This window comes from Chelmon rostratus, chromosome 14 (assembly GCF_017976325.1).
Source record: "Chelmon rostratus isolate fCheRos1 chromosome 14, fCheRos1.pri, whole genome shotgun sequence".
Lineage (NCBI taxonomy): Eukaryota > Metazoa > Chordata > Actinopteri > Chaetodontiformes > Chaetodontidae > Chelmon > Chelmon rostratus.
The window spans coordinates 15,213,011-15,354,293 of NC_055671.1; the positions used below are offsets into that span (position 1 = coordinate 15,213,011).

General features: G+C 41.4%; 12 protein-coding genes across 16 annotated transcripts in view; 5 read left to right on the forward strand and 7 right to left on the reverse strand.

The window, feature by feature from the left end:
* The first annotated feature begins 1,998 nt into the window (after nt 1-1,998).
* On the forward strand, nt 1,999-12,994 carry aldh3a2b (aldehyde dehydrogenase 3 family, member A2b). The gene is made up of 11 exons (XM_041952242.1): nt 1,999-2,114; nt 3,451-3,613; nt 4,185-4,416; nt 6,118-6,203; nt 7,174-7,382; nt 7,470-7,587; nt 9,460-9,601; nt 9,740-9,906; nt 10,419-10,518; nt 11,112-11,350; nt 12,109-12,994. Exons 2-11 carry the CDS (start codon nt 3,452-3,454, stop codon nt 12,121-12,123), a joined length of 1,470 nt encoding a protein of 489 aa, XP_041808176.1. The 5' UTR covers nt 1,999-2,114; nt 3,451; the 3' UTR covers nt 12,124-12,994.
* A 1,262-nt stretch (nt 12,995-14,256) lies between these two features.
* Nucleotides 14,257-25,019, forward strand: LOC121617774 (carbonic anhydrase 4-like). Its single transcript, XM_041953005.1, has 8 exons — nt 14,257-14,311; nt 22,358-22,405; nt 23,162-23,326; nt 23,455-23,600; nt 24,179-24,271; nt 24,360-24,426; nt 24,580-24,743; nt 24,831-25,019. Exons 1-8 carry the CDS (start codon nt 14,257-14,259, stop codon nt 25,017-25,019), a joined length of 927 nt encoding a protein of 308 aa, XP_041808939.1.
* A 1,249-nt stretch (nt 25,020-26,268) lies between these two features.
* asl (argininosuccinate lyase) lies at nt 26,269-32,796 on the reverse strand. The gene is made up of 16 exons (XM_041952415.1): nt 32,644-32,796; nt 32,251-32,445; nt 31,486-31,569; nt 30,564-30,620; nt 30,336-30,433; nt 30,152-30,229; nt 29,965-30,042; nt 29,828-29,880; nt 29,613-29,675; nt 29,360-29,474; nt 28,781-28,865; nt 28,277-28,336; nt 28,106-28,189; nt 27,910-27,990; nt 27,390-27,496; nt 26,269-27,281 (listed from the first exon to the last, which is right to left on the reverse strand). Exons 1-16 carry the CDS (start codon nt 32,656-32,658, stop codon nt 27,137-27,139), a joined length of 1,398 nt encoding a protein of 465 aa, XP_041808349.1. The 5' UTR covers nt 32,659-32,796; the 3' UTR covers nt 26,269-27,136.
* Nucleotides 32,797-34,194: 1,398 nt separating this feature from the next.
* On the forward strand, nt 34,195-37,891 carry LOC121617511 (calcitonin gene-related peptide-receptor component protein). The gene is made up of 6 exons (XM_041952704.1): nt 34,195-34,230; nt 35,031-35,067; nt 35,734-35,832; nt 35,948-36,042; nt 36,190-36,247; nt 37,166-37,891. The coding sequence occupies exons 1-6, from the start codon at nt 34,223-34,225 to the stop codon at nt 37,310-37,312; spliced, it is 444 nt and encodes a 147-aa protein (XP_041808638.1). The 5' UTR covers nt 34,195-34,222; the 3' UTR covers nt 37,313-37,891.
* Nucleotides 37,892-40,170: 2,279 nt separating this feature from the next.
* On the forward strand, nt 40,171-50,081 carry LOC121616935 (protein-tyrosine sulfotransferase 1-like). 2 transcript variants are annotated; one of them, XM_041951828.1, is made up of 6 exons: nt 40,171-40,416; nt 43,207-43,967; nt 45,140-45,298; nt 45,481-45,734; nt 48,570-48,771; nt 49,443-50,081. In XM_041951828.1, the coding sequence occupies exons 2-6, from the start codon at nt 43,560-43,562 to the stop codon at nt 49,476-49,478; spliced, it is 1,059 nt and encodes a 352-aa protein (XP_041807762.1). In that variant the 5' UTR covers nt 40,171-40,416; nt 43,207-43,559; the 3' UTR covers nt 49,479-50,081. The 2 variants fall into 2 exon arrangements, with proteins under 2 accessions (XP_041807762.1, XP_041807763.1); XM_041951829.1 differs by lacking the exon at nt 40,171-40,416 and adding an exon at nt 40,820-40,837.
* Nucleotides 50,082-50,431: 350 nt separating this feature from the next.
* LOC121617395 (pinopsin-like) lies at nt 50,432-53,838 on the reverse strand. The gene is made up of 5 exons (XM_041952565.1): nt 53,493-53,838; nt 52,336-52,504; nt 51,715-51,886; nt 51,364-51,597; nt 50,432-50,635 (listed from the first exon to the last, which is right to left on the reverse strand). The coding sequence occupies exons 1-5, from the start codon at nt 53,836-53,838 to the stop codon at nt 50,432-50,434; spliced, it is 1,125 nt and encodes a 374-aa protein (XP_041808499.1).
* Nucleotides 53,839-56,714: 2,876 nt separating this feature from the next.
* On the reverse strand, nt 56,715-62,405 carry htatsf1 (HIV-1 Tat specific factor 1). Of its 2 annotated transcripts, none has more exons than XM_041952561.1 (10): nt 62,303-62,405; nt 61,308-61,472; nt 60,548-60,776; nt 60,240-60,287; nt 59,966-60,120; nt 59,209-59,372; nt 58,927-59,023; nt 58,734-58,823; nt 58,490-58,627; nt 56,715-57,943 (listed from the first exon to the last, which is right to left on the reverse strand). In XM_041952561.1, exons 2-10 carry the CDS (start codon nt 61,470-61,472, stop codon nt 57,701-57,703), a joined length of 1,329 nt encoding a protein of 442 aa, XP_041808495.1. In that variant the 5' UTR covers nt 62,303-62,405; the 3' UTR covers nt 56,715-57,700. The 2 variants fall into 2 exon arrangements, with proteins under 2 accessions (XP_041808495.1, XP_041808494.1); XM_041952560.1 differs by having other exon boundaries at nt 62,205-62,396.
* Nucleotides 62,406-62,622: 217 nt separating this feature from the next.
* On the forward strand, nt 62,623-73,811 carry LOC121617588. The gene is made up of 7 exons (XM_041952778.1): nt 62,623-62,836; nt 63,102-63,226; nt 63,839-64,049; nt 67,835-67,913; nt 69,244-69,386; nt 71,885-72,096; nt 72,828-73,811. Exons 1-7 carry the CDS (start codon nt 62,687-62,689, stop codon nt 73,150-73,152), a joined length of 1,245 nt encoding a protein of 414 aa, XP_041808712.1. The 5' UTR covers nt 62,623-62,686; the 3' UTR covers nt 73,153-73,811.
* Nucleotides 73,675-77,788, reverse strand: bnip1b (BCL2 interacting protein 1b). Its single transcript, XM_041951997.1, has 6 exons — nt 77,705-77,788; nt 76,347-76,439; nt 76,164-76,255; nt 75,797-75,904; nt 74,857-74,975; nt 73,675-74,674 (listed from the first exon to the last, which is right to left on the reverse strand). The coding sequence occupies exons 1-6, from the start codon at nt 77,786-77,788 to the stop codon at nt 74,478-74,480; spliced, it is 693 nt and encodes a 230-aa protein (XP_041807931.1). The 3' UTR covers nt 73,675-74,477.
* A 4,158-nt stretch (nt 77,789-81,946) lies between these two features.
* On the reverse strand, nt 81,947-119,619 carry crebrf (creb3 regulatory factor). Its single transcript, XM_041951775.1, has 10 exons — nt 119,499-119,619; nt 110,476-110,717; nt 108,416-108,541; nt 105,276-105,451; nt 101,795-102,972; nt 101,411-101,608; nt 100,071-100,260; nt 91,529-91,602; nt 91,137-91,256; nt 81,947-90,134 (listed from the first exon to the last, which is right to left on the reverse strand). The coding sequence occupies exons 2-10, from the start codon at nt 110,482-110,484 to the stop codon at nt 90,016-90,018; spliced, it is 2,190 nt and encodes a 729-aa protein (XP_041807709.1). The 5' UTR covers nt 110,485-110,717; nt 119,499-119,619; the 3' UTR covers nt 81,947-90,015.
* A 3,989-nt stretch (nt 119,620-123,608) lies between these two features.
* On the reverse strand, nt 123,609-133,761 carry LOC121617162 (prenylcysteine oxidase-like). The gene is made up of 7 exons (XM_041952232.1): nt 133,414-133,761; nt 132,257-132,463; nt 131,437-131,611; nt 130,159-130,370; nt 129,655-129,795; nt 128,211-128,622; nt 123,609-127,396 (listed from the first exon to the last, which is right to left on the reverse strand). The coding sequence occupies exons 1-7, from the start codon at nt 133,520-133,522 to the stop codon at nt 127,147-127,149; spliced, it is 1,506 nt and encodes a 501-aa protein (XP_041808166.1). The 5' UTR covers nt 133,523-133,761; the 3' UTR covers nt 123,609-127,146.
* Nucleotides 133,762-134,112: 351 nt separating this feature from the next.
* The window catches only part of tcerg1b (transcription elongation regulator 1b (CA150)), a 13,597-nt gene continuing 6,426 nt past the window's right edge, over nt 134,113-141,283 (reverse strand). For 2 of the 3 annotated variants that reach the window (XM_041951975.1, XM_041951976.1), the window contains 15 exons: nt 140,796-140,996; nt 140,351-140,457; nt 139,968-140,056; nt 139,692-139,852; nt 139,362-139,443; nt 139,034-139,169; nt 138,803-138,892; nt 138,571-138,689; nt 138,312-138,462; nt 137,895-138,059; nt 136,952-137,134; nt 136,426-136,605; nt 136,183-136,266; nt 135,436-135,536; nt 134,113-134,910 (listed from right to left, as the gene is read on the reverse strand). In XM_041951975.1, the coding sequence (XP_041807909.1) occupies nt 134,709-134,910; nt 135,436-135,536; nt 136,183-136,266; nt 136,426-136,605; nt 136,952-137,134; nt 137,895-138,059; nt 138,312-138,462; nt 138,571-138,689; nt 138,803-138,892; nt 139,034-139,169; nt 139,362-139,443; nt 139,692-139,852; nt 139,968-140,056; nt 140,351-140,457; nt 140,796-140,996 (2,051 nt within the window). In that variant the 3' untranslated portion in view covers nt 134,113-134,708. Of the gene's footprint in view, nt 134,911-135,435; nt 135,537-135,978; nt 136,062-136,182; nt 136,267-136,425; nt 136,606-136,951; nt 137,135-137,894; nt 138,060-138,311; nt 138,463-138,570; nt 138,690-138,802; nt 138,893-139,033; nt 139,170-139,361; nt 139,444-139,691; nt 139,853-139,967; nt 140,057-140,350; nt 140,458-140,795; nt 140,997-141,283 lie in introns of those variants that run through there. The other variant, XR_006007370.1, reaches the window with a different exon arrangement.

Genomic DNA, 141,283 nt, shown 5'->3' on the forward strand with positions numbered 1-141,283 from the left:
CTCCTCTCTGCGTCTGAATGCTTCGGTTTATACCTCACAAACTCAGGTGTGCACACAGAGAAATGCTGGTCTTCCGTGTCCACACTACTCTCTAAGAAATCAGGATTGACACTCAGGTGTGAATGACGCTGTGCCCTCCCCTCCCTCACCTACATCCTCGCTCCTTCCTTTACAATACACAAACACCATTCCTCATGCCGCTGTTTGATGTGGAAACTCCAGCCACATTTCCTGTCAACCTGAGAGATTTTTGGGCCTAATCCATGTGCTGCATGGGCTGAGGTGAGGGAGTTACTCCGCGGCCGTGTCCCATGCCCTTAAAAGCCTTTCTGGAGCTGAAAAATAGAAGCTAAGTGCGATTCCAGCTCGGCTGTGGATAAAAGAGCATCAGCCTCTGTAGGGGATGAAGGGAAAGCAAGAGACAGGATTTAGCGCAGCTATAGTTACAAAATAAATAGATATTACGGCTCTGAAGGAATGCAGAGGACAAGACACTGGAATATTCTCGGCATGACTTCAGCTTGAATTTGGATGAAAGTACAGAAGGCAGGATTGCAGAGCAAAAAGTCCATGAAGAAAACTGTGGTTTTAGGATGCGTCATTTGTTGTTCAATCAAGTGAGTTCATCATACAAAATAAGCAAAGTCACTCTTTCACAAGAATGAGATTTGCGTACTGCTTGTGTTTGGTGTTCCTTTCTATTTTCCTGTAGTGTCAAGGCCCAGACATGTGACGTCATGGGCTATACATGCAGATTGAATGTTTTCCCTATAAAGATAATATGAAAAATAAATCAATAAGTGCACTGTGACTCAGGTTTCAATTAGAATATTAGCATTGCCTCTCAGAGACTTGGACCAGGTGTGAGGGATATAGCCTATTACCCCTGAAATATATTCTTACAGTTCCTGGTATCACATGGTGATGTGATTTAAAGCTTATGTGAGACTGTTGGCATTTGATGAAAGAAGGATACAGCCACGACACAAGTGGACTAAATACCATATATTACATGATTATTGATTATATTATTAGAAATGTTAGAAATTACTCTTTTAATTAAAAAATTGCTAATGTGTTGTGATGATGTTATTCAGCTATTACTTTTCCTATTTCAAAATACTTTTTTACGGTATATTTAGGGCAATTTCATCACACAGTGTGGTTTATTATGGGTGTGATTTGGGAATCCTTGGGGCCACATTCTAACCAGGAACACACAGGATGACCCCTTCGAGGCCCACTTCTGGTCACAGCTGAGGCTCTTGGTGCATCAGGTTAGTTTATATTTAGCAACCTTTGCCTCCAAATGTTGCTCAGATATGTGACACACATTTAAAAAAAAAACAAAAAACACTAAAGCAAGAGTCTGCAGCCACGCTTGTGTTCTGTGAAGATAAGCACACCAGTGCTTTTAGCTATTGGCTAATATTAACAGGCTAGCATGCGCACAATAACATGCTAACATGTCTGTGTTACATAATAAAGTATGACATTTAGCATGTTCATTTTCGCCATCTTCGTTAGCATCTTGTTAGCATCACTAAAGACATTCAGATTCATTATCTGGGAGCCGTGGATATCTGAACCAAATTTAATGGCAATCCTTTTATTTATTTGTTTGCTTGTTTTATTCTCTTCTAAATCCTTTTACATTCCTGCTACTGTTGCTGCTGTCAGTAACCCCCTAATTTCTCTGGATTAATAAAGTTATATCTTATCTTGTGTATTAGCTGTCAAGATATTGACGAGCTAAAAAACAAAAAAGTAATTTTTATGGTGGTGCTTCAGGAAAAGTCAGGGGGAAGCAAATATAAGGAAAGTGTTTGACTTCTGAGCGCCACGAATGTATGTACATATTTTACTAGCCATTCATTGAGTAAATATTCAGATATTTCAGTGTGGACACATTGGCCCAACTGTCAACATCCATAGAGCTAGCAGCGGCTAAAAGCTAATCCCAGAGACAGCCCCTGCGGGGGTGTGACCTAACGGGCAGGGAGGGAGAGCTGTGACCCTCGGCCACTGCCATCATTCAGCTGCTCCGCTGCGGGCTATCACACCACCAAGACCGAGGGGATCCCCAGAAGTTAACTGCAACCGAAATCATCCAGGTAGGAATAACACAGAATCAACTTGTCATTTAAGACAGCTCGCCTAACGGCTGACGGACAGCGACCAACGGAAAAGGAGGGCGGTCGAACAGATGAGCGAGAATTATATGATGATAAATATCAGTCCGCCATTGTGACAGATTAGGGAGATATTGGAATGAGAACTGTAAAAGTTAAGGTTGAGTTTCAAAGTTTTAACGTTAACTTTCCGCTATCTTACATACGCAGAAGCAAACCGGATGTCAGGTGGTTTGTTTCTTTAACTGACTGCATAGTGTCTCAATACTGCACTTTCAACTCTCACCTAGTAGATATTATTCCCTTGGAGGAGTCCGATTACCCTCCCATTACAACACATTCTCCGTTTTCTATAAACAAAGAGCAGCGCACACAACTGGCTGCCATTCGGGAGGAAGTCATTTAAACTGCATCATCGTCGGTCAATAAACAGGTCCTTAAACGCAGCATCCATCTGCTTTTATTACACTCATTTAACTTTGGGCTCATTTTGAAGCACTGATTATTATCAGATTCACTCACAATGTTACTAGAGTTGAGGTATGCAGGTATAAACAGGGAATTTCTTGTTTAAATTATTAAAAGTAAAAGCAGAATGTGGGACTGTTATTAAATATGTATAATACCTTAGAGGAAAAGCAGCAAATTCTCAGGTTTGTGAATTTGGAACCGGCAGGTGTTTTTGTATGACAAATGGTTTAAATGATTATCAAAATAGTTGCAAATTTGATATACCAGGAAAAGTACCTCAAGTAACAGTACTTGACTAAATGTACTTAGTTACATTCCACCACTGAAAAGGTTTGTATTTTGGTTTTTCCTACAGTTAGTCACAGAGTCAGTGGCGTAAGTATTCAGATCCTTAACTTAAGTAAAAGTATCAATTCTGTGATGTAAAATAGTCCATTACAAGTAAAAGTCCTGCATGAAATATGAAAAGTATATAAGTATCAGCAGCAAAATGTAGTTCAAGTATTATATTTCATTCTCAGAAGCCAAAACCACTGGTATAATCTTTAACAATGTGTTCACCTTAAAAGTAACTAGTAACTAATTTAATATTAACTGTCAGAGGTCAAATCACAAACAGACATAATGACCTCTTTTGGATATTTCTCCTTTTTTTCTTTACAATAGACAAAAGTCCTGAATTCTACTGAATATTACTCAAGTTGAATGCAAAAACAAACTTGTAGTGTGCAGTGAAGCATAGAGAGAAGAACAAAGCAATGCATGATTTTTCCTGCAATACATCATGAAATAGTGTACTTAACTAGATCTAGTGTTACTCCTTTGGATTTTCTTTTATTTTTCCCAGGATGTCCCGCGAACAGCAGGCGGTGGCTCGAGCCAGGAAAGCCTTTGAAACAGGCAGGTCCAAACCTTTAGAGTACCGGATCCTGCAGCTGAAGAACCTACAGCGGTTATTCACTGATAAACAGAAACTGATTTCAGATGCCATCAAAAAAGACCTCCATAAGGTGAGCAGTAATGGTTCTTCCAACACAATCCATACCTGGTCACCAACATAGCAACAAAACTAATTGGAGTAAAGTAATCACTGATCGCTTCAGAGTATGTTGACTCAGACTTTTGGATTTCTTAGTTTGCACTGGCCATTAACTCTTAGTCTTTTTGACTACGTGCAAATATGGAGTGTCTGTCACAGGTCAGGGATAGAACAATGAAGTTTTGGAGTTATGTATTTACACAGTTCAGCAACTTTTATCCTGACAGAAACAGGCATTCAATGTCTAACATCAAGATAAATCAGAAAATAAGATGCAAAGACAGAGGAGTAAGTATCAGAAGCACCCAAAAAGTAAACCACATCATAACAAACAATGGTTGTGAAACAAATTAAAGATGCAGATATTCATGAAGTAGAGGGTAGGTTTAAAAACATTTTCAGATCTACCCAAAGGAACAGATTAAAGTGACAAAAGTTCTTACAATTTCTACGTTTTCATGGGTTTGCAAACAGGCTACATAATGAAAACGAAAAAAGAAATACAACATCAGCAAGTCCGATGTCATTGTATTCATCCCCAGAGCACGGAGGGGTGTCAGCTGTATGAGACTCTGGGTGTGGAGGGGGAGATCAGCCTGGTCATCAGCAAGCTGAAAGAGTGGGCGGCCCCTCGGCCCGTGAAGAAGAACCTGATGACTCTCTCGGACACCATCTACATCCAGCCGGAGCCGCTGGGAGTGGTGCTTATCATCGGGGCCTGGAACTACCCCTGGGCTGTCACCATACAGCCGCTCATTGGAGCCATCGCCGCAGGTACTGCAACGTGCTGTGTGCATGCAGGGTGTAGTGGGTGATAGAGCAGCGTGTGGGTGTGATGTAACAAGGTCAGCGTTCACATATCTGTCTGATTTCCTCGTCTTACCCCCTGTGATGAACTTTGACAAGCCTGTTACTTGCCTTGTGATCCAGTTCCTCTTTTATTGTGGCAGTAAGCACTTACAGCTTATGATTAACACGTCATCTCTACACTGCTGTCATGAGAGAGTTAACAGATTAGCAATGAATGCAATATAAAAAAGGTCTGTATGTAATTGTGGCATGCAGGTGATCCTTATGTGTGCAGGTTGGTGTGTTGAGCAAATGTGAACATACGTGTCTCAACCCTGTGCATTGTCCCTATCAGTGAATGCTTGAAGGGCAACTCTGAGTGAATCACCCAGCTCCAAGATAACTCATGAATAATGCATTTCTGTCTAAAAAGCGAACCTTAAATGGCCACCGTGCGCTTGTATAGAGGCTCTAAATCAAGTGTCTTGGCTGGGCCCTGATCACTTTGTGATGCTAACCTCAGCACAGAGTGTTTGCTTGCGACTGTTTAGCATGACACTGCAGTATTTTTTAACAGTCTTTGTCTGATTCTTTATTTGCGTCAATCTTTTGTTTGGTACTTGTCCCCAGTGATAGTTTTTCATATTAGTGCTGCTGAAGCGGCTGCACGGAGACAGCTCATTTGTATTTCATTTGGATGTAGGCTGATTAGACTCAAACACTGACGGGTGGAGGACTTAAACGAACTGAGCCCTCTCTGGCTGCAGCCCATGCCGTGTTTGCACTGCATGGACTTTGTCCTTCGCGCTATCAGATCTTACACTCACAGTCATATCAGCCGTGCATGTCAGAGGTCTTTGATTTATTGCCTGGTGAAAAATAAAATTCAGGTCAAAGGCGGCAGTCAACACCATCACCAGACACACTTATTAGCACTTGCTGTATTACAACCCAGTTTATTTATTGCGAGTTTACTCAGGTGACAAGGTGGAAAGGTATATCAGAAGTTAAAATAAAATGCCGTTTCTTCCAGTTTGGTCACATGATAACAGGTGGTCATATGTAGAGGTGGGGAATGTGATTCTTATTCTAATATGCAAAATGTCTCCAAGTTGCTTTTAAGAATTTGTAATGCCAGTGAGCCTAAAAGAGAAAGCAAGACAAATTTCATCACCCACACACACAGAAAGAAAATGCAGGCAACCATCGACCTGGAAAACAGATTGTATGACAGCTTGTTTAATTTAACACCAGAAGAACAGCTGCACGATGCAGTACATTTAACTGTATGCAAGGCCAAAATTAGCCATACATTTATCAAATTTAAGACTAGTCTAAGACTTTTTTCGAGGATCCTCATCAAATGTTTGGTTGCCCCATCTACATAATTAGCAACAGTACTTAAGTAGCTCATAAACATATCATAAAAGACTAAGATTTCCATTAAATAACTATATGCTAACAGACTATTATTTACAGATTATAAATGATATATAAGATTTCACTACTGCCAGCACTGTATTAAATTTGTGCTGATTCACTTAAAGTGGACAAATAGCATAAAAGCATAAAAGCAGCAAAACAAGAGCTAAGAAACATATTTGCTGCAGAACTCCTCCCAATATATCATAACATTTCGGCCCATGTCTTTTCTATCTTGTAATATCTGTCTTTTCGCCTGTCCAGGTAATGCTGTTGTGGTCAAGCCCTCTGAGGTCAGTGCTCACACTGCAAAGGTCATGGAGGAGCTGCTGCCACTTTACATCGACAAAGTAAGGACGAGGCTCACAACTTCTACATAACGTGTCTCTGAGGATTCATGAAAGTGAAACAAGACAATGTCGATGTTCAATGAAATGTAACTATATTGTTATTTACAAAGCGGATAATACTGCCCCACAAAGGCAGCGTGCAGTAACTGCAGAAGCAGTGAAGTGAGAAAAAAGGGTTCAAGGTTTTCAGGCTGGACAGCAAATCGTAAATCAGATAGAAATACTTCATTTAACTCTGATTACTTTATCAGATTATTAAAAAGTCATTGTCATAGAACCTCCAACAAAGTGCTGAGCTGAGTTTGATGATTACTCACAGTTCATAGAAATCAATAAAGTATTACTATTAATTTACAGTTTAATACATTTAAGTATGCAATTAGCTGTCTTTCTATATCAAAGAGTGCAGAGCCAGATTGCAGTAAAGTTCAGATACAATGTTTTGGCTAGTTAAGAGGCTAATTTCTCAGGATTTCCATGTTTATATGGCAAAATGTGTTTGTCTTTGCAGCCCAGGATACAGAAGTGACAATGAAAATATCAGCAAGTTGTTTTCTTTGCAGGGTAGAAAAATTTAACCCTCCTCTCTCACCAAAGAGAGGGTAATACTGATAGACTTAAGATCCACAAAGATTAACATATTTTTCCAGCTTCACACTTTCTCAAACAGGATTATTTCTTCTCTGAACAGAAACAGGTTTTGGGCCATGTTTATAGTCCACGTACTAGCCTTTTTCTGCTGGTTCCATGTGTACTGACACAGTATAACAGACAAACACTGTTTACTGCAATATATAAACTTCACATGGGTGGCAACGCACGCAAAGCATCCTGTGAAGTAAAAGTGTTCTTTCAGTGTGTAAAAAGCCAGCAAATAGTTTTATTTTCATCACTATATTTTCTGCAAAGTATTATCAACAAGTCCAAAGCTTTGTGTGAACTGAATGTGTGTTTCTTCGCTGTTCATCAGGAGCTTTACCCTGTGGTGACTGGAGGCGTGCCAGAGACCCAGGAGCTGCTGCACCAGAGGTTTGACCACATCTTCTACACCGGCAACAGCGTGGTGGGTAAAGTGATCATGGAGGCTGCTGCCAAGAACCTGACACCCGTCACCCTGGAGCTGGGCGGCAAGAGTCCCTGCTACATAGACAAGAACTGTGACATAAGCACAGCCTGCAGGTCAGAACCATGATTGAATACAGACTCTGTTATACTGTAGCTGTTCCTTCCTGAGACCCTCCTGTTAACTCTTCCACTACTGTACAGGCGTATAACCTGGGGAAAGTACACTAACTGTGGTCAGACCTGCATCGCCCCAGACTACATCCTTTGTGAGCCCAGCATCCAGGACCGGGTTATCGAAGAGGTCAAGAAGTCCATTAAGGTGCTGAAAACTTGAAACCACACAACTTAAAAAAACAGGTTATTCTGTCCAAACCGTTCATTATCAAAGCCTCAAAATGACTGATAGCAGTAAACCTGTAAGGTCCTGAGATCTTAGTGTTATTGTGAAGGAAAACAAACTGACTCTTAGAACCTCAGTGTACCAAAATAATCATTGATTTAGGTGGCTATTCATATTTGGTCATATTAATGTTTTTGTGATTCAAATTTTAATTATGTTTCCCAATAGCAGCAATAAAAATGAGCATCAAAAACACAGACAGAGACAATTCTGGATCAGTTTTGTATCCTTTTAAATCCAGCAGTTATCACAATGAATCATTTTGTCTGATTTTGTGGGATTCTGATCCAGGAACAGGTGTTATGACTACCTGTATAAAAATAGCCAACCTGCTAGCTCATGGTCTTATTTGCTTATATACAGTACATTCAGAAAATATTCAGACCCCCTTCATATTTTTCACTTTTGTTATGTTGCAGCCTAATGCTACAATCATTTAAATTCTTTTTTTTACATTAATCTACACTCAGTACGCCATGATGACAAAGTGAAAATAGAATTTTAGAAATTTTTCCAAATTCATAAAAAAGGAAAAACTGAAGTATCACTCTGACATACAGTAAGTATTCAGACCCTTTACAACAATGCTTCAGATTCTGCTCAGGTGCCTCCCATTCCTCTTGATCACTGCTGAGATGTTCCTACACCTTGATTGGAGTCCGCCTGTGGCAAATTAAATTAATTGGACATGGCTTGGAAAGCCTTTTAAAAGGCATCACGGGTGACAATGCATATCAGAACAAAAGCCAAGCCATGAGGTCAAAGGTACTGCCTCCAGATCTCAGAGACAGGATTGTCGCGAGGCACAGATCTCAGGAAGGCTACAAAAAAAATTCCGCTTCACTGAAGGTTCCCAAGAGTCCAGAATGGCTGGACGAAAGCCTCTCCTTAGTGCAAAACACTTGCCTGCCTTGAGGTTGCAAAAAAAAAAAAACACCTGAAGGACTCTGAGTGTGAGAAACAAGAGTCTGGTCTGATGAAACCAAGATTGAACTGTTTGGCCTCAATTGTAAAGGTCCTGCCTAATACCATCCCAACAGTTAAACATGGTGGTGGAAGCATCATGCTGTGGGGGTGTTTCTCAGCAGCAGGGACTGGAAGACTGATCAGGGTTCAAGGAAAGCTGAATGGAGCAAAGTACAGAGAGATCCTCAATGAAAATCTGTTCCTCAGGACCTTAGACTGGGCCGAAGGTTCACCTTCCAACATGACAATGACACTAAGCACACAGCCAACACAGGAGTGGCTTAGGAACAACTCTGTGTGTGTCCTGGAGTGGCCCAGCCAGAGCCCTGACTTAAACTCTATCGAACATCTCTGGAGAGACCTGAAAATGGCTGTCCACCGACGGTCCCCATCCAACCTGACCGAGCTTGAGAGGATTTGCAAAGAAGAATATCAGAATATTCCCCAATCCAGGTGTGCAAAACTTGTTGCGTTGTACCCAAGAAGGCTCGAGCCTGTACTTCTGCCAAAGGTGCTTCAACAAAGTACTGAGTAAAAGGTCTGACTACTTATGTCAGTGTGTATTTCAGTTTTTCCTTTTTTAAATAAATTTGCAAAAATTTCTATTTTCCCTTTGTCATCATGGCGTACTGAGTCTCGATTAATGTGAAAAAAGTGAAGGGTCTGAATACTTTCTGAATGCACTGTAGCTCCTACAGAGGCATCAGTTTTTAAGTTGAGACTAAAAACTCATCACAGTACATTTAAATGGGAAAAGTGCTTGCTGTTTTAAATTTGCCTGAATTTTACCAGAATATTTGTGCTTATGAGTGTTTGCTCTGACAGGATTTCTACACAGACAACCCAAAGACCTGCGCAGACTACGGCCGCATCATCAACCAGCGCCACTTCAAGAGGATAATGGCCATGATGGAGGACAGCACCGTCGCTGCGGGAGGAGAGAATGACGAGTCAGACTGCTACATAGGTAACACTTGTGACAGCCGCCTCTCTACACATGAATCAATGTGACTCAGGTGTCTCAAAGGCATGTAGTGCATTTTTCATCCAGGCGATTACATTAAAAACAATGCATGTGATGAAAATGTTTGTGTGTTGTGTTCAGCCCCCACAGTTCTGCGGGACGTGAAGCCAGAGGCGAAGGTGATGCAGGAGGAGATATTCGGACCTCTGCTTCCCATCTTGTCAGTCAGCGGCCTGGACGAAGCGATCAAGTTTATCAATAAGAGAGAGAAACCTCTGGCCCTGTATGTCTTCTCACACGATAACAAGGTATCTAACAGCAGGCATGACACACACCCTATTTAGACCAGGTTTGAAAGTGAGAACTCTATCTGGATATGCTATCTTTATGATAAACATTCAGATCTTGTCTTCGCGTTTATACCTGGTATTTTTAAGGCACAAATTTCTGTTGAATAACGCATCTGTTGGAGCTTTCATGGCACAGAATAGATGAAGGATTGGTAATTAGAGGCCTTTTCTCTTTCAGCCTTCTTGCTCACTCGCTCTTTAAATTTGATGTTAGCTCAAAACAAATATCTGTATGTTGCAAATGGATGCCAGTATGTTGCATGGATTGTGTTTACACCTGGATAATATCAGGAGCCAGACTACTTCCAGATGCGGTCGGGCAGATCTGATCAACTTTCTGATGACGACGCATTTACACCTTGCATTAAATGTTTTTCCTTATCTGGATAATGCGTCGCATTTTAATGCCATGCGTAAAAGGGGTCGCACATGCAGTCACGCGTCTACATGCTTTCCGCTTCTCTCTAAAGGTGATACAGAGAATGAAGGACGAGACCTCCAGTGGAGGACTGCTGGCCAATGACTGTCTTGTGCACTTTTCTGTGAACTCTCTGCCTTTTGGAGGAGTGGGTGAGTACACGCATGCTCCTACTTTAGCATAGTCACTCATTGGTGACTGACTGTTCAGTCACTCAGTGCATGCAGTTTACACAAGCATTTCATCAGTTATTTGGGTGCCCTGTAATGTGATATTATGGCAAAAATAAAACATTTAAGTGTCCCATTAGAGCAAACAAATGTTCGGTTTAATGTTTAAAGATTACCAGGCTGTTCAGACTGATTTCAGAGGTTGCAAACATCCACTGGTTTTCATTCATTTCAGTTTTGTATGAAACTCTTGGCAGAGAATTGCTGGAAATAATTAATCCAACACAGTGAACTCAGTTATTTTCTGTGAGTGTTCAGTTACCATCATGAAATCTCTACCTTTTTGGTGTGTTCAAGAAAACCACACATCAGATTTTAGAGTTGATGTTCAAATAAACTGCGGTGATCTCTAATACGAGAATCTGCTGTTTCTTTTCACAGTGTGTTTTCACTAGTCCAGTTTTAGGGTTGATGGCTCAAGAAGCAGTACCTGTTTTTTATGCATCATGAGTTTGCAGAACAGTCCCTGCTTTGAGGGAATATGTCAAACCACCTCCCTCTGTTTTCATGTACAGGAAACAGTGGGATGGGTTGCTACCACGGCAAGTTCAGCTTTGACCAGCTGAGCCACCTGCGTGGTTGTCTCATCAAGAAGCTGAACATGGAGGGGGTGAACAGCATGCGGTACCCTCCTCACACAGCCCAGAAGCTGCGCTGGGCCCGCTTGTTCATCCTGAAGAGCGTAGACCTGGGCTGGATGGGACGGATGGCGCTCTTATCCATCATGGCTGTGGTGGCTGCTGTTGTGCTGCAGGTGAGGAGGAAAAGAGCGACACCACCGCCAAGTGCCAAAAATACACAAACATGTTTGCATTGTGTGTCAGGGGAAGCAAAGCTGGTGCACATGGTTTAATTTATTAATCCATAAAAGCATCAGGATTGCTAATGTTCCTTTTCCAAACAACCAACACTCAGTACAAACCAAGGAAACTGCAAGAATAGGAAATCTTTTTTTACTGTAAGTAAACAAAAGTGGACTCGTGTCTGAGGAAAAGTACAAATTAATGTTTAACGATTGTGCAAAAGGAGCCTTTGCCTCCTTCCACAATTCTAAAGCACATACTCAGAGTTCAACACAGGAGAATTTCTCTACAAATTGATTAGGTTATGACACAGTGTACAGAGTAAAGTAGGATTAACCAACACGTCCTGCTTACTGCCATATCACAAAGTTCTGAGTTCTGTCACCTCTTAAAATGTTAGCAAGCTTTTTCAAGCTTGTTTAATCCAACTTGTGTTCCTCAGGTGCATTGTTACCTATTATAGCACCTGACCATCTGTCAGTGTGCGTTACCGCCCTTTACAGTTGGCAGAAATGCATTTCACAACAGCTCTGAACTCACCCACAGCATGCAAACGAGACAGGGATCCCTGTTCTACATCGCCACCAGGGGTCAGAAACGTGCCAGTTTACCTGTGAGATACAGCACAGAGACCTTCATTTTGCAGGCAGTGTGAATGCCGACAAAATTGGCCTCTAAACTAAAGGATATCTCTTTTTTTTCCCCGCAGAATTATCTCTTTTGAAGACATCTCGCTGCTTCCCAGACCACAAACATGTCATTTCCTTGACCGTAAGGACCAGAGAGAAGAAAACACCATTTTATCAACAAGTTTCTCAATAAATACCGTCATACAGATGGGGATTTTAATACAGGAACTGTTCAGTGAGTTGCCTTAATCCATTTTGCATTTCAAAAACGGTGTCAAATTTCATGTAGCTCTTTATAGACAGCATCTTACTTTCATGAAGCTAATTATTTATTCCCAGGTAAGGCTCTTACATTTGCATTCAGCGTTGCTACGTTCCATTTTAACCTGTTAGACCGGGTTTGCACACTTAGAAAGTATCAATTTATATTCACTACACATGTTTTTAAATGAAGTAACAAAAGGTGTAACAATACCATCACACTGACAGTAAGATGGCAGGTTTTGTTTTTGTTTTTTACTTTACTGTGACGTGAACAAGACTCATAGCATTTGCTAACAAACAGTGTTCACTGAAAAAAATGAAGTTGCAATTGTCATAATGAAATAGTTTTTATTGTGTAAGAGTTACCTCTAGTTCTTTTTGCGTCCATTCCATTTTAATGACAGAAGCCATTAACTTGACGTTCAGTCTGAAGGTTCTTGATAAATTCTGGCCGTTGTAGGTTTGACAGCAGAGATGAAGGCAAATCAGTCTGTTTCTGAGACTTCAGTGTTCAATCACGACCACGACCACAGCCAGTCAGAATCAAACAAGATGTGAAGGATGTTTTTGGTTCATTTTCATCAAACACAGCAAGCCTGAAGCCTGAGAAACAACCTTTTAATTTGTTAATTTAACCAACAGTAGTTACTAAATGTGTTCTGATTTGTTATTTGTGATTAATTGTTGAATAAATATATTCAAATAAATATATTTCTACATGAATTGCCTTGTGATTTGAGTGTTACATTTTTATTATGGATAAATCAAAAATATTATATGTAGTTTATGTTGGAGTTGGTTGCCTAACCTTCTGCTAGTTGTGGCCTCTCCTGTGTCTTGGTTAGAAATAAATTCCCAGTTTCACAGTTTACAGTGAGAGCAGTAAATGCACATTATTATAACACTAAGCCTCATCATTTACATAGATTCCCAAGACTGCAACTTTGGAAACAGTGCAGACTATTTTAAATTCAGAAGATTAACAAAGAAAAAGATGCATGTTTTTTAAAGACATAATATTTTGCTAACTTTTAATTTCCCTCAGATTTCCCACTGTATTCTGTATTTTCACACTCGATACGATAGACCTTTGTCACAGACAGTCATAGAAGAAAAAGCACAGGTGTAACTAACTTTAATCACACCACCTCGGTTCCAGAAAGGTGTTCCAGTGAGCGAGCGTGCTGAATACTAACCTGAAAATCGGAGGAGGTAAATCTTTTTTTCCAGTTGACATTTAATTCACAATAAGAAAAGCTCCGTGTTAACAAGAGCAATGGCTCTGTTCTATTCAAGTGTCCCAGGAAGTCACAACAGTGTGACCGTGAGCCACCACGAGCAGCACCAGGACCCTGAAACTGAAGCAGCTACATGGAATGCAGCCATGAATAAAATGTCTTCTGTGAAAAAGGCTACTGCCATTTAGTTTCCATTTCAGTGACGCTGACGCTGTGTAAAAAGCAAATAAAAACAGAATTAATCATTAGCAAACAAACTGTGTTTACTGACAAGGTTTCACAAAGTGCTCCTGAGCCCATGTAGTAACATCCTTTATACAATCCTGTGTAAATATTTGGCAGAGGCATAGTTTTTCTTCTCATTGTGAATCCACTACTCAAAACCCTGTTTAAACTTGCATTCCTGAGATGGTGATACAGATTTAAGTCTGATGACTGAGGCAGAGGCTGCGTCCACTTCGGTTTAACACTGGAACCTTTCTGGAAATAACACCACACAGTATCTGATTGTACCAGCAGGTGGCTGTATTTCCTCACTCAGACATCTGACAACTGGGGGTACTTTCTCAAAGTGACTTTCTTCTCTCTCTGTTACACACACACACACATACATACCTTGTCCTACTCATGACCACCTCCCTCCCACTGTCCAATGCAGCTCAGAGTCAGTATGTGAAGACGGGAGACATTAGTCTGTCAGGATCTTCTCTGGTCTCTGTGCTGATCATGGATTTTTCTGTCTACCTCCTGATTCTGCTTTCTCTCCTCTCTCAGTGCACAGGTAGGACACACACACACACACACACACACACACACACACACACACACACACACACAGACATTGTCTGCGTCTACTTAAATTTTATTGAGATTATTGCAGCATTTCGTTTACGACAGGTCACAGCTATTTAAAAAAAAACTTTACCAGCTAGATCATTTAATTCAGATCAATGATTTCCAACCTGGGTTAAGAGAGCAGAAAAAACTTTTCTATAACACAAATATCTGCATATTTCTTAGCTAATTTCTACATTCTGTGTACATTTCTGTCTATTTTGACCTCTGAGAGATATTAATTTGTAGCCACAGACTGAAAACCAGTGATCAGAGTATCGGGGGCTGCAACCAGGACTTATTAGGGACACGGGGCAACGTCCCGAGTCACTGGCTCCTACAGCTATGAAATAGCTGCAGGAGCCAGTGACTCGGGGCGTAGCCCCGAGTCACTTATTACTATCCCGCGCGTTTCTTCTTCTTCTTCTTCTTATTAGGGACACGGGGCAACGTCCCGAGTCACTGGCTCCTACAGCTATTTCATAGCTGCAGGAGCCAGTGACTCGGGGCGTAGCCCCGAGTCACTTATTACTATCCCGCGCGTTTCTTCTTCTTCTTCTTCTTCTTCTTATTATTTTTCATCTTCCTCCAAGTTTTCGTCCTCAAACTCGCCCCGCAGCTTTGAGAAAACCCTCGCAAATTATATATCAAAACGTGTGTATTGTTCGGGATCGGTGTGCTATTACTTTTCTCAAATTTATCGCAGTTTTTCGCGTCGTAAGACGCGAAAAACTGCGATAAATTTCCCATAAGAAATGAATGGGACGGGCGAAAAAAACAAGATTGAAATTGGAGTTTTTCAAACATCTGTAGCTCAGGCATACATTCACCGAGAGACTTCATTTCAACTTTAAAATGTAGACCCAAGTCTGGTCTATTGGTGTGTTCATCCACATTTTGATTGGTCCTATAGTTTTTGATCAGTCACTGTTCAATGACAGTGATCGTTTGGCGGGAAATTTTGAGATTATAATGGGTGTGTATTGCGCGGAATGTTCGTGCTAGAGTGCGTGCTAGAGTGGCACAGAGTCTAAAAACGATCTGGAAATCTTCTCTTTTTCTCGTCGCTACGGCCACAAATTACACTCTACACGCATAATTTTGGGATCAGTTTGTAGACAAACTTGTCCTCTTTCGTGTGATGTCCTCGAAAAAGCCGAGAGACTTACTGAATTTAAATAGTGAGACGTTTTGTGCAGCCAGCGCCCTCCTGTTCTCCCATTAAGTCCCATGTTAAAATTCAGAGCTGTTTTGTGAGCAAAGCAGAAATGCCTCCTGTCTTTAGATCGCCATAAAACGAAAAGTTGTTGTGTCAGGAATAAAACGAGATGATGGTCGGACTCAGGAAGTTCTCGGGAGTCCGATGATCTATAGTACACTCTGATACGAGGTACGGTTCTCTCACCAGAGGATTTAGTTCAGGAGGTTCGCCGAACCCAAATCTCACTGCATACAATACAAACTCCTGTTCTCTGAGTCGCAGAGTCTTTTTAAGTCGACCATTTTGTCATTTTTCTAAAGAATATCTGGACATAAAACACACGTACATCTGGCCCAGACTTGTCCGCATCTCACAGTGTAATCGGTTTTTTGATAGCAGCTACGGTTTTGACACAATCGCAAGTTGTTCGGAAGAAACCGACAGCGAAAAAGCCGCTTTTCAAGGGAAGAGTTTAACAGGTGCAACTGTCATTTACACACACACCGGTCAATAACCCACGCACACACATCTGCAGGACAACCAGCCTGAGAGTGATTATCTTAACGAGCTCAGTCAAAACAAGGGCATTGTTTGAAAACAATCTCCGTCCAACAAACAGTTAAACTCAGCTTCAGAAAGCAGTTTCGCAAAAAGGTTGAGACAGTAGTCACACAAACACACACACAAAAAGGGCTAACCAACAGCTAAAAAGTGATTAAAAACAGCACGTCAAAACTGAACAGGAACAGGTAAACAGTGGGAGAGGTAGAGAGGTAATTATCAGCAGGTGGGGCAGAAGTTACACACGCACACAAACACACACACACACACACACACACACACACACACACACACACATTCAGACACACATATACCAGACACATCTCCATGTAGGAGCTGGTTGGGCTGCTTGTGTAGTTCAAGCAGACACACACACACAAACAGACGAAGACACACACATACGCAGTCACACACAACGACAGATACATAAACACACACACACAGACAAATGCATAATGAAAACCCCATCCCCCCGCCCCCTTGTTAACGCCGTTAGCTCTGTTAGCTCTGTTAGCACAGTTAGCTCTGTTAGCGCTAGCGCCGTTAGCTATATTCGCACCTTTAGCTGTTAGCTCAGTTAGTGTTAGCTCTGTTAGCTCTGTTAGCATTAGCTCCATTCATGTTTATTGATTCAGTTCATTAATTCATGTTAACAGAGACATGAAGCAGAGGAGAGAAGCAGACACAGACAGCTGAGGTGATCAACAGAGACAGACAAGGAGAAAACCACAGAAACACAGCTGAGAGCAATTCATTAATCAGGGACTGACTGCCTCTGATATCTGCCGTTTTCTCACATTGCAGCCTTTTTCAATTGTCCGCTGCTTCGCCATAGTTTCTCCTAGAGACTTCATTCAAACTTTAAAACGTAGATAATTTTGTCGGCTCAAAATGACCCTCGGCACATTTTGATATCTCTTACGGTTTTCGAGCTATGACCATCGAAGGCCGACGTAAGACGCAAACAACTGCGATAAATTTCCCATAAGAAATGAATGGGGAAATTTCCTCAAATTTCAGCCTTTTTCAATTGTCCGCTGCTCGGCCATACTTTGTCCTAGAGACTTCATTCAAACTTTAAAACGTAGATAATTTTGTCGGCTCGAACACACCCCGTGTCCCTTTCAAAATTTCCCAGAGGGAATTTTCTAGTTATTATTATTTTTCATCTTCCTCCAAGTTTTCGTCCTCAAACTCGTCCCACAGCTTTGAGAAAACCCTCGCAAATTATATATCAAAACGTGCGTATTGTTCGGGATCGGTGTGCTATTACTTTTCTCAAATTTATCGCAGTTTTTCGCGTCGTAAGACGCGAAAAACTGCGATAAATTTCCCATAAGAAATGAATGGGACGGGCGAAAAAAACAAGATTGAAATTGGAGTTTTTCAAACATCTGTAGCTCAGGCATACATTCACCGAGAGACTTCATTTCAACTTTAAAATGTAGACCCAAGTCTGGTCTATTGGTGTGTTCATCCACATTTTGATTGGTCCTATAGTTTTTGATCAGTCACTGTTCAATGACAGTGATCGTTTGGCGGGAAATTTTGAGATTATAATGGGTGTGTATTGCGCGGAATGTTCGTGCTAGAGTGCGTGCTAGAGTGGCACAGAGTCTAAAAACGATCTGAAAATCTTCTCTTTTTCTTGTCGCTACGGCCACAAATTACACTCTACACGCATAATTTTGGGCTCATTTTGTAGACAAACTTGTCCTCTTTCGTGTGATGTCCTCGAAAAAGCCGAGAGACTTACTGAATTTAAATAGTGAGACGTTTTGTGCAGCCAGCGCCCTCCTGTTCTCCCATTAAGTCCCATGTTAAAATTCAGAGCTGTTTTGTGAGCAAAGCAGAAATGCCTCCTGTCTTTAGATCGCCATAAAACGAAAAGTTGTTGTGTCAGGAATAAAACGAGGAGATGGCCGGACTCAGGAAGTTCTCGGGAGTCCGATGATCTATAGTACACTCTGATACGAGGTACGGTTCTCTCACCAGAGGATTTAGTTCAGGAGGTTCGCCGAACCCAAATCTCACTGCATACAATACAAACTCCTGTTCTCTGAGTCGCAGAGTCTTTTTAAGTCGACCATTTTGTCATTTTTCTAAAGAATATCTGGACATAAAACACACGTACATCTGGCCCAGACTTGTCCGCATCTCACAGTGTAATCGGTTTTTTGATAGCAACTACGGTTTTGACACAATCGCAAGTTGTTCGGAAGAAACCGACAGCGAAAAAGCCGCTTTTCAAGGGAGGAGTTTAACAGGTGCAACTGTCATTTACACACACACCGGTCAATAACCCACGCACACACATCTGCAGGACAACAAGCCTGAGAATGATTATCTTAACGAGCTCAGTCAAAACAAGGGCATTGTTTGAAAACAATCTCCATCCAACAAACAGTTAAACTCAGCTTCACCAAGCGCTTTGCCAAAAAGGTTGAGACAGTAGTCACACAAACACACACACAAGCAGGGCTAACCAACAGCTAAAAAGTGATTAAAAACAGCACGTCAAAACTGAACAGGAACAGGTAAAAAGTGGGAGAGGTAGAGAGGTAATTATCAGCAGGTGGGGCAGAAGTTACACAGGCACACACGCACACACACACACACACACATTCAGACACATATATACTATACACATCTCCATGTAGGAGCTGGTTGGGCTGCTTGTGTAGTTCAAGCAGACACACACACACAAACAGACGAAGACACACACATACGCAGTCACACACAATGACAGATACATAAACACACATACACAGACAAATGCATAATGAAAACCCCATCCCCCCGCCCCCTTGTTAACACCGTTAGCTCTATTAGCTCTGTTAGCACAGTTAGCTCTGTTAGCGTTAGCGCCGTTAGCTCTATTCGCGCTGTTAGCTGTTAGCTCCGTTAGTGTTAGCTCCGTTAGTGTTAGCTCTGTTAGCTCTGTTAGCATTAACTCCATTCATGCTTATTGATTCAGTTCATTAATTCATGTTAACAGAGACATGAAGCAGAGGAGAGAAGCAGACACAGACAGCTGAGGTGATCAACAGAGACAGACAAGGAGAAAGCCACAGAAACAGACGAAGACACACACATACGCAGTCACACACAACGACAGATACATAAACACACACACACAGACAAATGCATAATGAAAACCCCATCCCCCCGCCCCCTTGTTAACGCCGCTAGCTCTATTAGCTCTGTTAGCACAGTTAGCTCTGGTTGCGTTAGCGCCGTTAGCTCTATTCGCACCGTTAGCTGTTCGCTCCATTAGTGTTAGCTCTGTTAGCTCCGTTAGCATTAGCTCCATTCATGTTTATTGATTCAGTTCATTAATTCATGTTAACAGAGACATGAAGCAGAGGAGAGAAGCAGACACAGACAGCTGAGGTGATCAACAGAGACAGACAAGGAGAAAGCCACAGAAACACAGCTGAGAGCAATTCATTAATCAGGGACTGACTGCCTCTGATATCTGCCGTTTTCTCACATTGCAGCCTTTTTCAATTGTCCGCTGCTTCGCCATAGTTTCTCCTAGAGACTTCATTCAAACTTTAAAACGTAGATAATTTTGTCGGCTCCAAATGACCCTCGGCACATTTTGATATCTCTTACGGTTTTCGAGCTATGACCATCGAAGGCCGACGTAAGACGCGAACAACTGCGATAAATTTCCCATAAGAAATGAATGGGGAAATTTCCTCAAATTTCAGCCTTTTTCAATTGTCCGCTGCTCGGCCATACTTTGTCCTAGAGACTTCATTCAAACTTTAAAACGTAGATAATTTTGTCGGCTCGAACACACCCCGTGTCCCTTTCAAAATTTCCCAGGGGGAATTTTCTAGTTTTTATTACTAATGAATAACCTGCTGATTACTTTCTTAATGAATTCATTAACATTTGGTCTATAAAACATCAGGAAACAGTGAAAAATATGTGAATGCTGGTTAAAAAAAAAACAGTAAAGCTCAAGGCGAAATCATCAGCTTTTTCCTAGCAACAGGCCAAAGCCCCAAAATATTTAATTTACTACCATAAGACAAGCAAAAGCAGCCAATACTCCCAGTTGATAAGCTGGAACCTCCAAATTTTAAGCATTTTTGCTGGAAAAACTATTTAAAAGAATATTAAAAGAGTTGCTGATGATCAATTTATCTGTGAATTGACTAGTCTTTGCTCTAAAGCTCGGGTTTCGAGTGGACTTGCTTATTTTTAAAGTGGCACTTTTGTTGAAAAGCAGCCGCTTTGATCACAGTTCACAAGAGAAGACTCACAAAGTCAGAAAACACACTCGCCAATCGAAGTTACACAGCAACATCTATCTAAAGTTGGCTAACATGAGCTTACGAGTGAGTGTCCTGAACTGAGCTGCAGTGTTTTCTACTGTTTATGAGTCCAGCTTCTTCTTCATAAGGTGCTGAATGTGTCACTTTGTCTCTCAAAACTCACAGTGTGTCACTTTAAAGGAAAAAAATATATATAATTGAGAAATGTCTCTATGCTGATTCCTTAGAAAACATATAATTATAAGAAAAGGAAAATAAAATCAAAGCTGGTGGACTTGCAGTGGATTTTCTCAGGTGTGACTTTTCCGCACTGCTCGGTTTGGCACAGGTGTATGAGCCAGGTGGAGTAAAGCCAACCTCCACCTGTGCATTGTTCTCAGTTGGTGAGAACTGTTGTCCCCTTTCAAAGAGTGGCATTGTGGGAGGCAGCAGGGTTAATCTGTGTTCCTATATTAGCTAAATGGTTCTCTATAGCGCCCTTCATTCCCACCGCGGAGTCTGACGCTGGAGTTTCATTCACATCAGCAACACAATACACACCCACAGCACCAGGCTGAATGACTTCATCAGCACCTGTTGGATGGACGCGTTTAATGCAGCGGCGTAGAGGTAGTTAAGAAGCTGGATAAAGGTTTTGTGAGCCAGCGATCCACTTTACACCGAATGCAATCAGTGTAATCACAACCACTGTTGCACAACACACAGCTCGCTTTTCTGAAAGATTAAAAATCATCTCTATCTGCAACTCACAGTGCTTGGCTTTAATTTAATTAATTTAATTGGTGAACGCTGTATAACAAGGTTGCATTTCTTCATTTATTTTACGATGGAATGTAAGTCATTAATAGCGATTTAGCTCCCACTGTGTTTGAGCAGGCATTATGAGAAGCTGCTGCATCTTTATCATTTGCAGGCATGTTAATGTGTCTGTTTGAGTGTCAACAGTGAGATAAATCTACTTACAAGTCCAGCACAGCGCAGAGTGTTGCAAACTAACGAGTATGTATCATACAGACCTTTAATGTGAACAGTTTTCCTCCAGTGTTCTGACTCTTCTGCCAACGTCAGTGATAAAAACAGACAAATCTCATGTTCAGGACAAACTCGGAGGTCAGAGGTCAAACAGTCACTGCCTCAGTTTTGTTTATCGCCTCTCAGAGGTGAAAGAAAGAAAGAAATTCTTCATTTTTGGTGTCTATTTTGGCTTTTTAGGCACCAGTTTGTTTGTTGATTGTGTGAACAGTTTTGCAAATGTAAACAGTTTGGGTGATTGTATTCTCAATCTTGCTTCAGTGCATCAAAACAGTGAAGAAAAATGTTCGATTTGTGTAACTGAATGAATTTCCAACCAAAGATCATGTCATTTCATATATTTAGTATATTGTCACGACAGCTGTTTTCTTTAGCTGAATCAAAGCTTCCATTGTGTTTTCTTTTTAACCCCACTTGTTCAAAGCAGTCCATGTTTTCAGGGTCTGTGTAACCTCGAACTCAGCACGAACAGCTAGTCAGGAGGCCAACTGGTGGAACTGAGTGTGTCCTGTGACTGTAATACATCGTTAATTTGCCATCGCTGATGATCTTATCATGCTTTCTTGAATAAGTGCAATCAGATCATTTATATTTAACTAATGAGCACAAAAAAAGCAAGTGAAGGGCTGGATTAGTAATTTGAGCATTAATAATTATCTTGGCTTGTGTGTGTGTGAGAGAGAGAGAGAGAGAGAGAGACAGCGTTCTCAAAGTTCAGCTGCACAAACACATTAGCAGATCAGCTACTAAGACTGCTGACTGAGAAAAAAAACCCACTGTGGCTAATAGAGCGTGAAAGAGAAGAATTAATACTCATTTATTAACATCTTGTCTGGCAAAGGGGAAACAAGGAAGAAGAAGAATACACTGTAGGTCTGTGTCTGACCTGAGTGCTGCACTCTCTCTGCAGCTCAGTGGTGTTACCAGAGCCAGTACTCCTGTGACGACACATGCAGAGGTAAGACCAGAAGGAAAGAGATCCACAGATCCACCACGAGCTTGTGATCTGTGAAAACCTCCGTAAGTCAAACGATGATCCACCTAAATTATTAAACTCACAGCAGACCCATGTGACAAATTTGGACTTCCAGTTTCATCAAGTTGTTATATTGGTGGACTGCTGGCAAAAAGACACCATGTTTTTAAAGCGTCTATGAGGATCACATGACTGCTTGTATGTAAAAGGTAAAAGGAGTTTGTAGAGACTAAAAACGAAGCTAAAAGAGACACTGCATTTATCCGGTGGCCTGAAGCATGAATCCAAATTAATGTTGATGTTGTTCTGTGTCTGCTGGATGTGTAAACAGGCAACTATGATGTGTTCATGGCTTGTTTGGCAAAAAAATTTAAAATAATAAAAAAACAGTTTTTCTTGTTTAGTGTTTAGGCAAATTTAAAAAAAGATGCAGCTGAGGTCAAACCCTAACCCTAACCCAATATTTAGTCCCTTTTATGAATGACCTTCAGCCTATAATGCAGTGTTTGTTTTAAAGCTGTAGTTTTACAGCTAATTATTTTGCAATGCACCAATCCAATAAGGTGGGAACAACTGAAAGCAGAAGTCTATATGTTCATTCTTAGTGGGATTTGTGGTACTAGAAGCCCTTTTCACAATAGAACGGATGAATCTTCTTGTTTTTTTAGAGCTTTAAAGGCACTGTGTTTCTTCTGTGGGGGAAACAATGATGTTTCTGCTGCTGTTTGTGTTGTTCAGACCCGAGCCGCTGGGAAGCTCAGTTTCCCAGCTGTGGAGGATTACGCCAGTCACCAATCAATATTGTCACCAGCAAAGTGCACGTCAACAGCGCCCTGCCACCCTTCAACTTCATTGGTCACACCAACACAAACAACATCACAGTGGAAAACAAAGGACACTCTGGTAATAAGGAGCCCACTTTTTTTGTTCTCTTCCCCTCAATGCCAAATGTTGCTGGCAGATGTTGAATCCCTCTGGTTTGTTAATACACTTTGACATCTGTGTTAAGAGACAGTCTCTGTCCCCTGTAGCTCACTTTCTTCTACCGCAGTCGGTCCGACTGACGGGAGGAGCTCTGCCGGGTCACTACAGAGCCGCCCAGTTTCACTTTCACTGGGGAGGTAATGGGAGACCAGGATCAGAGCACACCATTGACGGAGAAAGGTTCCCCATGGAGGTATGTCACACAGGAGCCAACTTATCAATATATGGAATATTATATCATTATAATAATATTATGTGGAAATAAAGATGTTGTGCTGGGAAACATAGTTTAGTTAACACAAGGGTCAGCAAGCAAGGAACATTTTTAGCATTTTTCATTAGAGGGACAACAACTAAATTAACACTCATCTGGCAAAAAAAAAAAATATATATATGCATATATATGTCTTCTGTTCTTATGTTATCATCAGTATCCCATTTCTCAGACTGCCACCTATTTGTATTTGTGAGAGCCTGTGGTAGTCGAATAGGCTAAAGCTGGTGAATTAAAACTGTCTACAGATGTACTTATTGACTTATTGTACAGGTCATTTATCCTGGTGCAGCATTAGGCATGAGTGGGATGGTACAGTTTTGTCAAATCAGCCAATCAGAGGAGAAACTATCCATTATTAATTAATTTACCTATGAATCTATAATCAGAGGGCAGTTAATATTCCAACAGAAGTTTGTGTTACACTCTGAACTGTAGTATAAAATGCATTCACTCGACTATACTCTCACTCATTTTGCTGTGTTGCGGGTTTCCAGCTGCATATAGTCCACATCAAGGAGCCGTACGGCTCTCTGGCAGAGGCAGAACATGACATGGCGGGTATAGCTCTGCTGGCCTTCCTGTTTGAGGTAATGCATTAACATGTATTCATCTTCATGACTCTGTATTCTAAATAAAAAAGATGGTGCAGCCACGTTGATGGTGTCTTCTTCACAGGAAACAACAGATGATCATCCTCATTTGGATGCAGTCATAGCTGCTTTGGGCCGAGTACAAAACAATGGTATGGATGCTTTAAATATGAAGAACATATGTTTATTTAGTTTACAGTATCAGGGCCCTTTTGATCAAAGCTATTTTTTCAGTCTATTGTATAATTTGACCAAATCCCAGCTCTGCTTTTGACACTTCTCCTCCCTTGTTTCTGTGTGTTAAGGCAGCAGCACAGTGATCCCAAACTTTCGGCTCAGTGACGTCATCCCGTCAGCGAAGGAGCTCCACAGTTACTACCGCTACGTGGGCTCCATGACAACTCCAGGATGTGAACAGGCAGTTGCCTGGACTGTGTTTCACAGGACCCTGCCCATCAGCAGTCGACAGGTGAGTACTATTACTACTACTAACAGATGCTTCTTCTGCACTCACCTTATTCAATGTAAACGTCCCTTCGGCTCCTCTCCACTCCAGCTGGATGCAATAGCTCTGCAGTGCCGATTCTGGACAGGACAGCCCATGACCGACATCTTCAGACCTACGCAGCCTCTGGATGGCAGAGTTGTGTACCGATCCAAGGCGAGTGCAGCTCTGACGAGTGTGATCCACCTGTGGTTCGGCGCTCTCTCGGTTGTGCTCGGGACTACGGGTCTGATACACTGACTCAGCGCATGGAAAGAGCTGATTTAAGTGACAAAAGCTACTGTATGTATAAAGGCAACTTTTACCTGTGTGATAGCGAAACAGCCAACTGTTAATGATGTTTATGGTTATTCATTGCTGTGACAGTGAGACAAGTTAATGTGCAAAGTCAATGCTACTCTTTTTTGTTGTTGTTGCTGAGGTGGTTTTAGTGTTGGTACATTTAATCACACTCAAAGGCCCAGCATGTAGGATTTAGTGACATTTAGCAGTGACGTTACAGATGGCAACCAACTGATCATCCCTCACCTCACCCTCCCCTAAAATGTGAAAGGCCCTCTCTAAAGCGAGTGTTTTGTTTGTCTGTTTGTCTGGGCAACTGTAGAAATGTGCAACAAGGTGGACTGGAAGAGGACCCACTCTGTTTGCAGATATAGAGCTCATTTTAACTTAAGGAAACAATTCTTATTTTTAGGTGATTATACAGATGCAATGGTGGCAATTGATAGATATATAATGGATCTGGCAATAGATCCCCTAAAATCCTGCAAACTGGTCCTTCAGTGTTTAGTCACATTGTGCATTTATTTAAGAATATTAAATCTGAACACACTCATGCTGTGGCTCTAGGGATGGCAAAGTTTGGTCCACTGCTTTGGTCCAGACTGAAATGTCACAGCAACTTTTGGATGGTGTGCCATGAAATTTGGCACAGACAATCATGTCCCTATCTGAATGAATTGGAATAACTTTGGTGATCTTTTAGGTTTTTATCTAGCGTTATCATAAGGTCAAAATTTCAGTTTGTCCAGTACATTGGTGTATTAACAATAACTAACGAGATCCAAATCATTCTCAGCTGTACTTTGTGTGAAATGGTAGCATGCAAACACACTTAACTAAGATGAACCTCATGGTAAACATTATACCTGCTAAACATCATCATGTTAACTTTGTCATTGTCAGCATGTTAGCATTTAGCTCAAGGTGCCTGAGTCCAGCCTCACACATCTGTTAGCATGGCTGTAGACTGTAGACAAATAGTGATACTGACTCTGTAACCATCAGTTTTGAATTAGTAAGATAAGTTAGCTCATCTCTGGATAGCATTCAGTCTCCATGTGAGTTTTAATATCCTGCAGCTTGCACAGAGTAGAGATCTTTACCTCAGCAGGGCTTTATGTCAACTTCCCTTGTTTTTCTTGTCATTAGGATTCAACGTTTTATATTTGCACAGTATAGCTTTACATTATCTCTAATCTGCTTTTATGTGCGACAGAAGTGTGATTTATAAAAAGTGTAGAATTAGAGGTTTCCATTTTTTCCCCATCTGAGTTACCTGCTGAGGATGGAAGAAGCAGTAGAGGCAAGATAAGAGGATTGAGGCATTTTCTACATGTACTGTACACGTGTTTATTAGTTGGGAAACCAAATGAGTTCTAAATGTACAGTAAATACAGTAAATATCTGTGATTGTCTACCTGAGCAAGAGCTTCTTTTCTATTCCTGCTTATGATATGACCCTCTAAGTGCCTAATGCATTGCTTTGTATATATTGTCAACATTAATGAAATTCAAACTGGAGAGTAAGTGAATTTATTTTAACTCTTTTAGGATTACTAATGTGACTTTTAATTATTTCACTTAGAAATGCTCTGATTGGGCTTTTCACAAATAATACTGATTGATTCAATGTCAATAAAATCTGATCACTGATTGTTTGTGTTTCTTAAACATTTTTTTCAGATTTCTGTATAAACATCCGAAAAAAAGATACCGAAAACCTTTGTTTAAAAATTGCCTGTCCCTCACATTATTTACTTTGTGTTTGAGCTGTAATTTCAGGCAGACGTGTAATGTCCCAAACCAATCTGTGCAATTTAACACCACCATCTAGATTCTGTGTGGAAGTTAATTGTCTCAGATGCCTTTGTGGTGTCAGACTTGGATCAGGCTGTAAAACACTTTTTGAATGGCTTTAGATGAGATAAGATCAGATTTCCCCGCACCAGGGACTCCCTCGTCAGGATAATTTCAAGTCATATATAGGTCACTTTGACCTCGATCTGACATTTCAAACGAATCTTAATTGTGGCAGTAAACCTGATTCAAAATTTTATGGTGAAATTATGTTGAGGTCACTGTGCCCGTTTCTTAAGCCAGTTCCTCAGGTGTTCCACCTGTGCAGCAACACTACTCTTGGCCGTTCCTCCAGGGGCGCTATACTGCTCCACACTGCTCCTGTAGTCCCACACTGAGGACACGTCACTTCCAAACAGAGGGCTAAAATGAAGAGACACAGAGAAGAGAGGAGAGAAAAAAAAAATCATGAGACATAATGACTGGAGCGGAAACTGCAGCATGTGTGTGAATGAGAAGAAAACAGCTCACCTAACAGCACTCAGGTCGTCCACAGTGAGCTGATTCAGGGCGATATTTCTGGATTCAGCTGTGAACACAGCTTTACCTGAGAGGCCATGGGCCTCTCTGAAAGGCACCTGCAACACAGAATAACACAGGGTTACACTGTAACACACAAACACACGGACAAACATAAAAATACATTTGCTACTGTCTTGATTAGAGCTATGCCACATATTAAGTATTGTTTCAGTTCAGCTTCAAAAAGGGCAAAACTTGAGCCAGACAGAAGAGGCACATAATATGTATGTGGAGAGCTGAGCAGATGAATTCATGTTGATAAATGTGCCATAATTAATGAACAAAAATAAATGCCATAATTGACTATAATGGCTCGCTGGTACTCTACTACTTGATTTGATGTTATTTTGATACAGCGTCTTAAGAATATTCACATTGTACTGACCTTTATTTTCTTTTGAATAAAATGTTTTTTGAAAAAAATCTTACAATTTGTATTTGGATGGAAATATACCTAAACACTACTCACCCCCTTCCTCACAAGGTAGTAGGCCAAGTCAGTAGCCAACATGTCAGGACTGAGGGCGGCTTCCATCACACTCTGGTTAATCTGAAACACAGGAGAAACAGCAAAGGTCACAACATTATTATCATTTTGTCTTTTGAAATGCTGGGAGGTCTAGAACAGGTTTTTTTCATTGCAAAATTACAGTGACTTGAATTACCTTGAGAGTTGACATGACTCCAGTTGTCACCTGTAGCACAGCGTGAACAGTATCATAACAGTCAAACATGGCCTCCTTATCCTCCTGAGGACGGATGACAAGGACAAAGACAGCATGACAAAAAATGTCCAGGAAAAAAAAAAATCATCACACAAAGACACACTTTCATACCTGCAGGTCTTTGTTGTAGGTGCTGGGCAGGCCCTTCAGTGTCATCATGAACCCTGCACACTGAAATACGGAGAAAGTCAAAACTTGAGCTTGACCATTCATATAAAGTATAAAAGAAAGCAATTAAGTGTGTCAGAGCAAGTCTGAATGCTGCTCTGTTTTGGAAAGGTAAAAAGATTGATCCATAAAGGTCTGACTAGCAAAACCTGACTTTTACACGGTGGGCTGCCAGGTTTGATTCTGCAGAAAAACTAATGACAGCTTTGTGGCACGTGAGGGCACTGGTTTCCCAGAGGAAAACTTCTAGATGGTGGTAGGAGTGATAAGTCTACACTAAATGCACTTCTAGCATCATTACTTTTTCGCATTACGCATTTTGTTTCATCATCTGACCCAACATGGCATTAGGTGTGAGCACTCCAGACACAACATTAACTGGCAAAATGAGGCCACGGTGACCGGGTAACAAGCTGATTGAACACAAGTGTTAGTCAGAGGTCTTACTCTGCCAAAGACACGGCCTGCTTTACTCCTGATGAGCTCCAGGCTGTCAGCATTCTTCTTCTGGGGCATCAGACTGCTGCCTGTACTACACGCACACGTATAGGTGAGAAGAAAGAAGGGAAATATGGGGGGAAGAGGAAGTAAACACACACATCAACAGCACAATAAATGACTGAGCTGCATGAAATGTGCAGCACTTCGTAGCAGTAAGCCCTTAGGCTCATGAGAGCTGCAGCTGCTGAATGCTAATAATTTATTTTTTGTTTAAATGACGAAATTGTATCATCAAGTACAGAAACACCATGATCATGTTTACAGAAACATCAGTGGAACAAAACATCTTTGCAAAATACACAATGGCGTATATTCCACTGTATGTAAAGACCCGCCTTGTTAGATTTTTGTCTTATGTTACAAATAAGACATGCCCATACAAAGTTTAAAATAGTTTAAAGTTTAAATAGCATTTACCACTGATGCACTGCTATACTGCACACAGGGAGCTTTGTACAGTGCCACAGAGTAATGCTTTCATCCAAAGCTGTGCAGTGTTAGCAGCATGTGAAGACTGTAACTGACCTGTAGGCATCAGAGAGGGCGACGAAGGAGAACTCTTTGGTGCTGTACAGCATCAGGTCCTCAGCCATCTTACTGAGATGGGTCAAACACAATGAAGCCCAGAACAGGAACTCCACTAAGGAAACACACACACGTGCGCACACACACACACACAAAAGTAAACACAAAAGAACATTTAGAGAAAAGGCTATTTAAGTTGTATGTATTTTCATTGTTCATATCCATTAATAGACTGAGACTGTGATTTACATACCAACAAAGTCCCTTTGGCCTGTGGCATCCATGCTATTTAGACTGATGTCAGCAAAGTTCAACTCTACAGATCCAGGAGAGGAAAAATTACAATGTTTTAAATACGTCTTCCATAAAAATAAACATAAACAAGACACAGGTAAAGGATAACTGTAACAAAAGTGCTCACAAACATGTTTAACTTTGCAGCAATAATCTAGTAATTTTTGGCCGGACCTGTCCGCAGCAGCTCCCTGTCAATGTCAAATGGTGTCCCAGCAATGGCACCACTAAAAAAAACAAGAATCCTTATTAATCATCACGCCTATGAGTGAAAATCATTGTCAGAGAGTTAAAATGAGATCACAGCATACCTGCCAAGGGGTAAAACATTAACTCTTTTCTTGACCTCTTGAAGTTGATCCACATCTCTGCTCAGTGCAACAGCATGACTGGAGGTACGAAAGGGGAAAGAAGTGTGAGACTGACATGAACAATATGTCATCTAATATAAAAAGGTGAGAGATGTGTAATGAAAGTTCTGCTTTATAAAAAGGTCACCTTAGAATCCAGTGGCTCCATCTGATTGGTTGAGCTCGCTGCATGTGGGTATAACCAGGAAACAGGACGTCAATTTCTCTGAGATTTAGAAAGAGGTGACAGAAGACACCACAGGGCAACTTTAAAAAAGCAGTTATAAGTAGATGTGTGTGTGCTTGTGTGTACCAGTGTGTGTCTGTCTCACGCTGCTGCCCGCTCCACCATGGTAGATATCAGCTGCAGGGCATTATCTGTCAGGGTTGAGATGGCATCTCGCAGCCACAGCCTCATGTCAGTCACGACCTGGTCAACCCAAACACACGCAGCACGGTCTGTTCATACTTCATCTGCCAGTCCTTACACTGGACTAACACATCGGCTGCACCTCCAAATACAATTTCGGTCATTACAGTTTGATGTTGTAAAGTCATACCTGGTCGTTTCTGCTCCTGCCAGTGTGCAGCTTCCCTGCAGGTACAGCAATCAGCTCCTGAAAAGACAGCCAGTAAGAGGACTACAACATCTCTCATCACAACCATCAGCAAGCATTCAGGGCTGTATGTTTACAGCTCATGACTCACACAATAAAACAATAAAACTATCCATGAGTTCCTGGTTCATTGCTCTCCCGAAAGCTCTCTGTGATGCTGACGCTTTAAAGATATGGCTGCTGTTACTCTGTTTTCTTCCTTCCTGTCAACAGATCCCACGATAAATAACAAAAGCACCAATGCATTAGTCTGTTTCTCAATACTTTACGACACTCAGAAGTGCGGTATACTGAAACAGATCCATTTTTTAAACAACCCTAGCATAATTCCCACAGGAGTTAATAATGCATTTGTTGGTGACTATTTTCAGCAGTGGAATAATACATATTTGATGCTCTTATGAGTGTTTACAGCAGCAGGATGGTTCATATGGTTCATTGTAATGAAGCAATATGTCACCAAGCACAACACTGTGGCTCACTGGTGTGATTTTAATAGTTTCTGGACAATAATGGGGGTCTTTGTCACAGAGGAGTAAGTTATATCAAGCTGTGGCTACAGGGGCAGCACTAATTAGTAGGGTATTGAATATGACCAGACTCCTTTAAGCATATAGAAAGTTGAGTGAATGAAGGCAAACTAACAGAAAATGAAAAGTTACTCTGGCAGGTTTGCATAGTAAGATAATGGCACTTCATTTATACATGTAATGCCTCTGATGAGGATCTAAAACCCTCTTATGTATAGCCACCATTGATTAAAGGATAATTACAACCTGGGTCTTATTTTCAAGAGTTTTCTATTCATTATTATAACGCTTAACTCCCAAAGCTAGTTCTGCAGGACAAACAAGCTTTACCACACCTTTAGCCTGCGCTCATTGGCAGTGTGAATGTCTTCATCTCCAGGTTTGATCACAAAAACACCTCTGGACCACTCCTCAGAAATCTGGACGATAAAAAAAAATTGATTAAGGATCATTAAGCAGGCAAAATACATAGAAAGCGATTAAATAGTTTTGCTTTGCTATATGTGAACCTATAAACAGCACATAGCATTTACATGGAGCCACTGACTTCTCTGCAACATTAGCCACTTATGTAAATTTTTACGTCAAATTATCAACATCATTTGTGTTTCTGTATTGTGTTGCTTGCCTGATGTCACCTGCATTGACAAAGCAAAACATCGGTGCAGAGAGGGCAGCCTGAAACCTGACCTGAGCTGTTTGGCAGCTGACATCTGTCACATGATAATAGTATTGTTCACCACACATTCAGCAGAATGCAGAGAGGAATTCTGCGCTCATGGCACATTTTCAGCTGTCATCTATTAACTTAGATCAACACTGAAGGGCAGACAGTGACACACATATCCACAGGGCAGCAGGACTGCCTGTTCATGCGCACATGCAAATGCAATCATGAGAGAACGGTGTATCAAAAAGTTCATAATCATACAGCCTAGTCTTTTGCAGCTAACAGCTAGCCTGGAGTTAAGATGTGGTTATCTGGTGATCTTAAGGTTAGTCTATTTTCCCTGAAGCTGAGTGTAGCTGTGTGTGTGTGTGTGTGTGTGTGTGTGTGTGTGTGTGTGTGTGTGTGTGTGTGTGTGTGTGTGTTTGCTCACCTGATCCAGACCGTGCAAAGTTTGGTTCATCTCATCCGTGGTGACCAGCTTCGCCTTCTCCAGAGCTTTCACATAAGCCTTGCTCCCACGGATGTCAGCATCCCACATCCTCTGGTCATAAGCGATGGATGCGTTGAACTTCTCCATGATAGGATCGGTGTCTCCCACGAAACGACCCCCCCAAAGTTTACTTCCCTAATGAGCAGCAGAGACAGAGGGGCAGCAATGTGTGTACAGTGCTACTTCCATGTTAGCTACGACACATTTAACTAGCAGGCACAGCACGGCGTTGAGAGTTTGACAGCTGAGAGTTTGATTTAGTGTCCAGGTGGGTGTTAAAATAACATGTGGATGCTGGTGGTCGGGCTTCTTGAGGCTGAGCGTTAAACTTACCTCTGTATTCGCCATTTTTATCGGGCGCCTGTAGCTTCTTTGTCTGATGAAATGTTTGCCTGATGTAACGTTGACTGCCAACGGACTGAATTGAATACTGGAGCATGCAGGCGTGCGGCGCGAGCGAAGCTGTAGGTATCGCTTTAAAAGCCGTCACCGAAGACGCTCGACGCTTCATTTCGTGATACGTCGTGCGTAACTGTTACGTGAAGGCGTCTGGAAGACTCTACGGGGTCTCCCATAGAGGCTGTCCACAGGGCCGTATCGATGTGGTCCACCCACTGCGGCCCCCCACCCGCCTGCCACCCCTCGTCGTTGTCTAGCTTTTTTCACAGCAACAGTCAAATCACTGTTCTTAAAGCTTTCTGTAGATAAAAATTGTGTTTTGGATCCTGTGCTTGCTCACATTAAACGTGGGCACACTGCCCCGGTAGATTTGAAGAAGCTAAGAATCTGGTTGGATTTCTTAGACTCCAAATGGCCAATATTATCAGTCCATAATATCTTATCATACATTTACTTTGATATACATCTGTTTTGGGGTATATGTCATCCGTGAACTCACAAGAAATGACAGTTCAAAAATGCCAAAGATACAATATGTTTGAGGCAATATATAAACAGTGTTTTGAGGCATTATATAGTTTATCCACCAGACAGCATTGACTGTAAAGTTCCTGGTTTGGATTATGTTTTTGTCATTTTTCTTTGATAACCTCATTTAGGGAATCGTTATTTTTATCCTTTTTTTAAATGCTCAAATATCAATGTCAACCACAAAAATCCATTATCAGTCTGGCTCCAATTTCTGCCTTTTTTTAGTGTCTTTAGATTTTGATTTAATCTTTTTTTATGCATTACATTTAAAAACTATTGTGCAATATTATGTTAGTATGTTACAAAGAGTACAGCCTCCATGGTCTATATGAAAAGTGCCCTGAGGTAGCTTTAGTTGCGATTTGTAGCTATTCAAATAAAACCAAATGGAATTGTCATACTGTCATATGTGTTAATACCACTGTTTTGAGAATACTAGCAAGGTGTTTTCCACAATAAAAGAGAGAAGATGGAAGAATAAAGATAAAACAAATCAGAAACCCATAATTCAGGAACATGAGAGTACATATTTCAAGCAGCACTAACTGCATTCATAAACAGATGGAAGTGCAATTGCAAAATGAAAGAAATAAGTTAATATATAAATTATTAAAATGTAAATAAAAGAAATAAGCTCATACAAAACAAATGAAATTGGAGTACAAGAAATAGCCACATATGTATAAACAAATAAGATGCAAATATATTAGATGATCTATATAAGGCTGATAATGATCTCACATAAAGCAGATATAAAATATCAAAAAAAGAGCAAACTCCTGAATTGGAAACGTCCTTGGGGTCTGCATTACAAAATAAACCACAGTTTTAAAAAAAATTAAGTGACCTGTGAAACAATGAGAAGGCAGCACAAACCAGTCAGTCACGCTAAAGTCAGTTTGCTGCCGGCGGAACGTTTGACCTGGTCTAGAGTTTCAACACGGGCACTTTTGAAACGGACCAAAGCTAAGTGCCAGGCGAAATGGAAGTGTAAGATATTTTTATTCATATTTTACTTTAGATTTTGGTGTAGTGACTTTGTTGATTGGTCGATGTATGTTTAATTGAACTTCATCTAAATATTGTGGTTAAACGTCCAACAGCTACGTCTTTGTCGCAGTTAGTCGCTCTGTTGGAAACGGAGTGACCAAACGTTTTTAGGCACATTTTTTCACACCTGTCTGATTGCAATCGAAAACGAAAACAGGAAATCGTAATCTCTTTATAAAAATGATGACAATGACAATAAATATCCTTTCAGAAGGTGAATAAGCCATGTTCTAGACTTGATGCTGTTAGCTGTTTACTTCATCAGACAACTGTCTGACACTGAGCGTTTGTGTTGGTGTGTTCGTGTTTTGATGATATACAAAAGGTTTAAATAAGACACTGAATCAAGCACAGGTTGAAACCACCTTTTGAATGAAAGGTTCGAAGAGCATTGTCGGTGTTGGCTTGGTGAAGGAGTGCTGAAACAGTCGATGAATCAAAATGGGCAACATTTTTCATAATTGATCAATCATTTAACTAATTTTCAAAGAAATGTTGGTACCCTTTCAAATGTTACGATTTTCTCTTTTTTCTGGGCTTTATGTCATTTTACTGATAATTGACATACAAGTTTAATATGTTTGGGTTTTTGACTCTTAGATACAGCAAGCATTTTTGTAATGATTCCAAATGTACTGTACAGAATAGATAGTAGTGGAAATTATTTGGTTACATATACAGTTTCCAAAGGTCAAGAATGAACGTCTATTCCTAAACTTTATTGATCTTCTTCTTTTTAGGAAAAACGCTAACGCTGCTATGCTCAGCAACTATGAGGTAAGGCACTCATTCCATACCCCACAAGGGGTCGCCAAAGCGTCATTGCGAGGCGTCAGAAAGCAGAGTAGACCTACATCTCAGCATTTTATTCATTCCTGTGAACAAAACTAAATTAAATCTTTATCTTTTTTAAGATATAAATAAAAAAGACTCTCAGCATAAGGACACAGTGGAGCTGATAGAACGATGGAAAGACTCAGGGAGAAGAAAACATTGAATTTGTCAAAAAAAAAAAAAACAAGTGTCAAGTGTGTGTGATTGTTAAAACATTTGAGAATATGTAATCCAGACAAAGCATTGTGTAAAAAGTTACTAAAATTATCAGGAAAATTATTCTCTGTTGCAATAGTCACAAATAATAATCTTCTCAAAATGTATCCAAATTATTCATAGTACACTCCCTGCAGATATTTTTTTCCCTCTTTGGCTTAATTGTACATTGTATCAGTTGTTTTGTACTGTTATTGTCATGAGTAAGGGGTCGTCATTTTATTGAATTATGAAAAAGGGGGGGGGGGGGGGGGGGGGGGGCGTAATTTAAGAAAAAAGATTGGGAACCACAGGTGTAAGGTAACTGTTTTACATTAAATGTTGTTGTACCGTCCAGCCAAGAGATGAGAATAATTTCATGTCACTTTAGATTTGTGTGTCTGTGTTTCTCAGGTGTTCAAACTGCTGACAGACTTGAAGGAACAGAGGAAGGACACCGTGAAGAACAAACACAGCTCCGGGCAGCAGAACCTCAACACCATCATGTATGAGGTCGGCACATGTCATCCCCTTCTTCTCTGACTTAAACCTGCTCTTATGAGTCCATTGTGTCAAATCTACACTTTTACAACAGTGTGCCCACAGTTTCCTCTGCATGTCCACACAGACGCTAAAGTACCTGTCGAAGACGCCCTGCAGCAGGCAGAGTCCAGAGATCATCAAGGAGTTCCTCACCACCATGATGCCTGAAAAACTCACAAAGTCAGTGAGATCTCACAAAGGCATACATATCAGATACATAAGATGCACAGTATTTTGCTTTCTTTTTTTTTTTTAAGATAAATGCGTGTCCTGTATGAATGCACTGTTCTGTTTAACATACACTCATTGATATTTTTCCTCCATCAGGGCAGAAAAACTGCAGCTATTGAACCACCGGCCACAGACAGCAGTGGAAATTCAACTAGTGAGTGTCACTAATTACTATTATTATATTTATTATAATAGTACGTCTTACCTGTCTGTATGTCTATATCTTCATGACAATAAACATGAGCACTGCAGTTTGCTTTGAGTCAATCCCTCAGACACTTCCTGCTGCTGGAATTACTCATTAGTTTATTTTTGACCAACTTAATATGTAACACTGTTCCAAAAAACAAGTTGTGTTGAGCCATTCCTGCACTTTACAAGACACCATTGATTCCATGATAGAGGGGAAATCACTGTCAGAGTCACTTTTTGGTTGAACATTTGAATTGTCTCAATCTGTGTCACTGTTGCTCTTAAAACTCACAACTTGGCAGCTGTCATGGAACTGTAGATTATCAAAAATCCAATTTTAGAATCCACCTTAAAGGGATCATGTTATGCTTTTTTGATACTATCTTGTAAGATATACATGTTAAAGAAAGCAATGGACAGTATGAGAACAATAGTGTGTTTTTTGAACATCAAAGTATGTAAATGTTTTCCACAAGCACCCCAAAATAAAATTATGAACCTGGAAATGTGTATAATATGTCCATTTCAAGGACTTCTTATCCATTTGGGAAATTTAAACATCTACACTTCTGTGACAACTTGGAAACTCCACTTGCTCATGCAAATATGTGGCAGTGATGGAGCCTAAGGTGAGATTGTTTTGACAACTGCAAATACATAGATTTAACACAGTCAAGGCGAGGCAGTTTTTACAGTATCCATTGTACAGCATCTTATGTTTATCACCAAGATGCTTTAAATAAGGCCAAGAAATGCATCAAAACAATGTTTAAAAACACAGGAAAATAAAATCAGTTAAAGCTGAGTATTCTTAAGTGTTCAAACTGTTTGTAATAATAGACACTGGTGAATGTGGCCTTAAATTTCTGGTTGTGTTCAGATGGTGGAAGAGAGTGAAGAGCGGTTATCAGAGGAGCAGATTGAGGAGCTCATCCAGACGGTTGCAGACGCCCTACCCGGTGACCCGGAGCAGGAAAACGCAACTTCAGGAGATGCAGAGATGGAGGAAGCTGGTGAACAATCATGACACAGTGACAGGCCAGAAGTGACTCATGCTGTAGGTGGAGAACTGGAGCGAAGTCGAAAATGATTACAGAACCAGACTGGTTGCTTTTACCTGCGCCACTTTGCGTCACTGTTGGACCTGAACAACTTGCTCAGAGATTGGACGCACAACGGCTGTCTGGCTGTGGCTAAAAGGACCTTCTTACAATTGAAGTGCCTCATTAAATGATTCACATTGAGCTGAGTCATTCAATGAATGAAAGAAGATAAACAGGTTGCTTCTGATTTTCATTTGCATGCATAGATACAACTGGATTCAAATCAAACATGCACACGCTGTCATAAGTACAGGTTTTGATGTGTTGTTTTGCTTCTGACTGCTCTAATTTGTATTTCACAACAGATAATGTGTATGCAGAGACAGTGTGCTATTATATTTTTTGGTTTCTGACTTAATGTCAGTCCTGACATTCTACCATGTTGCATAGAAATAAAGGTTTTTATAAGTCAGTCATGCAGTCAACTGGCATTGGTGCACAGTGCTATCATAAGGTCAGACAGTATTATTAGAGTGGCTACGTAATAAAGCAGGTAGACGGTATGGACCAGGAGGTGTTTGTTGTCTCTTATTCATGCTGATCTTTTCCTTCTGTAATATAATGGAACACAACAGCTGACACATGTCTGCAGCTTATTGTCACTTTGGATGACGTGGTCTGAAAGACTGAAGAACTGGTGCTAAATAAGGACGATGGTGGTGTCATCTTCAGCTACAGAGAACACCTTCAGTGCATCCTTTCTCTGTATCATCCTGTGTGAATGCAACACGAAGATGGAAAAGCACTTGCCGTAAACTCACAACATCTGTAGTTCTATTTGATGTAAAATTGGTCATTTTAGGAGAATGGATAAATCTAATGAAATAATCAGTAGTAGTAGTAGTAAATAGCTGATCATCCTGAAATAATATTTTTTGAGTCATGTAGTTCAGGACACATCAGTTTTCACAGATCGGTTTCTGTAACCACTCAGAGATTACACAGGATATAAACTGCACACTGATACATAAACCCATAAGCTCTCCAACTACAGGCTCTGGATCAGCTCATGTTTTCTGTGCAGGGATGTCGTGAAGCAGCAGAGGAAGGATGTGCTGGTTAGACAATTTTGAGCTTCCTGTTAGCGTGTCACATCAGTTTCCTGTGTGGGTACTTAGCACCTTGACAAGGCAAGATATTGAGGCAAAGTGAAAGTCATGACAGATTTTGTACCAGTACATCCAGGAGCCTCAAGTGTCCCTCGGTTGAGCTTGGAAGTGAAAACACGGGGGACACAAATCTGATGTGATTCATTTTAGATCTTTAAAAGTGAAAGTTTTTCAGCTCAATGTCAGACTATGTTAGCAGTTTTAAGCATCGTCTTTGTGTGGTGGTAACGTGTTAAGGATGTCATCAGTGCCTACTTAACACACAGGCCTATAGGGGCCCGAGCCCAGGGTCCCACAGAGAGGCGTGATGAGGAGAGGCGCCTCTCCCTGCAAATTCAGAGACCTGTGACTGCTCGTCAGAGTTTCTGCAGCTCAGAATTACACTAAAGGCCAGAGCAGTCTTAACAGGCTCTGCAAGGCATTTTTATTTTAAATCATAAAATACATACTAAGCAAACAATTTTTTTGCAGTCCTACATCTTTAAATGTTGCCTACTTTTTCCAAGGATCCATAATCAACTGGTCAAAGCGAATAACTATCCAAGGACTGACAAACCTCTGAACACTCCCAGTTTACTATGTGTCTACTGGCATGTGCTAAGTTTGGAAATAAACTAAAGCACATACCATTTGTCATGATGAAGGCCTTTATTGCCTGATCTTGAGACCCTGTTGTGAAGAGAGTCTGTGGGTCAAAATGTAGATGAAGTGCTTAATTATTTAGTTTTAAGCATACATGTTTCATATGTCTAAAGTTTTTTTTTTTTTTTTTTTTACCACACAGCAAACCTGGGCTAAGATAGTGTTAGGAAAGAAAATGGCAGAGAGCAGGATAACCAGGGGTTAACAGGGGCCTTTCAGCTCATATTTGCCCTGACCTGACCTAACCTGTCGTAGGTTAACCTGGCCACGGCTTTTTCAGACTCACAGTGTGTTCTTCATACAGAAATAGGGACGTGCTATAATAGTGCTGACTTGATCGCGTCCCTCTACTGTCTTTTTTAGATGCACAGCCAACTTGACGTAAATCTGTAAATCAAGCTAAGAGGTTTTATTATCATTTGGTATACAGATAAATTATGTAAATAAAATACTTGTTGTCAATAAAGGAAGTCAGTCATTTGTTTTCTCGCAATTGATTTTATTGTGCACCTTTACTCAGGTCAATACTCATCCTATTTCTTATGTACTTATTTCGTTAAATATTGATGTATCTCATTACTTATGCATGAATATTAGAGGAAATTTTATGTTTTATTTATTGTTATTGGAGGGGCTAATGTAGTTGTAGTCACAGTTGGTCTTCCACAGAGGCCTCTATCACACTGCAGAGAGTTACTACAATCTGTTGTACTAATGAAGAGGTGGATAAATGAAATGAGGCGGGTTTAACCTCAACTAAAACCCACACTGTTTCAATTTGCCCTCTGGGCTTTGACTGAGAGCATGGGAATCGATGAAGCGAGGTAATTTTAGCCTGGAGTGCGAAGAGAAAAAAAAATCTTGGTTTGCCACTGCGATGGAATTGCCCTTTAACACCTCCACCAATCAGATTCGCCCAAGCAGCTGCGTTTTAGTATTCAGAAGGACCACCGACCAATCAGCGCTCGACTCTCTCTGCCTGGTTGCGCTCGTGCTCACTGGCTTTTTTTTTCCCCCCTTCAGCGGTAGATACAGCTCGACTTGGTGCAAAGTTACGTCGGGAAGCGGCGGCGAAACGTTGTGTAATAATGTGTTTTTTAAAACAGTATTTGGCGTAGACATCACCGCATTTACCCCCGCCGATAGACGCTCCACATGAGAGAAAACACCGATGTGTGTGTGTGGATAGAAGAGCTGCTGCTTTCAGCTTCTTGGATCAAGGTTCATGCGTGTGTGTGTTTTTTTTTCTTCGGATTTCGGCAGTTTCACTGGCGCTGGTGAGTGAACACCATTTTTAACGGTTTTGATAGATTTACGACGCGTGTTAGCTGCCCACGGACAGCTAATTGAGTCAATTTATACAAGGTAAAGATGGTTAAATAGGCAGTGACAGGCTTTTCTGGCGGTTATGGTGAGCTGCAGTTGGCCGCTGGTCTGTCACGGTGTGTTTGACTGATAGCAGGTCATTCACCTGGTGGCCGCCTGCCTCGGGTGCTTATTTGCAGACAAGATGCATCATTCAGCGGGGCCAGATGTTCGTGTCTGCTGGGCCTCCTCTTCGCCGCCGTGGGATAATCCTGTTTCTACACAAACACTGCGGCCATAGCTTTGATTTGACATCCACTTCTGTGCACCTGGATCATCACATATTTTGTGCAGGGCGGCAAAAATTCCTCATGATGAAGCAGCTGCAGATGAGTATGTGCCTTTAGGACATTCGCTTGTTCTGCTATTGAGAGGGAGCTGTCACTCCAGCATTGAGAGAGCAAGAATAGCTCATACACAAGTACATGAAAAAAAGAGTAATAAATGAAAAAAAGAAATCCATAAATGATTCCAGTTATGGACATGCTTCTGACAGTAATGCATCAAGAGTAATGGGAAGACGCGTAAGTTGCTCTCCCTCTCAGACTTTCCCTTCAGCAGGAAGTCAGTGTCATTGCCCCCTCATGTGAGGAACAACAATCTTCTGGGCAAAGATGTCAACAATATGCACCTGGGTCACCACAAAGTCTCTGAAACGCAGCAAAAGAGGCGGCAATCTGATTCAGTTTGCTTCACATGTTTGCCACTGAGGGGAAATTGTCATTGCAGCGCAGAATAAAGAAAAGAAGAATAGCTCATACATAAGTACACATAAAACTGTTTTAGAGTCATAAATTCAGTGGGGACTATTCAAGGAAACAGCTCGAAGAATGGACGGGCTCTTGAGAGAAATATTTGAACGCAAATTCAGGGTAAATGTAGGAGTTTTCCCCGGCAGACCTTCTCTTCAGCAGGAAGTCGTTGCTCCCTCCTGTGAACTGAAAGGAGGTGACACTGGCTTTGAGTTTCCTGACAAACTTCTGCTGAAATATGTCAGCTTTGCTGCCTTCTTGCCAGCTACCTCAACTACCATCTACAGAATGACTGTGATCACAGGTCACTGTTTTCTGCTTATTATAGACTTGTTTGTTGGCTTGTCCCTGATCATCAAAGGCAAAAGCCTTTTCAAGGTCAATCCCCAGATTTATCAGAGTAAGTATCCACTGCTAGTCTTTGTATAAACCACTTTATGGAGAGAGAGAGAGAAAAAAAAAAAAAAACTCTTGCAGTGGCTAGCCGTGCAGATCTTTTTGGTTTTATTTCCCAAACATCTGTGTCTGAGATTCAACACAGCATCTAAATTTTAGAGGTTTGCTGCTTGCATTTGTCGTATGTGAAGTAAACTGCATATGTTTGGGTTTAAGACGGCTGGTCGGACAAAACAAGCAATTTGAGGACATCGCCATGGGCTTTCGAAAATTGGGATATGCATTTTACACAGTTTTCCACATTTTATAGAGCAAATGATGAATCGAGAAATTAATCGATAAAGAAAAGAATTGCTAGTTGCAGCCATAAAGTGAGAAAATACACTTTTCCATAAATTGGGTGAACCGGCCCTTTAAAGAGAAAAAGCTCTGAGAGAGAAAAAAGCAGCAAGGCTCGTCTTAAAACACTGGCCTAATTCTCTCCAAACTCCAAGTGGCTTAATCTCTGCATGGAAATGCATTAGAATTACATGTAAAGCTTTCGGACACTGCTGGACTTAGTGTGGCTTAAGGCAGCCCCTACCTATCCTAGCCAAGGCTTGATGTCCTCATTTCCAGCTGTTTTTCCTTTTTGCTTTTATCGTCGGTCTGAATCTTACAGGCAAGCTACTCCAGCCGTGGGAGAAGAGTGTTCCCCACGTGGCAACCAGATGTCAGGCTCCCTCCACATACAGTCTGAACAGGCTGATACAGATACAAGTACCTCTGACAAAGAGGGAGACATATTCCATATTTGCTTTGAGCTGGAGAGTTTCAGAGCTGTAGTTCTAAAACACTTAATACTAATTATATTTTATTGGAATCTGTACTCAACTGAATTCAGTTCTTTTGCAAGCTTGTGGTTTTTTGTTTTTTTAGTTTGCTGTGTGCTAAGAAGAGGAATTAGAGGCTGATACACGTTGGTGAAACTGTTTTTGTGCACATTGCAGAAGAGAAATGGGGAAGGTGCAGGACGGCACGCTTGGTCAATAGTAATCTGATGCTAAACAAATTGCTTTGCGTTTCAGTGTGACAGAAACTGCCAGTGAGAATAAAAACATGAGGAAGCTGTAATTAGTGGCCTCAGATACACTGCCTGAGATGGTGTCTGTGCTGTATGCCGCACTGAACTTTGATATGGCTTAACAGTCTGTGGCTCCCCAGAGGAAAGATGCAAAATAACTGCTTTGAGAACAAAAACTGGATGCATTTCAGCTCCTCTGAAAGTGTTCACAAGTGTTCTTGGCAAACCATCACACCCTCCTTGCTGATAATAGCTCACTCATGCAGGGCAGTGGCGTGGAGTTACTCATGTACTGGAAATTTAAAAATATGATGGTTTATGTTTCTTCTTACTTGGCAAGTTGTGAAATTATAGTAGGAATAAATACCTCATACTGCAGTACGATTTACAATCATGGAGAAACAAGCCTTCTGTATTTGGTTGTAAGCAATATAAACTGATTCTGGTGCAGTTCTTGCAGAGGTGTGTGACGTGTTTCTCTCATGTTTTAGGTAGGAACGATGAATAAGAGACCTGGCTGGCTGTGGAGCGCAGCAGGTCTGGATGCTGCTCTGCAACACCAGGGCTGAGGAGCTACAAAGGAGTGAGGAGTCCACCCAGCTCACACCTGAATATCAGGCCCAGACTCCACCCTTCTGACCGCCATCAGGCCTTCCTAAGCACCACCTCAGCTGTCTTTCTCACAGTCATCCTCATCATCCAGGCTGTCAGCGTGTAGCTAAGCCTTGAACTGACCTTCGCTGAAATTCAAGAAGCAGATTCCTTCACATCTCCAGCAGCCAGCCTCGTCAGGCGCCCCTGAATATTGTTATATGAATCTGACTCCCAAACACATCCAGCAATCATGAGGAACACCAGATCGAGCCTTCTGCTGGGCTGCGTGCTCCTCTGCTCCGCCTCTCTGCTCTACTTGGGCATGAGCGGGATAGAATGCCCTCCAAAAAGCCATCGGTACAGGTGGATGGAGCTCAACCTGGGCTCAGCCAATCAGAGCTTATCCCTGACTGAACACTTCCCTGAAGACACGCCGCTTATCTTCATCGGAGGCTTTCCCAGGAGCGGCACCACACTGATGCGCGTCATGCTGGATGCCCACAATCATGTGCGATGCGGGGAAGAGACCCGAGTGATTCCCCGCCTCTTGGCAATGCGGACCACCTGGAGCCGCTCAGTGAAGGAGAGGATACGATTAGACGAGGCCGGCGTCACTGACCAGGTGCTGGACTCGGCTGTGCGAGCTTTCCTGTTGGAGGTGAGTTGGTCAATGCAATGTGCTCTGTTGAATTTGGCCCAAAACACGCCTGTGCATCTGTTAGTCTGCTTGGGTGTCCAAGGCATGGTTCAGCTTCACATGATGTGTTTGCATACACAGGGTTATGAAAAAGTATTGTAAATATACTGCATCAATTAAGATATTTAGCAGAATATGCCTTTAGGGGTGCAGGTAATTATCTTCTGGATTAATTGCTGAATCATTTATACTATAAAATGTAAAATTGTAAAAACATGCCTGTCACAATTCCACAGAGACCAAGATGGTGTCGTTAGATTGCTTGTTTGGCCTGACCAACAATACATAACCCCAAAATATTAAATTTACTATCGTATGACAAAAAAGCAACAGTTACTCACATCTGAAAAACTGGAACCAGAAACCAGAAAATGTTTGGCATGTTTGCCTAAAAAATGGAAAATTAATAAAAATCAATATATCAAACTAGCTGCTGATTAACTCTCTGTCAATCAACCAATCTTTATGCCTATTATGTAAGATTTTACTGTTAAATCGCATCTTGAACCATTTAAAGAAAATTTCAAGGTAACAGCTACTAAATTGCATGATGGAAAACAGATGACACATAAAGTGCAAAATGGATTATTAATTAATGGAATAGTTTGATGTTTTGGAAAATTTGCTTATTTGCTTCCTTGCTGAAAGATCAATACCTCACCCATTACTGTCCATTAAATATGAAGCTACAGCCAGTACATGCTTAGCCAAGCTTAGCATAAAGACTCGAGACAGTGGTAGCTAATTCACACAATATTTCTCATGTGTTTATTCCGTACAGAAGCTGAAATGTAAAACCTTGAATTTGTAATTTTTGGAGGGTTAAGAGCCTGATTATTTCTCATCTTGACGTAGAGCACATCCAACATATTTCCCAATATGTCGAACAACATAATTTGTGTAAACGTCTCAGTATCCTGGCCAATAATTGGTCTAGCTCAGGTAAAATATACATTTCTGTATTCAATAGGATAAGTTCACTTCCCTATTTATGTAAATGTCATATATTTTGATTTGGTATCTCAACACGGATAATAAAAATCTTGGTGTTCTTAATATTAAGAAGGAAAGGTTTGCCTGTAACAGCTCAGGCATGTCTTGTTATAGTCACTGTTTGTACATATGTGTTTCAGGTGATAGTCGGTCACGGGGAGCCTGCACCTCGCCTTTGCAACAAGGACCCGTTCGCCTTGAAGTCTCTCTCATATCTGTCACGCATCTTCCCTAAAGCCAAATTTGTGCTCATGCTACGAGACGGACGGGCAACGGTCCACTCCATGATATCACGCAAGGTACGCTGGGTTTCTCTCTCTTATCAGGGCTGCTGGCGGACAAGACTTATTTATGTTTCCAAACCACCTGACAAGTTTGTGCTGAGTGCTACATTGTGATCGCATGAATTTTCCATTCTGTGATTATTTTCCTTCGTGACTGGTCTCCTGTGTTTATCTTATCTCTCTGCCTCCATTCACAGGTGACCATCTCTGGCTTCGACCTAACAAGCTACAGGGACTGTCTGACCAAGTGGAGCAGCGCGGTGGAGACCATGTTCAGCCAGTGCCAGGCAGCTGGGGAGGCCAGATGTCTGCCCGTCCGCTATGAGCAGCTTGTCCTCCACACGGAGGAGGAAATGAGGAAGTTGCTTCACTTCCTAGAGCTGCGGTGGGACCCGTCAGTGCTGCACCACGAAGAGTTGATTGGAAAGGCTGGTGGCGTGTCTCTGTCCAAGTGAGTATTTGAAGTGTATGTGTGCACCGGCACATTGCTTTCAGATTTTTCAAATGTATGTTGAAATTTGTTTCACTTGTATTGAGGTGGTGGCAAAAGTTTGAGATGTGTGTCACAAAACCTCAGCACACTAAACTGAAACTATCTACATACCCACAAGGGTTTCTAGCCTCATTCAAGCTCTGAATAAAAAACATATAACATTTTTGCCCTTCAGTTCAGATCTAGAGGCCTTGAAATTTTGACATTTTATTTTGGTAAGAAATTTAAACCAGCCATGGACCTGATTCTTACTCCTTTCAGACTGACTCGCTTTTTTTCTTTCATTATGAATTTCTCTAATTAGCCATTCCATTAAATGAGTCTAGAAATATCCAAAATTCAGGCTGGCTGACGAAGGCATCCCAGGGTCCTCACAGTCAAGAAAAACTGACTACAAGTGTTACAGAATTGTACAAAAAGTCTTTTTGTCTTCCAGTTTTTGTCCCTGATAATCACTTATTAGCCAAAACATGATAAATATTCAGGATTTCCTGCATGAGCTCAGCAGTGTATAAAGGCTGGTCAAGAAAAGTGTCTTCAGTGCATTTGCTGAATATGCAGTTACTTCACAGTTGACAGTGCATCCCCTGCATGACTGATATGTTCAGGCTGCTTTTCCTGGTATCAAACCTGATTTAAAAAAAAAACAAAAAAAAAACCTTGAGCACATTTTTTTATTTCTTTCAAGTCTCACACACCAGCCTGAGGATCAGTGACCAAAGATTAAAATGTAATCAGAAATTATCTTAAATGCCCAGTTCCACTGTCTACTGTATGTTTATTACATGTAAGTTACATGTATACATACACTGCATATACAATACACAGATTTCCATCTGTCTGGTTTATTTGCCATAATTATTCCTGCTGTGAATTCCCACCTCGCCGGTTTCGAGGAGCCGGTATATTTCAGGTAGCTGTGATTCTCACGTCTCTGTCTGTCAGTCAGTGAAACACGTTCATGAGCTGTCAGGCTTTTCTTACACATGTGCAGCTTATTAATGACTAAAATTTATTTTAAAAAATCTTATATAACAGTGCTCAAGAAATCTATTTTTAATGGTTTTATCATTTTCACGTCATTTGTCCTCCGTCATGTCACAGGATATGGTTGAAAAAGAGATGGTACTGGTAATTTAAGGCTCTATTGATCGATTTAAAATCTATTGTTAGTCGTCCTGTCACAGGAGGGGTCAGAGAGCAGGGTCACAAGGGTCACAAGACTATCACACTCTGGGGTTTGTGTCATCAGACGATGCACTCTAGATCTTATTTTGTGACGTATTGTCCTGACTTTCCGTCCTCCGGAACTGACGCTGACGGTAGTGTCTTCCAAGAATGAAGCTGACAAGAATGAAAGTTGAGAGTGGTGTGAAAATGTTTGGCGAATAAAAACATGGTGTCCTGGAGAAGGACATGTTTTAATTCCGATGAACCCTCAGACAACAGGCCTTAACGTTTATTTAATGAGAACAATAGCACATACTAAGAGACACAGCAAAAACACAGAGCACAGCATGTGTTATGGCTGTTAGGGCTTCTTGTCTTGGGAGACTGTGGATAAGCTGGTCTATCCGTCTCTTCTGAATCTGCCACTAGCTTTTATTTCATTATCGATTTTCCTGATGGTTATTTTAGCAATTAATCATTTGGTCTATAAAATGTAAGAAAATGTTGATTGTGATTTCCTAGGTTGGCTGGTTTTCTTGTCATAGTAGACTAAGAAAACCACCTTCTTAAAATCCTCTTTAAGAAGCCAGAACAAGTGATTCTTTTGGGCGTTTTTGATTGCTTAAATGTAAGGTATGTTATCATCATCCATTTGAATTGACATGCAGCACAGGTTGTGAAGCAGATTGGAACACAGCGTAAGCCATATGTTTGAGTCCACTGAGCCACCAGGACGCCTGCATTCAGTCACAGTTTGCATCTGAAGCAGACAAACCTTTAAAGGTCAAGTAAGACTTTCCTCAGAAGATGTTTAATTTGTGTGATTCAAGTTGAGCATCTCTTTGCAGGGCAGAAACTCAGGGGATTTGATGGGAATCTGGCAGCTTCGTATCACAAACCTGGCATGTATTTGAAGGAATTAGGCCACATTCTGAGGGAATTAGCACCCGTATTTCGGTTAGTTATGCAACAGTTGGCGCACTATTAGTCACCCAAATGTTTTGTAACCTCGTCATAAAATTCAATTATCTCAAACCTGGCATGTTGTGGTTCTGAATCATATGTGTACAGGCTTACAGACATTTTAATTGCATTCATAGGGTGATGAGGTTTATAAGTATGGAAGATTAAAATGCCTAAATTAAAACAAAGAAATAAAATGAAAAACAATACACATTGTTAGAATAATATTGTTTTTTTATACATCCATTTACTGTATCAATTATATGAAACACATACAGTATGTTAAAAGCAATTAATAGCAAACAATTGATTGAATTGTTTGTCATTTTTAATTGATTTTGATTAACATGTTTTATATTTAATCTGTCACAGTAAACGCATAGGCCGATATAAAAATGAAATGCATCCCACAATGTGTATTGTTTTTCATTTTATTTCTTTGATTTGTTTTAATTTAGGCATTTTTAGTCTTCTACACATCTACTTGTTCACCCTAGAAATACAAATAAATGTCTGCAAGCCTGACACATATGATTCAGAACCACAACATGCCATTCTTTTTTCACTCGTTTTGATTGAGGCATTTTAAACCTTCCACAGTTTTGTGGCTCTTCAGTCAGCAGCATTGAGCTGACCTTGTGTTTACCTCTGTGTGTGCAGGGTTGAGCGCTCCACAGACCAGGTGATGAAGCCAGTGAACACCGACGCCCTCTCCAAGTGGGTCGGACACATTCCCTCTGATGTGGTGAGCGACATGGCTGAAATCGCCCCCATGCTGGCTCGCCTGGGCTACGACCCCCACGCCAACCCGCCCGACTATACAAGACCAGAACCCATGGTGTTTCCGTTCAACTACTCACAGGTGAGGGGGAAAAAAATGATTTGGGGAACAACAGAATTTCCCTGATTTTTTTTCAATTTATTGATTAGTTGTTATTGTGTGACTTTGGTGTTTTAACATGTTGGTTTGGATCTGCTGATGCTCATTGTTTTCTTTGAATCAGTTAATGGATTATTGGGTTCAGCACTGCAGATTTTCACCTGGAGTCCCCATGCATCCAAAAATGGAGAGGGCATTCAAACTTTAAACAACTAATGCACCACAGTCCTTCTAAATAGGTTTGACAAAATGCAAATGTTTGTCTACTGTGATCGCGAGCAGCTATCATGGTGCATAGAAGGTTTGCAGTGAAAATGGCTTTGATAGATGTGTGTCAGTGAAAAGAAGACGGTTACTGAGATTTCTCCAACTTCCTCATTGTTGTTGAAGAAAATCTCCAACGGAAACTTGTAAGCAGCCAAAGCTCACTAATCACAGTTCTTGTAGTCCCCGCCTTGTATCTCCTTCTCCATGTAAATCCAGCTTTTATTAGTCACCTAAACCACAAAAACATTCCACACTCACTCCCACTGAGCTTCAGTCATGCGGATAACCTCAGTCCCAGATTCAGAATCATTAATCCTCTAGATGTCCTCTGTCAGCCTTGAAAATATTTCATGTCATAAGTGAATATTCTGTGTTTTTTTCCTCAGAGTTTGAAAGCAACAGAGGCTCCACACCCCAGTTAAACAAGAGAAGAAACATGCCGTCAACCCGGCTTCGCTGTTACACGATATGGATGCACCTTAAACACGGACTTCCAGTTCAGCAGTGATTACACCTCACCGGAAAGTTTGTAAAGTGTCCCATGTATATTTTTGAATTGTTTGTAAGACTTGTATGCGGTGTTAATGTCTGTACACGGGTGGAGTGTTTAACATACGGACTTATCATGGCGGTTTGGGGTGTTGGCTCTAAAATCGCATGTGGACTACCTGCTCAAGGAAGTTTGCTGCTTCTCACGTTTCCTCCACGGTGAACCGACAGTATTACACTGCATTTTGATGCGTCCTCTCACTTCGTACCTGAAAGTATTTCAACATGTCTGTAAGTTGTTACAATTCACCACAAATGTGAATGTGTCTTTTGACAGATCTTTCACTTACTGAGAGCTCAGTCAGTGTTCATGAAGCATAATGACTGTATATTTTTGAAGACGTACGTTTATTTTCTTAATAAATTATTTTGGTGTTGACCATTCATTCAGGAATCTAAAGTTGTTTACTCTGAATTGAGGCTTTTTAATTGTTGTATATCGTTGAACACGAATAAAAAGATAAATGTTACCTTCATGATGTAGTTTATGTATTTTGTTCACCAGTTATTCAGTTAAAACACTCTACTGCTTCATACTACTGTATGTGCTTGCATGTTGGACAGCAAGCTGGGCCACAGCGCCCTCTAGAGACACAACAAAATAACCTGGTTGCCCTTGAGAAACAGAACAAAAATATTGAGTTTTGAGTTCAACAGTTACACTACATTCTTCATGCTTTAGTACAACTCATGCTACGTGGTGTGAAAGTTGTCTTGTTTTGAAATGAAACCCTGAGATTGTGTGTGCTGACTAATAATATCTCAAATAAATTTGAAAAAAGTGTAATAACTTTTTTTTAAGTTGATTAAAAATGGCCTTGGACCTCTATGTTGCATAGTGAGCCACTAGCACCAGGGCAGGCTGCTGTACCTGCTGGTCTCTGGACATGGCAGGCGCCCTATTTTGTTCCTCTGTGGGTGAGTTGGGAGTGTGAAGCCACACCCCTCTGCTGCTGGGCAGTGTGTGCTGGACTGGGGTGGGCGGAGCTTCTGAGCTGCACCTGATCATGTACAGGAAACACCTGGAGAACTGAGAGACACACACACAAACAGAGGAGGTGGGGACAGGAAAGAAAATGTGATACAGAAACACAAGCTTTCAGGTGGTGAAATCCTTTCTCAGCTGAAGAGGTGGATGTATGATTACAAAGGATGTGCGTTAAAGGCGAAATGTGCTGTTTGAGTCAGGGAAATCTGAAAAGATAACTGGATTACTGACAGAGCAGTTAAAGTGATTAATTTGGTGGGTAATGTTGCAGGCTGGTTTCAGACCTCTGGATTGCTGCCCACATCTTTAGCAAGTCAGTTCAAAGTTGCATTGTGGGTAATGTTGGCACCAGGTTTTGACAAGGAAGATTAAAACGCTGCATAAAAACATGAAATCTCTGGTTATGCTGATTTTGATTGTCTGCTTTTTTAATTGTCCATTCTGAGTGTGACACTAAATCTGTGGTCTTTTAAATAGGACTCTGGTATGACTGTGTTTGCTGATATTGCATGTTTAAGTTGAGACCCAGCTTTGTTTATCAAACCAGCTGTGGTGCCATAATTTCTGTAGAATATATCATGAGGTTAACAAAAAAAAACTGTGAACCTGTCCTTTAGTTGGAGAGGCCTAGTAGGTTTTGTAGAGGCATATATTCCCTCAATTTGGAGTTGAATAAAAGCAAATCTAATTTCAAAGAAGGAAAATAAGATAATAATCCTCTGATGACTGTGTGGAAGACGCACTGAGTGTTTACAGGGAACTGTGATTACCTGGTTGTTGAGCAGCACATAAATAAAAGGGTTGAGGACGGTGCTGGTCTTCGCCAGCAGGGAGGGGATTAAACTTGCTGCAGGCGGCACCACACCGGGCCGTCCGAAGGAAGCGAGCATCGCCATGACGCCGTATGGCAACCAGCACAATAGGTAACCTGTCACCATGGAGACCACCATTAGAAGGACACGGCTATCCCTCCGCTCAGCCGAGGACCGGTTGATCCTGCTGACCTGCAGACGCACAAGCACAAACGCAGCTTTTACAAACACTGCTGGAGGTTGTGAATGGCAGAGCTGGAGCTCACGCATTAAACAGAGGTCAAAGGTCAAGTGTGCTGCGCTGCTCACCTGCCGCGCCACCGCTTGCAGAGCCAGCAGGATCCTCCCGTAGCAGAAGATCATGAGCAGCAGCGGCAGGAGCAGGCAGAAGACGAACAAACAGGTGATGTAGGAGCGAGCTGTGGCGGAGCGCTGCTGCCACTGGACCGAGCAGGTGGTGCCGGGACCCTCCGGCCCGTAGCTGCTCCATAACACACAGAACATGCTCTGGTTTCACCTTGTATTAAGTTCTAGCTCTGTGTCATGATATGTTTAACATTTTTCTCCATCTGCAGCTGTGAAATGGTGTGGACCTGTATTCTTGTATACATTTGTTCACATTTGTACTTCTATGTGTTGCATAGGTAAGGAGGGCCCAGATCTCCCCAACATGCTCTTTTATCTTCAACAGGAGAATCTAAAATTCTGTGCAGGGTAACACAATTCAGTCAGCTGGTTGTGAAAGAACCAAAAATTAAGAGAGGGCAAGATAAGAAATTATTCAAATGAAATAATTACATAAATACCAAGAAGTCTGACGTTAATAAACCAGCACATACTGTCATCCTAGTTAGAGCATCATCAGAAATATATATGTGAATGAATGATCTCATGAGCGGAGCAAGGGGTTTACATTAGGGCAGTACAGACCTGCTCCAGCCCAGCAGCGGCGGCAGAGTCCATACCAGTGAGTAGAGCCAGGAGGCGGCGACGGCGAGCCTGGCCCTGCAGTACTGAGAGGAGTGCGGCTGGGTGCTGCGGAGCACCACAGAGTAGCGCTCAAAGGACAGCAGAGAGAGAGACACCAGAGATACTATACCTGACCGAGAGAGAGAGAGAGAGAGAGAGAGAGAGAGAGAGACCTCATAATGCAGTAAAGAACAGAATAAATAACAAATCATCCCCCCATGTTTTATGAGCAGAATCACAGGGATTTAACGCCACTCGCCACCATTTCACTCCTCTGCATTTATCTGACAGCTGTAGTCAATATTTCTCAGAATAACAGACACCTGAAACATATGATCGACCTATAACATCTGATGCATCATTATAGATTAAACTATACCTAACAGTAGCCTATACAAAACTCAAATTAGCTCCACCTCAACTGTAACATTAAAATGCTGCTTACAAGTTAATGTATCAGTAATATTATCATATATAACACTCCCAGTGGCTATTTTTCAGCATGGGTCCTCTGAGTTTTGACACACTTTACATTGGTGTGTACTTTTACTTCATTAAAGCATCTCAGTAACCTCCTGTACATCTTCTACTACAGGAAATCTGTCACGTCCCAAATGCTAACCTCTAAACACACTGAACCAACAGACTGAAAATGCAACCAATGATAGTGAAATTTAATAGAAAAATTTTAAACAATAATAACGATCAGAATTATAAGTACAAAAAATAACACAGGTGGACAAACACCTGCTCCCTAATCATACCCTCTATAAGAAAATGCATTTTATCTATTTCCAGAGAATTTATACAGTTTCAAGGAAATTTACCATTTCCAGCTACCTCACAAAGAAGTTTCTTTGTTTCTTCATTTTCTCTTTTTATTTTTTTATTTCCTTTAACACTTTTTTGTTTTTGTTTTTGCTGGAAACAAACAATTAAGTGGCAATAATAAGCGCAATAATGCTCAAGCATCCGACCTTGAAGTGGTAGAAATTAACTAAGTAGGCTAACTTTTCCCGAAGTTCTGTACTTAAGTGCATTTTTCAGGTAATTTAGTTTTTTTTAGGTAACGTGTTTTAACTGAGCTCAAAGAGGACGTGCAACCATCGATCTCTCACCGAAAAGCGCGTTGGAGAAACCGTACCACCGGCACCCGTAGGACCCGGTCAGCCACCTGCCGCGCACGCTGGCCGCGAAGCTGAGAGGAGTCCCGAAGAGGCAGACGAGCATGTCGCTGGCGCTGATGTTGATCAGCAGTAGGTTCACGGGGGTCTGCAGCTGGGGGAAGCGCGAGAACACCAGGAGCACGAGGAAGTTACCGAGGAAGCCCAGGACCAGGATGAACCCGAGGACGACGGCCGCCGCGGTGTGACCCTCCCGGCTCAGCGCGCCGGCGGCGGGGTCCGCCACCGAGTTGTGCCCGGTGCTGAGGTTGTTGCTATGCTGCAGGAGGAGGGTCACCATGGCAACCTGGTTATCAGAGACAGGCGGTGCCCGTCATAAAACAGAGAAAAATGACGGCTTTTAAGCTATTATTGTAGTGGCAGAAAATGTATTCAGTTCACTGAGTGGACATACAGGAGCACAAGATGTTTATATACTGTGGAGGAGTAGCCGGGGGGTTGGGGATGGAGAAACAACCTCTTTCTCCCGCACACATATGCTCCCAGTCTTTCAGGAAACCCACCCCCACTGTGTTCACACATCAAAAAGGCATCTTCCATATCACTTTTAATTTAAAACAGTTTTAACTGAATAACCCAAATACAAATCTGACAGACCCTTAATGAGTAGAAAGAATACCAACAGGAAGAAGAACGGTAAGAAGGCAGAGTTAACTACAATCAGTTAATGATGGCTTACACTGTTTTAGGGCAATCAAAACAGAGACAGAAAACTGGGTATTTATTGTTTGTTATACTGAAAATGCTCTATGTGAATAGATTCAAACCCAGAACTTTAACAGTAGGATAATACTCAGCAAAGAAACAAAAACAGTCATACTAACAAATCCCAAAGCCTCAGTTAATCCATTTTCAATAGAACGAGAAGAAAAACGTATAAACCTTCAGTGAGACCGAGGACACTCTCCCACAAAGACAGAACGAAAGGAGCAGTCCCACGAAGAGGAAGATGCTGGCATTGTGCCGTACATCAGAAACGTGGCTTTATTCTCTTCTGTTATTCCACTTTATTCTAGACCAGATTGGGGACCTAAATAGCCGAGCCAGCATATCAATAATACAAGTTGTGGTTGACTCAGGGGGACGAGCCAAGAACACATTAACTGATGAGATGATGAAGACACAAGACTAATGAACATTTACAAGACGCTGCTGTTTGACGGACATTCACATGAAGAGCAAACCAAGCAGGTTTTAAGGTTTGAAACAATGATTGAACCTCTCGCTCCGTGATTACAAATCAACAGTTCCAGCATAAATTGAACATTATGAGCTTCACATCTCCAGGAGTAACTGCAGAGCTGATATAAAACAACGATCGAATCCATCTGAGACATTTTACTGAAAACTGCAAATATCAACCTCATAGTGGCGCTTGAGGAGAATATTAATCAATATTGACAAAGCACCAGCAGAGAGTCTGTGGATCTGAGGGATCTACTGGGGACATATGTTTTCAACACATCATAAGAAGTCTGCATGTAATAAACACTCCACAAAGCCTTGCTGCATTTCAGTGACAAGGAAAAGAGCTTCGATGGTAAAATTCATTGTCCTCAGAGGATGATTCATACTGACTTTCCTCAAGCGCCACCATCAGGTCTAAATTTTGCTTTGTCCAGTATTTTATGATCTACCTGCAAACCTAAGGACATTCTTATCAGCCTCAGCCGTAAGTGGCATTAATTAGCAAATGTTAGCTAATAAAGTGGGACAGAGAATTTTTTTTTTCGTATCACCCCTGCACACACACACGCACACGCACACACACACGCACACGCACACACACACATGACTCTAAGGCTATGTGGTTGCTTGATACCTCTTCCATTGTTCATCTTTGGTAACCTTCAGTGATGCAGGAGGTGGGTCCTCACCTATTGTTACTTCTTACTTTGCACACAAATATGTTGTGCAACCTTCATCTCACGCACACAAAAACTTTCTTTAAACACAGTGCCAGACGTGGGCAGTGCAAGACCTCACGTTTATCACCTCCTCCATGTAAGCTGTCAGCCTTTTGAAAGGCTGGATGCCTCCACTTTACACAGTTATCGATCCAGTCGTGGCATACACACACACTTGAATCAAATTCCTATGAGGTCCTTTGTAATTAGAGGAAGAAAAAAGCTCTGAAAAGCATCACGTGCAGCGACTTTCTCCTATTGTGGCCACCCACACATCCATTGCGCCAGAGTGAAGCTACGTCTCCACATCTGCCATTACTAAAGCCACTGTGGGGGTGGACAGACCTGTGTGGGTGCTGATCAGGTGAGACAAGGAGTAGAAATTACTGCCTGCACGTGCCATGACGTGTTTTTCTTCCTGCACAGGTCATCAGTGAATAATCTAATAAGTTATTTGTCTAAGACTTGTTCTACTTCTCTTAGTTATTCTTGCAATGTGATGGAAGGATTTTATACATATATTTTTATGTATGACTTAATGTGGGATGTTTTATGAATTCCTGTTGCTCACCATTGATAAATGATGGAGTCGCTATGACTTTATGTGATTAGTTAACACTTAATAGATCATGAATTCATGAATGTTAATTCCAGCAGTGGAGGAAATTCTCAGATGTTTTACTGAAGTAAAAGTACCTCATGCATTCCGATTAATATTTTCAAGTAAAAGTAAAGAAGTATTGGACTCAGAATAGACTTAAAAAAGGCTACTCATTATGCAGAATAACCAATTTTAAAATAATACTGTATATTACGCTGTATAATGATCATTGATGCATTAATGTGCTCATCACTTTAATGTTATGTGCTTTCTTTGCTGGGTAGCTTGTGAATTTCCACCAAGGAATCAATAATGTTTCATCTTAATCAGTAATAAAATGTAATTTATTTGTTGATGATATTGACTATTATTATTATTCTGAATCTGCAAAGTAACCGTGCAGTGATTAAGTACATCAAAATTGTACTTAAATGAAGCACTTGAGGAAAAACACTTACTTTCGGCCACTGGTTGATTCACAGTTACTTCATGTTATTTGGTATGATATGGTCTTTGTACTTATGGTTATTTATAGCCTAACAAGACTATTTTCTTAAAGATGGAAAGACCAGTTTGAGATTGAATTATTTTTTGTGTTTAATTGAATTTATTTGCACAAGAGAAGAAGCTGGTCAGGTTAATAACCAGCAGCTTGGTTCTGTGGGGATGCAGTGATGTGAAGGACGGAGACCAAGGATGGATGATGGAGGGAGGAGGGTGGTGCATAAAGGGTGTGAGGAGGGATGATGGAGTAAGAGGGTGGAGGTAGTTAGTATGGTGGGCTGGTTGAGGGGGTGGAGGGAGAGGAGGGATTGGGCGGGGTCTGGGGAGTAAGGATGTTGGGAGGGGAGTAATGAAAGGGAAGAGGGGAGTTAGGATGGGAGAAAGAGTTTACCCCTGCCAACTCTCTCCTCTCCTTCTCTTTCCTCATTTTCTATTTCCTCTATTCAATTCCTCCTTTCCTTTGTCTTGTTCTTTCTTCTCTCTCCTCCTCTTTTCTCTCCATCAGTCTCTTCTCTGTCACCTTTTCCATGTTCACCTTCTCTTGTTAGGCAACAGTATCATTACTGTCACAAGTGTTGTCATGACATGCTGAGCTGCAAAACACAAAGCCATAATGGAACTGGATCTGGTGTGAGTACAGAAAATAAAGAACATATATTCAGCTGCTGTTTTCGATGTAATTCTGCTTTTTAAAAAACTCTAATATACTCCAAGAAGTAATGAACAACTCAGAGTGAATCGCTGGCATTTAATAAAGTGGAATGAGCACTGGAGCTGAACAGTCTTCTACAACTCAAATCCATCACAGTTTCTGTCTCGATTATCTTCTGTAATTCATTAATATTTTTAAGGATTATCAGCGCAATACTGTAAATGAACTGACACACTGAAATTAAGGGAAAGCTGCATTTTTAAGGAATAACCCGCAAAACCCAGGTCTAATTACAATATAAACCAAAATGATGGAAAAAGGTAGACAAAATCATTATTTTATTTTTCTACATTACAAAACAGCTCAAACTGTCCTAATCTCCTCCTCGCTGCTCAACACGGAGCTTTGCCACAGTTCACCTTCAAGTAGGACTGTCCTAATTGGTTGCCATGGGGAGCAAAGATGTTCATGTAAGTGTTTAGGCATCCTCATCATCACTTCCTGCCAGGCTGCTGTCTGTAGAGTCCACTTCCTGTTCCTGTGGTTCTGTTTCTGTTGACTGCTGTTGGGGCGCCATCGTTGTGGAGGGCTCTGTGGGTTCTGTGGTGGTGCTGCCCTCTGCTGGCTCTGCAGTGTTTTTCTGCTGGTCTTGATTGCTTCCATCCAAGAATTTAGACCAACCCTTCAGCCGCTCCTCCCGCTCGCGTGTCGTCTCTTCCACCTGAACAAACAGAATTCACATGAAGGATGCAAATTCTTAACAAGTGTAGAGTCTAAGTTCAGCGAAGATGACACAATAACTCAAATATCACATGGCTTGTTTGTAAGAGTGATGACAGATGGGCTCCACCAGCCTGTGTGTTTGTTAAGTGTGAAATTATATTATTATATACATGTTGTATATTGCATGTTGACCAGATGTAGATGGGTACCCCCCCCCCACCCCCCATGTCAAAAAGTAAAAAATTCTGTCCACAAGACCTTCATTTTACAAAATATGTAAAAACAACTCTAAACGTTCAAAAAGCATGCTTGGCCAGTGGGTGGCGATAAAGTCTACATCAACAATAACGTCAGACACCAGAGGAGAATATTCTGAGCATGTGTGATGATCTTGTTTTATTTTGGTAGGCAGTTATTTGTAGTTAAACACCAGTCTGGCACACAGTCTAGCAGAAACATAAACTAAACGGTAGTCTGCCATTACTGGCACACAGAAACCTAAATCAAAAGCATTTTTGATATTTGTATTTTGCATTTGGTATACCTGATAATCTGTCGTTCCATCCCAAAGCTGAGCTGAAAGCTGCCTTCCTCCAAACCAGCGACCATTGAATGACAGAATGCATGCATCGGCTTCCTCAGGCTCCTTAAATGCGACTGATGCCACGCCGTCCGGGTGTCTCTGCAGCACAAACACAACCACGTACCAGCTATTACTGACACCGCTGGCATAAAGTTCAAGCCATTCCACTATGACTTTGAAACGGCACTAATGACATTAAACTCACATCAAAGAGGATGACCTTCTTGACCACGCCGAACTTCTCACACTCTGTCCGCAGATCCTCACGATACTCATTCAACACCAGTGGGTCTTCCTATGAAGGCCAAAGCAGAGACCACAGAGATTAAGATCCTCAATGCACAGTCTGTGTGTGTCTGTGAGAGAGCATGAATGTGCATATGTGTGTCTCTCCACACCTCAAAGTCAGTGGGATGGAACATGTTCCTTATGATGACAACTTTTTCATGCCTCTTCCTGACATCTCCTTGCTTCTCTGGCCTCCAGTCCAACTGTCTACACAGACAGAGACACAAACAAAAAAATAGGTACAATTAGTAGGAATCCATGTGATGTGTTAAAAATAAAGAAATGCTGAGTTATTTGTCTTCTTTCAATCCAGTGCAGCCATGTAGGGAGTGGAGTTTATCCCCACATGCAGAGTGGGATTTGTGGGAGGTTGAATGAAAAGTAGAGTTTACTTCTGTTGCTGCTGCATCTTCTTCCTGTAATCTTTGCTCTTCTTCTTCTTCTTGCTGGCGTCATACTGGCCCTTTAGCTCAAACCGCGCTGCTTCCACGTGGAGTCTGTAACCTCTGAGCTCTGACTCATCAATCAGACGCATTGCCAATGCCACCGACTCCTTCTGCAGAGAATCACAAATACACACTCTTCACTGGAGAGTAAGGCAACGCTACTTATAAGGTAATAATATTTCAAAGCTGTGTCACTTTCTGCTTGTTTTGGAGTTATTTTGCCCTCTGGTATAATTTTCATGCTGCTTTGAAGTTTACACAATTATGTTGTCTCTTGGAGAGTGAGAACTTTTCTTTTTGTTGCTAAACAAGAGAAAAGTATGTCTGGTTCTATCTCTCTAACAGGGTAAACACGCAAAATATGCATTTAAGTATTCAGTGAGAAAAAAAAGACAGAAAGGACATAAACAGATCATGACAGATCAATACTTCCTGCTGACAAACTCATGTTGTGATGCAACCAGTTTTACTCATCCAGTGCACTTACATGTGTTTAAGTATCCATGTTACATTTGGCTCCAGCAAGCTGATTTCTTAACTATCATGTAAACAAGACACTTGGCTTCCATAATTGGAAAAGGAGAATAGGAAAACCTGATTTCCCCAGGTTGCACCTATCAAGCACCTATGTCTCATGTCCTCAGGGACATGAGAATGTGCAACCTATAAATTCAGCTTTACGCAAGCACAAGGACAGTCTAACCTTGAGATAGCAGCAGAGGCCATCTCCCTTCAGATTTCCCTCTTTGTCCTTGTAGAGTTTGACCTTGTACTCTTCAGTCACTGGGTCCCGCATCACAATGCCGCACTTGGACATCAACTCAGTAAACTCCTCAGGGCTGATGTCAGGGGGCAGGCCTGAGGAAAGTTGACCAGGAAAGAAAAATGTGAGAGTGAGATAAGGCCAACAGAATCAGCTTCCCACTGGACAGCAGTCAACTTGGCAATAAGAAAAAAAAAATGTTAGGGATACCAACCTGACACATAGACGTTAGTGTTTTTGTTGTCGTCAATATCGAACCATCCTACATGCACATAAAAAAGGCATTTATTAAAAGATGTTTGTACAAACTTAAACTTGGAAACTGTACATATAAATCTATTCTGTAAACAAACATAATCACTACTGTAGACAGGAAGAAAAGTGGAAATAAAAACACCAAAAAAACTGTAGCTCTTTAAAAAAAAAAAAACAACAACAATCCTACAGCAGAGTTTGTTGATACTCATAGTTTCCAATGAGCTGTTTTTTCACTCTCCTCTCTGATCGTGGATGTCACTTTACCTGGCTCTGCTTTCCTCTTCTCCCCTTTCTGCTTGGCTTCTTTAGCTGGGGTCTCAGGCTCCTTTGGGTTCGGGTTGGCATCTACTTTTTTCTCCTTTTCTGAAGGCTTGCTGTCTGTTTCTGGGGCTGCTGTGTCAGTGCTGCTCACTGCTGCATTGTTAGCACCTGGATCTCCCTCCTGAGTGAAGCCATAGTTGGCCTGGTAGGCTGCAATGAAGTCCTCCGTTATCTAGAGAAACAAAGCAAACCTACTTAACATTAACACAGAAGGTGGCTGTGAACAATTGTGCCACACCTCACAACAGTTGTAACTGTTCAAATACAGTCAACAGAGTTGGCATCTGTTCATACAATAAAGAAGTCTCAACATGGCACTTTGAGGTGCAGTGACATCTGTATTTAGTGCCGTCGACCTTTGACCATGATGCACTTTATTGCCAAGTCTGGTCAGTGGCAGGTACAAGATGGTATGATGGACACCTTGAATCTTAAAGTTAACACTAATGCTACCATGCTCAACTCCTCCAGTCAGAGTAATATATTACATCGCAAAGTCTACCAAACAGGCAAAGACAATCCCAATAACCAATTATTGGTGCTGACCAAATAAGGCCAGGTACATTTCAGTAAAGCATCAAATATATGGCAAAGAGTGTAAAATATTAGTAAGAAAGATCTGAAGGTCAGACACTGAGCGACTTTAAAGAACAGAGGATGGAGGAAGACAAAAGCTGAGAGGCAAAGAAAGAAAATCTCCTACTTTAGGGAACCAGGCCTTCTTGTCATGATCCCAGTCATACACAGTCCCGTCCTCTGGGTCAGTGTAGGTGTAGGGGTCGGAGCCATCCTCACTTCTCTGGCTGTAGAGTTCCTGCATCCGCAGCTGCTCCATAAACTCTTTGTGAGCATCTGGTCCACCACTCATCTGCAACAAAGATGTGACATGTCAAGTTGCCCAGGTCAGAGAGGCGTTACATTTCAGCATGTACAAAGCAGCTGTATTATGCTTGAATGTGGCAAGTCTTTCACACGGTAGCTGTGTTGATTCAATAACCTGCTTTGCCTTTTCCTATTCAATATTTCAGAAGTTCTTGCAAAGTGAAGCTGTTACAGGTGCACAAAGATTGAGCATGGTTTGGTTACTGTCCATCAAAAGCCAGAAAAGAAACCAAAGACAAAATATGTGTGTGGTTCAACAACAACGTTTGCCTGTGACCAAAGAAGGATAGTAAACGCATATGCCACTGTACAAGTCGGGCCAGTAAAAACAAACTATAAACAACTGTTTAGCCTATAAAATAGTACATTAGTCTGTATCTGACTGCACACCGCACTGCTGTGAACAAGCAAATAACAGGCCAATCATATCTTCCGACTGACACTGTCACTGCCCCGCAACTCATGAAAAAGGTGTCACCCAGTGGCTTTAATTAATCATACTGAGAACTCACAGCTTGACTCAGTGTCAGCAAGCCAGTAGATTAACCATGTTTAAATCTGCTGCCCATTCTCACACAACTGTTGTGGTTCAGCCCACATCAGGATAATTTATAGATGCACATTTGGTAAGTTAACGTTTAAGATCTGTGCTAATGAGTATGAGTAGTGGTAATAACTTAGATCATGTACGTTAGCCAACATAGCTAGCTAGTGTTACCGTTCACGACAGTCCAGGAAAAATTCAAATCTGTTGGCTAGGTGCGAAGGTTTACGAAACGGGCTCGCTCTGTCTAAAGACACAACCACAGAACTCACTTGAATTCTGTGTTTTAATAATGTAGTTAGCGTTTTAAATTAATTTTGCTTAAATAATCGGCGCTAATCACTATCCGCTAACGTTTACTCCATGTCCGCGACGACACTTGAATGAAGTACTTCCTGTGTCAGGTTCCGAATGCGCGTGCGTGGTAACTGGGAATGAAGCGCTTGATTTTAATCAATGCTTCTACCGTTTCACATTTGCGACTTCCACAAGACACAGAATCTGTGCCACCAAAGCGAGTGATCACTCCGCCCACCGTTTGTTGAAGATAGAACGAGTGACTGCAAGCCTTGCAGGAAAACGAGCGCTAACAACCCAGCTAGCTAGATTTCAATGAAGCTAAGAGGCAAACTGACAACTATTTACTGCGGTCAGGCATGGCGGAGGGTAGCGGTAACGTTAACGTCGGTCCGGCCAACCTTCCTCCGGGAGACCCGCAGCTTATCGCTATGATTGTGGAGCATCTGAAGAACCGGGGGCTTTTTGACGAGTTCCGTCGCGACTGTCTGGCCGACGTTGATACGAAGGTAACAGTCAGCTAACGCTACCTTGGCTACTGCTGTGGTTTAGGTTTAGCAAGCCCGACTCAAAGCTAATGTTAGCCAGTATGGGTCAAGCTTGTTATTGCCATTTGTGCTAGCTATTAACCCATTGCTAATCAAATTGGGATAAATTTAGTTGTGTGTTCTTTTAGTTGTTGCTACAGTATAACTTCCGTGTGCATCATAATGCGCCTTTGCGTTTGGTATATTGTGGCCGAGTTTACATCGCTGTCACTGTCGTTGCTGACAGCCTGCCTATCAGAACCTGCGACAGAAAGTTGACAACTTTGTCACGTCCCAGCTGAGCACACAGGACTGGAACCCGTCTATCAACAAGAACCAGATGAGGAATGGACTGAGGCAAAGTGTTGTTCAGTGAGTTTTACCTTTGGCTCATTACATGTCCTGTTTACACTGTAAAGGAATACCAGCATGTAATATACAGATACTCTATGAGTTGAGGATTTTTTATTTAAATGAAATATTATTTTTTATGGCTGTATAGCAGATATTTGCTATGACATATCAAGTTGAAATCATGTCAGGGTGCCACATTGTTCCATTAAGGGTGTTTTTTTTTTTTTTGGATGATCAAATAGAAGGGGGCAACTCCCATGAAACAGATTAAAGAAGATTAAATTATTTGGCTATTAATCATTTGGTTTATGAAATACCAGAAAACGGTGAAAAATCTCCCAAGGTTGGGTCCTCAAATGTCTTGTTTTGTCTGAGCAACAGTCCAAAACACAAAGATATTCAAGTTACAATGATGAAAAGCAGAAAACCCGAAGATCCCCTTTAATGGTGATCATACCCTAATTGTTGATAAAACTTGAAAAGATCTTCATTACAGATTCATCATGAGCAGTTTTAAGCAAAAGCACTTAATAATTGTCAACAAATAAAAGTACTGTACTAACAATACAGATATTTTAGTTCTTTTCCTGCTCCTTACTCTTGTTTTTGTTTGTTTGTTTTTTTTTTTAGATCAGGTATGCTAGAGTCCGGTGTGGACAGAATCATCACTCAGGTTGTTGACCCCAAGATGAACCACACCTTCCGACCGCACATAGAAACTGCCATCCATGATTTCCTGTCAGGGGACAGGAGGGAGGAAAATGCATTGAGTTGTAACTCTGCACCCTCAGAACAGACAGAACCACAGGAGGTCCCATCTGCCTCTGGTCCCAAAACCCCCTGAGGTTTGTTTAAAAACTGAAATACAGTTTAAGGTCAAATTATTTCAAAACACAGTTTAGAAATTGGTATTTTCCTCTCTTGCTGCAGGTACACGTGCTGATATTTGCTGGTCTACACATAATGTTGTGTGGCTGTGTTAGCCTTTTGAAAGGTGCAGCATCAGACAAGAGGAGGACAAAAAAGAGGAGAAGGCTATTTCCTGATAACTTGGACTGATGTCAGGAATCTAGAGTGTTTCTGCATTCAAAATGTTCAGCATGAGATGTTGTTTCATTGCGAGTGGGTGCTGCAGGAGGCTACTGCTGGAGAAGTTGGACAATGCTGAGTGGTGCACTGACACTGCACTGCTGCATGGCTCTGCCTGTTAGAAGAACAAGGCACAAACCGGGATGATATTTTTCTTTTTTTTCTTTTTTTTTTTTCTTTATGGGTGATTTCAGACAGATTTTTATTTTGGAAAGCTGTAGTCTAATCCAGATTTTTCACTGAAGACAGTTTTTTAATAGACATTTTTCCACTTATAACAACTTGTATAACATGTTGGCAACAATGTGTTGAATTTCCAAACTGTCTGTCTGCACTGACTCAGAATGACGAGTGAAGTTAATGCGCTGGTTGATTTCTTGTTAGGAGGATTAGAGGAAGAAGATGCTGCCATTATCCTCTAAATCACTAGATGCATAAATAAGGTGTCTGCAAGTTCTTTGGAAGTCTTAGATTGAATTACTGAAAACCTGCATTTCAATGTATTTTGTCCAGTAACTTGATACTTTGATTTTTCATCTCACCATGTCAGGTTTCCTTTTTGGTGCATGTATTTAGTGTGTAGTATTGATTGTGCGTCCTGTCTGCTTTACTAAACACAGTTGACATCATGTTCCTCTTTGTCTTGTTTTTCTTACTGTACCCATTTGTAGTTTATGTGTCAAATCTTTCAGCTGACTGATAGTGGTAACTTTTTCTGTTCCCTGCAATGAAAACAGCAGAGCACACTGTCATAAAACAGTACCACCAGGTGGGGTAATTGTTCTAAGTTGTATTCAGGCAGAATCCACCAAAAATAATTTCTAGGCTTATATTTTTGAGGCAAACCCTGATTCCAACACCTGAAACAGTTTTGCTGTGACCGCTGCTTGTAACAGTTCCTATCTGCATCTCCCTTCATCCTGTAGCCTGCTGTCAAATATACCAAAATCCACCAATCCTTCAGCATGTGCCTAATGATGCAAACAACAAAAGAAAAGCCTTAAAAACAATTTTTGTGTAATGTTTATCTCTAAAAAGTCATAGATAAATGGCATAAGTGGCGTCCCTGTCCCTGCAGTGGCCAGTTTCTTTATAATTTCCTTTCAATATCAAAGGCAAAACTCTGCAGTTTGTATGGAAACCTCGCCAGTCTCCAGGCTTAAACATCACTCCGTCAGTTTTAAGCGCTTCTGTGTGTGTGTGTGTGTGTGTGTGTCATCACAACTTGCGTAACTTTATTGATTTAACTACTTGTTTTTGGCAAGAGACTGATCCACACGTTATGTGTGTCCGAGTGTGTGTCTGTAAATCTGTTGCTCTTTGTTCATCTGTGTGTGTTTGTGCTATGTGTCTACATCAGTGGTTAGTTTCTGCTGTACCCCCCTCCAGAAAATCCCGGTTAACCCTGGATAATCTGTAGACCTTGAACTGTTCTGAAGAAATAGTGCCAGAACCACACTGTCAAAACCTCAGCACATAAAAACTCAACTATCTGCGTTGTGGTTTGTGTGACTGACCCACAAGTGGGAGAAGTGGTCTTTAAGGTGAACTAAGTTCTGCATGCTGCAGTAAAATGAACACAAGGCCAGCTGATGAGCGTTTATAAACCCAAAGCAGATACTTGTGAATTTGATCTCTACACACACAGACATGTTGTTTACAACATGATCATGTGAGAGACAGAGTACAAGAGGGTCCTGCGTGTGCACTGTTTGCACAGTGGTGTCTGTGTCGTTTTGGTCGTGTGTGTTCGGTGTCGGGGTGAAGGGTCATTGTGTGGGTGGTCATCAGGGGTTGTGCGTGAGAAGCTGCGGGATGTTGTTTTGAAGCAGGATGAGACAGAACGAGCAGGAAAGGTCAGGGGGAGAAAAAAAAGTCCTCCGACAAAAGTCCAAACATTAGCCCCTGTGAGAGTATGTCTTCCCCAACTGGGCCCCTGCATGGACACACACATGTACACACCCTGTCTCTCTACCTTGACCTCCCTCTGCAACACACACACACACTTGTCTCAAATACATTCACTGAAGGCCTTCCTAGATGCAGGGTAGATGAACCAGAGGAGGCAGGAGAACAAGGAGTGAGAGGCAAGAGGTATTTGTTTGACCTGCGCCGAGATGCTGATGCAGTGGTGTCACGTGACCCGTCCCTTTGTGAATGTCAAGGGTCAGAGGTCACGGCCGTTGCGAGGAAAAACATACAATCACAACAACTAGGCTGCAAGATTTGAATGCATCGTAAAGAAAAACAAAGCTGAACTCACCTTGGTGACCTTACCTCATTGTTGATCTCAGAGTCCTCAAAAGTAGTCACATGTTTTTTCTTGTTTCCTATTTGCTGCAATTTAAAGAGTTGGTGCAAACAAACGACAACAAAAAACATTTTCTCGCTGACCTGTAGTACTATCAACTGGAGCCATCATAGTTATGCTTTTATCTGTTAGATTTCTGCTTCCACCCCAAGACAGTGGCAGCAATGTGCAAGGAAACTGGTGGCCTCTAGGGTGCCCCTCCAGCGGATAATGAAATACATGCTGCACTACGTGAGTTGGCCTCTGCGTGATTTGAAACGGTTATATAGTCACACTTTCTGCATGCTGGGCTCCCACCATGCAGCTGGTGTGCTTCTTGTTTTTTCTGCCCCTGACCCTCAGACAGCCTGAGCCCGCCACTGGTGTAAAGCATTAGCAACTGATCTATTAACCATCAACAAAGCCATTAGTCACAACTTAGGCTATAACCCCTTTTATGAACGGTACCTTATTAGAGCACCACCACATATTTTACACTATAGGCTTGTTTCTACAAGCATGTCAGACAAACATGATGTGAAAAATGTCAGTTTACAGAAACGAAGTACTGCAACAATCCGTAAAACGTGACCCTCTTCACATATAGACTGTTCTCTCTTTCAGTCTGGGGTGCCGCTGATACGTTCCTCGCTGCACGTCTCACTGCCAAGAAAGCAGCTGTTAACACTCAAACACATACACATACACACACACACACGGCTGGCTGGTGGGTTAATTGAGTGTGGATGTCTTGAGTGGTTGACCTTCACGTACCCCCGCAGACTCCAGAGGAACAGGAAGACCTTATAAGTGTATTTCCACCTCCTGAATGTGGACTTTGCCAATCCTCTCTCATTCTACCTGTCACTTAATGAAAAAAAAACAAACAAAAAAACCCCAAACAAACTCACACTCCACCACTGTTGGTCCTCTCGTTCTCTCATCAATGATAAACTTTTGGCTCCGGTGTGGTGCGCGTTCACGGGGCTGCGCTGTGATTGGTGGGGACACCAACTGAGGCCGCCGTGAACGCGCAGCTTTATAGATGTCAGCCTTCATGCCGCGCTCATGCAGAATAGTGGCAACTCCTCTGCAAAGACTCGCTCCAGCTGCTCCAACTTTAGAAAACAAACAAGTCAGACATAAAAAAAAAAAAATTAAACAATCCCCGTTCAAAGCTTCGATTAATCTGAAGCATGTCGGCGAAGCTGTCCGCTGTGTTTTTCCTGCTCATGGCCTGTCAACAGGTGCTGACCATGGATCCGCATGATGTCCAGGAGAAACAAGTGAACCAGGCCAAGCGACGCCTCTCTCTGCAGAGCACAGGTGAGCTCTGACAGCAGGTGTGTTGCTGCTTTAACTGTCTGTACTCTCTGTCGGCCTGCACCGCGCACTGCATGTAGATATTCACACTTTTACGCACACTGCGCGAGCCTCATGTGGTCGCACATGGGTGGTCTCGATTAGCAACTGTTCTTTAATTTTAAGATAATATCTAATTCAAAGCATGTACAAAGTTGCTGGACGATTTGTCATGACGTGACTGAATGCGCGTTGACACTGGAGAGCTTTGTGTTTATATATGCGCTTTTTGCATTTACTCCAGACGTGTTTATGGCTTGTTTTTGGACAGGCGCTGGATTGTGTCTTTACTCTGCAAGGAGAACATGCAGTACATCTCCGTGCTTCCTTTCTGTTCAGTTTGAACACCGATAGGCACGATTTGTGTGTGTGGTCTGTGCTGTTATATGATGCTCCGGCCGGATCCCACCGGAGAACACCTGAATTATGCCCGTTCAGCAACTGTAAAGTCCTCATCATATAGATATTTAACATATGTATTGATTATTGGCAGCAAATGAGCAGCCTGCTCCTTTAATTTGTGCTCAAGAAGTGAGGTGAGTGAAAGTTAGTTGATAGCGCCTCAGGGTATTATTTTTATCTCTATATGTTGCGCTTTTATTGCATCGTTAAAATAGTCTGCATTCTGTGCGGCCGGTATCAGTTTAAACTGTATAATAGGCCCGTGCCGTGCAGGGCGGTGTAGCGCGTCTCTCTTGCTCTGCTGCTCTGTTGGTGGCTGTAATTCAATGCGCAGCTCCGGCGGCTCGATCCCGTCCAAGCACATTCCCTCCGTACCAGCAGGGCGGTGCGTGACGGCCCCTCCGGCCCAGGGCTGACCTGCAGGCTGCACGACACCAACCGCAGCCATGAGGGACAGAAGCTGCAGGTCTGTAACAGCAATAACAACAACGTTTACAACTGACGACTGAATTCCAACACAAAGTCATCTGCGCTTTATCGACTGATGTTTCTTTCTGGAAAGGGAGAGTGTGGCTATCCATCACTGATGTTGAGGTTCAGCTTGCTGTCTCCTCTGGATGATGCTTAAACCTGTCATCCTCTCCTGCTGCCTACTACAGGATAGTTTGTGTGATAGGAATACTTAAAGGTTCTATATAGGAGATTTTGACCATAAACAAAGCAGCAAACGACTATTTGCTATGTAAAGTTCTGGTGGAGTTATGGCGTGATGTCATTGTAATGTTTATATTTTCCTCTTTAAGGTACAGCATAATACGGCAAAGTAGCAGAGACACACTTCTGTGGTATCTGTGTGTGCATGGAAGTTAATCGTGAACTTTCTCCCTTGCAGCTGAGATTCAGAGTTGCCTGGTGAGTTCAGGGGATGTCGGCTGTGGGACGTTTCAGTGTTTCAACAACAACTCCTGTGAAATCCAAGGGCTGCACCACATCTGTCTCACTCTGCTGCACAACGCCGGGCGTTACAACTCACAGGTAGGGAGCAGCAAGAGACAGTCTGACCTCACTTAATAAAAAGCACTTTTTGAGAGTCATTTGTTTGCCATTTGGCCACTTCTGCACTAACTGACACTGTGTGAAACCATGTCCCACTGCAGCCAAGGGCAGGCTTAGATGAGACACTTGGATACATGTTTTTGCTGCATTTAATCCCTTCAATCATTACAGTCATTTGTGAGGAATGCTTGTTGTATAAGGAGCAGTGTATAGTTATGCATGGCATCACTGGCTACAGAACAGACTGAGAGGGGAACTGAAATGAGAGAGGGAACAGCTTGTCTACTTTACTAGAATAGAAGTGCATGAGTGATGCAAGTCTAATGTGTCTCCAGTATGAACAGACACAGTAGATGATGTTCAGTGTCTGAGTGGGTGACTGTTTACTGGATATATAGCACAGTCCCATGCAGTAGCAATGTGATGCAGTATAATAGGACATTGAAATGCGAGTGTGATGGCCTTGAGAAGTATTTCTCTGTGTTTGGGTGGGAGGTGTCTGTTAAATTTTCATCCTTGTTAGACTAGACGTCACCAGAGTAACATTACTAATGCTTTGATGTAGCTATAATCACTATTTTTTACAATAACATAAGGTTGTGACAATGTGAAAGATATCGCTTGTAGTGAGTTTCTGCTCATTGCTCTTTTCTGCCACAGCAGGTAGCCATAAGATCCCACAGATATTTCCCTCAGGAGTTGGTAGAGACCAAAAACAGAGCTAAAAGACAATATTGGACCTGCGCTCCAGGTGGCCAAAAGCATGACTGGAAATGAATGTTAATGCGGTCACGCGGCTGCTGGATGTGTAAATAAGCGACTTTTTGAGAACAAGTTTGTCATATCAGCTTTAAAGGTGATCAGTCAGTCAGTTAGTGTTGTGTTCGCAACTTGTTTCCGCTGCCCCCAAGTGGCCAAAAGAATCAGTTAGGATAAATCACACATGACCTCCGCCTGCCGCAGCTAAATTTGTATCAAATTTCAAAGTTGAACTCCATGTGAAGTGAAGAGGGGATTTTTCTTCTCTAATTTTCCACACGACAGTAACCTTATTGGAGATTTTAAAGTGCAAGTGAAATGACATTTAGCCATCCTTTTTTTTAAAGTCAAAAATAATAGTGTTTCTAAATGTATTGTGAAAAGTTTTGAATTATTAAAAGGGAGAAAGGGGTCTATAGTGAGTTATCAGAAATGTTCCTTCTGGTCTCTGCTGGTTGGAGGGGCTGTTGGTGTCTGTTTGATTGACAGCAGCTGGCAGAAACACTGTAGCGAACGAGAGACAAAGTAAACAAACTGCTGTAGCCTACATGTCGTGGGCAGACAGCGTGTTGTTAGTGGTGTTGAACAGAAAGAGCCACACCTGCATCCCACCAGACTTAAGTAACATTTGCAGGTATGTTTACATGCTGTTTCATGTGCTGCAGCTGAACAGCTAATTAGCTGTCTAGCCTGCAAACTGTTAGCAGTGCACTTTTCCCTGGTGAATGTTTGTTTGGTCACTCATTCATCAAGCTAAAGTGCAGGACCAGACGTGTGATCGTGTTTGTAAGTTAGATGAGTTAGACTTTAGTGGGAAAGCTAACGTAGTTGTTCTTCAGAGTCTGTGGCTCTTGTGCTGTGTAGCTGCTGTCTGGCTCAGCATGACTCTGCTGATGATTGAATGCTGATGTCACTGCAATATGCAAGATTTGGCTGTATTGAAACAAAAGGTCTCCATCCACGCAGACGGAGAATTAACAGTATTTCATCGAATGAATGCAGTGTGGGTGCCTTCATGAAATAAAAAGTGTCTCCCTTTTGGTTTCTGATTGTCTGTCAGAGTGGAACACATGACAAGTGACGTCCTGTAGCAGACAAAAAAAAAGCACTTTAATTTCAGCTGGACTTTAAGTTTGTTCATGGTCATGGTGACTCACTGTAAGAAAATCCTGCTTTACTTCCACACTGTAAAAAGATACATATGACATATGACACATGCATGGTCACTATTTTAATCCAGTTTGGATTGCTGCTACACTGCTTAACGTAACAAGACTGTTACTGTATTCACACATTATTCACTCTTTTAGCTTTTTTTTTTTCTTTTTGCTTGTTTTTTTTTAAGATTGCAAAATTTCACTTTCACCAAACTCATTAGGGACTAAAAGAGATTAAAGAGTTGTCTTTAAATGCCAAGTATAGCTCTTACTACAGATCCATGCACACCTCTATGGCATGTGGAGAAATCCACAGCTTGACTGCTTGCATATTTACAGAGCTAAGCTATGATTGGACATGCTAATTTTGCTATGTGTGCTGGGTGTGTAAGTTAATAAGTGACTGCTAACACAGTAGCCATAACAAGATAAAGCAGTATCATTACAGATACGTGTCTATGAGCTTGTTGTGGAGTTCCTCTGCCAGATTTGACATTGTCATCAGAAATACCCCACTGATTCCTTCTGTTGCTGTCTTCCTCCTCCACCTCCACCTTCCAGGGCAAGTCCTTTGTGAAGGATGCATTGCGGTGCATGGCGCTGGGACTGCGGCAACGCTTCAGCTGTGTAAGCCGTCGGTGCTCTGCGGTAAAAGAGATGGTGTTCTCACTCCAGAGAGACTGCTACTCCAAACACCAGCTCTGCCTGGCCCTGCAGGACCACATGGACACCATGGGCAACCTGGTCCAGTTCCATCTGATGTTTCCCCCGGGGTGAGAGAGACAAATATTAATCTATATAAACAGAAATCTGCACATGCATACAGAATCTGTAGGCAAGGCGAGACAAGAGTTTGGCATTGGAAGCATTCTGGTCTCTGGTTGTAGTCCGAGTAGTATTGACCAATCACATTTGAGCAAGGCTCTGGTTGCATGCAGGTAAACAGACCGCTTGGGGAGAAAACAAAGCGGTACGCATTGGCCGAAGTGCAATTGAGGAACACATCAGCTATCATCTTATGTTAATTTAGCTTTTTAAAAATGTATCTCCATTCATTTATATATTATCTATTATCTGTTAAGCTGTCATCACACAATGGCCGATAAGTGGAGTACGCAGCAGTGCATACTTTAACAAACACGGTCTCCCTCTTTCTTTCATTCAACCATTAATGTGCATGTAAATGTAGTCACAGTCACGGCCTACTTGGACACTTGAATAGAAAAGAGCCATTGTTAATGATACTAGTACCACCTGTGATTTTTGTCTGCTATGAAAAAGGACTGTTTTTCTTGGCCTAAGTCGGGCCACCTAATGATGATGACTTTAAAGCAACTGATGCATGAGAATCTTGAGAATCCCACAATCCTGAAACTTCCTGTGTATACTGCTCAGTATTCGTCAGTCTCAGTTTAAGATTCTGAATACGTCTGTGCTAAAAGTCAGACAAACACGAGAACAAAGCAGCAGGTAATTTTTTTCTTGTGTGTGCATGTCCCACCAGACCGTACGTGGAGCTGATGAACTTCCTGTTGCAGTGTGGCGAGGAGGTCAGGTTGTGGGTCAGCCGCCGGCTGCGCGGGCAGTGCGAGCAACAATGGGGGTCACTGTGCAGCAGCTTCGGCGGCACCTGCTCTCCCAGCCAATCGGACGCTCCGCAGCACACCACTGTCCCACCACCCACCCCGCCCCGGCCAATCACCGCCCAAGGGCCCCAGCAGCAGCCAACCAGAGTGGCCGAACCAGAGAACAGCATGCGCAGTAAGATGGACAACGTGACTGAATCTGGTCTCCCTGTGTCTGAAAAGTCCAACGTTACTGCTTCATAAACACACAGCCGAGTCAAGCAGAGGTGCAGATGGGATACACAAATACATAAAGATCATGCACTTATTACGTTGAGTAGTAGAATGAGTAAAAGTAGTGGTAGTAGTTGTAGTTTTATCAGAGTATTCAGTGTAGTATTGCTGGTGAAAGCAATGCAACATAAGTTATTCAATCTATTGGATATTTGTGCTATATTAATATTTTTCTTTACATTTGACTTTGTACACAGATGAAAACCAATTATCTACCTCACTTCAACATCACAGGAAGCACAGTACACAGTGAGTGTGTGTATCCTTCAGCTAAGGGCATAGACACACACAAATTAACACTACAGGGAGTTTGTCTGTAGCTCAAGTGCAGCTGATGGCTCAAAGTCGGTATTCTACCTATTTAAGTCTGTTTTTGTATTTATGAGGATTGTTATATTATGCACCGTACTTGACACACTATCAAACGTTATCTTGTAGACAGTCGGGGTGCAGTCTGCAGGAAGGGAAGCACTCTTTGGTTATGATGTGTTATAAATGTGTATTTTTAATGTTCTACTTCACATTTCATACAGACCCCAGGCCTCAAGCTATGTTTTGTATGTTTTTATTTAAATCAATCTAAAAATACATTTGTAAGCAAGTTTGATTGAAATTAAATAAACTACAATGACGTCACAGAGAGAAGTGTTAATTAAGTCAGTTCTGTCCCCTAAAACAGTTCATACAAATTCACAGTGTATCTTTTCTGGGTGATAAATGTTGGGTATCCTGCCATCTACTGGAGCATCTGTGAAATGCTGCACAACATAATCCCTCAATATATTGCAAGTTTTCAACTTCATTAAAAAAAGGACTTTCTGCTCAACATTCACAGTCTGACTGAACATGGCAAGTAAGTAATGAGACTTCTGGCTCAGTGGTCTGGATGTCCAATTGGAAGAAGAAAGGCACAAGGTAAATGCATCAGTAACAGCATCTTTGGAATAGCCATGCTGAGCAGACATACACAATTTATGTTGAACACACACACACAATTTGACAAAATGTAAACAAAAGGAGGGTTATTACATACCAACTACCTTGAACCTGGTTAGTTCTGAATGCCAGATGAAGTATTAAGGCCTAAGTATGCTTCAAAGTGCTTTTCTAATACAGTCTAAACCCACATATTGCATATTGTTCAAACTAAAAACCCGGGTGCTAAACATTACGTTTTCACCTGACACCGCCTCCGTGTGCTGACTTGATGCTGAGAAAGATAACTGGAAAGCATTTTTCCTGAATCCTGGGTGCGCGCCCCTTTAAGCAACAGCGTTGAACTGGCAGCCGGCCTGCTAAATGAACGGGAAGAGACGCTTCTTGAGGATGTAGAGGACGGTGGCGAGGAAGAGGGCCAGAGCCAGGAAGATGAGCAGCTTGTCCGTCAGCTCCCGCCGGTTGTATTTGAGGATCAGTTTCCTCCCCAGGTGAATGGTTCCCGTCATGTTTTTAAACTCCTCGTTGGTTTCCTGCACCGTCCTGGAGGAGGTGGCTGTGGTGAGGAGGAGGAGAAGCATTAAAGGTTTAAAAGGGAAGAATATGGTTGTTGATGGGACACAGAAACGAGAAAATATTTTCACATGGAAACACTGGATTTACCTTTGTGCCTAAATTATAACTAGGACAAAAGTACACAAACACATGGACAAAGTGGGTTTTTTGGGGTTTCTTTACCCAGCGTGCCGATGGTGTCCTCACTCTGCTTCACCTGTTCAGCCATCATCCTGCTGATAGACATCAGACTCTCCGTGATGTTGCTGCTGGTTTCCACAAGGCTTTCTTTGGTCGCCTTCCTGAGACAAACACACACACAGAGCAGACCAGGTGATGCATGGTTGCCGTTTGCCAGTTTAGCCAAACAGCGTACTCGTGTGCTGAGTGACTAATGTTGTGTCATTTAGTATCATATTGTGTGTACACGTGGAAGTTTGGAGTCCACAACAATCCGTGTATCTCCCGTTGAAAGCATCAAGTCTCTACCAGCAGAGCAAAGCAGCAACTAACTACATAAATGTCTGCTTCTGAATATTTTCTAAGCTGCTTTTAGCATGAGAAAGAGACTACAACAGTGTCTCATTCAGGTCATTCACCACACATAAATACACATAAAGTTCGGCAATGCAAAGGTAGACCAAAGGCGTTACGATAGCACATCTAATGAGCTCTAGCTATGTCTTGTTCTCTTAAATTATTTTCATGTTTTTCTTCATTGTTTTAGCTGACCAATCTTAACAAGTGACAAATCAGGCAGCAAAATCATTTCCTGCTACTTCAGTTATCAGAGTGTGATAAGTGACAGTAAACTGAGTTCTATGTACATATAAAAAATCAAAGATACACTTAGAATGCACAGAGTCTCTCCAGGCTGGACTCGAGTTTGCCACAAACTGTATGTAATTAGGGCTGTAATCAGTACGGGATGGAAGAAATAAACTTTATGGACAACATTAAAATAACTGACTAGTACAGGTAATATTGAAATCCCTCTACAGAAGGAAGTCCTGTCTAACTGGGGGTTTAGGCTGAACAAAAGCAAAACTACTGCCATATTCAACTGACAGGACTGACGCATCATTTCAGCCCCACAGTGGAGCCTCAGCAGGACTGTACTAACCTCTGTCTGGTGCTCTGGTTTTCTCCTCCACGCAGCAGCTCGTCCTTCTCCACACTGTCTATGGCTAGTTTACAAGCCAGGTTAGCTTTCCTCCACGCTGTCTGGTTACTGGAATCCACAGAAAAAATAAACCTCATCAATCCTGATTCACTGTTTGCATTTATCTGCCTCTCAAGGTCTTCTAGCTCCAGACACAGACGTACTGCACACTTTCTTTTTCAGGATGAAAAAGAAATTCTGAAGGTAAAGGCAAAGAGGGGTTGAAATGAAGCAGATTCACTAGCTTAAACACGCTGGACTGAATTTGAACTGATAATGTCAGTGATCAAAGATGATTGCTGACAAACAGAAGTTTTTGTCCACACACCTCAGCATCTGCCTCCGCTGGCTCTCCGTCTCTGCCAGGATGGCCAGTTTGTCCGTTTCACTGTCCTGCTCTCTGGCCATCTGCTCCAGATCCTGACAACAACAACACACCACATGAAATAAAACTCTTCAGATTTTCAGCAAGAAATCTGTCAGGTGCAATGTATGCGATGTGAGGCCTGACCTGTATTCTGTGTCTGAGCTTGCTGAACTTCTCTTTGACCTGCGAGTTGAGCTCCAAGAGCGCTGACTGAGGTCCAGGGCAAGCCATGATGTCCTGGAGGTAAAACACACACACACAATTAAATGTTATGTATTCATGATTCTATAAAGGATGATCAAAATCTAAAGCACAACACTACAAAATGAATTTTTTTTGGAAGATACATGTCCACATGCAAAGAGCAACTGAAGAGAAGGATTGATGATTATTCACTTGCCAATCTTTTGAATGTATTTGTTACTAACTTTGTTTATAAAACATACAAAATAAATAAAGGGAAACAGTGACCACACACCAAAGTTATGTCTTATAATCACAATCTCAATATAATTCAAACATTTTTGGCATTTTTCATGGTAAAATTAATAAACCACAGTCTGAATTATTGATTTTACTTAAATTACTTTCATTGAATAATAATATACATATAATACACACACTCATCTACTTATATAAAATAAGTAATGTAAATTTGTTCAAATAATGATGTTTTGATAAATATTAAAGCTAGTGATTATTTTCTTAATGGATTTATCTAACTTCTTGATTAATAAATTGGTCTATAAAATGCCAGAAAGTAGTAAGAAATTCTCATTACAATTTTCAAACCCCAACATTTTCAAATTCTTTGTTTTGACCAAAATACAAAAATATTCAGTTTAAAATAAAATAAGACTTTAAAAACAGCAAAAGTACCTTTTCGGATGGAACTAGACCATTTTTGCTTAAAGAACAATAAATTTTTCAATAAAATTGTTGCTGATTGTCTGGCAATGGACTAATCAATTATTATTGATTGATATTATTGATTAGTCCAAATATATATATATATATATATTTCAAAATGTTCAAAAGAGGAAGAATGTCACTGCTAAAATAATGTGTGCGTTTGGTCAAAATGTTATGTACATCAGGTTTTAACACCAGTTTTTCAACTAATATTCACTTATATCGCTCCTCATCATTCGATCAGACAGATCAGCTGTTAACAGTTGGAAATGATCCTAATCTCGCGGCAACGTTAGAGATTAGAGGTAATGTTGTCTGTCCATGTTTAGTTAGGATGTTTAGTTTTCACCACCTGACACAGACTAGCGAATAAACAGCTAGCAGAGACTGAAGGAATTAACATTTACAATAGTCACAATAATTTTCTCTTTTCGTTCTATATATTTTAAGTGTTGATGTGTTAGCTAACGTTAGCTTCACTTCGGGCAACCTGTTGTGAGCCCACGGAAACCTCTTCAGAACGAAACTGGCACCAGTATGAGCAAAAAATAAATAAACCAATCGCCAAACAACGTGTTTTCAATTCTTACCTGAACAAGAGCCTTAATTTCTAGGTCATATTTTATAATTTCTTGTCCACAAATTCGGACGTGGACATCCGCCGAAGACGCCATCTTTGTTTTTGTATGGCAACGCTAGAGGCCCAAAAGACAGCGCGGTCTGCTGAAGGCGAAGCAACATTTGTGACAGTTTCCCCTTCAGAGTGTCAGAATAAATAAACTTTTAAAAAACATCAAGGTACAACGGGAAGAAGGAAGAAAAGGAAAAGTGGAAATGGGTTAACAAATGTCAGCCCTCACATTGACTTTACCCTGCAAACGAAGTGTTGGAAAGATTTAGGCTAAATATAGACTATGCTTTTGATGTTCCTAATTCATAGAATTAGTTTACATTACTTTCTTGGAGGGTGAATATGCAGAGTTTTATCAGTTGGAAAATGGGTACTAACATCCACATTGACGCAGGCGTATTTGCTGTGACATTCTATCTTGTTGTCATTGGGGTGGAATGAATGATTGAATTCTCAGTACGCAGACTGCATCCAGACCCTGCTTTTATCATATTTTAACCTCCAGCTTGTCTGCAGCAACGTCCATAATTGAAGCACTGAAGCTGACCACAAGCTCATTGGTTTTGCTGGTACTGAGCTTCATTGTTTTTGCACCCTGTGGCAAAAGCTCTCTATCAGTTATCTGAAAGTAAGTAAGCAAGCTGTGTTAATAAAGCACCTTTATGCCAGAGTTACAATGTGTTGTAAACACTGATGAAAAACAATACTCTACTACTACTTAATCGAAGTGAAGGCAGCATGTTTCTCACTGGATATTAATCACTGGAATTATACGCCAATACAGATAGTGATAACTTCCATTTTGCCAAAACAGACACTTAAACATTTATTAAATTCATTCAAAGTCTTCAGAACATACGTGTGTCTGGACAGACATGAAGTAAACCGCAAAGTGACTATTTAAGTAGTAAATAATTCTAGTTGTATCTAGTTGTATGTTAGAAACCTCTGTCATACTTCAAAATGTGTAAAAAAGTTTGAAACCATGCATGTATTAAGAGTCCAACCACCAGTGATACTGCAGCGTAAGGTACTTCGTCAGTGGCTTCAGCCTCTGGCCCTCTCAAATGACAGTTGACTTTACAAAATATATAATTCCAGCAGACCTGTTCTTTGAGGATCACAGCTAACCTACTGGGGCTGTTTCTACAATCTTTTCTCTGCAGCTGATTCTTCTCAGATGGGCAAAGACTAAGCCACTGTGCCATAAACGCTGCTTAGAGGAGGCACTGGGATGGCACAAGAGAACAAGCTCAACTTGCAGAGTTCAATAAAATCTGGAAGCCATTTTTGTGTTAAAATGGATAAATCTCCAATAGTGTGTATCATAGATGAACAATGGACATCTCCAAAAATCAGTATGCACACTTTTGCACACATTTAATTTATCCAAAATCCATGTGCACAGTGACATAGACCTATTAAACATACAGGAGTCAGGATGGGGTGCTAATGGTTTTATTATTTTGATATTAAAATCAATAAACATAATCAGACTATTGTTGTGGTTACAAGCAGAGCTGTGGTACCAACTCCCGGCTGATACAACAGAGCAAGAATGATTTAAAAAATAAGAAAGAAAAAAGAGAGGCACAATAACACAACAGAGATTCAGGGCAGGTGTCCGCAGGATGTCAAGCAGCCAGAGACAAAAACTGTCAGAAGCTCTGAAACAGAATGAGTTGTTACAGTACAAACCAAACAAAAAAACAAAACAAAACAAAAAAAAACTTTTAGATTTCCATGCCTGTGCATAAAGCCTCCCACTGTGCCTCCAAGAAAACAAAAAACAATACAATGTAAAACAAAAAGAAAAAGTTAGATAAAACAAAAGTATAAACCCAGCACGACATTTATTACACAACATAAATATAACAACTGTCAAGATATTGTATTCGAACAGGCATATACAGTATGTGAACTACAAATATAGACGTCATTGCTAAAGAGAGGATCAAGTTAGTTTCAGCAGGATACACTTTCTGCAGGTTTTGCTTCTTTATGAAATTATAATCCCCAAGAGATCTATTATAGAGCACTTAGCAATGAAGTACAGCCTTCCTACTGAGACTGGGGAGAGGAACACACACAGGACTAACTACAGAAAGATCCCATGCTGTTGATCTAATCAAATAAGTTACCATACAAGACCAGAAGCATCATAACAATGGCATGTAGCTGTGGAGCTCAGGATGACCGATACCTCACACATCCTCTACATGTTTGGACTTGTATGGATTTCCTATAAAATCTTCTTATGGTCTGTCGTTATTATCAAAATTGAAAGAAAGAAAAAAGAAGAAGAGAGAAACAGAAGAGATGCTTTAGGATAAACATTTTCATTTTGTTACATGTCTCTCGCTCCATGCATTTTGGCAAGTCTGGAGGGAGATGTAAAACTTTGCAGCGTTGGACGATGATGTGTTTCGCTGTGGAAAGAGGGGTTCTGTTTTTGTTATCTAGGGTGGGTTGTTGTTTGCTTTAATAAGATCAGTCTGCGGAAGAGGAAATGAACCTCCCCCCTTGTCATTCACTGCAGGGGAGGGTGAGGGGTCTCTGCCCACCAGCCTTTAGTGACCCCTGGCTAATCTCAGGAGCTCCCTGACGAGACAACTGCGAACCAAAGCCCTTCTGAAATAAAATTAAAAAAAAAAAAACATCTCTGGTGCAGTGGTGAAGTTTTCCCCCGAAAAAACTGATCAGGTTTTCAAATCCCCCCACCCACCGCCAAAGTTAGAGACTCCTAACCTGAGCTCCAAGGCTGTGGAGCACCTGATCCTCAGTCCAGAGTCGTAACAAAAGAGGAGCTGTGTCAGAGGTGAGCTTCTCTTTGCTGACTCGACCCGACCGAGTCAAACCTCCAGCGACAGAGGGCTTCGCGGGCTTCACAGACAACGATTACTCAAGGTCACAATGAACCAGCAGCATCTTGTTTCTTTTGACTAGCATTAGGCCAGAACATAATGCAGAGAAAGTATAAAGTGACAGAATACCGAAGGACAGGAGGCAAGCACAGACAGAAGACTGGAGAAACTGTGTGCAGAATTCTTACCATCTTTCAAATCATTCTGATGATATACGACATGTTTTCTTTGAGAAAAACATTTTTGTTTATGGACAAATTTCGTTATTTGTAGCCTATTAATCTCCTAATTAACCTAATTATAGGAACCTCTGTTTCAGTGAGAAAACAACGTGTCCATGCAAACCTTTTTACGTTGTTAATATCGCCATCCACACTAACGGAAATAACTAAACCCTTCTCTCTGTGTGCATCACAGCCAGCAGCTGGAGTCTCCACTGGTTGCCAGGCAGCCTCACAGCGGGACTGGAGGAAGTCAATGCCCCGCGCCAAGAAATTGCCCGTCACATAATCCTGTAGGATTCGATGTTTGTACATCTTGCTTTTTGTACCAACTAAACAAGCAAGCTCTAACGTGTTAACCAGTCAGCTTTAAAGGTGCTGGTAGGTGGATGTTTTTACCTCTGGACAGAGCCAGGCTAGCTGTTTCCCCCTGTTTCCAGTGTTTGTGCTAAGCTAAGCTAACCGGCTGTAGCTTCATATTTACTGGACAGATATGAGAGTGAAACATCAAGTGAGAGCCAATATGCAGTCTTTGATGAATCATTGCACATTAGCACGGGTTATGTTAAAGATGATAGAATCTTTTGCAAGCTGAGTTAATTGGGAAACAATTAGCAAATCAAAAGGCATAATCTTTTTATGTCTGTCTTAAAACTAAAATGCATTCAGTTTTAGTTGAATAGTGGATTTTGCTGTCAATTTGTTTTAGGTATTTATGTAAATTAATGTATCTATTATTTATTTAGATAATTTACTTTATTGATTAAGTAAACATGAATTACTGATTGTCTTTATAACCAATTGCATCTCCAGAGTGCAGTGGCCCGATTGTACAAGAATCTCATTATCGCACATAATGAGGTAATATGACAGATACGAAAAAATCTAACAACTTTTTACGTAAAAATACATGTATTTTGTAACTATCATGTACTTATTGTCACATCACTTTTTTCCACGTCTGGTTTCACTGTGACTTTGATTCGTGTCTGTGAAGCCTCTGACTCCTGATAAAGCCTGCTTCAGTGGAAAAGCTATAAATTCTAATTGCCTCCTTACATTTTAATTTATAGGATGAAACAAATAAATATCAAAGAAATGGTATGAACACTGGGATCAGGGGAAAAAGTAATCAAATATAATTTAGGAAAAGAACATCAAATGTGCAACACACAACACAGAGTCAAAAGCATAAATATCAAACCATAATATGAATTAAAAAAAAAAAAGAAGGTTTAAACATATAAGCAGGACAGCGCCCATATAAAGATAAACATTCATGATCTTTCTGGATTCTGATGACAGGAGACTCCCTCTGTGTTCCAAACAAAGTCTAACAGGAAGTAGAACGACAGGAAAAGCTCCACCAGACACTCACATCTGTCTGTATGATCCTGCTGAGGAAGACTAGTCTACATTCATCAGCAAAGCAGCAGCAGAGTTATACCTCGCTATGTCAGCATACAGCAGTGCAGCAGTCAGAAACACGAGACTGACCAGAGTCGTCAACAGAAGGAATAATATGGCTAATACAGCTTTTTAACGCAGCCATGTTAGCACCCAGCCACAGACAGATTAGCACCACAGTTTACCTCCATGCTCAGTTTGTCGCTTCATTCGCAACCTGCGACTCAGTGCCAACACTGGCTTCAAGGAGGGTCTGGCACTTCATAATAGCAAAGTTAAGAAACGGAAAGTTCTGGTTTATGCTTTTTTGTTTTGTTTTGTTTTTCTTTCTCAAAAAGGTCAAGAGGCAGCAACACGGTGCTCCATGTCAAAACCACAGAAGAAGAAGAAGAAGAATACATTGTAATTGACAAGGTAAAAAGCAGGCCCAAGCCTCCCTCTGCCTCAGACACAGTGGAAGTTTGCTCTTCTCTACACGGACACACCAGCGGTGATAGCAGCAGCAGCCAATACAGAAAACACAATAACGTGGCGTAGTGGGCAGAGAAAGAGATAAAAACAGAACCAGGTTTCCCAAAACAACATCAATTTGTCATCTATGCTCTTCTTCAGTGATGCTTTAAAAGGGAATTTTCTATCCACACATGACAAACAGCGCTTCGCGGCTGTTAAAGGCTGATCATTATACAAAAAGTATTGATTTGGGGTTAAAATGAGGTTTTCGTTTCATTTTCGTACTTCAAGTTTTAGGTTTTGGGAAACCCAGCCCCTTGTTTCTGTAGGGAAACCCCCTCCAGACTGACAGAAGGTGCAGATTTGTGTTCTCATATATTTGATTAAGGCACCTGGTTCAGCAGGCATCATATTCAAAGTATTGTTTTTTTTCCTTGTATATGTAAAAACCAAGTGCAAGGTGAGTAACACTGTTGGTTTTTTTGACTGTCGTAGGAAAAAAGGGTGTGGAGAAAAAAAAGGGTGTGTGTGGTAATAATATACTGTATTTGTGTCATGGACACTCAAAACAAAAAGTCGAAAATCTCTTTGTGCTCATTCAATAGCAGCAAGTATGAAATCATTCAACTGAGAGTGCAGCGAGTGAACTTTGTGACGATGGAGACACTTTCTGACGATTGGCCAAATTATTTCCCAATCTGCGAACAACTCCAGACGCCACTTGATTCTCTCAGTGCGATGCAGGGATTCGGCATGCAGAAACATCATTCCCACATTTTTGTCACAGAGTACATTTCTGTATGCATCAAATTTACACAGGGAAGAATGTGAGTATAGTAAGCATACAGCCTCTGAGGATGAGGTGTTTTTACAAGCAACGAGGGCAGCCCACACGGGTTCAACAAGACAGGAAACATTTGAAATGCCTCGACAGAAGCTCAAAGCCAGACTCCAAGACCTGACATCACAGCCAGCCGGAGGTGATGTCATTTTATTTTTACAAACCCAATTCATTGAGACAAGAGTTTTCGGTAACGCTTATCTTAAAGGTCTCTAAAGGTTTAAAGGTTTCTTGGAAACAGCTACTGTAGGTACAAATAATGGGGAAAATAGGAATCTTCCCAGCAACAACAAGCTGTGTGCACAACACTGACACTGACTATTTTCACTGATGAAGCTGTGTGGGTGAACATGTTAGCAAACTTTAGCATTAGCATAGAGTCTAATATTCACTCTTCTTTTAGCTCAATTTTTGGTCTCCACCAATACCTAGGGAAAATATCTGTCTCTTTAGCTGCTTGTTGCTAACTATCGGTCTGCCGCTTGGTGCTGGGCAGGTAGTGTATGGTGGGTTTTTTTTAGAGTTTTCTCATGGAAAACAGCTGCCTGTTGTTGAGAGACCGAACCAAAAATGTGGGTCGTAAAATCAAAACAATGAGCTGAAAGATGCTAAAACGCTCAGCGGAGCTGAGGGGAACTGCAGTGTGTTTAACTGTCTGTGGGTTCAGAGTGGTCCGAGCAACACATTTCATTTACAGGTAAAGCTATCCTGTTTTTTATACAGAAATATTGATTCGTGCAACTTTAACCACAAGTAAAAAAAAAATAAACATATATGAGAATAAAGTTGTCAATAATGAATGTTTGCCAGTAGACAACTCTAATATTTTTGACATGACATGCTTTGTTTTAATAAATTAACTAAGGTGTAATTAATTAACAGAAAGTGCATCAGACACGTTAGACACGTCTCGATTTTCCCCATTATCAAATTACAAATTATTCGAAAATTATAGAAACAACAATAAAATAGGACGTTACCAAATATTTCCCCTTGTATACCAACATATATGCTGCATTTTACTAATAACATTGTAACAAATCCCACCTGATAAATAAATCAATGAATGATACACCAGAATATGTATAATGGGCAATATTTTGTACTTCTCAAATGGAATAAAGATCCTCTTTGACTGTTGGCAGTGGTATCAAATCCAGGAGTCTGACTTTTACAAAAGAAACAACGTATGCTCAACAATAATGATCACACAGATCAACAATGCAGAAAAGACCATTCTGTTGTTTAGAGCAAGAATCAATGTGAAACTTCCTCTGATTGGACCAACAGGGACGTTTGGTCGGATGACAGTTACTGAGAACAATAATCACATGGACAGTGTTATCTGTGAGTGCGTCTGAATACAGATGCCATTTTAGACTCTTGGATTATTTCTGGGAGAATGAACAATAGTCAGCACCATGTGACAAACCCCGGTTGGATCCCGGCTGGAAATCAGAGTCCGATCCTTTCATGAACAGAATGTTGAAGGTTGTGTACGCTTGAAAACCGATCTGGAGAACACGGAGAAAGTTTGTGAATTCTTGTGACATGTCTGTTGGCCTTTTTTCAGTTTGTGTAGAGAGCATTGCACTATATTGATTGACATTGATAATTCAACACACACACACACACACACACGCACACACACAAAATATTTTGTACAGAGTAAAGAATGGCGACAATAATTGGAATACATAAATATATTTTCTTTTGATTTTATATGTCATCACATATGTCAGATAGAAGAACGATATTACCCTGATTTGCTGAAGAAGAGCTTTATGGATCCACTTAGCTTTTATTGGACAAGAGTAGCACAAAGTTACACACTCTATTAGCTTAATAGTTGACTGTATAGGATTTATGTCATCAGAAATAAAAAGAATAAGGAATAGTTTTACTGGCGTGGATTTTCACTCACTCCTTGACTGTTAAAATGCCACAGAGTCTCCTGGTTTGAATGTAAAGTTGCACAGCTTGCGCCTATCATGTTAAATGTAAAAACCTGTGAGGACTCTTTCTTGAACCAGCCTCCTGATCGACAACAAAACACGCGCGCTTCTCTTGTCAGCCTCACCGCTGAGCCTCTCTACTGTCCGTCAACCAGCGGCACTTTAACCACTGTCGACCCCCAACCAGACCAGGCCAATATTGTACCTGAAAAAATGCTTCAAACACTGTCCCAAAAGATAAAACTGAGCACAAGTGGTTCGAATTTTTGAAGCCATTTTTCAGACATATTTCACCACGTCTGCTACTTCAATCAAGGTTGTTTTGAGCCAATCAGGCTGAACGGTTTTGTTATTGTTGTTGTTGTTGTTGTTGTTGTTGACCATATATTGGCAGAACAATGTCATAAACCTTGAGTACACCCAATAGCAACTGACATGTCTGCCATTTATTATTTTTGTTTGTATGCAAGTGACGTTATTTAAGAAGGCAATAAGTGTCCGGATTGAGTCTCCATTTGTAATTGGCTTGCCATACAGTACAGTGATATAGTAACTTCCCCCAAGGCGGCCCGGAACAACATCTTTCAAATGGGCTCTTCCCGGCCGCCCCAGGCTACACCCCTCCTCATTAAGTCACAAGTAGAAATCAGTTTACAAATGATAACAATATAGCTCTCTGGAGAAATGTGTCTACACTGTACATCACCCTGAAGAGGAAGCCAAAGCAGAATCAGTTTTTCCATAGGAAACCTCTACTGAAGGCAAATGAATCAAGACGCCAAGGGGGTCAGCATCAGGATCAATGTAGGGGCCCTGGAATCAAACCCTCTTTTTTATTTTAAGACCACGAACACACTATCCCCTGACCAGGAAATAGACATATCCTGTCAAGACACTGGGCTTCCCAAAGCCAAGGAATGATACGCTTTCAAGCAACACCTCATATCATTACATGGCTCCAGAAACATGTAGATCTAACCCTCGCCAGGCCATACACCTAGTCCTTGCTAGTTTATAGACCTAGCCAAGTCAGGTAATAGACCTATCCTAGCAAGTAGTCGTCAAGTACACTTGCAGCATTCACACCAGGCCTTTTAGCAGCAAATGGAAGAAAAAAATGCTTTTCTTTTTGTTTTTTGTTTTTTTTCCTTTTTTGGACAAAGTGCTTTTGTTTTCAAACATATAAGATAGAGTATTCTATACATATATCTAACATTTAGAAGATACATATTAACTTATAGTCTATTTACAAAAATGAATCACTACTAAGAAAATAGCTATGGACGGTAGGGGAGAGCAAGTCATTAGGCTACAACTAGACTAAGAAGTCAAATAAGAATCATGGATACTCATTATTCTAGTTTCAGAAAAAAGCACCATTTCTCCCTTTTTAGACAGAACAGAAAACAGTAAAAATATATATATATATATATGTAGCACTAGCTGTTACTCAATCACACGACACAGAAAGACCACAGCTCTGCATCACCATCATCAGACATCAGGGTTCATCCTGTGAAGGAGTACTTTCCGAACTCAGCCTCGCCAAACACTTTTGTTTCTATTTGCCTGCTAACCGAGTGAATTTCGCTTGAACTTTAAAATTCCTGGGAATGGCAGCGTTGCCTCTGTGGAGGCGGAAGGGAAGAAAGCATACAGGCATCATGCATTTTCTTTTTAAAGGTTGGACACGCTGCCAATCTGTGGCCTGGACAGTGTAACTCTGTGTGTCTGCGGCTGTGACTGCTCAGGATGTAAGCTGAGGGCTGAGATGAAACCCAGCAGTGCGACCTCAGAGGCAGCAGTGTCAGTCCCAGGGAACGCAAAATTCAACCGACTTCATGGTTAAAAGAGGGAATACGTGTGAAAATCTGAATGAGAACGCACAGTGCTGAAACCAGATCAGTCTGGGACGAAAATATGATGGCTTTGGCTTTCATACAGCATCTGTGACAACACTGCAGCTGGATCCTTATCTGTCCTCGCATCTCCCCGCTGTTGTCCTCTGAGTTTTTTGCTTTCCTGGACACACGTCCCTGTCCTCGCTAAAGACAGCATGTCCTCATTCTCTTTATAGACCATTCAAACTAGACCGTGGCTTCGCTGCATTGTGTTTTAAATAAATCCAGTCCTGATTCTCCATCATTTCACTCAGCAAAGGAGACCAGAGGGGTCAAGTGTCAGTTTATATATCAGACTCTCAGAGTGACTGGCTGCTCTTTTCCTCCACATCTCCTTCTCTCTACTTGGAGATCTGACCAACAAATACTTCCAAGCCAACAGGAAAGCTAGCAGGCAGTTAAAGTACAAAAATATAACAAGAACCTTTTTTTTTTTTTTTTTTTTGGTTTTTGTGTTTTTTTTCCTCTAACTCTCTCGATGCAAGGATAGGCTTTAGAAATGTGTCATGCTTAAAAATGAATCAATTGTCATGAAAAGTGGCATTTCACCATTGATAGATATATCATTAATGGTTCTATATACAGTACTTTAAAACACAATTCAGTTAATATTTTGTGGATGAACTAGACCTCTTCTACAGAAATCAAACAAGTGACACACGAACAAAACATTTTGGTTATTGTTGGTGACATTTTGACAAACAAGCAAAAATGTAACATAGCTTATCTACTAGCGCTCTTGGTTTTTGTCCTAGATAGCGCCATTAACACAATTAGCATGTGGAGGGAGGAATCAGTTCAGGAATGAAGTGCTTGCTAAGCAACAAATCTACTGGAGAAGCCCATAGATGGGGTTAATTCTTAGATTAAAAAAAAAAAATGAATGTTCCTTTTCTGTACAGAATTGGACCCAAGCTAATTTCACAGTTCAATGAAGTTCCCTGACCCTCCCACATTTCTTACATTCAATACGGCGTCAGGTAAGCTGTGCAAAACCTTACTTTAACTGGCTGGTCGCCATTTCGTTGCATGTGTCTTTGGTACAAAAAACAATCAAAATATAGTGTGCAAATATTTTTTTGTAACTCTAAACGAAAATATCTGTTCACCCTCCCCGATCCCTAAAGACAGAGTACCAAAAACCAAAAGTAATCTATTGCAGAGCCCTCCTATATACACAGACTCTGTGGCATCACGCAACGAGAGCTTCCATTTCTCTTATGTACATTCAGAATATCTTTAGACAACTGAAATACACAACAAACCCCCACAGGCGTCTCCCTCCTCACATTCACTAACAATCTCCCTCAGTGTAAAGTAGTCCTCTCCTTGGCTGGACCTCAGGGAGTTCTGACCAATCACCTCTTCTCATTCAGCCCCTCTCACACACACTCACTCAGACTTACAGAAACACACACATACATACACAAGGCACAATGAATAGAACTCTGATCAAACACTAGTATGAACACACCAAACTGTTAGCCTGGTCATCTCTACTGTACAAAAAGGGGAGCCGGTGCCGTTTTTCACTGGGAGACACTTTTATGTACAGTTTCCTAGAGGAGATGGATCACTGTTTATGTCGTCTTCATCACCGCCATCATCATCTTCCTCACAGTCTGCTCCCACACTGGCAAAATGCCCGTTTCACCCAGTCCAGTTATAACCAGCACAAGGTCAAAAAGCACCAAACTACATGCACTTCCTCTCCACGTGGTCAACTACCTCCTGTTGTTTAAGTTAACGTCGTCAAAAATAGCCATAAAGCTTCCTCCTGCCTGCCGAAAACTTCGAGCCAGCAGGATGGCTGTCGCTTTGACTTCTTTTTTGTTTCAAGCTTTAATTTGCTAAAGGTTAACTCCTATATTTTAACAACAGCAGAGCTGATTGGCAAACAGGGGATGGCATGAACATATTTAGGCCTTCAATACAAAATATTTCCTGCCACCCCGAAAACGCCTCGGAGCACGCTGCTTTTTTTTTTCTCTGCAGCTGTCTTGGCAACCAAAGCAATTTTAATCAAAGTACTTTATGAGTGGGTCAATTTAACATCCTGGAGCTAATTTTGCCATGTAAGGTGAACCTCGTCTAGGACATGATAACTGGAACATTTTCAACCTATGATGGCGTCTGACGTGTAACGATTCCTCCTCTGTCATTACAACCTCAATCTAAATTGTGTGACAGTAATCCACTGGTTACACTCCGGTGTCTGTCTTTGTCTCAACCCAGGAAGCAAACCTTTGACAAATCCGAGTCTACACAATGCTATGTTAAACACATCTGATAATCACCGGTGGATTTAGAACGTGCTACTAGCTATACACCTAACCATCCCTTGCTTTTAGAGGCGCTTTTCCCAACAGACGGTCACGATGGGTTGGGAGACAGTGACGCACTGTCCCTGCGCACAGTGTGCAGAGACAGAAAGCTTGGGTGTACGCCATACAGGTGCATGGCTAAAACAAGCACACATACATACACACAGGGAGTGGTATGTGTGTTTGTGTGACTAACAATGTGTATGTACTCTGGGTTGGAGGGGCATGCAGAGGGGAGCATAGTTACAATGGGACAGCACGGTGGTAATATTGAGTCCACTCCTCTCAGTGGACTGCGGTTTGTCTAGATTTTGGAGGTGGGGACCCGCAGGCCGACCAGTCCGCCGGTGGGATCCCCGCGTCCTGTGTTGTCCAAGATCTTGTTGACAAAGTCGGAAGTCTGCCCAGCAACAGGTGATGCCACTGCACGCACAGAAACACATTCAGAAATGTTTCGATGATTAAAAAAAACACTTTGTTTATGCAACTTACTTGTCTCAAACTAACATATATAATGTTGTATGGATGTAAGGTGTTATATATTTTCATCAATAACATTTTGTCCACATTATTTCCTTTTTTAGATTAACAGGGCACTTTGATATCCTTGACAAAGTCATTAATTGCCTCAAATTGATTTTCTGTGTTCATAATATGATGCAAAGGAACAGTTTAACTCCTCAAGCTCAATGGTACTAGAGTGATTTGCTGTCTTAATACTAGTTATGTTACTTCTTTCTTGTTTCTTTACAAATATAGGTGTTATCTTGGATTTGGAACTCAACTTCAGGCGCCACATTACAAGTATAACTAGGACAAAGTTTTACTACCTAAAAAAATAATTCCAAAGTTAAATCCATCTTGTCTCACTCAGACACTGAAAAACTGGTTCAAGCATTCCTGTCATCCAGGCAAGATTACTATAATGCCCTTCTTGTGGGACATCCTGAAAAGACTGTGGGAGGCTCCAGCAATCCAAAACACTGCAGCCTCAGAGTACTCAATGAGATAAGAAATCCAAACATATCACTCCTATACTTGGATCACTTTACTGGCTTCTGATAAAATACAGAATCTATTTAAAAACATTGTGAAATATTGATAGTGGTCTCCTAACTGTACCAATGTGATCATGCAATCATTATATCTAAAGCTTAGTTTCATAATTTAAGCCATATTTCATTATCAAATGCATTTGAGAGTTTTGTCATGATTTAGTTTCTGACAGCATTTACTTCTCACAAAATCCCATTTTTTCTGTTTGCTCTGTATTTTAAAAAACTTTCCTCTGAGGCGATGTTTGAACGTTTCCCACACAGTCAAAAAAAGTTCCTATTCCCCGTTTACAGAGACATATTTGAGACATACTCATCACATTGCGATATGTATGTTTTTGGTGAGCAGTCAGCTGCAAATGGCTCTCACCAAGTGTCTCCTGGATGAGGTGCTCCAGAGTGTCAGTCATGTTGGTGGGACGCGGAGAAGAATCCTCCACTCGGGCCACGATCTCCTCCTTGATGGCGTTGATCACAAACAGCAGCCGGTCTACAGGAAGACATGAGGGAGAGGACACACAAGAGCATTTAGCTCAAGACGATTCACACTTCAAGGCCGCATCCAGTGATTCTCAACAATCAGAAGGTCGATTTAAAATCTGACGAAGGAACAGTCACAGGTACATAGATTCTGATCGTTTTCATTGTTATTAATAGATTTAGTTTAATACATTTGACAGAGAACTACTTACATGGCATGAAAAAAATGGATCCATGAATTTGGTGTAAGAAATTTAACAAATGGGATCATAAGCAACGTACCGTACTCTGTGCTGAGTCCCCAGAGCTTCACCTTGTTTGCTTCATACTGGGCCTTCTTTTTTAAACGACAAGCTCTACAAAACACAACAGATGAGTAGAGCTTATATATGCGGAACGGGAAAGAGGACATCTGTTTATCAAACATGACATACTGCTAACAAATCAGCATCATGACTACAACTAGAAAATTCCCTCTGGGAAATTTTGAAAGGGACACGGGGTGTGTTCGAGCCGACAAAATTATCTACGTTTTAAAGTTTGAATGAAGTCTCTAGGACAAAGTATGGCCGAGCAGCGGACAATTGAAAAAGGCTGAAATTTGAGGAAATTTCCCCATTCATTTCTTATGGGAAATTTATCGCAGTTGTTTGCGTCTTACGTCGGCCTTCGATGGTCATAGCTCGAAAACCGTAAGAGATATCAAAATGTGCCGAGGGTCATTTTGAGCCGACAAAATTATCTACGTTTTAAAGTTTGAATGAAGTCTCTAGGAGAAACTATGGCGAAGCAGCGGACAATTGAAAAAGGCTGCAAATTGAGAAAACGGCAGATATCAGAGGTAGTCAGTCCCTGATTAATGAATTGCTCTCAGCTGTGTTTCTGTGGCTTTCTCCTTGTCTGTCTCTGTTGATCACCTCAGCTGTCTGTGTCTGCTTCTCTCCTCTGCTTCATGTCTCTGTTAACATGAATTAATGAACTGAATCAATAAACATGAATGGAGCTAATGCTAACGGAGCTAACAGAGCTAACACTAACGGAGCGAACAGCTAACGGTGCGAATAGAGCTAACAGCTCTAACGCTAACAGAGCTAACTGTGCTAACAGAGCTAATAGAGCTAACGGCGTTAACAAGGGGGCGGGGGGATGGGGTTTTCATTATGCATTTGTCTGTGTGTGTGTTTATGTATCTGTCGTTGTGTGTGACTGCGTATGTGTGTGTCTTCGTCTGTTTCTGTGGCTTTCTCCTTGTCTGTCTCTGTTGATCACCTCAGCTGTCTGTGTCTGCTTCTCTCCTCTGCTTCATGTCTCTGTTAACATGAATTAATGAACTGAATCAATAAGCATGAATGGAGTTAATGCTAACAGAGCTAACAGAGCTAACACTAACAGAGCTAACACTAACGGAGCTAACAGCTAACGGTGCGAATAGAGCTAACGGCGCTAACGCTAACAGAGCTAACTGTGCTAACAGAGCTAACAGAGCTAACGGCGTTAACAAGGGGGCGGGGGGATGGGGTTTTCATTATGCATTTGTCTGTGTGTGTGTGTTTATGTATCTGTCATTGTGTGTGACTGCGTATGTGTGTGTCTTCGTCTGTTTGTGTGTGTGTGTCTGCTTGAACTACACAAGCAGCCCAACCAGCTCCAACATGGAGATGTGTATAGTATATATGTGTCTGAATGTGTGTGTGTGCGTGTGTGCCTGTGTAACTTCTGCCCCACCTGCTGATAATTACCTCTGCACCTCTCCCACTGTTTACCTGTTCCTGTTCAGTTTTGACGTGCTGTTTTTAATCACTTTTTAGCTGTTGGTTAGCCCTTTTTGTGTGTGCATTTGTGTGACTACTGTCTCAACCTCTTTGGCAAAGAGCTTTCTGAAGCTGAGTTTAACTGCTTGTTGGACAGAGATTGTTTTCAAACAATGCCCTTGTTTTGACTGAGCTCGTTAAGATAATCATTCTCAGGCTGGTTGTCCTGCAGATGTGTGTGCGTGGGTTATTGACCGGTGTGTGTGTAAATGACAGTTGCACCTGTTAAACTCCTCCCTTGAAAAGCGGCTTTTTCGCTGTTGGTTTCTTCCGAACAACTTGCGATTGTGTCAAAACCGTAGCTGCTATCAAAAAACCGACTACACTGTGAGATGCGGACAAGTCTGGGCCAGATGTACGTGTGTTTTATGTCCAGATATTCTTTAGAAAAATGACAAAATGGTCGACTTAAAAAGACTCTGCCACTCAGAGAACAGGAGTTTGTATTGTATGCAGTGAGATTTGGGTTCGGCGAACCTCCTGAACTAAATCCTCTGGTGAGAGAACCGTACCTCGTATCAGAGTGTACTATAGATCATCGGACTCCCGAGAACTTCCTGAGTCCGGCCATCTCCTCGTTTTATTCCTGACACAACAACTTTTCGTTTTATGGCGATCTAAAGACAGGAGGCATTTCTGCTTTGCTCACAAAACAGCTCTGAATTTTAACATGGGACTTAATGGGAGAACAGGAGGGCGCTGGCTGCACAAAACGTCTCACTATTTAAATTCAGTAAGTCTCTCGGCTTTTTCGAGGACATCACACGAAAGAGGACAAGTTTGTCTACAAAAGATCCCAAAATTATGCGTGTAGAGTGTAATTTGTGGCCGTAGCGACGAGAAAACGAGAAGATTTTCAGATCGTTTTTAGACTCTGTGCCACTCTAGCACGCACTCTAGCACGAACATTCCGCGCAATACACACCCATTATAATCTCAAAATTTCCCGCCAAACGATCACTGTCATTGAACAGTGACTGATCAAAAACTATAGGACCAATCAAAATGTGGATGAACACACCAATAGACCAGACTTGGGTCTACATTTTAAAGTTGAAATGAAGTCTCTCGGTGAATGTATGCCTGAGCTACAGATGTTTGAAAAACTCCAATTTCAATCTTGTTTTTTTCGGCCGTCCCATTCATTTCTTATGGGAAATTTATCGCAGTTTTTCGCGTCTTACGACGCGAAAAACTGCGATAAATTTGAGAAAAGTAATAGCACACCGATCCCGAACAATACGCACGTTTTGATATATAATTTGCGAGGGTTTTCTCAAAGCTGCGGGGCGAGTTTGAGGACGAAAACTTGGAGGAAGATGAAAAATAATAACTAGAAAATTCCCTCTGGGAAATTTTGAAAGGGACACGGGGTGTGTTCGAGCCGACAAAATTATCTACGTTTTAAACTTTGAATGAAGTCTCTAGGACCAAGTATGCCCGAGCAGCGGACAATTGAAAAAGGCTGAAATTTGAGGAAATTTCCCCATTCATTTCTTATGGGAAATTTATCGCAGTTGTTCGCGTCTTACGTCGGCCTTCGATGGTCATAGCTCGAAAACCGTAAGAGATATCAAAATGTGCCGAGGGTCATTTGGAGCCGACAAAATTATCTACGTTTTAAAGTTTGAATGAAGTCTCTAGGAGAAACTATGGCGAAGCAGCGGACAATTGAAAAAGGCTGCAATGTGAGAAAACGGCAGATATCAGAGGTAGTCAGTCCCTGATTAATGAATTGCTCTCAGCTGTGTTTCTGTGGCTTTCTCCTTGTCTGTCTCTGTTGATCACCTCAGCTGTCTGTGTCTGCTTCTCTCCTCTGCTTCATGTCTCTGTTAACATGAATTAATGAACTGAATCAATAAACATGAATGGAGCTAATGCTAACGGAGCTAACAGAGCTAACACTAATGGAGCGAACAGCTAACGGTGCGAATAGAGCTAACAGCGCTAACGCAACCAGAGCTAACTGTGCTAACAGAGCTAATAGAGCTAGCGGCGTTAACAAAGGGGCGGGGGGATGGGGTTTTCATTATGCATTTGTCTGTGTGTGTGTGTTTATGTATCTGTCGTTGTGTGTGACTGCGTATGTGTGTGTCTTCGTCTGTTTCTGTGGCTTTCTCCTTGTCTGTCTCTGTTGATCACCTCAGCTGTCTGTGTCTGCTTCTCTCCTCTGCTTCATGTCTCTGTTAACATGAATTAATGAACTGAATCAATAAGCATGAATGGAGTTAATGCTAACAGAGCTAACAGAGCTAACACTAACAGAGCTAACACTAACGGAGCTAACAGCTAACGGTGCGAATAGAGCTAACGGCGCTAATGCTAACAGAGCTAACTGTGCTAACAGAGCTAACAGAGCTAACGGCGTTAACAAGGGGGCGGGGGGATGGGGTTTTCATTATGCATTTGTCTGTGTGTGTGTGTTTATGTATCTGTCATTGTGTGTGACTGCGTATGTGTGTGTCTTCGTCTGTTTGTGTGTGTGTGTCTGCTTGAACTACACAAGCAGCCCAACCAGCTCCAACATGGAGATGTGTATAGTATATATGTGTCTGAATGTGTGTGTGTGCGTGTGTGCCTGTGTAACTTCTGCCCCACCTGCTGATAATTACCTCTGCACCTCTCCCACTGTTTACCTGTTCCTGTTCAGTTTTGACGTGCTGTTTTTAATCACTTTTTAGCTGTTGGTTAGCCCTTTTTGTGTGTGCATTTGTGTGACTACTTTCTCAACCTTTTTGGCAAAGCGCTTGGTGAAGCTGAGTTTAACTGTTTGTTGGATGGAGATTGTTTTCAAACAATGCCCTTGTTTTGACTGAGCTCGTTAAGATAATCATTCTCAGGCTTGTTGTCCTGCAGATGTGTGTGCGTGGGTTATTGACCGGTGTGTGTGTAAATGACAGTTGCACCTGTTAAACTCCTCCCTTGAAAAGCGGCTTTTTCGCTGTCGGTTTCTTCCGAACAACTTGCGATTGTGTCAAAACCGTAGCTGCTATCAAAAAACCGATTACACTGTGAGATGCGGACAAGTCTGGGCCAGATGTACGTGTGTTTTATGTCCAGATATTCTTTAGAAAAATGACAAAATGGTCGACTTAAAAAGACTCTGCGACTCAGAGAACAGGAGTTTGTATTGTATGCAGTGAGATTTGGGTTCGGCGAACCTCCTGAACTAAATCCTCTGGTGAGAGAACCGTACCTCGTATCAGAGTGTACTATAGATCATCGGACTCCCGAGAACTTCCTGAGTCCGGCCATCTCCTCGTTTTATTCCTGACACAACAACTTTTCGTTTTATGGCGATCTAAAGACAGGAGGCATTTCTGCTTTGCTCACAAAACAGCTCTGAATTTTAACATGGGACTTAATGGGAGAACAGGAGGGCGCTGGCTGCACAAAACGTCTCACTATTTAAATTCAGTAAGTCTCTCGGCTTTTTCGAGGACATCACACGAAAGAGGACAAGTTTGTCTACAAAATGAGCCCAAAATTATGCGTGTAGAGTGTAATTTGTGGCCGTAGCGACGAGAAAAAGAGAAGATTTTCAGATCGTTTTTAGACTCTGTGCCACTCTAGCACGCACTCTAGCACGAACATTCCGCGCAATACACACCCATTATAATCTCAAAATTTCCCGCCAAACGATCACTGTCATTGAACAGTGACTGATCAAAAACTATAGGACCAATCAAAATGTGGATGAACACACCAATAGACCAGACTTGGGTCTACATTTTAAAGTTGAAATGAAGTCTCTCGGTGAATGTATGCCTGAGCTACAGATGTTTGAAAAACTCCAATTTCAATCTTGTTTTTTTCGCCCGTCCCATTCATTTCTTATGGGAAATTTATCGCAGTTTTTCGCGTCTTACGACGCGAAAAACTGCGATAAATTTGAGAAAAGTAATAGCACACCGATCCCGAACAATACGCACGTTTTGATATATAATTTGCGAGGGTTTTCTCAAAGCTGCGGGGCGAGTTTGAGGACGAAAACTTGGAGGAAGATGAAAAATAATAAGAAGAAGAAGAAGAAGAAGAAGAAGAAACGCGCGGGATAGTAATAAGTGACTCGGGGCTACGCCCCGAGTCACTGGCTCCTGCAGCTATGAAATAGCTGTAGGAGCCAGTGACTCGGGACGTTGCCCCGTGTCCCTAACTAGAAAATTCCCCCTGGGAAATTTTGAAAGGGACACGGGGTGCGTTCGAGCCGACAAAATTATCTACGTTTTAAAGTTTGAATGAAGTCTCTAGGAGAAACTATGGCGAAGCAGCGGACAATTGAAAAAGGCTGCAATGTGAGAAAACGGCAGATATCAGAGGCAGTCAGTCCCTGATTAATGAATTGCTCTCAGCTGTGTTTCTGTGGCTTTCTCCTTGTCTGTCTCTGTTGATCACCTCAGCTGTCTGTGTCTGCTTCTCTCCTCTGCTTTATGTCTCTGTTAACATGAATTAATGAACTGAATCAATAAACATGAATGGAGCTAATGCTAACGGAGCTAACAGAGCTAACACTAATGGAGCGAACAGCTAACGGTGCGAATAGAGCAAACGGCGCTAGCGCAACCAGAGCTAACTGTGCTAACAGAGCTAATAGAGCTAGCGGCGTTTACAAGGGGGCGGGGGGATGGGGTTTTCATTATGCATTTGTCTGTGTGTGTGTGTTTATGTATCTGTCGTTGTGTGTGACTGCGTATGTGTGTGTCTTCGTCTGTTTCTGTGGCTTTCTCCTTGTCTGTCTCTGTTGATCACCTCAGCTGTCTGTGTCTGCTTCTCTCCTCTGCTTCATGTCTCTGTTAACATGAATTAATGAACTGAATCAATAAGCATGAATGGAGTTAATGCTAACAGAGCTAACAGAGCTAACACTAACGGAGCTAACACCAACGGAGCGAACAGCTAACGGCGCGAATAGAGCTAACGGCGCTAACGCTAACAGAGCTAACTGTGCTAACAGAGCTAATAGAGCTTACGGTGTTAACAAGGGGGCGGGGGGATGGGGTTTTCATTATGCATTTGTCTGTGTATGTGTGTTTATGTATCTGTCATTGTGTGTGACTGTGTATGTGTGTGTCTTCGTCTGTTTGTGTGTGTGTGTCTGCTTGAACTACACAAGCAGCCCAACCAGCTCCTACATGGAGATGTGTATAGTATATATGTGTCTGAATGTGTGTGTGTGTGTGTGTGTGCGTGTGTGCCTGTGTAACTTCTGCCCCACCTGCTGATAATTACCTCTCTACCTCTCCCACTTTTTACCTGTTCCTGTTCAGTTTTGACGTGCTTGTTTTTAATCACTTTTTAGCTGTTGGTTAGCCCTTTTTGTGTGTGTGTTTGTGTGACTACTGTCTCAACCTTTTTGGCAAAGCGCTTGGTGAAGCTGAGTTTAACTGTTTGTTGGATGGAGATTGTTTTCAAACAATGCCCTTGTTTTGACTGAGCTCGTTAAGATAATCATTCTCAGGCTTGTTGTCCTGCAGATGTGTGTGCGTGGGTTATTGACCGGTGTGTGTGTAAATGACAGTTGCACCTGTTAACTGAAAAGCGGCTTTTTCGCTGTCGGTTTCTTCCGAACAACTTGCGATTGTGTCAAAACCGTAGCTGCTATCAAAAAACCGATTACACTGTGAGATGCGGACAAGTCTGGGCCAGATGTACGTGTGTTTTATGTCCAGATATTCTTTAGAAAAATGACAAAATGGTCGACTTAAAAAGACTCTGCCACTCAGAGAACAGGAGTTTGTATTGTATGCAGTGAGATTTGGGTTCGGCGAACCTCCTGAACTAAATCCTCTGGTGAGAGAACCGTACCTCGTATCAGAGTGTACTATAGATCATCGGACTCCCGAGAACTTCCTGAGTCCGACCATCATCTCGTTTTATTCCTGACACAACAACTTTTCGTTTTATGGCGATCTAAAGACAGGAGGCATTTCTGCTTTGCTCACAAAACAGCTCTGAATTTTAACATGGGACTTAATGGGAGAACAGGAGGGCGCTGGCTGCACAAAACGTCTCACTATTTAAATTCAGTAAGTCTCTCGGCTTTTTCGAGGACATCACACGAAAGAGGACAAGTTTGTCTACAAACTGATCCCAAAATTATGCGTGTAGAGTGTAATTTGTGGCCGTAGCGACGAGAAAAAGAGAAGATTTTCAGATCGTTTTTAGACTCTGTGCCACTCTAGCACGCACTCTAGCACGAACATTCCGCGCAATACACACCCATTATAATCTCAAAATTTCCCGCCAAACGATCACTGTCATTGAACAGTGACTGATCAAAAACTATAGGACCAATCAAAATGTGGATGAACACACCAATAGACCAGACTTGGGTCTACATTTTAAAGTTGAAATGAAGTCTCTCGGTGAATGTATGCCTGAGCTACAGATGTTTGAAAAACTCCAATTTCAATCTTGTTTTTTTCGCCCGTCCCATTCATTTCTTATGGGAAATTTATCGCAGTTTTTCGCGTCTTACGACGCGAAAAACTGCGATAAATTTGAGAAAAGTAATAGCACACCGATCCCGAACAATACGCACATTTTGATATATAATTTGCGAGGGTTTTCTCAAAGCTGCGGGGTGAGTTTGAGGACGAAAACTTGGAGGAAGATGAAAAATAATAATAATAATAATAAGAAGAAGAAGAAGAAACGCGCGGGATAGTAATAAGTGACTCGGGGCTACGCCCCGAGTCACTGGCTCCTGCAGCAGAGCTGCAGGAGCCAGTGCCTCGGAGCGTGCCCCGTGTCCCTAATAAGAAGAAGAAGAAGAAACGCGCGGGATAGTAATAAGTGACTCGGGGCTACGCCCCGAGTCACTGGCTCCTGCAGCAGAGCTGCAGGAGCCAGTGCCTCGGAGCGTGCCCCGTGTCCCTAATTACTATGCTGTAAATTACACTTGTGTTCTAAAGCTTTTTTAAATTCATACACAGTGGAGGTCAGTGTAATAATACACAAAGGTCTGTGCCACTCTGGTGTGTATGTACTGTATATTCGCATGCATGCTTTACCTGGATGCCAGCTTGTTCTTCTCCTTGCGGGACCGAGGTCGTGCAGTCAGCGGCAGCTCGCTCACAGGGGTCAGGTCGCTGATCACCTTGTTCAGTTTGCGGAGCTCGGTGCCGATCTGCAGCAGCTTGCGTGGATTGGGAGTCAGGTCCTCTACGTCTGTGCGGCGAGACTTCTTCAGCATGTACTTCCCTTCATGACAACCGATGAAAACAAGGCATTAGAGATGACAATGGTTGCATTAAATTTAATGTTTCAGGCAGCATGAAGCACACATGTAAGAAATGGAGGTACTGATGCTGCCAAAAGTTGTGGCATCAACTATCACCTTTTGATATGCAGTGTATGATTCTCTCTCTGACCTAAAATGCTTGCACTTGTTCCACACTAAAACATTAAATATATTGACTTTATACTGTTTTCAATTGAGTATATGTCAAAAAGAATTAGTAAGGTTTACCATTCTGTTTTATTTATGTCCCAGCTTTTTTGCATCGAGGTTCTAATCTGTGATCTGAATAATACATCAATCATGAAACTCTTACTCTATCAGCAAAAACTCTGATTCATTGAATATATCTTTCAGAGCTTTTTAAATGTTTCTCATTGCCGTCAGCAGGAAATAGGTTTTAAGATGTCATTTTCCATTCAGTCACAGTTGGTGACACCTGTGATGGATCTCTCTAACAGGTCTGGGTTCGGCAACAAAGAAAATATTCCCTGTGTGTCGGACCCCAACCTGTTAGCTATGACTGAATCTTCAAACGCAACAAGCTTGAAATGCTTTTTCTTTTTGAAAAACATTTGAAATGATCAAAAAGCATTATGAGTCATCCTCACACAACAGAATTAAATAAATACAGACATTAGTGCAAGAGAAGTGCTTTGCTGCCTGAGCTTTTCATCTCCACAGTTTTTTAAAAAAGTGCAGGGCTGTGCATTTTCTGTGAGAAATGAGACATGCTTCTTTTATTCATTGAATTTTTCCAGTGTGATCGTTTAAACTGTAGTATCACTGCAACATGCTGTGCACAGCTGCTGTTGTAAAAAATCCTAATGGTCACACTCCTACTGAAAGGCGCTAGAGACTGCACTAAAAGTCACTATGTGCTTTGTGCCGTGATCGAGGCAGTGAAATTATGTGTCAAAAATACAACCATCCAAAAGATCATTTCATTCTGTATCAAATAAAGTCTTTCATTTGAGGACTATCTTCAGGCTTTTCAATAAACGTCATTACATAAAGGCTTATATCCTGTGATGCAAGCTTGTGTTAATATTTTGCTCCAGTGTGCAGTTTATATGTGTGTGTGTGTGTGTGTGTGTGTCTGTCTATCTATACCATGGAGAGGCCCGTTCTTCTGGTACAGGTTGCTAGGCAGCGTGTGTCTGTCCCACTCAGACGGCTTCAGCATACGTTCCTGTTTGGAGGGGGTGAGCTGCTCGCTGTACTCCCAGAAGTAGCGACGCTTGCCTCGCTTCCGGCTGGAGACTCCTGCTGTCAGGCCTTTAATGTCCTCCATCAGCTCCATGTCACAGCCTGGTGGAGGCGGGAGAAAAAGAGACAGCAGAATAGGGAGGAAATCGGAGCAACAGAAAGACAGAAAAGGAAAATTGAGGAGAAAAATATAGACAGGAAGTAACTGGTAACAATTCAAGTAATAAATAAGTAGCTATTGTGGTTGGTTTTTACATGTTAACCCGGAGGAAGGTGGCGGGTTGGTACCTGGCTCGGAGAAGGCATCACTCATGTCATCATCCTTGTCTGCTTCGTAATCTTCATCCTCCTCCTCATCCTCTTCTTCCTCATTTTCAGACAGCTCATGCTCACTGCCAAAACCCTCATCGTGGTCTTCGTCATCCAGCTCCAGCCCATCGCCCTCCTCCTCCTCCTCCGCTGCCTCTTCCTCCTCCTCCTCTTCCTCCTCCTCTTCCTCCTCCTCCAGCTGGGAGTGGGCTCTGCCGGCCAGTCTGCTGCGGGTCAGGAATAGAGAGTAGTTGTGTTCTTCCTCCTTGCTCTTCTCCGTGCCTTCGACAACAAGAACGCCACCGCCGCTAGCTCCTGCCACGCTATCGCCGCCACTGACCAGCCCGGAAGGCAGCACGCCTTCCAGGGCCTGGCTTGCCTCAACAAGGTGAGGCACCGCGGCAGACCAGCCTAAGGGCATCTCTCTCCTCCCTGTCCCCTCTGCCCTCCTCTCAAAGGTCGTCAGGCTGCCAGAGCCACCGGCTGCCGCAGCAGGAAGTCCCACCAACGTGGCACTTGCCGAAGTGGAGGCCTTCTCGTCTTGGGGCTGGGAGAGAGGTAGAGGGGGATCTGACCTCTCAAAATCCGTCTGGGAAGGCTTGTCGGGCTGAGTTTTATGCACAGCACTCACACGTACTTTGGCCTTACGCACAAAGTCAGAGCCGTGAGAAGTTGGGGCCACCATCTTGGTTCCTCGCCCCTGGGGCTTGGGTGGAGCTTGGCCGTAGTCCTGGGTGAGACTGAGAAGGTTCTGGGTCTTGGCCATGGTCTCGGTGCTGGAGGGGACAGGTCGGGTGGCTTTCTGGGAACCTTCGGGAAAGTCTGGGAGGAGACTGCGGGAGGGACGGGAAGAGGATGTGGAGCTCTGGGAGGGCCGCACGGAGCCGGCGCCCAATCCTTGGCCAGGGACCAGGGGTCTCTTACTGTGACAGGGAAGCTGGGACGGCTGAGGCTGAGGCTGGGGGGCAGGCAGGATCAGGTCAGCCGCAGGGTAGAGAGCCTCGCACACAGGCTGCGAATCCTCGCTGTTGAGCTGAGCCAGGGTCGGGGTTCGACTAATCACTTCCTCGTCCTGGTAGGGACTAGAGAAGTCATCCAATCCGAGGAAATCGACCTCTTTGGTGCCCCAGATGTCACAGCTGGCCAGCCGCGTGTATCTGCCAAGCACAGACATGCAGTTTTATCAACTGTGAAAGCTATGATTGTATATAACCTTTAAATATAACTGCTTCCAAATTATGATGAGGATTTTTGTCCATTATATATCATTGTAAAGTTAATTTATTTGTACAAAACAAAACGTTTGAAGATGTCACCGTGGACTCAAGGAAACTGACTTTTTTCAGTATTTTCTTACATTTTATAATATATACATATAGTAGGTTTATGGCTTTTACCATCTGTAACACGTGATGGAAGTCTGAAGGCAGTCAAAGCTCTTCATACCAACATAAAAAATTGACTGAGGGAGCTGCTCAGGGTCATCTTAGCACCACATCTGTTCCAACATCATTTAGAGTTTAGACACCCACGCAGACATTGCTTTAATATATTTATTGGGGGGAATTTACCAGATGAAGAAAACTACTGTTTGGCAAAACCACAGTAAGGACGACTTCTACTGACCCAGAAACATGCTCCACAACACAGCTACCAAACAGCAGTGTGGGACTAATCTGAAAGGGTCGAGATTGCAAAAGAATGACTCATTCATTAGCCAAAAGACGCAGCACTTTCCTCTGTTCCACTTAAACCTGACCTCAATCCATGTTAGTGACAGATACCCCCAACAGCCAGCATGTTTCCACCTCAGTTTTAATAGCATTCAGACTTCTGAAACTGTTGCCTGCCCTCAGCTGACACTCCACATCAGAGGAGAGAGTGCACAAACTATTTTGGCAGCAAAGCGTCAGGATAGCTGCAGGACAGACGGAGCATCACCTGAGATCTCAGGAGACTGCGGCAGCCAGCTGCTTTGTTGTTTACCGACCTCTTAAACCACTCCCTTCCTTGGAGCAAAACCACTACCTGCTTCAAACAGTTGACAGCTGACTGCACGCGCCAGTAAAAGGATCACGGCACGCAGAGAGTGGAATGCCCTTTACACATTTATCGCTGTTACTTCGGCCACGCCCCCTGACTACAATAGCCATAATTAACCAATATTGATCCATATAAAAGGAGCATCGGATTATAAGGCGCACTGTCGGTTTTTTAAAAAAATTAAAGGCTTTTAAGTGTGCCTTATAGTGCGGAAAATACGGTACTTCATTTAAAAAAATCAAATTAAAAATAATTATTCTATCAAGCAAAAATGTCAAACATTCGCTGCTTCCAGCTTCTAAAATGCAAGGATATGCTCTGTTCTGTGTCATTGGTAACTGATACTTGCAGGCTTTTAACTGTTATCTGACAAAACAAGCAGTTTGAAGGCATAATTTTGGCCTCTGGGAATTTGCGATTTACTTATTTCACAATTTTCTGACATTTGCAGACTAAAGAGACTACAGATTATTCAATGATAAATACAACTGTTGGTGGCAGCCATATAATCAGCCAGGGGTTGAAGTATCTGTAGTGACTGCTGACTGATTGGGCTTTTGCATTTTTTTCTGATTTTTAATGTTTTGTACCAACACTCCCAATTAAGAAGTTGCTGTTTTGCAGAGAACCGAGTTCACTCAGAAGAAGAGCAGGAAGCATACCTGCCTGACTTTGATTATAAAGGATAATGCAGGTCTCATTCTATAGTTTCCTTACTATCACTAATTACATGAAAAAAAAAAACAACCATGGTGTTAGTCCATCTCTCAATAGTTTCTAACTTTCCCACCCTGTCTGTGGCTGTCAGGCCAAAGCCAATTGGTTCCTGCTGAAACAGACAATTATTTAAAAGACGGGTCACAATAGTGTTTCATTAAAAAAGGCTGGTGTGTTTTCAATAGCTTTCGGGCAATAAGAGCACAGAGGAAGGAGATATATCAGGCTATGGATACACAGACAACATCTGTTAGTACAACTAAAATTGATTAATTGATGATCCATTGTTTTCATGGGATCTGCTGAGAATAAGAAAAACATATAATTTTGCCAGCCAAATCATTTAAATGTTTCTTAGAAACTGTCACAACAAACAGACAGGCTACTTAAAACAGTACAAGCTTTCCATCTGATGAGTTAGAAGCTGCGTATGTTAAATGGCTCCAGTGAGCACTCCTTTCTCAGAATCTGTGATCTGCTGCCCATTAAAAACAGAAAAGTCTTCTGGACACTAAATGCAACCTCCTCACAGATAATGTTCTGCAATACTCATGGCAATATAAGCCAGCTTGAAAAGTGAAATGCAGGATGCCATTTCAGTTTCATTAAATTCATCAGTATGTTTTATGTCTTATCTACATGCTGCTGTTTTTAACTTGATCTAAAATAAGCTACAGCACATACATAAATAATCCAGTACCTGGTGAGGTCTTCCCAGTAGGAGTCCCACTGTTCGAACGCTGAGCTGCTGTAGACCGTCTCACACTCGCCTAGACCCATGAGCTGATCCACACATCCCTCCACCTCCTTCCCTCCATCCCCGGCCCCCACCACGCTGTCCCCACAGGGGCTCTGCCGGTGGGTCATGTCTCTGTCCTGTAGAGAGGAGCAAAACGTGAGGTGAGTCAAGCTTCTGGGTAAGAAGATTTTCTCTTTCTCTCTTTTTTTTAATTCTATTCAGTTTTACTTTTTGTTTTCATTTTACTATCACAATATTGTCATCATGACATTTTGGCCGGGATAATTATGCTATGAATTAATATCGGCACTAAGCCTGTCACAGTTATTGCATAATTACATCGATGACTGCGATCATTTTGCAAAATCGTTAGAATTGTTTCCATTCAGCTGTATAAAATAGCTGGATAACATCTTGTTGGGCCTCCCGTGTAGAATTAGTAATATTTAGCCTGAGCCCATGTAGTAATCTCCTTTATACAATCATGTATTCACAAAGTGGTGAACCTCGCTCCATCCTTGCTTGTGAATGACTGAGCCTTTCCAGGAGGCTCCTTTCATACCCAATTATGATACTATCACCTGTTACCAATGAGCCTGTTTACCTGTGGAATGTTCCAAACAGGTGTTTTTGGAGTATTCCACAACTTTCTCAGTCTTTTGTTGCTCCTGTCCCAACTTGTTTCAAACCTGTTGCTGCCATCAAATTAAGAATAAGTATATATTTACAAAAATCAGTGAAGCCAATGAGTTAAAACAATCAAAATATTGTTTTTGTACTGTTTTCAATTCAGAAGTGGGACGTGGGACGACATTTCTTATCTGTTTGAATTGGCCCAGAATGAGGCAAAACACATGATTGGTCTTTACAGGAGAGACAGAGAAGATCAATACAAAACACTGCAGAAATGTTTTATTGTATATATATTAAAAGAGTTTACAGAAGCCATATGTGTCCAGGGTTGAAGTAGGTCATCCGACACTCCATCGTTCCATTAATGTGTTACTATGGTGCAAAAAATGTGGACCTTGGCAGTGAATCACTATTGTTTAGTCTATGGTGGACAGTAAATTGAGGCAGACACCTGGAACTGACAATGTGAGCAGTGACAGGTGAGGTGTCTGCCTGTGAGCCTGGCAAATGTCAAATGGCTGCTAAACAATTAGGCACGGGCCGCTCTGTTTTAATGTCAGGCTAGCGGCTAAGCTGACGCCGATTTTTGATGGAATTTAAATTCAGACAATTCTCCCTACCAAGAATAGTATGACTGAAAAACACTGTGAAAGGTGAAGGATTCAGAAGAACATTTATCAAACCAATGATAGGAAATGTTAATATGAGTGAAACAGAAGATGGACCTTCCTCTGTAAAACGTCTTACATTCTGCCATCATGTATGAGGGATGCGAGGGACTTTCCATTTACTTCTACTCTCAAACATGCAGTTTGTTGTGAAAAATACTGTTGTCATCCCTGCAGACATTTTCACATCCTTTTTAGGTGTCCTGGTAGACTAAGATATCTTCTGTGTTTGTATTAAATTTAAATGTTGCCAAGTTCGGGTAAAACATTTGACTGTAATAGTTGATTTTGTAGTTATTAATCTATTTTAAATTGAATAAGTAAAAAAAAAACAAACAAAAACAAAATGTCACTGTGCCAGTTACTGTTCTATGTTTGTTTGGAGCTTGTGAGCTGTGTACCATGTAACCTAATATTGTTTTTCGATACGGGTGGGGATGGTGGTGCAGAGCTGAGCCGTGAGCAACTGTGACCACTCAAGCCACTCAAGCTGGCGCCGTGTGAGTGTTTTTCCACAGCACAGCATGGCAAGGTAAAAGAAGCTGTTTCCCTTGATGACACATTGGAGGTGTGCTGGAATGTCCTAAACCACGTCAAGAACCTGTCGTCTGCAACTCTTCATCCAACATCCCAACTGAGGCTCTTTCTGCTTGTGCGATTCCACTCTGCAATATTCAAAACTGATCCGCTGAGCGAATAGCTCGAAATATGCCCCTATCTTGTTGTGTTGACCTGTTTTTATTGAAGAATAACAATGCTAACAAAGCTCCACTAATTCTGATATACTAATTGCATTTCCTGTATGTGCTTCACAATAAAAAGCTATTGCTGGTTTGCCAGTGGAGAGCTTTTAATGTGAAGTGGTAACAGCAGGAAATCCACAGCTCCAATACAACTGCAAGCAATCAGTAAACAGTAAAATAAGGCTGATTCTGCCAGTACCAACAGGAACTAAAAACTATACAGATTCAGCCAGAAGCTACAAATTGTTGAGAGGGTATTTATGTGTGTTTGGCAAACTTTCCTTTATATCTCACATTGCTACTTCTTCAAAATTGGTGTGTTTTCCTATCCGCCTCATGGAGTTGCTTTGAAGGGATTAGTTGGTACCACAACTACAGATTTGTTCTTTTGAGTTTTTTTATGACTCTGCACTCAAATAAAATCAAAAGCTGACCTGAAATCAGTTACAGCTCAACCCAGAGAACAGAGTAACAGTCATCAATACGATTTGATTTGATTTGATCAGTGTTTAAATGTAATCTGTAAATGTAATGCAAAACATGCTTCACTGCAGATTCTAATAAAAGCCTACTAGAGGAATCCCTAAAAGCAATATTAGCACTGAACAAGTTAACACCTAACACGCCTATTTAATCACGTTTCCACAACAATAAAAAGGGTTAAAAACTATGCTGTGCTTGAGAAGATTTTATGAATGTATGTGATGCATGAGGAAACTGAATTTTGACTGGTGATGTTTCATCTTGAATCCTTCATTCAGATGCAGCTCAGTGACGGCGCAGCGTGAGCAGCTGTGACTGATCTGAAAAGAAGTCAGGCTCAAAGGATGGTTAGAAAGGTCGGATGCCCATCTTTAGTAGGGCCTTGGTGAGATGAGTGTGTATAAGTAAATTTATCTTTGTATATACAGGTGTGGATGACAGTAACAGTTGTACAAAGAGGTATTAACTATAGCTACGCTTTTATATTGGATTAATTAATTAACAATTCTCTGTGCTCTCTGATTGTGTGTGTGTGTGTGTGTGTGTGTGTGTGTGTGTGTGTACACCCACTCACCAGTTCGTACATGAAATCTGGGTCGGAGCTGGTGGCGAGCAGCTCAGTGCTGGTCAGGGCCTGGTCAGCAAATGAGTAGTTCTGAAAGGCGTCCCCAAAGGGAGGCTCCATCCCACTGACGCTGGGCTGCAACAAAGTAAATAAATACAGAAGTGACCCAACAAAGTCATCATCACAAAAAGCAGGATCTAAGAAAAACTGCGGTGCAGTTTTATTCTCTTAATATATATTCTGTATCTGTAATCTGTTTCAGTTTTCTAAATCTGTCATTGACAGAATATCAGTACAATGATGTGCTTCCATAAAGAAAGGGCATGATCACTCAGCTGCTGAGCTGCAGGTACATGTCATCATTTCTTCATCTATGACATACAGAGATACACCTAAGAAAAGGCAGGACCCTGGACTACCTGATGTTCATGATGAATAGGTCACAACATAGCAAAGGAGTAACAGCTTTTCAACTGTGCCCATGCTATAACATAAATGTTGCAAGGAAATATTAGCAGTTGAAAAAGATCTAGCCTGATATAATTTTGGGTTGAGGATTATAATATACTATACTATATTTCCTCAAATAGTGGAAACTGCAGAGGGTACAAGGCCTCTATTTGAAGCAGGCTTAAATTAGAGACAGGCCCTTATTCCTAATTAAATATTTTTGGTCATATTTAAGTACCTGACCTGCTACCATTTGCCCTGCTAAATTTTTGCTACTGCATTATCCTGTTATGCTCTTCCTATATCCATTTCAAATTAAACACCTTCTAGTGTTTCAGTGGATGGCATCTCTTAATTTCTTAGCAAGGCTCTTATTGTGAAATATTTGCAGGAATTCAGTGACTTGCACTGTTCCAATGGGAACAACTGTAGCTACTGACATCTTGAGGTTCTTGTGCATTACTACAAAAAACATTTTGGCTGAGACATCAACACACATACACCTGGAGTGGACTGAACTAGGACAATAACACAATGAGGATGAGTAATCGAGAAAAAATGTTGATAACAGCATTAATAAATTGTTCAATTTATCAAATTAAAGCAATGGAGATCTATGTTATGGTTACTCGACATGCACATTGTATAACAGGCACCAGGAATTTATCTGCCCTTGTTTTTCCTGGCCTGTATTTGGTGCAGGCTTTTATTTGTTCATATCCACCATGCCCCAAGCATTATTTGAGAACTGGCTTTTATTTGAGGACTGGTTTTTATTTAATGTAGCCCGACCGATACTGCAATCGATAATTTAGTTCAAAATATCCAATAACAATATATCAGCCAATAGTAATTTAAAAAATATATAAACACCATACATACTGAGCAGGACATTTTACAGTTGAAAATTTGACGTGTCAGTGTTATCTGGTGGACTGTCTCTGCAATGGTGACAGTGAGGGACTTGAGATGTTGCAGTTATATAGAGTAATATTTATCTCCACACAGGCCACCAGGATGCCACGCTTGCTCACAACAGTACTTTAGGATTATTCAGAGATTGCAGGATAGCTTCTCATCTTCTCCTGAGGCTGATTGTGTAATGTTTCTATTAATCCAGCACAAGAGAATACAAAAAATAAAGATAAATTCATAGATATCTTTAGATTGATCCAGAGTTCGCATATTCATTCACAAAATCACTCACTGTTAGCGGCCCATCTGCCACCAACAGCTGTTTGTATGCAGCATCTACAGTCATGCTGAACCTGGGTCAGTCACTTTCCTCCTTCAACACTGCTGAACAGTGTTTCACATCTCTGATACTGAACCTCTGCATCTGGTTACTGAAAAGCTCCTTTGTTTTCATTTGTTCAGTTGATTCACAGATTTTGGTCTAATTCTGATTTAATTATAGTTGGTCAATTCAATTGGGATATACACATAAATTCCTTTAGATGGAAATATTTGGATTTAGCATTAATTAATAAAATAATGGTTTTTCATACTGTTTCAGACATCAGACACTTTTCCAAATTTTCCAGGCCTATGTACGAGGAAACCTGTCTACCTGTGTTCCACTGATGGTAGAGTTCCCTTCCCTCTGTCATCCCTCTTACCTGAGGCATCGCCAGGCACAACTTAGAGGTCCAGCGGGGGGAACCTCTGGGCCTCCTGTCCGGACCCAGCGGTGGTGGTTTAAATTTGTCTGATCAGCACTATAAATTACTATTAAATGAGACAATTGCAGAGTGCTGATGGATGCAGCCTGCAAGGCTGGGGGTAAGGGGGAGAGGGGGGTCAGTAACTGGGCTCAATCTGGTCTGGTCTGATCTGTTGTGGTTCTCTGTATGCTTCAGGTCTGTGGTAAAAACAGAGAGAGGACAGAGAACAGAAGTATAAGAATCAAAACATGCAGAAACCAACAGTTAGATTCAGGTATATTTTAACAACAATTGCTGAGTGTGCTTGTTTCTTTCACACCATATGAGAGGATGAACTGTGTGATATTAACAGATTTGCAAACAAAGCAGAAGGAGAAGGGCCTAAACTGTAACTTTAATATGTAATTAAAATCTAAAAAAAACAGCACACAAAAAAGCAAACATGGCATCAAGGACTGTGAAACCAACTAGTGCTGAATCCATTAGCTAATGGACATATAAAGTAACTTGTAATGGGCATTTTTCACTGTGTTTTGACACTTTAGAAAAATATGAGCAGATTAATAGATGATGAGAGTAACTGTTTGTTGCAGCCCTAAAATCAACTATTAACCGCACAGCAATTTTTTAATTTTTTTTGGTCACTGAAGTAAGTTGGGAACATAACATTGACATTATCACCTTTTATGTTGATATGGTTAACTTTTTAGCAAACAGTTGCTCATTTACACTACCAGCCTTGGCCATCTGATTAATTTAAGTCCAATACTGACACTCTTTTTGCTCTGTTTTGGGTCTCTACCAAGTCGCGAGAACATCTGTCTCTTTGGCTGCTGAATGCTCCACTATGTTCACCAGTTAGTTGCTAAATATGTCTGTCTGCTGTTGCATCCTGAGCATGTAGTGTACAGTGGGTTTTTAGAACTTTTTCACTGAAAACAGCTGCCTGCTGCGACTGAAATTTGAGAGATAAAAATGTGAGAGCATACAAAAACAGACACCTTCATAATGACACTTGCTATAAAAGTCCATAGAGAACACAATTAATTGCATAACACAATCTGGCAGCAGGTTAAACAAATTATTATCGCAGGCAATGGTGTTGGAATGGTTGCAAAAGTATGCTGTAGGAGCTAGCAGGATAAAAACATTATTATTATTATTGTTATAAGCATTTTTAACATTAAGTGTTATTCTAATTTGAAAATGACAACACATTTCATCAAACACTTAATTGTCATTATTTATCATCAATGCAGCAATCCAGTCTTCTCTGTTGTGTGTATTATCACAACACAAAGCTGCATTAACAACTGTATAAATGATAAATATATCCCACCCTCCCTGTGATGAATCAGATTCTCTGATTCATCACGGGCCCCCTCTTAATTGAAAAGGGGAGTTTCCCTTATGGTTTTAAAATTACCCATTTCTCAATGTACAAGTGCTACCCAACTATAAAAACACCCAAGCCTTTGTTTGTCACGTAAATAGTTTCTTTATCTTTAAAGGAACACATCATGGGAGACTCTGTTCCAGTGCTTCTAAAAATGCTGAACTGTTGCCTCCAGTCCTCCCTCTGTTTACTTGGAACTGCTGGGTGGGAAGATAGGCCTTCTGTCTCCATTTCTGGAACTGGACCTAAAGTCAACACAGCACTGGGTCATGCTAGTCTATCGTAATCTCATCTTTCCTCCTCGGTCCCTCTTGTTCGCTTCTGCTTTCACAGACTTAAGAAGTAAATATATTCAGATCTTGTGAGGCCTGTATCATGAAGATAAACTAGTGGGAATTTCTGTTGTTTACAGATTACTTCACTTATGATTCATTATAACATAATTCCAGTGAGTCATAAATTTACATACATTTTGGAAAATTCCAAAAAATTATGTCATGGGTTAACGTCTGATTCTTATGCTAATTGACATAATTTGAGTCAGTTGGCGGTGCACCTGTAAATGTATTTTAAGGCCTACTTTCAAACTCAGTGCCTCTTTTCTTGACATCATTGAAACATTCAAATAAATGAGCCAAAACCTCAGAAAAAAAATGGTGGAACTTCACAAGTCTGGTTCATCCTTGCGAGCAATTTCCAGATGCCTGGTGCTACCTTGATCATCTGTACAAAGGTATCAACACCCTGGCACCAGTCAACCATCATGTCACTCAAGAAACAGATGCATTTTGTCTCCTAGAGATGAACATACTTTGGTGCGAAAGGTGCACATCAATCCCTGAACAACAGCAAAGTATCTTGTTAAGATGCTAGAGGAAACAAGTAAAAGAGTATCTATATCCACAGTAAAATAAGTCGTATAGTGACAAAACCAGAAAGACCGCTCAGCAAGGATGCAACCACTCCTCCAAAATCTCCAAAAAAAGACTGACTATGCTTTGCAGCAGCACATCGGGTCAAAGACCTTACTTTTTGGAAAACTGCTTGGCCATAATGACCATTGTCATGTTTGCAGAAAGAAAGGGAAAGCTTGCAAGCCAAGGACAACCATCTGCATCATGTTCTGGGGGTGATTTCCTGGAGGAGGGCAAATTAGCCAGGAAGTTAAAGCTTGTTTGCAAAAGGTTCTTCCAAATAGACAATGACCCCAAACATACTTCCACAGTTGTGGCAAAATTTGTGGCCATCACAAAGCCCAATCAGTCAAGCGAATAGAAAATCTGTCGGCAGAACTAAAACATTTGCGAGCAAGGAGACCTACAAATCTGACTCAGTTACACCAGTTCTGCCAGGCGGAATGCACCAAAATTCCAGCAACTTATTTTGAGAAGGTTGTGGGATGCTACCTGAAACATCTGACCCAAGTTAAACAATTTAAAGGGAATGCTACCAAATACTAATGAAGTGTATGTAAACTTCCAACCCACAGACATAATAGGAACATTTTTTCACAACCAGGTATTCACTCTGGGTTTAAAACAGGACTTAAGAATGTAGAAAAGGCTCTGGCAGTACACTCATTAACGAGACAATTAATCATTATAGCAATGCCAGCCTAGGCAGACTCCAGAAATCCCCAGTGCCACATTCTCACCAGTCAGTAACTGTGAAAGGACTTTATGCATGTAGACCTAACCTTTTGTGTAGACTGTTCACTTATAGAAACTGTTATGTGGTTAATGTGTTACTTATCAATCTGACGACTGTTGCATTGATTTATCATTTAGTTGATAAAAACAGCTGAAAACAGCAAAAGCGTCCAACCTGTGTTTCTCAGAATGACATCTTCAAATGTGGTTTACTTAACCAACAGTCCAAAAACCAAAGATATTCTGATACAATGATATAAAATAGACAAAAGCATTGAATATTCACAATTATGATGGTATAACTAGGGAACGACTAATCGATTATCAAAATAGTTGCTAAATAGTTGCTGATTACAACTCTGTCAGTCAACTAACTGATTAAGAGACTAAAAGTGTTGTTAATACTGTTCTTGCTGCACAGGTAGTGTGTCTGTAAATGAATGAATGTGTAAACATTTGTCTGCCTTTAAATGACTTGCACAATGCTCTTCGTTGTCCTTTTGTCCAATCAACATACCAAACCAAAGAGTCCATTAGAAAAGCACACAAAGCATACAGCAGCTCATGGTCTACCCAGCAGCGGCCGGAAGTTGTTGTGAGAACAAACTTCTGAGAAAATTGTGGTGCACTTGAAACCCTGCCCACATCATACGTTTGCAAAGAACCAACTTTTCCAAACCTGTCTCCCCACCTTTGTTCAGAGAGCATCTGATTTGTTCTGAGTAGATCAACCTTAACATCATTCATGCTTGTTTCATTCTCTCCTTGTTTGTTCTCTCCCTTTCCCGCATCGCCTACTAACTGCAACACACGGACTGATCTTCGGTCCTTTCGCTGCTTTTGCATAGCAAATAAATGAGAATCTGTTTGGAGACACATCCCCTGCAGTGAATAGCTGACACACAATCATGCACCAATCCCCCTCCTCTTAGGCTGGTTGGCGATGTCACTTCCTCTGCTGCCTGAACTTCTCACCCCTCAGCACTCTTCCCTGCATACACACTTTGCATAGAGACAGGAAGTGGCAGAAAACACATCGGTACACACTACTAGTAAAATAGCAACAGTAAAAGTAACCTTTACAAACACCAAATACACTTGCAAGCAAACAAGTTGATGCACATACAGTATATATGCATGCACACATGAACTCTCTGAATGACCAACAGTATATTTGGAAGCTCAACCTCTGAGATTCAAATTGTGATCTTTATCATATCTCAGCATGTACTTCTTTCCAGGGCAGCTGCGACAGGCTAGAAGAAGCAGAATGAGGAAACATATGGCCTGAACACAACAGTAACACCAACATTAGTCCAGACTCTCTGTTATCACAGAAGGAAACAGAAAGCCTGTGTTCACAACCAGCACAAAACAAGTCACAATGCTCTTCACCTCTCCAGGCAAAGCTGCACCAAATATTTTTGAGCAGCAGAATTTAATATAATCCAATTCACTACTCAGTAGCTGACACAGGCCGTGATGTAGAGTCAGATATTTATGACCGAGCCTGACAGGCCCTGAAAGTCTCAAACTGAATTTCTCTCTCAGGCTTTGGTCAGAGTTAGTCCAGTGATGAAGCATTAGATCTTTTCCTTTTAGGCACCATATTTTGGGATTTCCCTTGGTTTAGGGTCACAACAGTCTATCCTGAGGGCTCAAGTGAGGGTTCTTGTACAGGGTTCAAAATTTCAGATTTTCTCCAGGCCTACTTTTTTCAAGACTATGGTAAATGAAAAAAGTATTCATACAGTACCTAATGTTCATAACAGAAAGACAAACTGACAAAGACAGGAGTTGCTCAAAAGGGCAGAATTTTTGCAGCATCATGCTTACATCTCAGAAGTAGGGGACAGACAACTTCAGTTGAGTCTGAAACAAGGGCCAGCTTTGCCCATCCAGCCCAGGTAACAAAGCACTTCCCACACTCTCAGTAATGTGATTGACTTTTGATTATGCTGTTATGATGTGGCTGTGTTGCTCCTGACTGCTGCAGTTCACATGTAGAATATATCAAATGTCTTCTTATACAATTTACAAAGTACGCTTTTGCTCCTTATAGCATCCCTTGACGACTAACTCTGACATGTGGGGCTACAATGCAACCTCTACAAATGCACGGCTTCCTGTGTCGATGTCAATTTCACACATGTATCTACAAAAGAGATCAAAATGGACGTGCACAACAGCAGCTCTGTCTTTTTTTTTCACAACATTCGAAACAAGCATCAGCTGTGGTTGCAGAATTATCTGACAGATAAATGTGCTTTGCCATGCTTATATTAGTAGATTTATGTCATGATTAATTAGTCAAGTAGCAGGAAAAAAAACTGAACCTAAGTTTGATAACCATACATTTTACAATTGAATATCATTTATCAAGTGTGTTTAGTTGTGACTGTCCTGCACCCAACTCAAAGCTCCACTATCATGCAAACAGCTCACATTCTCTGCCTCACAACATTGGATGTGATCCAAGTAGGCCAATCAGCAGTGTCTTATTTGGAATGAGTTACCTACTGATACCAGTCAGTCCCTGACTCATACAGAGATAACAAGCAGGAGATGCCAGCCTATTTACTAAAAAGGACGTGAGAGAATCTCTGCAAAGAACACGAAAGGTCATTAATTCACTATTCCTAAATGGGAACAGGCAGAGTATGGATGCTCACCAACAGCCAACTGTCTGTAAACGTTGGGACTTTAATGATTCATTTTGGCATATATGGCTATTATTGATTAGGTGGTATACATGTAAGTAGGTATGTGACAGTGAGGCTGGCGATTCAATGTTATTGACTGTATGTATCAGTTATGTATCAACTTTCAGTGGAATCATATTGTGATATATGAGCATAGCAACATCATGGTATTTCATCATTTTAAGAAAAATGTTAAATCAACATTTGTAATTACAAAATGTGTTACTCTTTTTTAAAGGTTTTCTTTTTGTAAATCATCATGAGTGAACATCAATTTGACCATTTCATATGCAACTTTGCATTTGCCATATTACAATATTTGCCAATAAAAATGTTGATATTTATTTCATAATACTGACTTTAGTCATATCCCCCAGCCCTTCTTGACAGATAAGATTAATTAAAGAGATAGCAACATATATCGCAGAATGGGTATATGGCTAGAGGTCACGATTAGACAGTCCAGCCCACTCAGTCACCAAGATGCACTACAAGTGCAAATTCTTTCTTCAGTTCACTGAGCAGTTCTTGTACCACAGTACTGCACTACAGCTCTTAAAACAGCAAATTTACTGCTGCCATGGGGACCACTGGTGTTGCATTCAGCTGTTCATTAAAAAAATACAAAAAAAATACATGTTAAGCAACATTTGATGGGTTTACCTCAATCTTACTCAATTCTACAGCTCAGACACATGGTTAGGCCTGTGTTCCGCATCTGACAAACAGCCATAAAGTATATGTCACAATGGATATGTCTTCTTCACTATAGATGTCTAGTTCTAGCCCAAAGCAGCTCTGTACCACAACTACGCACCACAGGAGGATTACTGTAAGCCAGTGGTTCCCAAACTAAGGGGGGGGGGGGGGGCACAGGGCCATTTCAGAGGAAATGTGGAGTCAAACTAACACTGAATAGCAGCACTGATTATGACTTAACTTGTAAATAACAGGTGTAACTAATACCGCTGTTAATTGCTGCCCTGCATTGCAATAATTTCTGGAGCTGTGCCATCGTTAATGTTATTAGCTCCGCCTGTGCCTTTCCTGCTATGACAGGTCAAAATGTCTGCTGTGAACAAGGTCAGATAATCTGATTCATCTGGGAACTATACAGAAACAACAGCACTTTGATGGTGACAAAGCTATCAAGATTCAGGTTGGAAACATTTACTTCGAAAGCAAAACAACAAAAAAGGAAGACGTCTATCTTTATCTCACATTCACTGTCAATATAGCAGGAGACTTGGGTGTATTAACATTTGAGCAGTTTAACTTGCATTTTTCACGTGAACAAGAAACATGTAGCTCATGTTCTTGATCATGTTATTTCAATAAGACTCAGAATAGCTCCTTTTGTTATCCCTCACAATTATTACTAGAGCACAAGTCTCTGCTGTAAACACACAAGCCCCTGGTTGCAACTGAATTATGATAATAACAAAGAACAAAAAAAAAGAATTAAAAAAATAAATTGAATCTGATAAATTTGATAACTTGACGTGTTTATGGTATATAAATGTTATTCTTTATATCTCGCTGTTACAAAGTGATAGTAATGGATGACCAGCTCTAGTAAAACACTGAAACTGCTGATGAAAACACGATGAACTCTGCAGTTTCCCTTATATAAAGGAAAAACACAACACAAACAACCACAATGCAAATAGAAAAACACAAACACAAGACAAAAAGGTATGAAACAGTGGTAGTATTTTAGCTCAGCCTTCAAAAATATACAGATATTACATCTGTTACATGTCCACCTTTTCTTGGTGAAGGATTCACTTGTTTTGGAGAGTCACACTCTGAGAGCATGAATGTCTACATCTCGACATCATCATCATCACCATCTAACATGCAGGTATATACTAAGAATGACCTACTCTAAACACCAATAAAGCCAGAAATGTCACCACTTTCTCCACAGTCTCTTCACTCATCACAGATCCTCAGCAAAGCATAACAAAAACTCAATCTAACGCTCTGTGCCAACACCCACGTAATCCCTCTTTACGATTGGTCGAGCGGAGATACTGTCCCGCCTCCAAGAGTGTCTGAATGGCCACTAGGACTGTCAATCCCGGGAGCTGCTTCATAATAAACAGCCCGTTTCAATCTAGGTTGAGGCAGAAGATAAACAAGTTGGAGGCCTACATGCCCGTGGCCTAGATAGCTATATTTAAAAGATATTTAAAGTAAAATCTACCAGCTACCATAAAGTCTGAATACAACTCATGGTTCTACGTCAATCCGTGACAGTTGTTAGTATTTATACGTTAGAAGAGAAACCAAATCAAACGTTTATCTGCCCAATTCGGTTGATACACTATACACTAGGTTGTTTAGGTGAAAATCCAAACTAATCTATCATCTCAAATAAATCGTTATTCGAGATATTTCCTCGGTGGAAACATAAGTCTGATTCGGGTGTATTATTTAACTTACATCACATAGAATTTTCTGGCTGTGTCGAGTTTTTTTCCAGCAGCAGTGGATGTGTTTTGTGTTGGGGGGCGTGTACCTACAGAGAGCTCAGGCTGCCTGCAAAAAGTCACTGTTGGGCACGCTGGCACACTGGGCTTGTCTTACCACAAACACAGCTCAATATTGTTTAATAATGTTCTACAAGGCCTATCACTTGCACGTGAAATAGTTCTGAATATACTGTTAAAAGTATAGCATGATCTGGATAGTTTAAAAGTAGAATGCACGCCAATCTTCTTACATAAGTGCAGTTTTAACCATGCTAACGCCGAATAAGACATGCAGCCCCACTTTTAAAGAGACTGACTAATTACCTGTACGAGAACACAACCGTGAAAATGAGCAAAACGTTATTTTTTGACAGGTGTAGCGCTGAGTGACATTTGGCAGTGACCGAAATTCATCTCAGCTCATCATGGAGTGTTAGCTAGCTACATTTCTTCACATTAACACTTCCTGTAAGAGCTCGATAAACTGCACCACACAAGGAGAATCATGTTAACTGTGTTACTTGACCCTAAACTGTGCTTTTTAACACGGAACTGACGAGTCTCGCTTCCTTTGCACCCGCAGCTCATAGTCAGTATGGCCTCCGTCCGCCCCCTTCCTCATCCCAGCTGAAGCTCGATACACAACAACAACCGACCTGCCGTTAGCTTCAAAGCTAATCCTCCACCGCGGCGAAACTCCGATCCACTGCACAGCAAAGTTCCCCAAAAACGAATAAATACCGGTCCTACTCACTTTTAGGACGCTCGCGCATACGTCTTGCTTCGTGTCGGACCTCGTGTAAGTTCCCCTGATGGAGATAATAAGGCCCCCTTTTCAATGGAGTCCACACGCTGTTACAGCTCTCTCGGGTTTGTTTTGTTTTTCTTCTTCCTGACGGGTTCCTGGAAAGCGCGTGACTGCCTGACCACGTGGTACGCCACTAGTCCAATAGAAGCAGAGCCCGAGACTGGGTGAAAACATTTGTGTAATATTTCACTATTCTCAATACAGGCTACTGTAATATTGCAACAGAGTTTTGTGCTGTGTTTTATATTGTATTGTACTATAATGATTTATTTATTTGACCTTATTTACTTATTCATTTTAATATTTTTTGTGTGTCATGTACTTTGTAAATGTGTGTTTAGCTATATAGCTAAAGTTAAAGTTATTTACTAACCATAATGTTATCAGGGGCTGGTTCAAAATTTTCCACTCATTTATGTTTTTGGTAAATTATTTTCCTTACATGTAGGTATAAATGCTGCTTCAAAGTCTTTTCCACTCTGCCATGAATAAAATCGAAGTGGGGAAATGCAAAATCACCATTTGTTGCCTTAACTTTATTGCTTTTTAAGAAAACATTTAAAGGTACCTTGTAGAGGTTTTGACCACTAGCAGTGCTCTGGAGCAATAGACGCTTAGAGTTCACAAATATAGAACAGCAAATGTACAACAACACCAAAGGTTACATTCTTTGGTTACATTTCTCCATAATGTGTAACTTTCAGTTTCATCAGTGGAGACTGTGAAAGAGCTCAACTGCCGGATTCCCACAAATTGACTTCAATAGTAAAAGTCTCCATTGAGTTCGGTCCAAATTCTCTAGGGGGGCATACAAGCATCTGTTCCAGGCAGTCCCCACCCCCCTTTCACTGGAAAGTGAAACTATGACTCCAGTCATGATTATTACAACATGTGTGAAACATAGGAAAAGACGTACAGTAAATACTGAGTCTGAGTCTAAGCTTTTAGTTTAAGCTTAGTTTAAGCTTTAAGAAGAAGAATGATCAGAGAGGAAGAGAGAGATGTCATTACTCCTGTTTCAGTTGCACTCAGGAGAAATACTTGGAACGTTAACACAGTACTTTGCTGCTATCATTTCGAGACATTGACAGGATCTATCTATCTATCTATCTGTCTATCTATCTATCTATCTATCTATCAGTGACAGGAACACAGCACTGCAGGCTTCCACTGTGTTCATCTAACAGTGTTTGAGCACACAGATCACACACACATCAAATGTCCTGCAGAGAGCTCTGCCAGGCTGGCAAGGATGGGAGAGGATCAGACAGAGGAGAATGGGATCAAATATGGACAGTGTGTGTGTAAGTGTGTGTGAGTTGTTGCAAATTTATGAGAGATCAGCTGTGTCATTATTAATACTACGTACGTTTTTTTAGACTTTTTGTTTAATTTCTGTGCATTCGTTTTTGTCTTTGCTTAGCACCTTTTAAACTGTCCCTACCTCACATTCATTGCATCTGTTTTCCATCACAAACTCCAAGTCTTCAGTAGCCCATTTAAGTAAGCTATAATATATAATGTTGCAAGAAACCCAGATAGAAGAAAAATAACTCACTACAAAGTACTTGTAATACTATTATTGTAATTTACTATTATTATATTAATAAACAATTCAATATTACTTTGAACACTTAAGGCCATTGATTGCCTTTAAAAAAAGTTGGCCTTCACATAGTACAATTTGCTAAGATTTCTTAAGTCAAGCAAACACATTTAATATATTAAACTGGTTAAGTAGAAACACATTCTAGGCTGACAGTATACACAGTCTTGTTTTGAGTATTGGTACTAGCATAAATAGGATCGATATAAAAGAAATAGATCCATCCCATGTTAAATTGCATCCTGCCCACATGAAGGCTCTTCTTAGTGCTGAAATATATACATCTGTGCTGCTGTTGTGTGCATGAATGCAGTGATCGTCATTTAGTTCAGAGAATTCACATAATGAACATTTGTAATTTACCAATTTTTATCAAAAAATGTGTTGTGTTTATATATATTTACAAGTAGCCTATTATTTAATGCATTCACCTCATAATTGATGGCACATTTTTCTCTCTTACATGAGATTTAACAATTAAAAGTATAGCTATATTGGTATTGACATCAGTGATTGTGGACCTAATATTACTCCATGTTGGATCAAAACCAATTTTTTTGGTATGGCCCATCTCTCCCAGCTTGTCTTCAGCTTGTCTATACATGGTATATAAATAATGTTATTTCACTATGAATCTAACATGCTCAGTGTATTTACAGATGAATAGACAGAATGCAGATATTGTGTAGTTTTCATTCTGAGTTATGCCATTTCCTCAAAATTCATACTGAGGGTAAAGGAACTCCCAGTTCTGAGAAAATGACATCTTGAAGAGGTACTCTGCCAATTTAGTTCTGCACTTCTATAAAGATTGAGGACAGATTAAAAGCAGGAAATGTAAAGACTGAGATATCTTGATATTAAGTCACTTTACGCTGAGTCATGCTTCAAAAACACTGGGCAGTACATTTCCCACAATGCACCTCATTAGCATCTTTTTTTTATGAACTTCATGGACACAGTTTGCGTTACAAGCCCTCAATAACATCACTAGAGCATGGGAATTTTTGACTTTTGGGGACAGTATGTGTAACAAAATGATCATGGTCTTCATGCAGGTGTCATCATGTGACTAAACAGGGAGTTCTGGTCACTTAATAAACATGGTCTGTTTCTAGGCTTGTCTTTGGCATCACATGAACACCCTACTTGATCTTGAGCCAGCTCCATTCACTGGATAAAGGCAGTGACATGTGAAAGCTCTGAAAGCTCGTAAGAGTGCCTTTGAGTTTAGATTCCCTGTTACATATCATTATGTTTTTTTTCTTAAAGCTACAGAAGACATCATACAGCTGTTTCCAGTGGCTGAGCACGCCTCGTAACAAGTAAATTCAGCCCCACTTCACCTTTAAAATGTTTTCATTATACTCCGATGTTCCATGATCTTGTTTTAGGAAGCAGGTTTATCAGGTTAGCCAGTTAAGTCAATGAACCGGATTTGCGAACAAGGCAAAAGATCTCTCCACTTTCCTCTAATTTCTAACAGTTCGTCTTCCGTGACTGTGCAACAGTTCATCAACAACAGACAGCAGAGGGATTTAAGTGAAAGCAGCACACAATAAGTGGCCCATGTTGCACCAAATTGAATATGCTTGAGTCTTGGGTCACTTTGTTTTGAAATTTCCCTTTTGATTCTATTATCAGCATTGTGATTGTGTTCTTGCTGCTAGGAAGCCAAGAAGGAGGAGACACAGGGCCCATTATTCATTATAGTAAGCAGACTGAAGAGGATGTGCTTTGTTGCAGGCCTCTTGAAGGTTCTTACTCCCTCCAAAGTTTTCAGATTAGGAATGCAGCACTGTTCCTTTTCAAACGCTTTATAGGAAAAGTCCCCTGAAAGGGCAGGAATACAGTTCACAGCATTTCAATCATTAGATGAAGAAACAATTTTTCTCCACCGTTTCCTGCAGTAAAAAGATAAAACTGTCTTAAATCTTGGCAAGTGGGGTCCATGGTTTGTGATCTGTAGGATGATTTTCTTGAGATATGGCCACTTCTTCAATGAGAAAATTAAAAAACAAATAAATAATTCGCTGTGTAAATACATACTTGGGCTGCCGGGCAGATTTAGCATCTCATAGTTAGAGCCCAGTATGAAAATGTCCATCACAGCGATGAAGCTACAGCATGTTGTCAGTTTAAATGAAAGAAATTGATTTACATATCTGTAAGCCAAGAATTTTAAATCATCCATTGGAACTGTGGAATTTATGGGCAGTCAACCATCAACACTAGACGTCTTGTTAGTGACATATTACTTCATAACTTTCCTTTTTCCTCCCACTCGAGTAAAAGAAAATCAAACTTCAAATTACTGAACAGCAGCAGAATGAAATCAAGCAAGAACATAAATTTTGTTCAGTGCCCACGGGAAATAAAGCCTGAATGGCCGGAGTAAATCAGAGGCTGACAGGTGGACTTTTTGTACACCGTCAAGGCAAACCATCCAATGTTTTTATTCCGTTAACAGTCAGAATAATGCATCATGCATTATAAACGGCTGCATTATTTGATCAGGCAGATGAAAAGTGTTGAAACATGCGGAACTACATTTGTAGAGGGACAGCAGTTAGGTCTACCTGCTCGCCTTCATCTGAACTTTTAATCACATCTCATGAGCTTCATCAGTGGGTGGAGTCTGCTCAGTCTGTGGTCTCCTCTGTTTGTCTGTAGGCAGTTTATGACTGTCCATAAGGACTCTGAGATGTCATTTAAAGCTCTGCAAACAGCTAGCAAGTGAAACATATGACCATCTTGTAAATTCAATACATTAGCAAAGATGAATCCAGAGGTTCTCAACATTTTTGGTTTGTGACATCTCTCTCTCACAAACACACAAAGTCAGTATCCAGCTGAGGCTCCTTATCACGACTTAATCTCTATGAATTGAAGATTACAGAGAAGTCCAAAATAATAAATATGCATTTATGTAGAAAAACTTGTGACCCCTCAGATTCATCTGGTGGCCCTTCAGAGGGGCCTGACCCCTACGGTGGGGGGTAAAATGCTGCTTACACACTGATGCATCAGTAGTAAGTCATCATATATAATAATATTAGTGGACATTTTTACTGCATAACGCATACTGTCACTTTGATTACTTCAGGAGGATTTTAAATGAAGGACCTTTACTTGTTATTAAGTATTTTTACACAGTCGTATACATTTACTGAAAGATCTAAGTACCTCTTCTACCGTTGCCCAACACTCTTGAAGAATATACAGACCATGCTTTTATTCTGGGCTATTTTATTTTCCTTAAGTCTAAACTTCTGCTTTTTTCTTTCCCACCGTGCAAAACATCCACAAGGTCGAGCATGAAAGTTCATTCTGACCTTGAAAATAGTAATTTGAAGAAACAATCTCAACTTAATGTCCACTTAGTAGCTTTTTGCCCAGAACTTTCAACTGTTTCCCACAATTACAAAAACATTGAAGAAAGACCTGCTCAGCTGATTGCACCCACACTTTAAGGACTTCTTGTTCATGTTGGTGCAGAAGTTTAAGATGACCTCCAATGAGAATCAAGTTTTTAACCTTGTTAGCATGTCCTTATGGTGTTTTCTAAAGCCAGCAATGGCCAAGTCCAATGGCAGCCTCACAACCACAGATTCAGACCGCCAGTTTCATACATCACACACCTGAAGGACCAATACTGTCAACGTGTGGGGTGAGGCTACTGTGAAACGAGGGATATCAGGGAAGACAGGTGTAGCGATGAATCAGTATTTTGCAAGTTCAGTTTCACTACATTCAAAACGATGGCAGAGACGTGTTTGCTTTTTGGAACTGGTTTGATTCCAGTTGGTTTCCAGTTCGAACATGTGGCTGAATTACTCCTATAATACCACTTGACCACTGTGTAGCGTGCACTAGCAGAGTAAACAACAGGCGAGTGGAGGAGTCGTTAGCAGAGGTAGAGATGGGGACTATTTAGATACACTCATACTAAATGAAATCAAAGGTGCAGAATTACATCCAAGCCATTTTGAGGTGTTAAAGTGTTTTTCTTTTCATGAAAGATTCATCTTAACATATAATTTTGATGAACAGCGATGAGTTTTATGCGTTTAATCAATGCAACCATGAATCTTAAACATGAAAGTAGACACAATCCCACTTTTGTTCCATTTAACTTGGGCTTTTCAGGAACTTGCAACCATATTACACTGTTTTCTTTATGCTCAAGTCAAGTCCACAAGGTGCTGTGGATGAACAGAGCCATCTACACGTCAACTGAGCAAACTCAAATTGAAGGTGAAGACTGTGCGATGCAAATGACAGTTTCAAAAAAGCTGGTAAACAGACCTTGAGCTGGGATTGTTCTGTCAATCCACAACATGGTCCCATAGTGCTCATTGTGTGTATTTGTTTTACATCATAACATGAAGGTCCAACTGCTACAACTATTTGACTGTTCTACGTACAGAAGCTGATGCTGAGAACGCTGAATTTAAAAAAAGACAGTTGTTAAGAGCCAAAGATAGCCAGCCTTCATTTCACCACCAGAATTTCTGACGCCATCATGGCGTTTGGAGAATTTAGTCAGATTAAAGGTTTGTGGTGTTTTCCTTTCACATGACACAATCACATTATCCAACAACTGAAGCACTTTGGAGTCACAAGGTTTTCAGTTTTTCTAAATCTAGAAATCTACATCAGTCCAAATCTGCTGTTATACATTAGAACCTGTTATAGAAATGAATAAAACAACTAATTTCCAAAAGTCTAATGAGGATAATGACCAGTCAATGGCTTCTTATCATATTATCACACCATATATTAAAAATGGCGGATCTCAATGAGGCTTTTGTGTCATCATCACCACCAGCTGCTCCACGGATCTGACCTCTGCTTTTATTTGGTCCAGTGTGAGAGTTTGTTGGCTCCATTCCCCCCCCAAAAAAAATTCTTTCCGCTGGATTATGCAACAAAAGCAGCAGGAAGGGGACATAATAAACAGTCTGATGAAAGGGGCAATAGAGCATAGCACCAGTGGCCACTACCATGAGTCACTGAATAATGATTTTAATTTACAAATGAGATCTCCTTGGTACAGCTCACGCCAACAGCAAGTCCATTAACAGTCCTTAAATTTATATTCAGTAATAGCAGGACTGCAGTTGTTTTTGAGTATATGACAGAGTCAGTTTGTGTGCCTGAGGGCAGAGTTGCTGCACTGATCTGTCTCATATCTCATAGCTGTTAAAGCAGCCATTTAAAAGTATCTCTTTAATGCTCTCAGTCTCAATTCTCGAGCGTTTTCTCGACTTTGACGCAGCAACCCAATAAAACAGCTTCCTAACAGTCAATTCACTTTCTGCTGAGATTAAATATGAGCTGGTCTCTCCCACGTTCGCTTGTTTTCTTTATTTCTTCGCAAAGGAAAACTGCATGCAGTTAAATTTTTTGGATGAAATCACTAATTAACATTAGCAATCAATCCACAACTGATGCTGCAAAATGCTTCATATATCTGCGATATCGCTGGCATGGAAAACGACGCAATCAGCGAAATCAAACTGGCCTTTGGACAATAGCACGGTGCCACAGTCGCCTTCAGTGCAATTGAAATGAGTTGATTTGACTCTAATACTTCTTCTTCTGTTTCATAGTGTATGTTTCAGTTTATTTTGGATACAGCGGGGTCAGATTATGGTCATGTTCATCATTACCCTCCAATGGATAAGCGGTACTGGATTGGTGGATATTTATCATTAATTCAGGCTATTATATGTATATAATAACATATTACTTGGACGTGTCTCTAAAAATACTGGAGACTTCTCACAAGTCAAACTAAAAATTAAAAGTTTAGTACCCTAATCTGAAAATCCAGCCAGAGACAGTCGGAGACTTTGAATGTGTGCACATATGCTTTGTGTTGCTAGAAGATACAATTACCCAGAAACCCTCTCTCTGCTTCCTTAAATAAAGACATATCTGAGTAACTCTGCTGAGGCATGTTTTGGTTTTCAGTTGACCAGGTCATAGTTCTGTCTTGATCCTGTGCATCAGATCTTTCTGGTCCACCATGTCCGTCTGTCTGTTCCAGCGGTGGTAAGCCAGCAGGGCGATGTTCTTGGCAGCCACTGAGCTCATCTCCATGGCGCTGCCGGCCAACTCGATACCATTGAGGTAGTAAAGATTTGGGTGGAGCTCCACAGGTGGCAGTCCTTGACTGCTGCCGTAACAGGGGTAGGCCTGCCACTCTGTCACCTGCACCGAATAGTACGACCTAAGATTGAGAGGTACAGTAAAAGCGGAAAGTTGTTACTTTGCTTTTAAAAATCTCATCATGTCATCAAGTTTAATAACTTATTATAATGTGCAGACATCAGCCTTTTAGATAGATGTACAGCAGTGTTGCTGTACACATGGTAATGTCTGTCTGTCGACAACTCAGGCTCCAGCGTCTTGAGTGTGAATGTTTGCAGTTTTATTTCATTTGTAAACTAACTGTGTTTACCGACAGCAGTTTTACAAAGTGTTCCTGAGTCCATGTAGTCAACATCCTTTATACAATCATGTGTTCATAAATCTGTGAACCTCGCTTGTGAATGACTGAGCCTTTCCAGGATGGCCCTTTCATACCCAATCATGATGCTATCACCTGTTACCAATGAACCTATTTATCTGTGGAATGTTCCAAACAGGTGTTTTTGGAACATTCCACAACTTTCCCAGTCTTTTGTTGCTCCTGTCCCAACTTGTTTGAAACGTGCTGCTGCATCAAATTCAGAATACGCAGATATTTACAAAAATCAATGAAACTAATGCGGTGAATATACTGTCGTTGAACTGGTTTCCAGTGAGCATGTGTCAAAAAGGATAAGAAAATTATTGCATTTTGTTTGATATATTTTTTAAACGGCGTCCCAACTTCTTTTGGAATCAGGGTTGTAAATACTCTGGGAAAATGTGATGAGAATTTTTCACTATTTTCTGGACCAAATGATTAATTGAGAAGAGAATAGTCACATTATTCTGTATTGCAGCCGTAGTCAATATCATGATTACTTTGGCAGGGAGTGGTGGACTGAGTGGCTGACCTGAAGAGCATTTTGAGTTGCATCTTGTCCAGAGGTTGTGGAGAGAACACTTTATAGACTCCAGCCTCTTGTGGCTGCTTACGCCGGAAGCCCGCTGAGATGTTGACGGGACAAACACTCGCCACGCTGTTGAAAAACACATCGGGCGTCTCAGTTGTCAAGATGCTGGCAAAGGGGAACAGGCGGGGGTCCGGGAAACCAAAGAATGAGGTGTTGAGGTAACCATGGACAATGGTTGCTACAGTGCTGTGATAGTTGCCGGGGAGCTGGTCGAAAGGAGGGGTGAAACCCTGGAACTGGACTCCGGACCTGAAACTTTCCTGGAGCGGTGTCGCCAACACTACAATGTCATACAGCTCGGATCCAGGCCCTGCTGCTGTGGTGTAGCTCAGTTGGTACTGGGGCGCCTCGGCTGTAGGGAAAATACACAAAATCAGTGTCAACTACATGATTCTGACACAAATTCATCTACATCATTCCACTGATATCTTCTGGGAAGTATAATCTAGAAACGTCCAGCACATTTCTCATGTATCAAGATGTCCGTGCCAACAGGCGAGTGTTGACACACTGGAATGATAAATATGCATTCATCAAACGGTAAAGAAAGCACTGTTTCATACACAGTTTTTAAATGCCAGTGTGACATTTTTTAAGTAGATACAGATCAATCAGGAACATTTGTTACATGGTTTTTCACATAATTCACTCATTCTGCTGTAAATCACACAAATCATGGATTAAAATGAAAGAATCCACACTTAGATATTCTTATACTGTTATTCAACATGAGTCTGGGATGCTGAATGTATCACAGAGGTTCTTCAGGGACTAATTATGTCCTTGACAAACCCACTTTCAGTTAGAATGAACATGTTCTACAGCTGCTTTGCATTTTGGTCTACCGAGGCTGTAGTCACTGAACAAACAGTTAAAAAACAGTATACCTCAAAGCTAGAAGGACTTAGTACTTTTAGATATCCTGTAACCTGGATGACTAAAAATCTTACTAGACAAACTGCTATTTCTGCCTCTAAAAAATGTTTCTTTTAGTTTGATTTAGAAAAAGTGTATATCTAGTGTTCTCATATCACAGTGTTCATACTGTATATATATTGTAGTATATTCATATCTATCTCTTATTTTTTATCCTAAATATATCACCCATTGTATATAGGTACTTCTGGTTGGATGCTAACCTGCATTGTCTTCGTACTTGTACCCTGTGCAATAATAATAACGTTCAATCTAATCTAAAGTTGGATCTAATTCAATTGCTAGAAATGTCAAATGATCACGGCCTTTCTTTACTTCCATACTTGTGTCAGCCCCAGCAGTGCAGCTTCTCAATGATTAATGATTCATTGATATGTGGAATATTCCAGTTTGTTAAATACTGTGACACCTGACATGATCCCGCTCAGCCAACATCGGGGTTAAGCACCTGAGTAGACAGGGGAGATGGAGCTGACTTGTGCTTGCAGCAGGTTAGCATTGGCCATCTTCAGCAGGCCAGAACACACCAGCTTGTTGCCTCCTTCCACCGCCCACAGGTTGTTCTGGGCACCGGCTAACGACACAGCGCCTGTAAAACACACTCACACACTCACTCACAACAGACAGCGCCAAGTGCTATAAACCAATTATCAGCTGCCCACACACTTTCCTGTTCTCTCGCTCCTGCAGGCCACCCTCTCCTCTCACCTTGCTTTCCTCTCGTCTATTCTTGACACCCTGCTACTCCCTTCCTCGAATCCTGCATCTCTTTCCTTTTCCTTTCCTCTCTCCTGACCTACATCAGCGCTGACGTAGATGTTTGGCTCTTAACCGGCCCTAATTTCAGCACTGCAGCCTCCCTCTTCCCACTCTCTTCCCTGTCTCTTTCCTACTCATCAGCCCCTGGCTCCCTCCTCTTCTTCTACTGCTCATTTCTTCACACCCATCTGACCTACAAAGGCGGGGATGCTGACGTTCTGTCCGTAGTTGACCCTCATGACAGGCGCGATGACCTCGTCGATGAAGCGCTGCGACACGCCCAGCTCCAGAAGTGAATCAGAGAGCGGCCTCCGGGTCATGTTGATGAAGCCGCTACCACCGAGAGAGTTCAGCAGTTCCTCCACCGAGCTGAAGGCGTAGCCGTGAGCCTGGTACTTGTAGATCCTATATTACACACCCAGAGAACAAATGGCTCATTATTAATTGTTGCTCATCTTTTTCCTCATTCCGATTTGAAACTTCTCAGCAATTATTTGTGCATAACATAAAAGACAGAGAGACAGATACAGGGTGTACAGGTTCACTGTAGTTGATTCAGAGAGTAGGCAAGAAAGACAAAGCGATACAGAAATAAATAATTTCCTGAGGGAGAAAACAGAACTTGGTAAATGGTGATAGTGGCAAAGTGCAAATCTGAGCCTGGTTCATGTTTCAAGCTAAAAACTGTGCCATGCTAACATAACTGCAGCAAAAAGATTTGATGTGCTGGCCAGATGTGACAGAACTTTCATTACAGAGGCACTTCAAAATTTCAGGCAGATGGTTGTCGGTATTTTTACTGACCTCATGCTTGTAAAATCACAAGCTGGCTGGAGGTTTTGCAGTGATTATGGCTGCAAGCATTAACAAATAACAAATAACTTAGCATAGGCTTTTCCCATTATATACCTATACCTGAAGTAATTGTTTTTATAGTCTATGACTCACTCTGACAGAGTGAAAACAATGGTGGCAAGAAGAAGGTTTAAACCAGAAATGGCTTTGCTGGATGAGTAATGCACACTTACCTAGCATCTTTAAAATGTGAAAAAATACTTGGACCCTTTTAAAGCAGCTCCCTGTTTTCTTCACTATCAAGTAACACTACTGACTCCGGAAACAGGTGGGAAGAAAAATGAAGCAAACTGGACGGGTAAACTGCAAACAAGCTCAGCATAGCCAGGCTTTCTTTGCTCGAGCTGGCGCCACAAAACCTAAAACCCCACTCAGAGATAATGGGCATCACGATGGTAGTTATCAACTTTGTTAACTCAAGTTTTCTTCATCATCGCATCATATGACTTGCACAAAATGGACCAACAGAGAGTCGGACATCTGCAACAAAGGCATGACACTTTGATACAGGAAGATAAATCAGTGATTCTCTGCACCACAGCTACATCCTGTGAACTACCCAGCATGCCAAGCAGCTGCAAAGATATGAAACAGGACATTAATATTTCTGGCTTACCTCATGAATTTCTCCATAATTTCCTCCACCCACATCTGCAGGCGTATGAAGCTGATGCCGTAACGCCACCACAGCCGGAATAGATCCAGCAGGTACCAGTCTGTCTCCTCCAGAATCATCTCCTCACCGTTAAACACGGCCGTCTTACCTGCCACGCTGCGGCGATACTTTAAACCTTGAGGAGCAGACACATAGAAACACACAGGACAAACACACACAAATATACACAAGGAAGAATTTTATATTGTGGATTTTTAAAATTAATTTGTCTCAATCAGTAGTGATGCAAGAAATAAATAAACTTCTTTTTCTCTGAAACTGCCTGGGCTTTAATATCTACCTAAAATGCGCCATAACAAGATCAGTCATGTGGTCTTATTTATTTGGCAGGGCAGTGAATACTGCATGCAAAAGCACAATGATTTGTCTTCCAGAGCCATACAACTCATTAAGCTCAAACAATCAACCTTTCTTTATTGATGACCACTCTTCCTGCTCAGCTTACATTTGCATGGAGGCACAAAATGAATCTGATCAAGCTACATACTCATCTTCATTCCCGTTACACAGGATCTCTATATTCTCCATAAAACGTACCTCACTGTCATCAGGAAACCTATTTGCTTGGCCTGAACAGATGTTTGACACTGAGAGTCTGTGCTGTTCCTGTTCTGTAAATACTGAAGTGCTTGCTTTAACTCACTTTTGAACAGCATGCAAACATGCATCCTTTCCATTAAAAACAATCAGAAAAGGACAGACAGCACTAAAACAATCCTACGCCTTTTAAACCTTGTGGATGGTGTGTGTGTCAACCAACCAAGCTGCTTGACAAAATCCTGCATGTGGAGGTTGAGGGAGTGAATGATGGAACCTCCAGACTCGTAGTCATTGTGATTGACAGTTACGGTGGCGAGACGGCCTCCGACCTCGCCCTTCTCAAACACGTCCACCTGGACTTCAGGGCCAAAGTGCTGCCGCAGGAAATGGGCTGTGGCACTGCCTCCTATCCCAGCTCCGACCACAGCTGGAGAACAGAGGATCAGAGCCAACGGCAGAGAAGAAGCGTGAAATCAGAATGTGGTTCAGAAGAGAAATGTGTTATAAAACTAATGACCATAAATCATACATAGTTGTTTATATCCGTGTGGCTTCTGGGTGTATAAAGACATGCATGTGTCGCAAATGGATCAAGATATAAACTAATCGAACTTATGACTAAAAAGTAATATAATTCCCTGTTATTTGGCAGCTTTTAGTGGTCACTCATCATACCTACAGACAGAGGAATGCAGATGAGAAAGGCTTTCCAATTAATGCTGAAACAATTACACAAGATGATGAAAATATGTATTAGTTGCAGCCCTTGTGCCAATTCTTGTTGCTTGTTCTAGCACACCTGATTTTTAACCTTACCTTGGAACATAACCTTGTACTGCCCTTTGGTTACTTTAGGACTTGACCTGACTTTATCTTGCACCTCAACATGAAGGCTCACAAGAAAAAAAAAAAAAAAGCTCACAGTAACTGTACTGAGGGTGCCATCCCTATAAAAAAGATTTAAATGTAAGTCATATAACATTCAGTAGGGGGGTCTCACACGACCCATAAACTCGAGCTGACTGCCTTTTGATTTTTATCTTTATTACATGGACAGTATCTTTGGATAAATGAGGCAACACTGGCTCCATTAAAGTGTCATAATAATAAAAAACATCAATATCACAACCAACTTAGCATACAAAATATTAGCTGCCTGCATACATAGGCCCACAGGAATACATGTTCTACAGAATAACATCTAGGAATTTGCACTGTCTTTTGTGTGTCTGCTCATTAAAACACAATACCTAGGAGTTAGCTGAGTTAGCTTGATGAACATTACAACCAAGACTAGCTTATAGCCCTCTGAAAGTGGGCTAACGAGAGCTAAATTCAACGGCTGGCTTTGATGTTTCAACATGCTGCTTTCCTTGCCTATTTTAGAAGGCGGAGCTCCGTCGACGTGAGCAGATCCCGCGGGGTCACCGACAGCCGACCAGGCTGACAGTACGACGGCGAGCAGCGGGACAAAAGAGCCGCCCATAGCGGCGACAGAGAAGAGGTAACCGGGAAGAGAAGAGAGGAGGCGCGCAAGTGAAACACAGCGACAGTTAATCCGGCACCTCACGTTAGCTCCTCTTCTTCTCTTTCCTTTAAACGGACTGTATGTTCAGAAAAATCTCGTTTACATATGGGTTAACTCTGTCGCTAGAAACACACACTTGCGTTTTGAATGCGTTCAGGATACTGCACAAAAGACGGCCTGATGATCATGATGCTGCATATCAATTCGCCAATGAACGGCCAACATCCGGCAACATCACGTGATCTCAAACGCTGTTTGTTTTCACCAATCACAGCCATCTGAGCAGGCCCGGCAGTTCATGAATGGGTTTAGCCAATTTACAGTACGTAAATTACTACAATTCTGTTTGATTAACCAAACACACTGCTAATTTAAACATGGTAAATTGTATTGTTTTTCGCAAACGATACATGTTAACATAAAAATCAGTTAAGGAGTTTCTTCATTTGACTAGTTCCACTGGATCAGAGCTTCCTCCTGAAATATTTATAGGGGACTAAGTGATGTAAGATTTTAATTTATAAAAAAAAAATCCACAAGACGACATATTGAAAAACAATGGAAGTTGCTTTTATTCATTCAACAGTGAAACTGCTGCGACATCGGAGTAAACCACTGAGCAGAAACTAACATTCACACTGAGCCGCTGAAACAATGACTGGCACAGTGGAGCAGTAAGGCTTAAGGACGCCTCAGACACATGCACACACTCACTTGTCCACGCACCACACACGCGCGCAAACGCACGCACACAGACGCACACTCACACACACTCATTTCGTTTACATCAGCTATCTTACACCTCTGTGGCTGCATGGGCAGCAGCCATATCACTATCCCTCTCCCTCTAATGTGGTCAGTCAGAGGTGAGGGGTCAAGGGTCACCTTTAGATCAGGTAACCTCTGTTCCCTGCTGTTGCCTTAAATGCAGGGCTATTTCAGGGCTAAGAGGCGACATAACATAGAGACCTTAACCGTTCATCTCTATGGTACATCTGAAAGCAACATCACCGCCCAGCAATAACACTGCGAGGCCAGCCATGGGCCTGGAGGGCGGGGTTCAGGGGGTGTTGGGGAGGTCATGCTCTGGCCAAAGGGAGGGCAAGGAGGAGTAGGGCACCGGCAGAGAAGATGATGTCATTGGTCACTTGGTAGAGCGTCTGGTGGGCTCAGAGGCGGTGGGGGGAGGCGGTGGCCCGCGGCGGTCTAGATCTTCAATGTAGAACATGATGAGCTTCCTGCGCTCCTCGGGGACACACTCCAGAACGAGGTACCGCTTGTCATTCTGAAGGATCTTCTCCACATCTTTCAGATGCTGCTCTGACTCCTGGATGAGCTTTCTCGACCTGGGAGAAGGGTGGATATGAGACAGGCAGGACGTTAACACTATGAACAGTATCCTTCTGCGTCTGGGGGAAATTTAAGTACAACTTAGTTCCTGTCTATTCATGTAATACAATTTCTACTGTCAGACTTTTCTTTGCAACAAGGTCACTTTAACTCAAATAATATGGTTAGGGGTGAAAAAACGTCTCAGTCAGTCTATAGGTGACACAAGATGTGTGCCATATGACAGTTTGCAGCTTGTCTCCACTCAAATGCTAATCATTTATCAAAGCTATGAGGCCAAATTTCATACATATATTTGAAAATTTGTCTTGGAACCTGGCTAATATAATATAAAATTAACTGAAACTTTATCTAAGATGGTGTAAAAACTGGATTATGACTATTATTTGGAGTGGAGTTATTTGTATATATTTTCTATCTTTAATGTTTCTGGGTTGCAATTGTTTCAGTGCATGTATACTGAATCCATGTGCAGGAAAACAATTTGTAATATTTTTCATTTTTAAACTGAGTGTACAGACCTGTATGTGATGAACTTTGTCTCCTTTAGCAGGGTTCTGAAGTCAGCTTTGGCTGTGATGTACTTGTCTTTGATGTAGTCTTCAAACTCCCGCTGTCTCTTCTACAGATACAGATGAACACATCCAACACCATAATTCAGATAAAATGGAGATGCATTCAATATGAAACTGTTACAGCCTAATTAAACTCACAACACCACAACACCTCTAAGACAGATACAAAAATATAACCTACACCCTTAATCAATTCAGAGCTGGGTTAGGATCTTGTGAAAGAAGCCAGCTGATGTAGAGTATTAGTCGAATGAGTTCAGTCAAATCATCTTCGTGCTGACTGAAGACAATTCTGAGGAACTATAGTGTATTTTTTTTGTTTGACCTGATCAGCTGGTCTCACAGGTCTGGAACACCTTACAGATTACTTAAGGTCAAGACTGGTTATACTTGAGATAAGGTTTTGAAAGTAAACAGTGGCTGTATTGAGCTGGAAATTGATTTAATTTTAACAAGGAAAGGTTGAGGACTGCTGTCATTTTTACTGACCTGGCTCAGCTCAGAGAACAAACACGTGTAGTCACGAGTTGCTAGATTTGGTCTTTCTAGATTGTTGTGTTGGTCTGCCCTACCTGATAGAGGAAGAGACTCACTAGAGTCACAAAACTCAGTAAATTATTGTCAGAAAGTGACTTTTAGCATTCTGTAATTACAAAAGTAATTAGGTGAGCAGTTAATCATTAAAAGTCTTACTCTGTCACTGGAGGAGAACTTAATACAGCGAGGGTCCTCCTTGATAACCTTCTTCACCTCCTTCCATGTGGTTGTCAGAGTGATCTAAAACATGAACAAAAAAATCTGCCAATAAGCTTACAAAATGAACAAGGGATCACTGAAGAAAGTCGATCAAAATAGAGTAATAGAGTATTTTCTTTCCAGCCACACTGGTTATATGTGCCCATTTAAGACATAAGCAAATAGAGATTGAATCATTACCATGCTGGTCTCGTCCAGCAGCTGCCTGAAATGTTCTTTCTTTTTCTTGGCCAGGGCTTCTACATGCTCGTTGAACAGCTTCTCCTTCTCCTCTCTCTCTAGCAGTGACGCTGACTCCCAGCGATGGTCCTTCCGCAGGTTACGACGTGTGTCTGACCATGTTGCATCTGAAGACCGTACCTGAGGAATGAATAAACAGAAAACACTTGAAATAAAATAGAAATGTAAATGTCATTTAATGCTCAATGGGCTCAAGCGCAAGTTTCTGGCAATAAGTCAAAATACAAAGGCACAATTTAGTCTTGTGCGTGCCATCATGCATACATTTCTCCGATGTTTAGGAAGTGCATTATGATTATCCACGCGGTTACAATTGGGGCTATAAAATCTCATATGTTTCTACAGGGGCTCAGAATGGTGATACAACTATGCCAATTTGTATCAAATCTTGTGAAAAAGTGAAAAGTGACTGGTGATGAAGAACAGAAGTTTTGTGGGGAAAGAATAAAACTGCTCAACATCTCACCATATCTGACATGAGAGCTTTGAAATGCTGGATGGCCTCCTCCCTCTTGTGCTGCTCCCTTTCTCGGTCGATCTCTTTGGTCTGCTCTGATCGGGCCTTCTGCACCTCCCGCTCCCTCTCTCTGAGACTGGCTTCGATACGAGCCTGCCGCTCCAGCTCGCGCTCCTTCTCGATGTCCACGCTCTGTGGAGGATGACACACATGGTCTGCATCAGTTCCCTTTGTCATGTAACATCGACAATGAGGACTATGCTCACTGCAAAGGTATTTAGTTATTAAATGGCTGGAAAGAACTACTTAATTACACCTCCTTGGTATAGTTATACGAAGGATGCTGATACTCATGTTTTTTACAGGTTGAGTAATATATATATTTATGTAATATGCCTGATTTCAATTGAAGTATCACAAAGAAAAGAAAGTACTGTTTTGGATTTTCCCTGACAATGTCTGTGTCATCTTTATCACCGGCAATTGTTGGCCGTTTCTGCAGCTGACATCAGGAGGCGCTTTGACTCGTTTTTTACTCATCAGGAATTTATTGCCTCTATGCTAATAAAATGCATTACATGAGCTGCCAGGCCATGGTTGAACCGGGCCTCATAAACAGTTTTAGGGCTGAATAACTCCAACAGACATGCTATAAATGGACTTGAAGAAGCTTGCCAGCTTAGCAACAATACAGTAAGACTACAGACAACCCAATGCCTAATAACACCTTAATACCATAAAACCTTCTGCAGAAAACACTCTTTTCATTAGAAATAATAATTATAATAATATCTACCTCCACTTTTTCCAAGATAAAATATTGTCTTATATTTGGGCCAATGCAGTATTTTTAGATTGCTGTCTGGCACCAAGTTTTCTTCATACGACAACATATATTATATTTGAGAAAAAAAATAAAAGTGCCATCACCTTCCTTAAAGAGAACGCCTACCTTGGCTTGTTTTTCCATGTACTGTTTGAAAAGTTCTTCTCTGAGTGCCGAGCTCTCCACAGCTTTGTACCGCGGGTCAGTCTCTAGCCTCTCTTTTACTTTGCTCCACCGCTGGCTTCCCTCCATGTGCTGCTCACTGAGGAGATCAAAGAAGTCTTGCTTCACCTGGAAGCAAAACACACACACACACACGACACACCCAGCGACATATCAAAATTAATTAGAAATCTGTCCAAAAACCATGGTCACCAAGATCACAGGAGCAGATGGTATAATCTCAGTAATTGGCTCAAAGGCACATCAGCAAGGCAATGAGAGCTTGCAGAGATCAATCGACTTCTTTATCCTAAAAAACACCACATTCTTGTTGTAGAGAGAAATACTGTATATTGATATTTGGGTGCATGTGAGTGAGACCTTCTCTCCTCTCGACTTGGAGTCCTCTTTCTCTCTTTTCCTCATAGCAGTGATGAATTCCATGAAGATAGCCTCCCTGTCCTTCATCTTCTCTATTGTCTTAAATCGCGGGTCTCGGCCGTGCTTTACTGCAAATTCACTAAATGTTGTTCTGTAAAGATTTAAAAACATCACAGTTACAAGCACTCTTCACCAAAACAAAGAAAAAATATTACTTACTATGTAAAATACTAGTAAAATAACTGGCCTGTCCCTTTACCTAGGTGTGAGCTTTGCCTCCTCCATCATCCTCCTGAACTCGTCTTTGGCCTGCATCAGCTTGTTCTTCTTCTCTTTCCTCTCTTCCTCCGCTCGCGTCTTCACATACTGATCAAACACCTGAAGTGAACATAATCACAAAACTATGACTGAAGGATTTACGAAAAAAAATAAAGGCCAGAAAGTGGCACAATAGAGTGAGAAAGTGAGAATGAGTAACAGTGAAACTGAACCTGTTTCCTCTCCTTTGGATTGAGCAGAAGGTAACGTGGGTCAAACACAATCTTATGAAGCTCTTTGTCCCAAGTTGAGAATGCAGACACCTACACGGAAAACAGACACCGACATTAGACTGAGAGCTAAATTCAACACAAAACTCATCACACTGTAATGAAAAATGAGTAAGAACAACAACAACCTCTATGTTAAAAGATGTGGAAACTGCAGCATAAAATCTGTGTTACCCCTCTCTCCAGCAGCATTTCTCTGAACTGGGTCATCCGGGCCTCTAGCGGCACTATAGCTCTTTCTCTGGCAGCTCTGAGCTCTGCCTCCATTGCTGCTTCCTTCTCAGAGTCTGCTTCCTTCATTTCCTCCTTCCTGTGAGGGTGAAACCACAAAGGTCAAAAGAGGTGGAGGGAATTTGAAACGGCAACAGAGACACAAAGCAGAAAGTAAGGCAAAAAAAAAAAAAGAGAAAGAAAGTGAATACATATTTTTTAGAGGGATGAGGTGACTCCTAAACTTTTGCAGTACTTTAGCATTAGGTAAGGGGAGACACGCATGACTTACTTTCTCTTTTTGGCTTTGGTTGGCTCCTCATCCTGATTCTCTTCAGTCGCAATAGCTAATTCTGGCTCCTCCTTATTGATACCTGCGTACAAACGCACATACACCAAATAATCAATACACACACTGTAGTGTACAGTGTTTCAGAGTGACCGCAGCACTTGTATACATACATTTCTGTGGTCTCTTATTCTGTGATTTTGATTTTGTGATAGCTTCAAATTAACAATGCTACCAACTTAACAACAGCAATTAGCTTGAATGTCATTATTGACAAAACCAAATGTACTCTGTCATGTCACAATCGGTGGCTGCATGTCAGTATGTTTGCACCTGTCTTCTTGCTGTCCTCCAGGCCTCTCTTGTGCGGTGGCTCCTGGATGTGTTTGTCAACGTCAGCTCGACCAACCAGCTCCTCAGGCCGGTCCCACATGGACAGCCGTGTTGTTGGGTTGTAGAAGAACACGCGATCATCGCCTGTCCATACCACACACCTAGAAATTGACAGACATGCACGCACCCAGTGATAAGAGGAGGAAAGGACGCATTAGATTTATTGCGGTGAAGTGGAGGGGGGAGATGATGTGGGCTGTGATGTGGTATGTGTACCATGGTGTGCCAGGGATAGGGTTGGTGGCTATAGGCCTCGCTTTTTGAGCTGCTTTTTCCTCCTCCGTCATCTCCTCTTCTTTAGGCTCCTTGATAAAGAGAGAGAAAAATCAGCTCTCACCATTACTATAATATTTATACTGTTAAACATCTTATCATCTATATTTTTTTTAATGATTTGCAAAAATGTGTGACATTCATTATAAACCATTATACTACACTTACTATACAGTGTATAGAATTTCTTTCATTCTGAGATACTTAAAATAATGTCACCCTTTCACAAAAGGCTTACACAATAGTGTACTGTACTAAAAATCGGAGACATAAAAAATGTGTTTTTTATGGTGTTGTTCAACCAGGTAATTCGACTCTTCACGTACATCCTTTTCATTATTAGTATTTTCTGTTTTGTTCTGCTCATCCTCCATCTCCATTGCTTCAGCTTCCTCCTGGGCCAGACGCTCCTTGAGCTTTTCTGCTTCTTTTTCTGAAGACAGGGAGGCGGAAAGAGCAAACACACAGAGTGAGGCAACTAAAAGTGGTGTAGTGTAGCTTGACAAATACAGATTCTTAATGAATTTGATTAATTCTGGCAGTTTCATGTTCAGTTTCCATCAATGTTATATGAAGGGGCGCAAGTAAATCTTAGGACAGCTAATCTGGCAACAGGGTTCTAGTGCGTTTACCTGTGCGTCTTACTGCTGAGTAGAAAGTCAAAAAGGGTGAGACTTGTGCTATGAGAAACCAGCCCAAATCTAGTGGATCATCTCACCGTGTCAGAAAAGCTTGTGTGTGTGTGTGTGTGTATTAGTTAGCAGCACCTACCTTTCTCCACTAGGGCCTGTGGTTTCTCCCAGGTGGACTCCAGTGTTCGGTTGTTGTAGTAGTACGTTTTCCCATCAGCTGTTTTATACTCCGACCACTCGGGGAGCTGCAAGGATCCGGCCATGGAGGCAGGAGCTGCTGAGAGAGCCAGCTGTGGATGCATCATGGAAACTAAAGGCGGGCCCATGCCTGGAAGCATGCCTGTCATTAGTCAGAGAGGAAGGAGACAGATGATGATTGGCTGAGAGTCATCTACGTGTCGAAGACACTAATAGTAGTTGAAGTGGGTTATACTTTAAAAAAGGCATTAACTTATGCATCAATTTGTGAAATGTATTTTCCCTGGTTCACTTGCAATCAAAAATGTGTGTTATCAAAACCAGAAGTAAGACAGAGAGCTCCACAGGCTGAACAAGACTCACTGCAACTTAAAAAGGGCTGTCCCTGTAACTATTTGCCTCATCATCTAGAGGAGTACATTATTCAGA

Coding starts and splice junctions, on each gene's coding strand:
- htatsf1 (XM_041952561.1), bottom strand. CDS start 61,472: ATGAGTGGTGGACCAGATGCTCACAAAGAGTTTATGGAGCAGCTGCGG. Junction 60,288..60,547: donor GAAGAGGAAAGCAGAGCCAG/GTAAAGTGACAT, acceptor ATGTGCATGTAG/GATGGTTCGATATTGACGAC. Junction 58,628..58,733: donor AGAAGGTCATCCTCTTTGAT/GTGAGTTTAATG, acceptor TTTGTGCTGCAG/AGACACCCGGACGGCGTGGC.
- bnip1b (XM_041951997.1), bottom strand. CDS start 77,788: ATGGCGTCTTCGGCGGATGTCCACGTCCGAATTTGTGGACAAGAAATT. Junction 76,256..76,346: donor AGCTCAGACACAGAATACAG/GTCAGGCCTCAC, acceptor TGTTGTTGTCAG/GATCTGGAGCAGATGGCCAG. Junction 74,976..75,796: donor AACCAGAGCACCAGACAGAG/GTTAGTACAGTC, acceptor TGTTTGTCTCAG/GAAGGCGACCAAAGAAAGCC.
- aldh3a2b (XM_041952242.1), top strand. CDS start 3,452: ATGTCCCGCGAACAGCAGGCGGTGGCTCGAGCCAGGAAAGCCTTTGAA. Junction 7,383..7,469: donor GACATAAGCACAGCCTGCAG/GTCAGAACCATG, acceptor ACTACTGTACAG/GCGTATAACCTGGGGAAAGT. Junction 7,588..9,459: donor AGGTCAAGAAGTCCATTAAG/GTGCTGAAAACT, acceptor TTGCTCTGACAG/GATTTCTACACAGACAACCC.
- LOC121617162 (XM_041952232.1), bottom strand. CDS start 133,522: ATGGGCGGCTCTTTTGTCCCGCTGCTCGCCGTCGTACTGTCAGCCTGG. Junction 128,623..129,654: donor CATCTCCCCTGTCTACTCAG/GTGCTTAACCCC, acceptor TTTTCCCTACAG/CCGAGGCGCCCCAGTACCAA. Junction 127,397..128,210: donor CAACTCAAAATGCTCTTCAG/GTCAGCCACTCA, acceptor TCTCAATCTTAG/GTCGTACTATTCGGTGCAGG.
- LOC121617511 (XM_041952704.1), top strand. Junction 35,833..35,947: donor TCAACACCATCATGTATGAG/GTCGGCACATGT, acceptor ATGTCCACACAG/ACGCTAAAGTACCTGTCGAA. Junction 36,043..36,189: donor ATGCCTGAAAAACTCACAAA/GTCAGTGAGATC, acceptor TTCCTCCATCAG/GGCAGAAAAACTGCAGCTAT.
- LOC121616935 (XM_041951828.1), top strand. CDS start 43,560: ATGAGGAACACCAGATCGAGCCTTCTGCTGGGCTGCGTGCTCCTCTGC. Junction 43,968..45,139: donor TGCGAGCTTTCCTGTTGGAG/GTGAGTTGGTCA, acceptor TATGTGTTTCAG/GTGATAGTCGGTCACGGGGA. Junction 45,735..48,569: donor GGTGGCGTGTCTCTGTCCAA/GTGAGTATTTGA, acceptor CTGTGTGTGCAG/GGTTGAGCGCTCCACAGACC.
- LOC121617774 (XM_041953005.1), top strand. CDS start 14,257: ATGGATTTTTCTGTCTACCTCCTGATTCTGCTTTCTCTCCTCTCTCAG. Junction 23,327..23,454: donor GGAAAACAAAGGACACTCTG/GTAATAAGGAGC, acceptor TGTCCCCTGTAG/CTCACTTTCTTCTACCGCAG. Junction 24,744..24,830: donor TGCCCATCAGCAGTCGACAG/GTGAGTACTATT, acceptor TCTCCACTCCAG/CTGGATGCAATAGCTCTGCA.
- crebrf (XM_041951775.1), bottom strand. Junction 102,973..105,275: donor TACTGGGAAGACCTCACCAG/GTACTGGATTAT, acceptor TGTGCTTGGCAG/ATACACGCGGCTGGCCAGCT. Junction 101,609..101,794: donor TGATGCCTTCTCCGAGCCAG/GTACCAACCCGC, acceptor CGCCTCCACCAG/GCTGTGACATGGAGCTGATG.
- LOC121617395 (XM_041952565.1), bottom strand. CDS start 53,838: ATGGTGACCCTCCTCCTGCAGCATAGCAACAACCTCAGCACCGGGCAC. Junction 51,887..52,335: donor CCGCTGCTGGGCTGGAGCAG/GTCTGTACTGCC, acceptor GTTATGGAGCAG/CTACGGGCCGGAGGGTCCCG. Junction 50,636..51,363: donor ATGTGCTGCTCAACAACCAG/GTAATCACAGTT, acceptor TGTGTCTCTCAG/TTCTCCAGGTGTTTCCTGTA.
- asl (XM_041952415.1), bottom strand. Junction 31,570..32,250: donor CTTTGCACGGTCTGGATCAG/GTGAGCAAACAC, acceptor TTTATCGTCCAG/ATTTCTGAGGAGTGGTCCAG. Junction 30,621..31,485: donor CCAATGAGCGCAGGCTAAAG/GTGTGGTAAAGC, acceptor CTGTCTTTTCAG/GAGCTGATTGCTGTACCTGC.
- LOC121617588 (XM_041952778.1), top strand. CDS start 62,687: ATGGCGGAGGGTAGCGGTAACGTTAACGTCGGTCCGGCCAACCTTCCT. Junction 64,050..67,834: donor CCTCTGGTCCCAAAACCCCC/TGAGGTTTGTTT, acceptor GCCTGTCAACAG/GTGCTGACCATGGATCCGCA. Junction 67,914..69,243: donor CCTCTCTCTGCAGAGCACAG/GTGAGCTCTGAC, acceptor TCTCCCTTGCAG/CTGAGATTCAGAGTTGCCTG.